This window comes from Hemitrygon akajei, chromosome 5, assembly GCF_048418815.1.
Source record: "Hemitrygon akajei chromosome 5, sHemAka1.3, whole genome shotgun sequence".
NCBI lineage: Eukaryota > Metazoa > Chordata > Chondrichthyes > Myliobatiformes > Dasyatidae > Hemitrygon > Hemitrygon akajei.
In genome coordinates, this window is record NC_133128.1 from 143906514 (window position 1) to 144050692 (window position 144179).

At 42.3% G+C, this 144179-nt stretch overlaps 1 protein-coding gene across 1 annotated transcript; it reads right to left on the reverse strand.

Moving 5' to 3' along the window:
• Window positions 1–2142: 2142 nt before the first annotated feature.
• LOC140728259 (SH3 domain-binding protein 4-like) lies at window positions 2143–89596 on the reverse strand. The gene is made up of 5 exons (XM_073046749.1): window positions 89519–89596; window positions 45923–46156; window positions 37536–39904; window positions 16702–16890; window positions 2143–6899 (listed from the first exon to the last, which is right to left on the reverse strand). Exons 2-5 carry the CDS (start codon window positions 46038–46040, stop codon window positions 6675–6677), a joined length of 2901 nt encoding a protein of 966 aa, XP_072902850.1. The 5' UTR covers window positions 46041–46156; window positions 89519–89596; the 3' UTR covers window positions 2143–6674.
• Between the last annotated feature and the right edge of the window lie 54583 nt (window positions 89597–144179).

Below are 144179 nucleotides of genomic sequence, written 5' to 3' on the forward strand. Positions count from 1 at the left end.
ATGGCATTGTGATTATTGAATGCAAAGTGTTCCCCTACACAAACCTCTGTCACCTTCCCTGTTTTATTCTCTAATAGTAGATCAAGTATCACACATTCTTTTGTTGGGACTCGTATGTACTAAGGAAACTTTCTTGAACACATTTGACAAACTTTATCCCATCTAGTCCTTTTACAGTATGGGATCCCCAGTCAATATGTGGAAAGTTAATATCACTTACTGTAACATTATGATTTTTGCAACAGTCTCCGATCTCTCTACAAATTTGCTCCTCTTAAATCCCTTAGACTGTTGGATGGTTTGTAATATTACCCCATTACCCTCCTTTCTTATTTCTGAGTTCCACCCGTAATGATTCACTAGACAAGTTCTCCAGTCTGTCCTGACTGAGCACTGCCGTGACATTTTCCCTATCTGGTAATGCCATTCCTCCTCTTTAATCCCTCCATCACACCTAAAACAACGGAACCCTGGAATATTGAGCTGCCAGTCTTGTCCCTCCTGCAACCAAGTCTCACTAATGGCTACAATATGATAATTCCATGTGTTGATCCATGCCGAGCTCATCTGCCTTTCCTACAATACTTGTTGCATTGAAATATACGCGGCTCAGAACACTAGTCACACCATCCTCAACCTTTTGATTCCTGACTTCCACTAACAGCTCTGGATCTCTGGTTCCCATCCCCCTGCAACTCTAGTTTAAACCCCTCTGTGCAGCACAAGCAAATCTTCTCGCTAGAATACTAGATCCCATCCAGTTCAGATGAAAACTGTCTCTTCTCTATAGGTCCCATCTTACCTGGAAGAGAGCTCAATGATCCAAAAATATTATGCCCTCCTTCCTACGCCAACTCCTTAGCCATCTGTTAAACTGTATAATCTTCCTACTTCTGGCCTATGGCACAGGTAGCAATCTTGAGATCACCACCCTGAGGTCCTGGCTTCAACTTAACACCTAACTCCCTGAAATTCCTTTGTTGAACTTCGTTACTCTTCTTGTCATCGGTACCTACATGAACCACAGCTCTGGCTGTTCACTCACCTTCGATCTGAGCTGTCCCAGACCCTGAGACCTGGGAGGCAACATACCTTCCAGGAATCTTGTTCTCAGAACCTCCTTTCTGTTCCCCTAACCAATCCCTTATCACCACAACTCGCCTCTTCTCCCCACTTCCCTTGAATCGCAGGTAAAACTGCAGGTAAATCGCAGGTAAAACCTGTCCACTGTGACTTTCCTCTGCTAGGTCATTTTCCCCCAAACAGTATCCAAAGTGGTATACCTGTTGTTGAGGGGGAATGACCACAGGGGTATTCAGCACTGGCTGTTTAATCCCTTTCCTGTCACCCAGTTTCCTATGTTCTGCAGCTTGGCTCTAACTACCTCCCTATATGTGCTATCTATCACGTCCTCAGCCTCCCGAATATTTCGGAGCTCATCTAGCTCCAGCTCCAACTCCTTAATGCGGATTGTTAGAAGCTGCAGCCTAAAATATGAATGAGCACTGTCTCCACAGATGCTACCTGACCCGCCAAGGACCTCTAGTAGTTTGTTGTTTGCTCCAGGCTCCAACACTTGCAGTCTCTAGTGTCTCTACCTCAAGTATGATGTATGGTTAAGTTCACCATGGTTACAATATTATGGACTTGGCAAGTAGGATTAAACAACTCATCAAATTTCTATTTTAACGTAACTACAGAACTTCTCTGAATGCAACAATGACAAACTCCACCTCACAGTAGTGCACATTGATATAAAGATCAAGACTAACTTTTGTCACACATACATTGAAAGTTAGTGAAATGCGCGACTTGCATCAGCAACCAACATAATCCAAGGACGTTCCGGGGGCGGGGGGGGGCAGCCTGCACATGTCACCACGCTTCTGGTACCGACATGGGATGCCTACAATTTACTAACCCTAACCTGTCTGTCTTTGGAATATGAGAGAAAACTAGAGCAGCTGGAGTAAAGAACGCAGCCAAGAGAGAATGTACAAACACCTTACAGACAGCTGTGGGAATTGAACCCTGATCTTGCAGTTGGCACTGTAAAGCATTATTCTAACTGCTCCTCTACTGTGTTACCCATGGTGTGTGTAGTGTGTATGTGAGGTATGTGTACTAATGAGGCACAGGGAACGCAGTAAGAAACAGTTTTTATTGAAAAATTATGTTTAAAATCAGCCAAAAGGTGTCAATATAACTAGAAATCACTTTCTTATAAATACAGATATGGAAAGCACAGTGGTTTACACAATCACAGAAATAAGGCAATCTGCATCTTTAACCAGCAGCCTACAATAGCAATTAACATAACATTGTGTGCACGTGGTGTTCCAGAGTCAGGAATCAGGTGAGAAGCAAGCTTGAGAGCTCCAGCTCATGGCAGACAATGGATAAATTCAAGATTAGCTTACTGACTTATTTTTCTGAAGGAAGTTAAGAAAAATAGAAAAGGATATTGTTTTAAGTACACATTACACATTTAGGATTGAATGAAGGATGCAACAAAGGACAGTGAGAAATGAAAAGGCATTGCAGGTTCAAGTAAGTTCATCAGATCGCTGGTTGCCAACTGACACATCTTTAAATTCTATTGCATGAAACTGAGGACTCACCCTTTCACCCTCAAAGACCCCTGCCACACTGACCGATAAAGCCAAGTGCAGCAATGCTAACATTTTTGTTTGAAATTGCTGTATACTTTAAATTTGGGGGAAGTTGTAGATGAAAAGAAGCATTAATCTGCAAAGATGCCCATGTACGTGCACACTTAAGACGAATATTGCTCAAGATAACTGACAAAGGATTAAGTTGTTATCTTGTTGTTGCAAGCCCAGAGACTACATTTAGTGTTATGTCATCACAATCCACTCGAGGAAATATGATGTGCAAATGAATACACTCCTGCAGAAATGAGCAAATCAGGTCAGGCTACCCTGCAATTTGTGGGTGAGTGGGGTATGAATTTCAAGATTATGGTATTCAGGACTGACTTGATAAAATGAACTCTGGCCATTTCTCTTGGACAACATTCTGCCTGAAACACACAAGAGAATCATCACAGACCAGACACACATTCTGATGCAGCTTTAAACACTGCACACCATCTTCAGCATGAAAGCAGGACAATTCTATACATATTGACCAAAACAGAACAAAGACAGCATATTTACATTAATTTACAACTTGCAGGGAAGTGAATTTCAGAATGGAAACAATTCACACTCCATTGAGTAGAGGAGAAGGATGATTTTGAAGGGGCAGGAGAGGAGATGCATTCAATACATTCCACTAACTGTCCTGGAACAATACTGCGAAATGAACATTATGTACAGGTATGATAGATGACACTACACATTTAATGCTTTTTAAGCCTACTCTTTCTGGTATATTTACAAAATAATTCAAAAGTCAGCTAACTGTAATTGAAGGTTTAAACAAGGCAGAACAAAATAACTGTATTTAGAAATGAAATTAGAAAATAAAATAATTTTATGATGTTTACAAAGTGACAAGAAGACAGACAATTTAATCAGTCAGAAAGAATTTTTTAAACGTATCATATAATAAAACATTAATTCAGAGTGACAGACACTGGAGTGTTTTACCCAGTAATGTAGTGCCGTCCAATATATAAGGAGATTCAAGGCATATTTCTGCACACAGCATTATACTTGGATAGGAGGGAGAGGAGTTGGATGAGGCAATCACGTTTTCTCCTTATGAAATTATCACGTAATGTGAAGAGTCTGTTATGTGCTATTTAAATAAAACATAACAGTACTGAATATACAAATTGTCTTTATAAATCTTCAATTTTAGAATACTTTGGCCACAGACTGATCTGCAGCACATTCAGTGTCAACACTTGAAAAAGAGAAATTTGCTTTTCTTAGCAAATTAAAACAAAGCACATGAAGCTAAAACATCAAGCTAAATTTAATCTTATACCCTAGGATAAGGTTAAGCAGCTTGAAATGTTCAAGCTATAAGTGTAACCAATCAGTTCAAGAAGGGTGTCATTTGATCTGCATCATGATACAAAGTGACTCTGAGCAGATTCTCAAATAGAGTTCTGTAACAATTTGAGATAAGAGATGATATAACACAGTTTATAACTCAGAACAATAACCAATAGCTTTTAATAGACTTACGACAGATTCCGTTCAAGGGCTATCACTTTTCCATTCCACAGAGTTCAAGAAGACACTGATGCTCCCACAATGAATACAGGAGAAGTGCCAGACATTCAGCTCAACACGTGCATTCACCTCAGGTCAATTTGGATTAAATGGGTGTTAATTTCAAGAAACACAACATGCATTACAAAATAAAAAAGGAACAATGCATATAATATTAGTGTGTGTATGAATGCAAATGCAATCTGCAATCCCAAGCAAAGCAAAAGAAAAGATTTGGATCGCTGACAGAACATAACTAAGTCTACATAAGTTGTCATACTTTCTTTCTCAGGTCTAGCAGAGTCCCTCAGAAATGTAGCAATGACAGGAGGTATTGCAGCTCTGAATATTTTATGGCAAGCATTACTGAAATGAGCAATCACGCAAATGAAACTAGGCACCCAAGATACCTCACTGAGCCTTGCCCAAGAAATACCAGTTATCCCATTAATGTACTTGCACTACTAAAGGGTGGGCAACAATTAGGAGCAACAAACAGGAAAATGAGTTTTTAATTCTATTGTTTCAACATGGTGTAAAGCACTGAGTGTTTCTTCAATCATACATTATTAACAACTTTGCTGGCATCAGTCAATGCAATCTTTGAGCGCTTTAAGTGAAATGGCTAAAGTAATTAATCTAAACTCTTCAACAAAGATAAAAATCACATGGTTGATAATCAGTACTGCAGACAAATAACTCCATGTGATCTGTGACTTGGATGTCCATGATCAGAAGTTAAGCAAATTCACCTTCCAGAAAGGAAATTTCAACTCTTCGCAAAAATGAATAGGTCAAAGGAAAGTGAAGTGTATTAGTCAAGGAGATCAGGCTTTGAGAAAATAATGCATTTCAAATCACATTACCTGTGACAAGGATCACCAGGGAATATATGTACATGTTATGATTTCCAGGATTATGTTGATAAGATGAAACCTTGTTGCTTCTGGAATCCAGTACCAGTTGTATTGCAAGAGGAACTGCATGGGCTAGACAGCCACTGTCCATAAAATACAAAGATTTGGACCCCACACTGCTATATATCTGCAGTACAAAACCTTTCATACTGTGCTGCTTTGTTTTTCCTGCTACCCCTCCTACTGACCATCTGCATTTTCAATTATCTCACATTAACCCAATGCTGGTTAACTTAAAAATCATTGCCTTAGACAGGAAATTACTGAATATCTGGATGGCATTACAGAATGGATTTGGTTTGATTGCTAATAATCACTGCATGTGGTTTGTCAGTGTTGAAACATGCAGTAATTGGGGCCAGCTTCCCAGCTCAAAGTGCAAACATGTCTCAACATGTCCAATTTTCCCTTTGCAGCTCTCCAAAGTACGGCTTTAAGGCAACCACTTGATATAAAGACAACGACAGTGAAAACACTTCTGTTGCCTCAGGGGCAGGGGGGAGAGGGGTTGGGTTAATATGATTAAAAGCTGGGCTGTCATTTTTAAAGCAGGTAAAGTACAAAGTTAGACGTACCTGAGGTAGTTAGGACTTCTGCTATATTTACAAAGCTTAAAAACTACATTCAAGAAGTTTTTTGGGAATTGGACTGAAAACCAATTCTAGAACATTGCTCAGTCCTTTGACACATTTTAAAAGATTAGCTTTTTTTCACACCATAGCACAACTGTTACAAGTTCAAAAACATTAATGCAACTTCATTAGAGTTTTGACTACAGATCGCCCCCAGTTAGTGAACATTTGATTAGTAATGAATGTGGGGAACACATTTGGAAACTGTCTTTCAAATATAGATCTGCAGAAGCTAATAACATCTAATAACTTTTTGACTGGGTCATTGGGAAGGAATTCGTCAAATAACCAAGTTATTTAAATTAGGAAAATAAACCTCTCACGCACCCACGATCTTCTGTCTGACAACAACGGCCATTGGAAGAATGATTTGTATGTCGCAACTTGGCAGAACTAGTGTGGTTTGCTTTGCTCCAGATTTACTGCATTTTTATTCGAAGGCTTTGGAGTAGCTTCTGACTTCTCACCATCCAAGACAGCAGGTATCAGCCATGAAAGTTAAACGTTTACCATATCTCCAGCTGCACGAATTATCGCACGATGAAGAGTTCTTTAGGAAACAAACCACTTTGTTAGTGGGGAGGGTGTTGAGGGATGGTTGTCAGGGGAGAGCTGTATTACAACTCATTGGAGGATTTATCCACTTCCCATATATAACATGACTGATTTTGTGCAAAACAAGCTCTCAGACTTTACTTCCAACATTCATTGGCTCTTTTTTAAAAGTTTTAGGAGCCAGACTGAGCTTTGCCTTTCATGGTAACAGTTTGAACACCATGCCATAAAACTGACAATTGATGTTCTTTGCAACACAGAAAGCCCCAGAGTTGCAAAGCTGGGTAATTCCTGCCGGCACTAATGAGAAATTAGGCCAAGTGACTTGAACTTACGCTCTCCTGTCACTGAGTCTTCACTGAAGAGGCGAGAGAGAGTACAGTTCAATTAGCAACATCATCTGGATCAGAAGGACTGAAGGCTGCTGCTCTGAGGATATCAAGGGAGTGGACCAGGATGAGGGTTCCAGTCAAGTGTTTCCAGCGTTTTGTGATGGGATGCTTCATCTTGTCCAGCCCCATGTGCAGTTCTTGGATCACGTCTCTGTAGCTGTCTCCAATTTGTGCACTCCAGGTCAGTAGGAAATCATAGGCTGGTTTCCACATAGCCTGAAAGGATACAAACCAGTTAGAGCTATTACTTTTTTTAATGATAGCATTCACTTTGGGCTTTTAAAGCACTACAGTTTCTCAGATAGCAAAGGGTATTCTCATTCAGTTGTCTTTGCAACAATCTCACTTTCTTTTATCAACTTGGAAGCTCCATACAGAAAGGTACAGCCAGGATGACATCTGAATTGATTTAATGATTTTTTAAAAATTTCTGATTGGATCATTGGGCAAAGATCTTGTGAAATAACAAACTTATTTTAAAAGTAGGATATGCAGTCTCTTGACCAGAAAGGAATGAGTTTTACAAAGTAACAACAAACACCTTTTCCACTTATCACCTCCCAGCTTCTCCCTACCTTCACCAACCTTCCCCCTCACCTGGCTTCAAGAATCACTTGCCAGCTTGTTGAAGTTCAAATTCAAGTTTAGTTGTCATTCAACCATTCACAAATACCCATGAATACAGCCAAATGAAACAGCATTACTTCGGGGCCAAGGTATAAAGCACCAAGTCATACACCACATATAGCACAGATAAGACAGCCGTAAAATACAGTCACACAAAACATATACTCTATGTCCCCAAGTCAATGAATGCTGCAGCAGTCAAACACAATGCATCTTGTCTTCTGCCAGGTGAGCAGTGGAAGGCAGCACCAACTCTGATACGTGTGCCGTGCCACGAGGTCTCTAGCGCTCTAGTGGAGCGCACGGACTCTGAAGCCTCTCTCCTGGCCGGCTGCGAAGAGGCAATGCCGCTGCTTGAAGCTTGGTCCTCACTACCACCGAGGCCATGCAGTTCCCCTACTGTCCACCCCCTGAAGTCTGCCAATAAGCCAATGAATTAGAATTGTAGCATTCTACATTAACAATGCCCAACAGGGTCCTGCGATCACAAGAAAAGCGTCTAAGACAATCACTTGCCGTTAGGCTGCACACTTCCTTCATGCACCCACTCCAGCGCCTGACACAGACAACAGCACGGTCTGCACCAAGTGCTAGTCCTTCAGCTTCTCTGCTAATAAGCAACTTGCTGATGGGGTAGACCTGCAGTACTTCAAGTTCATAATGTCCAGCAGGATTTCGTGATCGTAAAAATGTTTTAAAAAAAAGACATCACCACCTTTGGTTGGCCCCGTAGAAGCACCTGTATCTGAGAGCATTGCGATCTTACAGGACACATTGTACTCCTTCCCCTCCCTCCCCATTCTTAATCTAGCTTCTTCCCCTTCCTTTCCAGTCCTGATGAAGGATCTCAGCCTGACATTTCAACTGTTACATTCCTCTTCAGAGATGCTGCCTGACATGTTGAGCTCCGCCAGTATGTTTTCTTTGTTCTTCTGGATTTCCGGTATCTGCAGAATCGCGTGTTTATGATTTTAGAGGTACATCAAGATTGGAGACCACATGGGCTACTCCTGCTTCTTCGATAACAATTGGTGCAATAGTTCTTTGAGGTCAGAGTTATAATTAGAAATAAAATTTGTTGGAACTAATTGAACCAAAGAACTCTCCTCCCCATATTAACAGCAAGATATCAGTAACCTTAAAACCACAACAAACTGCCCTAATATTACAGTGATATTTTAGAAGTTCAATATCAGCTTTACAATCAGGTGTACTCCAACTGTAGTCAAAATAATTACCCCAACTTGATTCTGGAACCTTGCCAGATGCAACAATGCACAATAATAATTCATCAATTAGTGATTATTTTAGGACATCCTGTAAAATTTGACAAATTTCTGTCCCTTTGATTAGCAGGTCTGTTTATTAATGACAAGTTGTGAATTGGGAAGAAAGGCGGATATAAACTTTGGCTAACATTAAGCAAGCTGTTATTCACATGTCAGGTTACCCTGTGATGTTTAGTATAACAAAAAACAGCAGCATACTTCAGTTGTGCCTGAGGGATTTGCAATGGGTTAAGGACGAGGAATTTGCTTTAGACAAAAGAGCTGATTGTGGACTTCAGGAAAAGTAAGACGCGGGAAGACGAACCAATCCTCGTATAGGGATCAGAAGTGGAGAGTCTTGAGCAATTTCAAAGTCCTGGGTGTCAAGATCTAAGGGGATCTAACCTGATCCCAAAATATCCATGCAGCTATAAAGAAGGCAAGACACCAGCTACATTTCATTAAGAGTTTGAAGAGATTTGGTTTGTCACCTGAAAACTTCTATAGATGTACCATGGAGAGTATTGTGACAGGCTGCATCACTGTCTGCTACTGCACAAATGCATCCACAGAATGTTATAAAATTAGTCAGCTCCATCTTGGGTACTAGCCTCTGTAGTATCCAAGACATTTTCAAGGAGCAATGCCTCAGAAAGGCGGTGGCCATTATTCAGGACCCCCATCACCTGGAACATGGCCTCTTATCATTTGTTACCATCAGGAAGGTGGTACAGCAGCTTGGAGGTACACACTCAGTAATTCAGGAACAGCTTCATCCCCTCTGCCATACTAAATGGACATTGATCCCATGAACACAATCTATTTTTAAAATATATAATATTTCTGTTTTTGCAATATGTTTTGATCTATTTAAAATACACAAATATACTTACTGTAATTGTTTTACTTAAATTGTTTCTTTCTTTTTCAAATGATCAAGTATTGCATTTGTACTGCTGCTGCTAAGTTACAAATTTCATGACACACGTCAGTGATAATAAACCTATTTCTGATTCTGACTCTGTGGTCAGTTCAGCAGCAAAGAAACACCTGTCAGTAGGTCTCATGCAAGTTCAATCATTTAACAGTTTACCAGGATTAGTAAATGACTCTGATTGTTATTGTTGAAGGTCAAATGTAGCTACATCATACAGAGTAATGGACTGTGCCTGTTAAACAGGCTGTTGAAATTCTAGCCTGCATGAAAATCCACAGTCCTTGGGTAAAACTTCCCTTGTGCACAACATTTATCTACTGGTCACATGAACACATTAAAAACACTCCATCCCTACGAAGGGCAAGCTTTGTGATCCATATCCCTTCATTAGAGAGAATCAGTGACAATTTAGTGCAGGAATCAACAGTTGTCTGAAACTAGAAAGCCTGGCTGGCAATGTAGGGAAAGAGAAGAAAGGAGAGGAATAAAGTGTCTGAAAGTGAATTGGCAAGCTCAGGGACAATTAGAGATGGACAGCAGTTTCAGACAAAGTCAGATTCCACACAAGGTAGTATAGGGAGCAGCACTGTAGCATAGGCGGTGGCTCAGTAGCATAGCAGCAAGTATAATGCTATTGTCACTAGTGCCAATGATCACCGATCGGGGTTCAGTTCTACCTTTAAGGAGTTTATATATTTTGGCTGTAACCATGTGGGTTTCCTCCAAGTGCTCCTGTTTCCTCCCACATTCCTAAGACGTACGAGTGTAGGGTTAGTGAGTTGTGGGCACGTTATGTTGGCGCCAGAAGTATGGTGGCCCAGCACAACCCTCACTGATTTGATTTGGCACAAACCACACATTTCATTGTGTTTTTCGATGTACATGTGACAAATTAACAGAAACGTAAGAATATACAGCACATTACAGGCCCTTTGGCCCATAATTTCTCTACCACATAGCCCTCTATTTTTCAAGGTTCCATCTACCTATCTAAGAGTCTTTTAAAAGGCTCTATTGTATCCGCCTCCACCACCTTCGTTGGCGGTGCATTCCACGCACCCACCACTCTCTGTGTGAAAGATATCCCCCTTGTACCAACTTCCAAGCACTTTAAAACTATGCCCCCTCGTGTTAGCCATTTCAGCCCTGGGAAAAAGCTTCTGCCTATCCACATGATCAATTAAGCTGATCAATAAACAATCTTTAAAAAAGGTACTTGATTAGCTGAACAACCTGTGGTAAACTATGTATACCTGTCTGGACACACCCCTCTGCTGACTGCTCCTGTGGCTCCTCCCACAGACCCCCGTATAAAGGCAATTGGAGGCACTGCTCCCCCCCTCAGTCTCCGAGATGCTGTGTCCGTTTTGCTACTCATTAAAGCCTATCGTTCACCTCCCGTCTCCGAGAGTTATTGATAGTGCATCAATTTTATTAGCAGCAATTTTAAAACATGGAGAGCATTTTACGACCCGACAGATTGGATATTGACCCTCAATCGCCGGAAGCCAGCATCGCTTTTGAACTCTAGCTTGCATGCTTCCAATCGTACCTGGAAGAGATCCGCGTGACCGAGACTGCCTCGATGTACAAAATTCTCCTCTCCAGGGTCAGTCCGCGGGACTACTCCCTGATCAGGGACCTGCCGACCTACCAAGGGGCACTGGACACCCTCAAAAGACAGTACCTGCGGCCAGTGAACACCGTCTACGCAAGACATCGCTTAGCGACACGGCTGCAGTGGGCCAGAGAGTCGAGCGCTGAGTTTGTCCGGGCCCTACAGACACTCGTGCGGGCCTGCGACTGCAGGGGACTGACGGCAGAACAGCATGTGGAGCTGCTAGTAAGAGACGCCTTCGTTACTGGGATCAGGTCAGTGTACGTGCGCCAGCGACTGCCGGAACATGCCGATCTTACCTTACGTTCAGCGATCAAGCTGGCCGAGACGCTGGAGGCCGCGCTGCACAATGCTGACGTTGTCCAGGCGTGCGATCTCCCACCGGTCCCGTGGACACCGCAGACCCTGCAACTCGTCGGTGAATCGACCTCGGCTGCTGACAGTCGCGGGTCCATGAAGTCCCCGCAACCCGCCGGTGAATTGACCACGGCTGCTGCCAGTCACAAGTCCGCACAGTGTTACTTCTGCGGACTCGAAAAGCACCCAAGAAAACGTTGCCCGGCCCGAGACGCTACCTGCTCCAGCTGCGGAAAGAAGGGCCACTTCGCCAAGGCCTGTGAGTCCAAACCACGAGCAGGGTCGAGCAGCGCCGCATGCGAGGCATGGGGGGTTGCCATCTTGGTCGCTGCCATCTTGCCTGCCCGCCTTGTGTGAGGCATGGGGGCAGCCATCTTTGTCGGCGCCACCTCGCCCTGCCTCCGACCCACGGGTGCTTACCAGGGACCAAGACAGCGATGCAACTCTGGCCTCCGTGACCCTCGACCAAAGCGCTTCACACCAGCTCGCCAGGTCAATGATGGACATCCTGGTGGAGGGGCACAGGACTAGCTGCCTGTTTAACATGGGCAGCACTGAGAGTTTTATTCACCCGGACACAGTGCAATGCTGCGGGCTCATGACACAGCTGGTAAGCCAGAAGGTCACCATGGCTTCTGGATCGCATTCCACAGACATTCGGGGGGGATTGTGTAGCGACACTGGTGGTGCAGGGCACAGAATATCGGGATTTTGCGTTACTGGTCATGCCTCAACTGTGTGCCCCTGTGCTATTGGGGCTCGACTTCCAGAGCCACCTGAGAAGTGTGACAATGGAGCATGACGGGCCCCTCCCACTAATCACTGTCAGAAATTTTCAGTTTTGTGGGATTTCGTCATATACCCTGCTACTGACCACACACACACACACCGACCCACACATCCCACCCAACACCATACTGACAGCTGCACTACTGACACCACTTGCAGCCTCTCCACCCTCAAGATCCCTCCCCCACCGCTGTTCGCCAACCTGACCCCCGACTGTAAACCTGTGGCAACTAAAAGCAGGAGGTACAGCACGGGGGACAGGGCCTTCATGAAGTCAGAGGTGCAGCAGCTGCTCAGGGAGGGGATCATTGAGCCAAGCACAAGCCCTTGGAGGGCCCAGGTGGTCGTTGTTCGGACCGGGCAGAAAAATAGGATGGTCGTGGACTATAGCCAGACCATCAAAAGGTTCACGCAGCTTGACGCGTACCCCCTACCCCACATCGCGGATATGGTCAATCAGATAGCTCAGTACAAGGTGTACTCGACCATAGACCTGAAATCTGCTTACCATCAGCTCCCCATCCGCCCGGAGGACTGCCCCTATACCGCCTTCGAGGCGGGCGGCAGGCTCTATCACTTCCTGCACGTCCCCTTTGGTGTAACGAATGGTGTCTCTGTCTTCCAGAGGGAAATGGACCAGATGGTGGGCCAGTGCCAACCACCCTCAGAGCCCTCAAATGGCGCCTGGGCTTCTTTTCCTATTACGCCCAATGGGTCCCTCACTACGCAGACAAGGCCCGCCCCCGGTCAAGTCCACCGCATTTCCCCTCTCAGCCGAGGCCCACGCGGCCTTCAGCCGCATTAAAGGGGATATTGCCAAAGCAACGATGCATGCGGTGGTCGAGACCATTCCCTTCCAAGTAGAGAGTGACACCTCCGACTTCGCGCTGGCTGCTACCCTCAATCAGGCAGGCAGGCCAGTAGCATTCTTTTCTCGTACCCTTCAAGGCCCTGAAATTCGGCACTCTGCGATGGAGAAAGAAGCCCAGGCCATAGTGGAAGCTATTAGGCACTGGAGGCACTATCTCGCTGGCAAAAGGTTCACCTTGCTGACCGACCAGCGCTCAGTTGCGTTCATGTTCAGCAACCAACAGCGGGGCAAAATCAAAAATGATAAAATTAGCAGGAATTAGCAGGAGACTTGTGCCTTGTTGTGCCAGCATGTGCATTCTTAAATTCAACTCAGGCTAGCAGATAGATGCTGACAGATTGACCAGATAAAGCTTCATAGAGCACAGTTTTTGAGTGTGCAGATGTGAATGGCCACTGGAGGGTCAACAGATCCAAGGCTTTTGGGGATTGGGGAAAACCGGAAAACAATTTCAGGAGCCATTGTGCAAGAGATGTGATAAACTTCCTTTAGTCTTGGTAAGTTTGAACCTGGCTAGATTTCTTAACACTTCTTGTTTTGTGCTGTTATCAACTTAACTTACTGAATTCAGCTTTTCACAAACTGTAAGTAGAATTGTACAGAGGACTCTTTTTGAAATTGTGTCTGTCATAAGTTTAGGTTTCTTTTTGCTGAACTGGAGGGGGAAGGGATGGAAATTTGATATTCCCAGCTCTCTGTGCCTTGTGGTTTGGCTGCCGCATTGAATACAAATGGGCGAGCTATAACTTGTCCATAAATGTCACTTGTGGGAATGTACAGAGACTGGTAGCATAGTCATCTTAACTGGAATAGAATCTGAGAAATTTGGCAGTAGCAGTATTAGAAAGGAAGTCCTTTTTAGTGAGTTATTAAATCTCAAGTTTTGATAGCTTACAGAGAATATATGATGCTATTTCATTTCCATCTAAATGCTTGTCGAATTATTCTAGGGTACCCACCTGATGCAGAATAAACACTTCAACCACATCAAACTATCTAAATCTCAGATATATTCACAAAGAATCTGAAGAAAAACACTTGTTTTCCAATGACGTAATTTAATTAAAACACTAAATCGACTGGGAAACAAACAAGGTGCCCACATGTTTGTATAAATACAACTTCAGTTAAAAATTAATGGAATGATGAAAATTTCTCTCAAGCACATGTAAGTTTAATGTAAACAGTCTGATTTTAGATAACATGTTGAAAGCCTGACCAAGCTGACTGTCAGGTGATGGTTTATTTACACCACAGTGTCAGTTGTTCACATCTAGCAATTTTATAGTGAAGTATATAAAAACAAACTGCGTACTAAATACAGAATCCAAGAAGAGGATCTGGCCTTATCAGCTTCAAATTCATCAAGTTTCATTTATTTTGTTTGGATTCATCTGTTTTAATGATTTAATTTTAAATAATTTAGTGTCTTAATTCTAGCTTGCCATATTAGAACAGTGATACATAACAATATTTGTACTTTAAACAGTTTTTTTTCCAAATAGATGATCACTATGTTAAGGTGAGATGGAAAATATCTATTGTTATATTGGCACAGGTTTTTATGTTGGGCTTCTGTATAACATAAATTATTTTAAATTTTTCTTTTGATCTCCAATCATCCACATTTTTGCTACTAAAAACAATCAGAAGATTAGGTGGCATCTGTACAGAGAAAAACAGCCAATGTTGGAGGTGAAAAGTGTTTTTCCAAAACTTCAAAAATATAGGATGTCTAACAATTGTTGTTTTATACTTCTAAAAAAAATCAAAACTTTTACCCTGATCCACAAATAATTAACTCGCCTGCATTGCACACAGAATTCATGTGCTCTTGACTGTATAGAAGTTAGGACATTTCTATTTACCAGTGTTTGTAGTGCACGTTATAAAGTTCAAAGTAGATTTATTATCGAAGTATGTATAAGTCACCATATACTACCGAGATTCACTTTCTGGCAGAACAAAGAATATAGAATCAATGAAAAACTACACATAAGCAATGACTAACAAGCAAACAATGTAGAGAAGACAAACTGTTCAAATACAAATTGTGCCTGATAGTTGAAGGGTAATAATTGTTCCTAAATCCGGTGGTGTGGGACCCGAGGCTCCTGTACCTCCTTCCCAACAGCAGCAGCGAGAAGACAGCATGGTTTGGAGGGCAGGCGTCCTTGATGAACAATGAAGTGCAGACGGCATTTAAAAAAAACCTCTGAATGCCATTTTGAACTGAGTGGCCGTGTCCTAAGCAAAATGGTAGGTCTTGTTAGCTATGACTCTCTCTTTGGACTATAAGTCTCACTCTTAGGGCCCTACCTCTCAACACCTTTGTATGTCTTAAGCTGATACTTGGATGATCTTTGAAATGGAAGCACTATATTAAGAGCGATCACCCATGATAAATTAGGAGACTTTAAGACTGCAAAAACATTAACTGATTAAGAGGATCCACAGCTTAACATACTGGAGATCAATTATCTTTCCAAAATTTGCTAAGACAAATTGAGAGAAGAAATTGACAATTTAATAATTAAGTTGGGGAAAAAAATCAATCAAATTAATTAGTCATTCAATAAAGAAGAGAAAATCTGCAACACATACAAAGTACTGGAGGAACTCAGCAGGCCAGGCGATATCTTGGAAAAGAGTAAAGTTGACATTTTGGGCAGAGGCCCTTCATGAGGACTGGAACAAAGAGATGAGAATCAGAGCAAGAAGGTGGGAGGAAATGGAGGAAGAAGTACAAGGCGGTAAGTGATAGGTGAAACCGGGTGAGGGGGAGGAGCAAAGAAAAGCTGGGAAGTTGATTGGTGAATGAGATAAAGGGCTGGAGAAGGGGGAAATCAGACAGAAGGCCATGGAAAAAAAAGGAAGAGGAGCACCAGGGGAGGTGATGGGCAGGGAAGGAGATATAGTGAGAGAGGGAAATGGGAATGGGGAATGGTGAAGGGAAAGGAAGGAAAGCCCCTTTCTTTTCTTAAAGGAAGAGGACATCTCATTAGTTCTAGAATGAAAAGCCTCAATTGGAACAGGTGCAGGGGGATGGAGGAATTGAGAGACAGTGATGGCATTTTTACAAGTGACAGGGTGGGAAGAGGTATAGTCCAGGTAGCTGTGAGAATCAGTGGACTTATAAAACATATCAGTGGATAAACGGTCTCCGGAGATACAGACAGAGAGATCGAGAAAGGGGAGGGAGGTGTCAGAAATGGATGAGATAAATTTGAGGGCAGGTTGGAAGTTGGAAGCAAAGTTGAAGAAGTCAATGAGCTCAGCATGGGTGCAGGAAGCAGCACCAATGCAGTTGTTGATGTACCGTAGTTACATAGATGCTGCCTGGCCTGCTGAGTTCCTCCAGCATTTTGTGTGTATTACCGTCATTCTGTAACACCAAGTATGATGTTGTAAAATATGTAGAAAAATATACAGCAAGATCAGATACAGTACAAAGTGGCTCTTTGAGAGTGGATGGATAAATGCTCTGCTACAGAATCTAGATATGAGTACTGTACTGACTGCTCTAAACCTGCCAAGCTGAATAACCTTACCTCAGTTTCAATCACTCCATTCTTGTCCCTGTGAGGAGCTTCAAAAGCATCCATCTGTTGCTTGGAAACTCTGGCCAATTTCTCGGCTAGCTCTCTCCACCTTGAGGCCACCTCTACAGCAGTAGTGAGCAATACAAAATCCTGGATGAGCCTGGCAACCAGACCCTGGCAGTCCATCTTCAACAAGGCCTGGAAACAAAAAGAAGAATTCATCAACTCCCAATGAGATAAAAACAGATGAACTTGCCTGGGAGGTAAACTCCAACTGGTTCCTTCAACCTTCATCCATGCTGAAAGATCAGATTATCGTCACTTACTCTGTTCCAGCTTGGGAGAGACAAGAGGGGGGAAAAAAATCTCTGAAGTAATAAAAATAGCCTTGCAATTAGGCAGCATCTTCCATAACGCCCAGAAATCTCAAAGGACCTTACAGTCAACGGAAATCTATTTTTGAGAATGTGGCCAGCTGTAATGTAGAGAATGTGCAGCACTTGAAAGTAGCAACGTGAAGGAATGAGTAGCAAACTAGCTTTGCCAAAGCTATTTGGGAAAGTAAACAAAGCAATAGGAACAAAACCCCTGCTCATCTTCAAAACAGCACCACAGACTCCTGTATAGTCATTTCAGATACCAGAGTAAGCCACAGTTTACTTGTTCATTGCTGGATCCTCTGACAGCGCAGCACATGGCTGAACTGTCAATACAGATTTCAGTCTTCGGTTTCTGGAGTGGAAAGGTGGGATTAAGGGAATAAGTACGCAGAGAAATCCCGTCCTACCTCCTCAGAGACAGAGGTAGATCTAACATCATATGATCCATGCTATTAATGGAAGAACTTGTTAACTACATCTTACAATCTCTGCTCCACCTCCCTCTCACAAATCAGAAGTCACCAGCCATCATCTGTCAACCATGTATTAAGCTCTCAATTTTCCATGAAATTAACCACCTAGTATTCATTCTGTTTCCATGCTTAGATTGGCTAAACATGCCTTCTGTTCCAAAATCACAAATGAGAATAATCTTTTAACAGGAATATTGAATGAACATATAAACTATTCAACAGATCGATGTCAAGTCTTCTCAAAATCTATCTTGCTTTGAAAACCTCTGAATCTCAAAATATTTGAGTAGCTGAGGCTCTTTAATCCAGGACTCATTTAGGTAGGCACTAATCCAGATCTTTGTTTTCCCAACATTACTGTATCAAACACCAGGGAAAGAAGCCCAGGAACTCAAGTTATAGTGAAATCAGCTAAAGGCTATGGTCAGAGATGATGTTGATGTTACATACATGTAATTCAATGCCTGTGAGCTTCACCTCCAGTTTTCCAGCACTAGAAGTTACCCCCATGACTTGTGCAATGAGATTAATTTCTCATTTAGTACCTACTTTTTTGGTGCCTGGGCATGGCTAACAAGATATCTACCACGACACATTTGTTTTTATATTTCTTGAGCCATTCACATTGAATGCTTTTCAAAATCACGCACATTCACAAACACTATAGTCACCCACCGAAATTCAAATCCAATTTATTTTTAAAGTACATACTGTTTTTATTACCATATACCAACTCCAAATTTGAGTTTCAATGGATATTCTTTGGATTTTATTGCTTTGAACAAAGTATCAGTTGTTTTTGTAAGAACAAAACCGCTCGCTAAAGCATTGCAACATGTGAAGGTGAAGGGACAGCACGTGGAGGTACCAGTATTTACGATGAGGGAAGGTGATTGGAAAGGAAATGAAGTTGCAACATTCAGGGTTTCACGCAACAGAACAATGCTGGAATGCGAGACTTACGCCACTGGTGCAATTGAAGTAAATTGATCGAGCAATCCCAGGAATTAATAAACCTGATACATATTCTTCCCCCATCACCTGCTATCTTGCTTTCCCTTAGTGTCCACAGAACTCCAGTCTGACCACATGCACGGGGACATTGAACCCACTGAGTCTGTACCAGCAATCCACAGGAGCCCCACTTTATTGCTCATTCCCTGTTCAGTGCCCAGTGAAGCACTTCTGACATTCCTCCATTCCACACATTTCATGAAATATTATGTGATCACAAGAATCGCAAACCGATTAAGCAGATAGATTAAATGTGGACTTAAAAGGTACCCACTGTGAATCAAGGGCAGCTCTAACACCTTGACTTTAGAAATCTGCTGGTTCAAGTGCCAGGAATTAAATACACAAAATGAAGCAGTTTCTTTATCTTCGGTGCTGAGGAAGTCGAGCAGGAAAGATGCCACATCTCAGAGCTCTGTCTGCTTGAGCTTCTCCTCTAACCTTTCTGTGCCTTACAGCTCCTCCCTCACCACCATTCAGGACCCTAAAGAGCCTTTTCAGGTGATTCAGAAATTCACATGTATCTCAATCAACTTCCAGCTTCCTCAAGTATTTGATTTGCTGCTCTATCTGCTCGCCACATGAACACGAAAAGTCCCACAGAACCTTTCAAAGAGAAGTAGGTCAACAATTCAGCCTAACATGTCCATGCTAAGCCTTTTGGCCTGCCTACGTTATTCTGGCATCAGGGCCATATCTTTCTGAACCTTGCTTATTTTAGAGTCTGTCTAAATGTAGACATTGTGTCTGATTTTGCCACCTCTTCTGCAAGTGTGTTACAGATATCAACCTATCTCTGTGCAAAGAAAACCATTCCCCTTAAATCCCTTTCAAAATGTCTTCCTCTTACCTTAAACCTACTTCCTCATATTTTGATAACATTGTCAGGTGTAAGAGATTCAAATTATCTATCCAATATCTTTGACAATTTCATATACCACCTTCAAGTCACCTCTGAACCTCCTTCCTGTCAGAGGACACAAGCCCAGCCAATCTCCCTCATCTCAAATCCAGGCAATACCCTGGATCTGCAATTAATCTTTTGTTATTAATTGCAAGACTATCCCATGCAAACTGCTTCTCATATTTTCTTATATTACAAAAGAGACAACACTGAAAATTGTAAGCACAAGAGATTCTGCAGAAAAATTTGAATAGGTACATGGATGGGAGGGGAATGGAGGACTATGATCCAGGTGCAGGTCGAAGGGACTGGGTAGTTTAAATGCCTTGGCACGGACTAGATGGGCTGAAGGGCAGTTTTCTATGACTCTATAGAAGCAAACACATCGAAGAAATTACTGCTGTTTTAATAGGCGGTCTTGTTGCCAGTCTAATACAGAATGACAGGAAGTGACTAACAAAGCAGAAGGCATGCTGCACAATGCTCTTTGTTTGTTAAGATGTTGAAATTCTGCTCTTTTCCCTTTCTCTTCACCAATGTTCACCCAGAGCAGCAACCTCTTGGGTGCTACTCCCACTAGGGGTGTCACCACCTGTGCACCCACCACATAGAATGAGCCGCTACATGTTATGTACAAAATAAGGAGCATTTCTTGCATCTCCAGTATGTTACCAGGTCAACACCCCCTTTGAAACAAAAAGTGCATTTTAACACGTATCATAACAAAGTCCAACAACACATTCAATGCAATGTTCTCTCTAATTTGTAATGACCAGTGTGCGCAAAAATCTTCTGCTGTGTAATTTTTTTTCTGCCCGGAAACAACAACATCTGCGCACTGAGTTTTATATGTAGAGATATTCTTTTTAACAGCCAGCAAAACACTGTCAATAAGAACTTCGATCTCCTCTGGATTTGATCATTTTCGCTCCTGTTCATCTGCACTCTCACAAAACAAGCCGCAGGCCTGTAGCTTGTAATGAAGGATTTTCTGGCCGGAGCTTTTGCAAACCATCCATACGCGATTTGCTTGCTAAATGACACTTTAAAAACTCAAGTTTCCAAATATCACTCCATTCTTCCTACTTGCAAAGTCTCCAGCAACATTTGCATTGTGACAATACACGCAGGTAACACCAGCTCTGTATTGTACATAAACATTTCTCATAGCTACACGTTCCTGACCTCATGAGGTTTCGGTATAGCAATTTCCACTATTACATTAAACCATTCCGCTTTAAAGGGCAAACACGAGGAAATCTGCAGATGCTGGAAATTCAAGCAACACACACAAAATGCTGGTGGAATGTAGCAGGCCGGGCAGCATCTATAGGGAGAAGCACTGTCGACGTTTTGGGCCGAGACCCTTTGCCAAGGATCTCCACCTGAAACGTCGACATTGCTTCTCCCTATAGATGCTGCCTGACCGCTGCGTTTCACAGCATTTTGTGTGTGCCGCTTTAAAGGAATTAGAATTTGCGCATTCAGCTCTTTGAATCTTTGTATTTTGACACATAGTGAATCTACAATTTCTTTTGGGAAAGGAAATGTGATTGGGAATGATTGTGAAATATACTTAACATGCCGACGAGGTAGAGGGTGACAATCTTTAGTGCGCAGTTTAAATTCCTTTGTGCACTAATAGCAAAAGATGTGTGTGCACACACACTTTACAGGGAACACTGATTCAATATTACAGGTTAGTTCTAATTGTAAAGTCAGAGAAAATTATTAATACTAATTTACCAAACATTCTATGTATCAGTATGTATCCTATTCTGCCATTCTATAAGTGAAGTCACAGCCAGACAGATTGGTGAAAAAAGCTTTTGTCACACTGGCCTTCATAAATCAGTGTAGAGAGTATAAAAGATGGGGCATTGTTACAATTGTACCATATGTTGGTGAGGCCACATTTGGAATATTTCACTCTACTACAGGAAAGTTGCCATTAAGCTGGAAAGAGTACAGAGGAAATTTATGAGGATGTTGACAGGACCTGAGGACCTGAGTTATGGAGGAGGGTTGAGCAGGTTGGTATTTTTTCTCTTGGAGTGGGGGAGAATGAAGGGTGATCTGAGAGAGATGCATAGAGTCATGAGGGGCATAGATAGGATGGATGCACACCTCTTTTCTTCAGGGTTGAAGAATCAAGAACTAGAATGCATATGAGAGGGGAGAGATTTAATAGGAATAGGAAGGGGAACTTTTTCATTCAGAAGGTGTTCCATATATGGAATAAACTAGCAGAGGAAGTGGTCGAGGCAGGTTTTGGACAGGTACGTGGATCAGGGTTAGAGGGATATGGGCCAAACACTGGCAAATGGGACGAGCTTGGATGGATGTCTTGACTGGCACAGGTCGATTGAACAGAAGGACCTCCATGACAGTATGTGGAATCTATCTCCAAGCTGTAGGAAGCAGAGCAGGCAGGCAGTTCCAGACAGAAACAGGATTCTTGTTTTGCACTGACACAAACAAAATGATTGATTTTGAATGACTATAACAGTGAAATTTCAAACATAATGAAAATAAAGAACCTGATCCGGATTTATAGACTGATGCAGAATAACCAGGGAAGTGGAACAAACTGGAAAAACCTGAAATAAGGAGTCTCAGGTGACAGGCAAGATTAATAACAAATTGGCAGCATACAACTCAGAAGAAGCATTTGTGCATCTGTGCATTCACAGGTCCTAACTCTCACAATGCCAACAGTGATAGTTTCAAGAACAGGAGGTACAAGACACTGCAGGTGCTGGGATATAAGACAACAAACAGTTTGCTGGAGGAATTTAGTGGGTTGAGTAGCCTCTGTGGGAGGAAGGAGCTGTCAAAATTTTGGATCAAAACCTACCCTCATGCATTTTTTCCAGCAGGTGGCTTGTTGCTCTAAAACAGGTGCCAGTTTGTCACAGGAGCTGCCTTCCTGTTAGTGTGCAATAAAATAATGCACCCATGAGAGGGCAGACAAACCAGCTTAAGCTTCCCAGCCCTGTCAGTTCAAATCTGAACTGCTCGGTAGAGAACTGCAGGAATGAGACCTCAGAATCTCATTACAACAGGACAGATAAACAGAAGGAGGAAAACGCAAAGCTAAACAACAACCTTGCCCAAATGTTTTTGAAAATCATGATCTGCAGACACTTTGCTGGTTTTATTTTCAGGCCAATGCTACAACGTAACATGGCTCCAGAGTCCAATGGCATCCAGTGCAGGAATTGTGAATCCGCTTCATTTATGTTGAGGAGTCATTGTGACAAATAATAATTATTTTCATTTCTTTCATCATCATTTTGTTTATGGCAGTTGTCACCATTATGCAACTGCCCTCAGGTGGACTATATTTCATATTGAGGGCCGAGTCCCAATATTTGCCTTGGAGCTGAAATTAGCTTCATTTCAGCATAAAATTTAGAAGTGGCTTGATTGCAAAAATTCATCAAACCTGCTGGTCTTTGGAGTTTGACATATGCCAAAATAACTGGGAAAAAAGTTTAATATGCAAAGGTTGGGCCCAGAGAGAGGGTGAATCAAGAAAAACAATATAATTCCTGTTAGCCTCAGGACTCAACCACCAGGTTCAGGAACATTTATTAACCATCAGTCATAAGCCACTTGAACCAAAGGGGCTAACTTCACTCACCCCATCATTGAAATGTTCCCACAACCTATTAACTCACTTTCAAGGACCCTTCATCTCATATCCTCAATATTTATTGCTTATTTATTTACTATTATTATTTCTTTCTTTTTGTATTTGCACAATATATTGTTTTTTAGCACAGTGGTTGAACACCCAAGCTGGTGCGGTCTTTCACTGATTCTTTTATGGTTATTATTCCATGGATTTATTGAGTATGCCTGCAAGAAAATGAACATGGTGATATATTAAATCTACTTTACATTAATTCAGCCATGATGGGATTACTGGTAGGACAGCAGTCATTGGATTTTGCAGATTAACAAGAACCTCCGTCTCAGGGAAGTTCGAAGTAAATGTATATCAAAGTACATACACAGTCAGCCCTCCTTACCCGCGGGGGATTGCTTCCGGGACCCCTCGCGGATACCAAATTTCGTGGATGGTCAAGTCCCCTATTCAACTTGTCTCAATCCGGTGGACCTTAGGACCCAGTGGAACCCCAGACCTTATTTAACCTGTCTCAGTGTGGTGGACATTAGGACCTGGTGCCAGAGCTCTGAATGCACAGTGTTTCTGTTCACGAAAAAACAATTGAAAATAAAGTGGAAATAATAAAGTGATCGGAAAGAGGTGAAACACCATCAGTCATTGGAAAAGCATTAGGCTACAGTCGGTCAATGATGGGAACAATTTTAAAGGATAAAGTGAGAAAGGCTCTGCCCCAATGAAAGCTACAATTATTACTAAGCACGGCAGTGGTTTAATTATTGGGTTTTGTGGTTTTGAGTTTTTGATCCTCCACATCAACCCAGCATGGTGGAGAGCGCACTCGGGAGCGATCTGTCCCGAGTCCTGAGAACTTCTGTTCCCGAGCCCGGCGCTGAAGCATATGTTCTTAAGTGTTTTATATGCATAGAAAGGTAAAATATATACTATATACTAAGACAAATGTTTGACTAACTGACACTAAATAATACCGGATGTACCTGTTCCCACTTACTTAGTAAGAGAACTTATGATTTATTTTGATCCCGATGCACGACAACCTACGCACGTTCTCCCATATACTTTCATCTCTAGATTACTTATAATACCTAATACAATGTAAACGCTATGTAAAATAGGTGTTATACTGCATTGTTTAGGGAATAATGACAAGAAAAAAAAGTCTGTACGTGCTTGAACAACAAGTGCTGAAAGAGCACTTCCAGGTTTTCGTGATTCGCGGTTGGTTGAATTCGCGCATGCGGAATCCGCAGATAAGGAGGGCCGACTGTACGTCGCCATATACAATTCTGAGATTCATTTTCTTGCAGGCATTCACAGTAAATACAAGAATCACAACAGAATCAATGAAAGACTGCCCCCAACAGGGCAAAAGACAACAAATTGTGCAAAAACTAAAAGAAAAAAAAAGATCATGATAATAGCAATAAATAAATAAGCAATAAATGTTGAGAACATGAGATGAAGAGCAGTTGCAAGTGAGTCGATAGGTGTGGGAACAGTTCAGTAAATGGGTGAGTGAAGTTAAGTTATTCCCACTGGTTCAAGAGTTTGATGGTTGAGGGGTAATAACTGTTCCTGAACCTAGAGATGTGGGTCCTTGATGACAGATGGTGTTTTCGGCAGCAATGTTTCATGCAGACATGCTCAATGGCGGAGAGGTCTTTACTCATGATGGACTGGGCCTCATCTACTACTTTTTGTAGGTTTTTCTGTTCAAAGGTATTGGTGTTTCAATACCAGGTCACAATTTAACCAGTCAATATATAGTCCACTACATTTCTATAGAAGTTTGTTGAAGTTTTTAGCTGTCACGCTGAATCTTTGCAAGCTTCCAAGAAAGTAGAGCCACGGTTGTGCTTTCTTTGTGATAGCAAGTACGTGCTGGACCCAGGACAGATCCTCTGAAATTATAACACCAGGAATTTAAAGATACTGACTCTCTCCATCTCTGATCCCTGATGAGGACGGACTCATGGATCTCTTTTTCCTCCTGCTGAAGTCAATAATCAGCTCCTTGGTCTTGTTTACATTGAGTGAGAGATTGTTGTGGAACCACTCAGCCAGTCTTTCAATCTCCCTCTTATATGCAGATTTGTCACCACCTTTGATTCAGCCGACAACTATGGTGTTGTCAACAAATTTGAATATGGCATTGGAGCTGTGCTTAGCCACACAGTCATGCATATAAAGTGAGTAGAGCAGGGTCATTGGGGTCTGTAAGATTGTGAAGGTGTCTTCATGTTTTGATAGTCAAAGTGAGCATAAGAGACTTTGAGCTCATCTGGGAGCGAAGCCTTGTTGTTTCTATGGTGCTTAGTTTCACTTTGTAGCAGATGACAGCAGTCAAGCACAGCCACAGCTGTCCAGCATCCTTCAGTGATTCAAGTTTGGCCTGGAATTGCATGTGAGATGGCTTTCCTGATATTGTACCTGGATTTCTTGTATTTTACTTGGTCGGCAGACCTAAATGCCACTGATCAGGTCCTCAGCAGATTGTTTCATCCAGGGCTTTTGATTGGGGAAGACTGAATAATTCAATGGAGACACACTCATTTACGACTGTTTCTATAAAGTCCATGACAACCATGGAGTATTTGTTCAGATCCTAACTAGTCTTTGAACACAGCCCAGTCCACCAACTCAAAGCAATCCAAAGATTCCAATAATCTTAAAAGTGTCTCCACCAGTCATCAGTCTGATTATCAACCCCAATGCAAACAGCAGCTTTTGTAGGTTAGCTCTGATGACAATATACACTGAAAGGGTGACATTCACGACACACAGATTACTGGATCTTTGTAGGTAGCTTCCAATTCATTATTCAGCACAGTCAGTGCGGATTAGAAATAATATCTCCCCCTCGCTGACAATCAACACAGGTGCACCTCAAGGATGCCCACTGATTTCTCTCTACAACCATGACTGTGGCTAGGAACAACTCAAAAGGCAACTGTGAATTTGCTACTGTTGTTGCAGAACCTTGTGACAAAGAGACACACAGAAGTGAGACAGATTGGCTAGTTGAGTGGTTGTCACAACAACTTTATACTCAACATCAGTAAGACCAAGGAAGTGATTGTAAACTGCAGGAAGGGGATGTTGAGGGAACACACTCCAGTTCTCATTGCGGTATCAACAGTGGAATGGTGAGTAGCTTCAACTTCCCTGGTGTCAACATCTCTGAAGATCTATTCTGGGACCAACACACTGATGATATTAAAGAGAAAGCATGCCAGCAGCTATACCTCATTAAGAGTTTGAGGAGATTTGGTATGTCACCAAAGACTTTTGCAAATTTCTACAGATGTACCGTGAAAAGCACTTTGACTGGTTGGATCATCACCCGGTAATGGAAACTCCAACGCATAGCATCAACAAAAGCTGCAGAGCATTAAAAGCCACATTCAGCCAGTTCCATCATCAGCACAGGACTTGCCCTCATTGAGGACATCTTCAAAAGGTGGCACTTCAATAAGGCAGCATCCCTCATTAAGGGAGGCCAGCATGTAGGACATGCCCTCTTCTTAATACTACCATCGGGAGGAGATATAGGAGCCTGAGGACCCACATTCAACATTTTTGAACAGCTTCTTCGTCTACACCTATAGACTTTTGAAAGATCCATGAAGACTACCTCACTACTTTACTCTCTGCTCTAGTTATTTATATTTTTCTTACTGCAACCTATAGTAACTTTTTTACATATTGCACTGTACTGCAATACGACAAGACAACAAATTTCACAACATATGTCAGCGATAGTAAACCTGATTCTGAATGTGATTCACTTTGTCAGTGACCACATGGGCTGCAATGAACTATGATTATTGCAGCCCTCTTGCCCTGTTAAATATGTGTTAATTGTTCCTACCCGTTTTGATCATGCACTCTCCATTGGAGACTTGTCAGAATGTTTAATAACCTGCTCACCACTGTCAGTTCGTCATACAGACAGGTAATAGCATAGGGTAACTTGGCATCTCTTTTATCTCCCTCAAGTTTAGCTTAGAAAATGGGCAATGTTTATTAAGGCTGAACAAAGGAGGCATTATCTGCAGAATTAACTGTAGTATTTCCCAAATGTTAGGGTCTGATTTATTGAGGTCATTTATTGTAAGTAATAAAACCCCTTGAATAACTTGACTTTGACTACAGCAAGGAATGGTCACATTTTGATCAAATGGGATATTTATTGCAAAGTCTTGCATCTGAGAGGAAAAACATTGATAAATTCACAACACTGCTTTTGGAGCAAAATAAATCACACATTGTTCGGTGGTGACAGAACGAGCTGTATCCGATAAAGCAGAGATCTGAGGCAAAGTCAACAAATAAATAGTGCTGATTGTCCTTTGCTTAACAGTCATTTATTAGTCTGAGATCACTCGGCCAGTTCACAGGGCAGACAAATTTGAACTAAGATTCATCAAAGTAGCGAGGCAAGCTGATAGCAACTTATATTTTCCAGTTCACTGCCTCTTCAAATCCACATAACTACAGTGTAAAATTGCTCCAACAAAACAGGTTGACTTTAAAAGGCAGAGAGAGCTGATTGGATTTAGTCACAGCTTTAAGTGGATCAATAACAGGGGTCCCTACCTCTTTTTATGCCATTAACCAAGGCGCTCGTGGACCCTGGGTTGAGAACTGCTGATCTATAATGATTTTGTACACTGTTGAATGAAATGCAGCTAACACTGCAAGTAATGGACAGCATCATCAGTTTCTTAAACCACTATATTTATGTTGTTATTCATTATTCTCAATACTACAGAAACCAAATGGACCTTTGTTAATGGAAGATATATTTTGGATGAGATAGAAAGTAACTGCCTTTCCCTCAGTGGCTACTGACTGTAAGTTCCACTATTTCCTACTAGCTGGTACACAAAAATCATCTGATCACTGTACAGAAACATGCTTGCTTTGTAGCTTAGAGCAGGTGAAAGGAAATTCAGCACTCTCTGGTCAAGAATTTTGGGAATGATAGGCGCCAGCAAGATCATCCATGTGGGAAATAGCCTTTTCAGGAAATGCATTACCTTCATAATTGTTTCCAAGTGCAGTAAATGCAGACATCACTCATTAAGCTGGAGGTAATCATATTCAACCCACTTTAGGATACTTAGTATCCGACAACAACACAAGGTGAATAGTGCAGCAGGACATAGATTCAAACACTTCTGTTAATGACTAAAGGTTATATGTTCTTCCGAGAGGTCATGCCAACCTTAAAAAAATGTACATTTATACAAAAAAACATGCCCTCTCAAAATCTTTATTGTCAACATCTGTGTTTTTTAGTTGCTTTTCCAATGCATCCCAATTGTTTCAAATTATTGAAGTACCCAGAAAAGCAGTTTTATAGTGTAAATACAGTCACCTTTTAATTAAAATGATTAGCAGGAAAATTACATGTGCCAAGCCTCCCTGCTAAAATTGCATGCATATTCTTCCACATAAGCAGAAAGGGATGGTTCCATACTTGTTTTACATCTGGACACTCATATCCTAGGGCAATTTTAATAAAGCACATTTTATTAATAGTCTTAGATAAGCAGATCAATTTCTGTCATCTATTATTAAGGGGGTGGTAAATGGGCAGAGTCATATGGATTTGTTAATGATATGTCTGCTGGAGTTTTCTGAGGTTATAACTAGCAGAATGGATAAGAGGAGAGCCACTCAGTAGATTAAACATTAGACCATGCACTATTGGGGTTAATTTACTGGCATAGATTGACAATTGCTTAATAAACAAAACAGTAGGAATAAATGTTCAAACGTTGAAGAGGAAATATAGACCCATAGTGCATTGCAGGGTTCAGAGCTGGGTCCCAAAATGTTCATAATTTGTACAACAGTCTAAATGAGAGGAATCCAGGATAGTCAGGTTGGGTGGCAGTTTGGTCTGTGAAAAGCAACAGCAAGGGCCGGGCAGATGCAAGCTAATGTGGAAAGGCAGGGTCATCAACTTTGGCAGAAAAATAAAAAGAGAACGGAAGGTGGAAGGTTAAGCTGTTCAAAGTGCCCTTGTACATGAATGAATGCAAATTAAAATGAAGGAGTATTCAAGCCAAGAATAAAGATATACTTCTGCAATAAAAGAGCTCTGCATCTGGAATATTGTCCACAGATGTGGTCTATGAGGTAAATTCATGTCTGTGATTAAGGGAATGCAGCAGATGTCCCCCAGACTGATTCCTGGGATAGGTGGTTTATTGTCACCATGCTCACTGGAACGGAGATGAATGAGAGATGCTTTCCTCAATTCTAAAATGCAGAAAATTCTGGAATTTTAGATTCTAGCATCACAGTCGAAAATGTCTTCACTTGCCATTTTCAGCCCTAGAAAGAAACATGAGGGAAGGCATCAACGTTTTCCATCTTACTCTTCACTTTCCCCAAAGATTAAAAGGAGGAGGTTTGGTGGACAAAATAAGAATGGATTAGAATTATCTTGTGGATCAAATTTATAATTTTTTTCAAATTCTAGAACAGTTAAATCTGATGGAGCATGAAGCATGTTATAGAGGCAATGTTCAGTCTGTGCCATCACAATTATTTCAGCTGCAAAAATAAACAAATTATCATGCACAATTTGTGATTTCTGCATACCCTAACATTCTTTAAAACTAATCAAGTACTGGAGTATGGTCAGTGTTGTATTGCTAATAAAAAGCTTCCAGAAAAATGACCAGATAACCAGCTTCAGCAAACCCAGAGAACTACTTCCTTAGGCATAGAGCAGCTAAACTAAAGGCCGTGCTCTCATCAGGGCAACTCTTCATCAGGAAAGCACAGAGGTGTTAAACAGGGCAAACGGTCAATCCTTAGCAGTGGACTATTAACTTGACCTTTAAACTCCAGGCTAGTAGGCCTGCTCCTGAATCATGGCTGGCAAAGGTGCAATTACTGGTAATACTAGGCCAGTAGCATTACTCATTCCTGCATAAATCACAAACAGATTTTCCCAAAATAGAGATGGCATCAGATCTAAACAACAGTCTAAAGAATTGTGTGATCCAGCACCTTTCCCTTCTAGTCGATCAATATCATGGAATCCTTAAAGCCATTCAATTTAAAATTGAAGGTTCTAGTTAACAGACAGTGGCCCCTGCTGAAACCAATCCATTATTTTGTGTTAGGTTACAATTCCCCTCCCAAAAAAAATCTTTTGAATACTTTTCGGGACTTAGCAGAGATAAAGAACATTCAGGCACAGAGTTGCCAAGGCATCAGAATCAGGGTGTCACACATTCTTACAGTTTGTCGCACTTTTATATTGAGCTGTTTTTGGAAGCAAGATTATCTAGGCTGACAATGCATCTTCACATCAGTAAACAAAACATTCCAGCTTAAATTCACCATATATTGCACATTCAGTGGCACCAAGCAGATCCCAGATAATTATTTGATTTTCAATACAGGAAGAAGAAATTATTTTTCCACAGTCACCAAAAACAAAATTTGAAATACTGTGACTATAGTTTAGTTGAGGGCAGGACTTTTGTTTTTTTTTTAAGCAAATGAATCAACTCTATTCAATTTCAAACAATGTGTATAAATATGTCCAGTATTTCATGTTTTTAAAATTAGTTCTCCAGCTCCCTGGAGTGTTGCACTCGATCAAAGGATTTCTGCTTAACCCTTGCAGAGCATTACTGAAGTCAGTAATCTAGTTGTAAAGATACGCACAAGTGAAAACTTGCAGATTTTTTTGAGGGTGTAATAAATCTCACCTTCAATGTACAGCTGGCAGAAGTACACTGACTAGTGAGGTTGCTAACACTACCATTGAGCTGTTAGTCCAAAGCAGCAAGCTGCAATTTCATGTCGAGATGGTTTTAGTTAATTTTAAACTCTTTTGATGTACACATCTGTTTCTCTAAGCAAGTTCCCATTCAACATGAATCATCACTTGCAATCAGTCTGAGAGAGGAACAATGAAGTCATCTCATTTCTCCAGACTATGCTGGAAATTTTGCAGGAAACTACAGTACACGCCCATTGTCCCTGCCTGTAGGATGAGAGTTTGATTTGTCGATCAAACTAGACAAAACAAGTCAATAATTCAATTAATCTTTCCTTAGAAAGTAAAAAAATATTTTCAGCTAGAAGATTAAAATACTTTGCTAAACTTAGCACCTTTCAAAATTTCCACTTATTTCATAAAAGGTCTTCTATGGGCTTCCATCAAAAAATGCTACAGAAGACAAGGCACTTGGTAGTACCACACCCAATGGACAAACTATATAATTGTACACAACTTCTAGCTACATGGTTGTAAATAAAAGCTCAGTTCTGAACGTACAACAAATCCTTTTGGAATCCGCTGTCTAACCAACCGCACAAATGCAAAAAGGGTGAAAATTGCCATAAAAGTGACCAATAAGGCCTATTGGAAGGATATATTTAAAGGCAGGTAGTTTAGCTATAAATTTGTTAGGATCTTAGACTTTTAGCACCAATCACAACGTTTTCATTTCCCACATTAAAAGGCTCAAACTTCCACCATCCACCAACGATACTCACAATGTTGATGCAGAATCAATTTAACCAGATTAATGCTGTTAAGCCGATAATGGCAAACTGCTTATTGGGCACACTGTGTGTATCCAGAGCAAGGTGAGGAGGAGGGGTCAATGATGTGGTCAAGTACACAGATGAATGGCAAAGGCAGCTAAAAATAGATTCTACAGATGTGCTTAAAATGGAGGAAAGACTGAAGAGTTATGCAATAGTTATGAGCCTAATAATCAGAGGTCATCAGCAAAAGAATCATGGTAATTGGAAACTATTAAGAATTGCAATGGTTCAGCTTTTATGCTGAGGAGTGGAGACTCATTTGTGGCTTTTTAAAGAGAAAAGCAGAAAAATATTTGATAAAAAATATTGCAAGAATGTAAGTAAAGAACTGGGAACTGGAAAGCTCTTAGAAAAATCTGTTGCAGAACTGAAGTGCCAGTGAGTTCAGCTTTGCTGTACCAAAGATTCTATTCCATAAAAATATGCAAGGACGGTGAACTTATCCTGTCAGGATAAACATGCAATAGTCCCACCACACCGTCCAGCCATTTCTATTTCATTTGTATAGTATTGTAATTAAAGGTTTCCTAGTAACCAGGCTGGAATTGTGTAAACGGAAAGTGTGTCTGCGCTGCATCCCGTACACAAAATTCCAGTTTGTTTTATTTTGTAATGAAGCTGATAAAGGGGAAAAGAACTGCGCACCATGGTATAGCCTGTGTTTGTAGGGTTAGGGAATGTATCTATCACAAATACACATACACCCTAAAACATGTCCAAGAAATTTGCCTAAATTATTCCACTGTTAACTATCATTGGTTTTATTGTTGACTGCTTTAAGATTATCAAGTAGAGTGAATGTTCTACAATTACCACACAAATTCAAGCCTTTGAGCTTAAGCAAGCAAATGTTTCAGTTCAATGCGTCGTTAAACCTTCTGCAATCCAGGGAAAGGAGAGATGAGGGTCACCCACCAAGACAGGTAGAGACCACAATAGAACCTAAGTCCCCAAACCCGACAGTGCCCTCTCTGTCAAATCTGACTGCTGACCAGATTATCAAACTAGTAAAGCCAGCCTTCAGGTCATACAAATAGCACTCATCAGCAGTGGTGACTCATGGGTGTAAATAAAAGCAGTGTCAGTGGACCGGCAATGTAATATGTTAGTGAACACAAGGGCAGGTTTGGTATCTGACCTGCCCTTGTCAACGACTAGAGAGGCTGCTTACATTAGGGCTGTAGGGAGAAAGACAGTGAAGGCAGAAAGGAGTGAGTCCCAAATACTTGAAATCGATGGAATGCAGCTTCCAGTGTATTTCAGGATCCGTCCAAATATTGAGGGTACGATCCTCAGAGTAGACATATTGAGGGAGGCAGGGACTCCCTCATAGCTTAGGAAATCTCCCCCAAGTGGTGAACCCCAGTCCAGGTGGGCTTGGATCAAAAAGCACATTTCACTGGGAAAGTGATGAAGGAGATGAGCAAACTGTTAAGGATTCAACAATAATTCCATGTACCCTACCACCCCCCAGAGCTCAGGGGTGGGAGAAAGGATGAACCTAACAATCAAAACTTCATTAGCTAAAGCTATAACAGAGACAGGAAAGATATGGGCTGATGTCAGGAGTCCTGACGAGGTTAAGCCCCAATGAATTACCAATGGGGTGAGCAATGTGACTCCCTTATGGGGTGTTTATGGGCTGCGGTGAACCTGGAACTTCTAGGGATAAAATGACCCAGGATGTAAAGGACCTCTGTATCGGCTTGAAGTGTTGAGGGACTGAGCAAAGCAACGGCAGATCAGATGGAGAGAAGATAATGCTCCCTCAACCAGGAGACCAAGTCCTGGTAAGGGAGCTGCCTAAAAAGGCAGGGTTTGTTCCCAGGTGGACAGGGCCACAGGTGGTGCTCCTGACAAATGACACTCGTGTTTGTGTACAGACCTGGTGAGGCAGCCAGTGGAGACACTGGACTCAGGTTAAACCAAATCACTCACATTCTTGTCACCCTCACAGAGAGAACAGGGATCAGATTCACCCAATAACACTGTCATTACAGAGAATCTAGATGATGAAACCAGCCTGCTGTGTCATAGCTCACCACTCCTGATGGAAGAAGACGCACAGATGAAAGAGAATGGAAACATAGATACAGAACAGATAGAGAGAGATAGAGACATAGAGAGAGAGAGAGAGAGAGAGAGAATGAGAATGAATAAAGTTTAAAGCATAAAGGTAACTATATAATGAAGACCAATTCTTGAAGGTAGATGATTAGTTGTGTAGATCAGAATAGAAAGATATTGAGTGACAGACGGGAAGGGGTCCGAGTTAAGGCAGAGACATCAAGTTCCATAAACTTGATGGCAAGGCAGGCCAAGAAAGAGAGAAGAAATCACACTCCGTGTCAGAAGGCAACCACCCCAGCTGAGCGGGGAGTGAACACAAATAAACTGGGCCCTTTCAGTGTTGGGCCAACGATCAAAAGGATATTCCAACAGGGGGTGCCACCGGGGCTAAGTCCCTGCAGCTATTTGAATAGAGACCAACCACAAACCCTCCTGTAGATCGAGCAATAGGACTGATTGTCAAGATCATTCTGATATCTCCTGTCATGGCATGGCATGTGAACTGTTGCTGGTGAACCGGAAACAAAGTTATCTTGCTGTGACCCTGCCCACAGATTTACTACTGACAGCCACAACTGAGGGTTTTCGCTGTCAGAGCTTGAAGGGGTGAAGAGGATGTGATCAAATTTCTGGATTGTTTTACTGCCATCTCTGTGCAGTCCTGTAGATAGCCAATTAGAGATGTTAGATTGTGTAGATGTAGTTACACATAGGTTAGCAACTGGGGAAGGGATCCAAAGAGGAAGGCAGTTTTCACTGCCCATTGAATCAGACTTTCCTTGAAGTGGGCCTTCCTGGGGAAATTTTTGTCCGGGGGCCGAGAGGAGGGTATGTTATGGTGTATTCTGGAGTTATGTGAATATAGCAGATATTAATTCAAACAAAAAAACAGGTTTCAGTTCTTATTGCCACTGTAACCAAGTTCAGGAAACTTGCAATTAGCCTTTTTTTTGTAATTGCAAGCGGTAAATCGAATTAAAAGCACAGCCTGCTCCACAGAGTAAGATTGAATATGCAAGAGCCAAACATTAAGACAACAGGCTTGTGGTAATTGGTTTGTATCAAACCAGGCACTATTTAGCATATCAAACATGGTCACAAGTATAGGCATTCAATAGTAATAAATTTCTAACCATGATACAATATATGGGACCAGCCCTTGGTTTTTATTTGCACTAAATAAGGGAAAGAATCATTAGATTAAGTCCTTTCACCTCCATAGATTGACTGTTGCAATATCTCAGCAAGAATGGTTCTGCCACAGCCTTCTGAGCTAACACTCACAAATGCTGGAGGAGCTCAGCAGGTCAGGCAGCATCTATGGAAATGAATAAACAACATTTTGGAACAAGATCCTTCATCCAAATTGGAAAGGAAGAGGGAAGAAGCCAGAATAAGGTGGTGTGGGGAGCACAAGGTGTACAAGCTAGATAGGTGAAGCCAGGTGGGTGAAGTAAGAAGGTCAGATGCGTTAAGTGGAAAAGGTAAGGGGTGAGAGAAGAAGGTATCTGATATGGACCATGGGAAAAAGGGGAGGAGGAGCCTATCACCTCCGGAGAGAGGTGATAGGTAGGAGAGGAGAAGAGAAAAGGTAAGAGAGAAGGCGGAGTGGGGAAATATTACCAGAAATTGGAGAAATCAATGTTCAACTAGAAGTTAGAGAGTGTAGCTTGGCACACAAGAGAGTGCAAATGATGGAATCAGAAGAAAACAGAAACATAGAAACACAGAAAACTTACAGCACAATACAGGCCCTTTGGCCCACAAAGCTGTACCAAACATGTATTTACTTAGAAATTAGTTAGGGTTACCGATAGCCCTCTGTTTTTCTAAGCTCCATGTACCTATCCAGGAGTCTCTAAAAATACCCTATCGTATCCACCTCCATCACCATGGCTGGCAGCCTATTCAACGCACTCACCACTCTGCATAAAAAACTTACCCCTGACATCTCCTCTGTACTTACTTCCAAGCACCTTAAACCCTCTCACATTAGCCATTTCAGCCCTGGGGGAAAAGCCTCTGACTATCCACACAATCAATGCCTCTCATCCTTCGCCACTCCAAGGGAAAAAGGCCAAGTTCACTCAACCTATTCTCGTAAGACATGCTTCCCAATCCAGGCAACATCCTTGTAAATCTCCTCTGCACCCTTTCTGTTTTCCACATCCTTCCTGTAGTGAGGCGACTAGAACTGAGCACAGTACTCCAAGTGGGGTCTGACCAGGGTCCTGTATAGCTGCAACATTACCTCTCGGCTCTTATACTCAATCCCACGATTGATGAAGGCCACTGCACCGTAAGCCTTCTTAACCACAGAGTCAACCTGCGCAGCAGCTTTGAGTGTCCTATGGACTGGACCCCAAGATCCCTCTATACTCCACACTGCCAACAGTCTTACCATTAACACTATATTGTCATCATATTTGACCTACTAAAATGAACCACTTCACACTTATCTGGGTTGAACTCCATCTGCAACTTCTCAGCCTAGTTTTACATCCAATCGATGTCCCACTGAAACCTCTGACAGCCCTCCACACTATCCACAACACCCCCAACCTTTGTGTCATCAGCAAATTTACTAACCCATCCCTCCACTTCCTTATCCAGGTCATTTATAAAAATCACAAAGAGAAGGGGTCCCAGAACAGATCCATGAGGCACACCACTGGACACTGACCTCCAATCAGAATATGACCCATCTACAACCACTCTTTGCCTTCTGTGGGCAAGCCAATTCTGGACCCACAAAGCAATGTCCCCTTGGATCCCATGCCTCCTTACTTTCTCAATAAGCCTTGTATGGGGTATCTTATCAAATGCCTTGCTGAAATCCATATACACTACATCTACTGCTCTACCTTCATCAACATGCTTAGTTACATCCTCAAAAAATTCAATTAGGCTTGTAAGGTAGGACCCACCTTTGACAAAGCCATGCTGACTATTCCTAATCATATTTTGTCTCTCCAAATGTTCATAAATCCTGCCTCTCAAGATCTTTTCCATCAACTTACCAACCACACAGTAAGACTCACTGGTCTATAAATACCTGGGCTGTGTCTACTCCCTTTCTTAAATAAGGGAACAACAACCGCAAACCTCCCCCACCCCCCCCCCCCCCCCCCGCCACCAGAGAGTGATGCAGCCTGTCATAATGCTTTCCACGGTAGAACTATAGAAGTTTTTGAGTGCTTTTGTTGACATGCCAAATCTCTTCAAACTCCTTTCATAAGCTTTCCTTTTCTTCTTGAACACACAAAGTGCTGAGGAACTCAGCGGGTCAAGCAGCATCCACATTGGGAAACGAACAGATGAAGTTTCAATTCGAGATTCTCCATCTAGACTTAAGTGAAGAGCTTTGACTTGAAACGTTGATGATCTAATTCCATCCAGAGATGCTGCCTCTGTGACCTTAGTTTGACACCTGCTCTACATTATGCAGACTAAGTACCAAGCTCCAGAAGCTGGAAGAAAGCTTGTGGCAAGATACCCAGGCCCAATCATCTATCCCAGGACAGCTGCTAAAATTTACAGGCCAACCCTGCTGAACCATCAGGTTCAATGATCTATTGTCAGGATCATGAAAACCTTGATGCAAAGCACATTTGTTTGTTCCACAGTCACCTTGTCTCACACTACACTGTATAGCTTATAATGAAGAATGGCTTGACTGGAAATCATCCAGCAAAGGCAAATGCATAACACGGCCATCGAAGAAATAGCAGATATAACACAATTTATTGTATACTCACAGACATCAGCTCTTTCTGAAAGGACTTCTTCTCCTTGTTCTCTGTATCACTGCAGTCCTCCTTCAGCTTTTCCAGTACTGATGCCACGCGCTCCGGCTCACTGTCAATCTCTGTCCGGCAGAAGTGCACGAGAGGCACGTTTTTGTAACCCAGAGCATCTGCAAATGCTCTCCAGCTACTGATATTCTCCATGAGCGTCATCCTTACTGAAGCATAGATGTAAGTGAGAAACTTGCAGGGGCGAAGGACCTGCTCCAAGAGCATAGAGGTAGTGAGATCAGGTCCCTGAAAGTAGCTGGGCTTCATTTTCCCAACCACTAACACATTTTTAGCATGCACCAGCCCTATCTTCCCTTGGTAGAACCCAGTGTACCACTCTTTTGTTCGGAGATGACCTTTCAACTTAATCTTCTCTTCACTTAGTAATGCAATCACATCTCCCTTTTTGTACTCCAACAGATAGTAGTTTTTGCACTGCCTCACGACAGTCTTCAACAGTTTCCCGTACTTGAGATGGTTTACTTGGCGGTCCTGAAATATGGGGTATTTACTTGTGATGGCCAAAGGGGAAAGAACAATCTTGCCAACTTCCTTCTTCTTCAGAAACCTCCTCTGCCCGCTACTTCTGACCCCGGATTTTGGAGGCGGCTGCGGTGTCCTCACACAGAACTGCGTGATTATTACCTCATGATCATTTTTGACTTGCACCCTCAGGGTGAAATCGGAGATTTCGTCAGGGACACGTGAGTGAATGGGGAAGATGAGGCGGCTGACCTTGCTCAGCTTCACCTGGAACCCACGGACAACCTTAACCTGGTCGGAAGGCTTGACCTCGTAGTTGGTGATGTTGGGGTGTATGCTGATCCTCAGGTCCTGGGGCTTTTCCAACACAAACTGGTGCTTACCCCATAGCTGGAGGGCCACAGGCGGCACACTCACAAGCTCTCGGCTCACTTCATTTACTAGCAAGGACTTGGGCGTGCTATCATGCCCAAAGACAGCCACCACCATCTTGAACGAAGGATGAATGTGTTTGGGACCATACACACCAACCGTGATTTTTTTGTTAATGTATTCCCACACTGTAGCAGGGTATTGTAACATCTTGGCCTGAGACACCACAACAACGTACATACAAGGCTCCAAACTGTCCAGCTGGACCTGCACCGTGTCACCGTAGTGATACACCTGAGGCATTGGCAAGAAGGGCCCATCTTTACTGTCACTGCTCAAGCAGGTTATACAAGCATCCTTTTTGCTCGACACATTATCTTTCAACTCAGCAGAGATCTTCATCTCCAAGGTGAGGAATGTTTTAACTTCCATGTTGCTTAATTTGATCTCAACCACAGGGCTGATAGTTGTACATTTGTCATTGTTCAACTCTACTGGGGGATCCAACAGGGCTTTCATGGAAATTTGCTGTGTTTCTCCTGGGGAGATGTGTCCTTCTGGAACATGAATACTAATATTGGTGTCCAGAAGCTGAACTGCTCCACCAGTGCTGTCCAGCTTACAAACAATATTCGTCTCGACGGGCTGAGTCTGACCCCAGCCAGGGCTCTGCCCAAGGGAGTCTAGATCGTGACAGGAACGCGCCAGTTTCCTGTGGTTAAGCCATGCTGTTCGAAAGTCCTCCCTGCTCCTGAACTGTTCGGGCTCTGGAGACTGCATATTGCTGAAGAAACTAGTGGGAGGAGGCCCTGCAGACTTGGCTTGCAGGACTGACAGCTCAGACATACTGTACGATCGCTTGCTTCTGAAGAAAGGATTGTTCCGACTCAGGATCGGATCAAACTCTGCTTTTGAGCTGATCAGTGGGTCGATATCAATGACATTATTACTTTCACTGTTTGGTGCTAATATTTTTGAACTATCAAGAGGTGGTGCTAATGGATCAAACAACAGTAGATCCACCTCTGATTTAGGTGCCTGATCACTTTTGGAGCTGGGACTTGGTGCATTCCCATTGAGAAAAGGGTTGGACGACGTAAAGCCATTCACAAACGGATTGTTCTGTTTGGTATTTGAGGACATTTTGTCAAAGACGTCTCCCCAGTCACCAAGTAAATCCATCTCTTTGACTCCTTCATCAGAACTGTCACCAATGTTATCTACCATGCCGCTGTCTCGAAGAGAGGAGCTTTTGCCAACAGGCCGTACGTAAGAAGCAGGAATGTATCCCATTTCTGTATTGTTGTGGGCATACCACCATTCAGGGCCAGAAGTATCCAAGACGTATAGAACGTCTCCTTTGTTAAATTTGAGTGTGGTAAAATTAGTAGGGCAGTAATCCTTAATAGCCACAACTTCTCGTGCGTCCCCAAAAGATGTAGATGTATTTAACCGTAGCGTACTAGGAGAAGGCACTGGAAAAGTTAAAAGGAGGAGTATTAGTTTACAGGAAGATATAAATGTATTTAAACATCAAGATTATGTCTTCATATTAGGAATACATCAACCATTTCAATCATACTTGCACATCGAGGTAAAGCAAATTTAATTACAGTGGAAGTTTGATAAACACATCGCAGACATCCAATCACAAACAAGAGGAAATCTGCAGATGCTGGAAATCCAAGCAACACACACAAAATGCTGGAGGAACTCGGCAGGCCAGGCAGCATCTATGGAAAAGAATAAACAGTAGATTTTTCAGGCCGAGACCCTTCGTCTGTCCTGATGAAGAGTCTTGGCCCAAAATGCCGACTGTTTACTCTTTTCCATAGAAGCTGCCTAGCCTGCTGATTTCCTCCAGCATTTTGGGTGTGTCACAACATCCAAGTTCTTTGAAAGTTATTGACATGCAGCGTAAAGTGCTCCAATAAACAATACAGCCCTTCCAGTTTACATTAACAATAATGCACAGAGAGAGAGCATTCAGCTAGCACTGTGAGAACAAAGACTTGCACTTAAAATAGACAGCATATTCAGGGGCACTTTGAATGCTGCAATCAAAACCCTGCTCTACGTTGTTTTGTAACCCATACACATTTTGTTCATACGTTCTGTGAATTCTCCTGTATACAAACAGAAACAGTGTGATCTCAACAGCAATAATATTACATTTCCGTTTATTTAATTCCACAAGGAGTTAAACTCAGGAAAGGATCCAATTTTTCAATAAGATTATTCCCTGGGTAGAATGGAGCTGGAATTCAGAAAATTTAGTTTGAAAACATATCTGTTCACAAACCTAAGGGTTCCTGATTGCTACAATCTATCATCAAATATTATGTAACTGCTAAGGAGGTAGGCGTGCTGTGTGAACAGCTCTTATCTTTTTGCCAAGCCCTCAGGCCACCACATCCAATGTCCAACATCTTCCTTCATCTCCAGAAGGAAACGATGTGTCTGCTAACACTGCAAATGTCAAAGATGGCATCTTTTCGCTCAGTGCCTGCACCTACTCCTCTAAAGGCCAGTTTAAAAAGTGACACTGCACTGCTATACTATCTTTTTAAAGGAAGACACAAAAAGCTTCCTCCTGAAGTTACTTTACAGAATATAGTAGGTCGTTTCACAGCTTGTACATGAAAAGTTCAGAATAGTTTACAAACACAAGAGATTTTGCAGATGCTGGGAAACTAGAGTAACACACGCAAAATGCTGAAGGAACTTAGCAGCATCTATGGAGAGGAACGAAGAATCAACATTTCTGGCCAAGACCCCTCATGAGAGTAGTTTATGCATACCTTAAGTGAGGAGGATTTAACAGTGATGCCCCTTCCTCAATTCAGATAATTAAGAGAATCCTAATTGATGGAGAAAAGCTTATCATAGTTGGGAAGATGGGGGAGAGAGGCAAGTTAGTAAAAACTGCAGGATATCATAATATTTTTGGCAAAGGTTGTTAAAGACATTAGGATCAGGTTGGTTTGATGGAAATAGTTCAGTCATGGTCCAGCTGAATGGTATAATAACATGGGGGTTGGGGAAAAAGTTGCAGAATTGTAAATGCTAGTCCTTAATTTCTGGAATGAATACGACTTGCTTAAAGTCATAGCTATGGCAGCATCAACACAAAGGAGCCGGTCACTGCTCTGAGTCATTTCAAATGAATCCTCTTCCTCAGGACGAGTCTGATGTCATTTTTAGAGTGGCTTGCTCTGAGAACACATCCCATTAACTGGGAAGGACAACAGAAAGGCATATCATGCAAGATCCAACCTTCAGTTGCATTAGAACACTAAACAGCTTCAGGTGACATTAAAGCTAAATTAAACTAAATCTCTGTGCACATGATCAATATCCCTCCATTCTCTGCATGCCCTGTGTCTGCCTGAATGCATCTTAAACACCAGTATTGTGTTGTCTACTACCACTGCTCCTGACCATGTGTTCCAGGTACTTAACACTCTCGGTGTATAAAAACATACTCTTTAAACTTACTCCCCTTCATCAAGCTATGTACTCTAGTAGTTAATAAATCTCACACACACACACGAGAGTGCTTGAAATGTGCTGGCAGAGGTGGTGGTGGGAAGCAAATATGACAGAGCTGGATTAAGATAGGCACATGGATATGCAGAGAATGGGGAGAAGTGGATGAAGTGCATACTGAAATGATTAGGTGTTATTAGTTTAATTAGTTAGTTAGCTTAATTATTGTTATACAGTACTGTACTATGCTAAAATCTAAAGCACATATATCTAACTCGGGTGCCTAAGACTTTTGCATAGTACTGTATTTGTCAATGTGGAGTGGACAGCGAGTTTGTAAATTTGGCAGGAGCAAAGGATGTTGGGAATAGTGAGGGTGGAACATCACAGGAGGGGTGTGGGAGAGGTGGCAGAGTAGGAATGCCAGGGGCGGGGGTGGCATGGGTGTAGGGTAGCGTAGTGGTTAGAACAATACTTTACAGTACCAGCGACCCAGGTTCAATTCGCACCACCGTTTGTAAAGACTTTGCATGTTCTCCCCCTGACCATGTGGGTTTCCTCTGGCTGTTCCAGTTTCCTCCCACAGTCGAAAGACCTACCAGTTGGTAGGTTCATTAGTCAATGTAAATTGTCCCGTGATTAGACGGGATTGCTGAGTGGCGTGATTTGATGGGCCAGAAAAGCCTATCTGTACTGTATCTCCATAATTAAAAACATAAAAACACCCAGCCCTTGAGACACCAAGCAAAGTCACTTGATTCCAAACAATTCGTTTATTACTCATTACAGAAGGTTTCTCTGGTGCTTCGTGCTCCCTCCCCTCTTCCTTACCCTGTTCCGAACCATTATTCCCCTCTCTCTGCCCCCTTCCCACTCACAATCCACAATGGAGACCCATGTCAGAATCAGGTCTTTCATCGCTCAAATACATCACGACATTTGTTTTGTAGCAGTACAGTGCAATACATAAAATTACTACAGTACTGTGCAAAGTTTGAGGCATAATATATATATAGCTAGGGTGCCCAAGACTTTTGCACAGTAATGTATGTTCCATCACAAACAACACAGATCCCTGGTTATAAATCCAGTCTAATGTAAAAAAATCAGAACTCTCCTGTGGGATTTGAATAAACAAAGATACCCCAAAGAGACAATTGGAAAGAATTACTGCTAACAGGTACTGGAAATGTAAATTTCTTATCAAAGCAATTTTTTCCCCCAGAAATATGTCCCTATCCATGACCTTTTGTTTTATAATTTTTAAAACAAGTTCTGCATTCTTCATCAAGCCATTCACTCACTTAGTATGAGCAACCAGTTTATCCAAAAATAGCACCGCTTTTGGATTTAAGTTCTGACAATAAAATTGGTAAACCACTGGAGCTCCAAGACATATATTAAGAACCTGGGTGTTCAACCTGCACTGTAGCAGAAGTTATTTGAGCAATTGCTGTTTCTTTGCACGCAAGTTGACCTGAAGGGAATTCATTCTTCCCATTTACTTAATGGAAGTTTTCCTGATTTCTGCAGTTTGTTATTTTATTAACAGGCTGGAGCAAGACAGAACAGGCTACAACTCTCCATCAGCTTAAATTAGCACAATGGCTAAGAGAAACCACATTAACTATGCCGGTTAAATATTCAGCTGAATGGTTTCTAAATACCTCCAGGCGATTCATGACGCATTTATATTAAGTTATGAACCATTTCAGCTCCCTTGACATTTTACTTTAAGAAGTGCTCCTGGCTGTCCTCACCAAGAACTTAACATAACATTCGAATCATTAAACATTTTTTTTGCAACTCTTCAATTTTCTGTCCAGAAGAAACTGAAGAACATTTCTGTACATGTGATTGACAGAGTCAGTAAATGATACTCACACAGCATAGGAAGTGGCCTCTGAACCCACAGTATCGTGTCACCATTTTCACCACTCCTCCCTCAACCCCCCCAAGATCAAACACATCTGTACACGAGCAGCAATTTCCACAGGCCAACTAGCCTTCAAATCTGCATGATTTTTGGATTGGGGGAAAAGTAAAGTTCCTGGAGGAAACAGAGAGGATGTTCGAACTCTGCACAGACAAGACCCAAAGACAGGTTGGTCCCCAGATCTCTAGTGCTGTGAGGCAAGGGCTCTACCCACTGTAGCACTGTGCTACTTAAACAACAAATGGAGAGTTTTGGCCACAAGTGCCTACAAAACACTCAATGGACACCACATGTTGCTTGCTGAGCTGTGCTGGTATTAAAACTTCCATGACTTTCTTTTACGTCTCTTTGTAATCTTTACTCTCACTACCTTTGTAACTTCCAGACCTTCAAGAAATTTGCACTCCACCAATGCTGATCTCCTGCATTAACCCTGATTTTAGTTGCTGCACTTTTGCCAATCATGGCTCCAGACACCTTTAGCTGCTGGCTTGTGTTTGATGCCTTAGTATGGTTTACCACTAAATTGTATTGAAATCTCCCAAATCATTGAATTAAATACTAGGATGACTAGTAATCATTTTAAAAGTACTTAACAACTGACAGTACCCAAAATTCAACTTCTCAGCAGTGTCTTTAGTAGGGTCTATTTAAGTTAAAGTTTGTGACAATTGACAAAACTGCCCTCTCTTGGAATCATCCATTTTTAGATGAAGTGGAAACTGAAATAATTTGAATTGCATTCAATCAAAAAATGGGTCATGATGCTATGGAAAAAGGGGCAATAATATTTCAACCTCAGTTCCTAATCGATACCTTGCTAAATTTATCAAATTTATATCTGTGAGCATCTGTAGTGAGATGCTGAAGATGTTCTATAGGTCAGTTGTGGAGAGCGCCCTCTTTGTGGTGGCGTGTTGGGGAGGAAGCATTAAGAGGAGGGACGCCTCACGTCTTAATAAGCTGGTAAGGAAGGCGGGCTCTGTCGTGGGCAAAGTACTGGAGAGTTTAACATCGGTAGCTGAGCGAAGGGCGCTGAGTAGGCTACGGTCAATTATGGATAACTCTGAACATCCTCTACATAGCACCATCCAGAGACAGAGAAGCAGTTTCAGCGACAGGTTACTATCGATGCAATGCTCCTCAGACAGGATGAAGAGGTCAATACTCCCCAATGCCATTAGGCTTTACAATTCTACCGCCAGGACTTAGAACATTTTAAAAGCTATTATTAATGCTTTTTGAGATAGTGATTTAGATGCATATCATTTTTTTTTTTACTGAGTTAAGTATTGTATGTAATTAGTTTTGCTACAACAAGTGTATGGGACATTGGAAAAAGTTGAATTTCCCCATGGGGATGAATAAAGTATCTATCTATCTATCATAGCTCTGGATGGCAACTGCTTTGCATGACATCACAAGACATTGCAGAGAGCTGTGGTCACACCTAAGATTAAGAAACCAGCGTCCCACCTTTAGGCTCTGTTTACACTTCTTGGGGCCTCGGCAAAGCAACCAACATCATCAGTTCTTTCTCCTTTCTGCCCCCTCACATCCAGCAGAAATTACAAAAGCCTAAAACAGCTTCTTTGACTTGGTGACTGCTCAAGAACAGTTTCTGTCTGCTGTTATAAGATTATCAAATGGTCCCCTAATACAATAGATGGGCTCTTGACCTCACAATCTGCTTTGTTATGGACTAGCACCTTATTGTCTGCCTTCACTCCACTTTCTCTGTAACTGTAACACTTTATTCAGTATTCTGTTATTGTTTTCCCTTGTACTATCTCAATGGACTAATGTGATGAAATGATCTGTATAGATAGCGTGCAAAACAGCTTTTCACTGTTCCTCGGTGACCATGACTAAAATAAACCAATTTAACAATTTACTTTTGACGTCAAACTGAATTGCTTAGGATCTCATGACTAATCTAGACACCAAGTTATAAATTTTGAAACAGAAATAATCTTTTTTCAAATAAAAGGGGCACAATTTAACAAATCAAAGAATCATAGAAACATATTCATTCTGTTCTTGTTAATAAACTAGTACAAACACTCACCTTTGACATCACTGAAATTGAGTTCAGAGAAGCAGTCACCAAGATCGATTAACGTGCCTTCAGATTTACATCGTGGAAGTCCACTTGTATTGGTGGAGCGAATTCTTTGAGCTGCCATAGTTACCTCAGTTCAGATCTCAAAGGTGCACATCAAACTGTTGTTCATTGGTAGCCACTTTCAAAGGCTGGAAACCAGCTCAACAACTACTGTACTTCCTTCTGCAATCAGACCATCTGCAAGAATTAAATCACAAAACAGTCCTTAAAAATGTATCAAAATTTATGGACAAATACAAACCATCACTATATCACATAGTCTGAACAAGTCAGTTCCAGTGGTAAACAAGCCCATAAATGGAAGACAGGAGCCCAAATTTACATAAAAATAAATTTGACTTTCATTTGCTGTTGCCAAGATGCTTTATATAATTCATTAGCTTGGGTCACCACACTTATGGATGCAACAGAAAACACTTCAGCATTAATCATTACGGCCAAAGAAAGAATAGCAAATACCAGCCAATAAATGGACTAAAGATCCTTTGGCTTTTGTACTGAGTAAAGTCTGCAATCAATTACAATAGGTTACAAGCTACAGATTTTAGTAGTATAACCTCTACAAGAAAGAAATGAAGAAATCACCATCATTTCCACAACCTAATAGCTAGTAGCATATAACAAAGGTCCAGAAGGATATTCTCCAACTGACTTCTTTGTACAAGGCTAGTGAAACACCAGACCCATTAGACCATACAAGGCCATCGGCCACATAAAAGATTATTGCATTGCAGTCTGTTGTAAAATCAAAGATTTTGCTCTGTCAGATCTTAACCTCTTGAAACCAAATGTACTGCCCTCACTGTTGTCCTGAGATCAGATGGTTTGAATCTTGGTCAGTGTTAGTACCAACTCAAGGGATTTGGAAGGGAACGCGGTAAGTAATAATACCTCAGTTACACTGCAAAGACACCCTGATCTGTAGAACTCTCCTCAATAGGTGTATGTAAACTACTCATGTGTTTATTTTTTCTTAAAATGAGCTAAGACCTGAGCAAGATATAGGATTGACCAACACTGAGATAAAAAAGGATTTCAAATTATTGTCACATGTCCCAAGATACAGCGAAAAGCTTGCCTTGCATGCTGTTCATACAGATCAGATCACATGGAATCTGCTGTCTAACAGTTCAGGTAACAGTATTACAGCACCTGGATTCCATTCCTCCTGCTGCCTGTAAGGAGTTTGTACGCTCTCTCAGTGATACGTGGGTTTTCCTGGGTGCTCCATTTTCCTTCCACATACCAAGTACATACGGATGAGCAAGTTAATTGGTCACATGGGCGTAACTGGATGGCATGGGTCATTGGGCCAGAAGAGCCTGTTACCATGTGGCAAGTCTCTAGATCTAAGATCAAAACACAGCGCATTGAGGTAGAACTAAACAGCGCAGAATAAAGTTAACAGGTCAAGAGTTCAACTTGTCATACCAGGAGCTGTCTAATAGTCTCATAGCAGCTAGGTAGAAGCTTGGTATGTGCTTTCAGGCTTTTGTATCTTAGATGGAGGAGGGGAGAAGAGAGAAACCTTCTCAGTCCTCTGCACAGACTCTGACATTAGGCTGTTCTGCCACATTACCAAAAGTAAATGAGCGCACACTCTGAAACAGAAGACACACTGATGCACAGTAAAGTAATCAGATCTGTGCCTTTTCTTCAAAATAATGCACTTCACATTGACGGCGCCAGTTTCTGTTACCTTGAAAACAAGTGAAATTCTGAATCGTCACCAGGCCTCAAAAGGCTCTAATTTCCATAATAATAGAAATGATGAAATGACATTCAATGGCACCAAGCCATGACTGAAGCAGTGTGTGATGTTTATGCTGAAAATGTGTGGTAGAAATGTGAGTAGTAAAACAGCTCTCACCGTTAGAATTAAATATTGGAGATGCAATATACAGCTTTAAATAAGGTTGATGTGACGTAAGCTCTTTCAATAATGTCAAGAGATTTCAGGAATGAAAAGTCCAAATGAATATCAATAATTGCACAAAAGTTCCCAAAAACAAATTTAAATTATGGTCAACAAGAGCCCAAAGTGATTTTTAAACTGGTTAGTTAAAAAGATACAGAAATCAGCGCTGCAAAATTGAACAGACCATGACTGGTTTGAAAGTGTGCCTGTGCTTACCACATTGAACTTCTGATAGACTCCATCCTTCCATGACTAATACCCAGATTGTTTTTCAAGTTCCATTTTCAATGAATTGTGATTCTGGTCAGTGAGTCTACCTCCACCCCCATAATGTCAGCCGACTCCACTGAGACCCAGTACATCAGCGCTCCGAAAACATTACTTCCATACTTGACCAAGCAAAGTTCTTCTGGCTGTTTTCCGCCCCCTTTGTAAATTTGAGTATATAGTCGGCCTTCCTTATCCACAAGTTCCGCATGCGCAAATTTGACCAACCGCGAATCAAGAAAACCCGGAAGTGCTATTCCAGCACTTGTTGTTCAAGCATGTAGACTTTTTTTCTTGTTATTATTCCCTAAACGATGCAGTATAACACCTATTTTACATAGCATTTCCATTGTATTAGGTATTATAAGTAATCTAGAGATGATTTAAATTATACGGGGGGATGTGCGTGGGTTATCGTGGATTGGGATCGAAAAAAATCAGAAGTTCTCTTACTATACAAGTCAGAACAGGTACATCCGGTATTATTTAGCGTCAGTTAGTCAAACATTTGTCTTAGTATATAGTATATATTTTATCTTTCTATGCATATAAAACATTTAAGAATGTATGTTTCAGCGCCGGGTCCAGGAAGTTCCCGAGTTCAATCCAGTGACAGACCACTTCCGAGCGCGCTCTCCTTACGTGCCTGGTTGATGTGGAGGATCAAAAACCCAAAACCCCAAAACCCAATAATTAAACCACTGCATTGCTTAGTAATAATTGTAGCTTTCATCAGGGCAGGACCTTTCTCACTTTATTCTTTAAAATTGTTCCGATCGTTGACCGACTGTAGCCTAACACTTTTCCAATGACCAATGGCATTTCACCTCTTTCCGATCGCTTTATTATTTCCACTTTATTTTCAATCGTGATCGTGATTATTTTTGTGAACAGGAACACTGTGGATTCAGATCTCTGCCGCCGGGTCCTGATGTCCACCTCACTGAGGCAGGTTAAATAAGGCCTGGGGGTCCGCTGGGTCCTAAGGTCCACCGCACTGAGACAGGTTGAATAAGGGACTTGAGCATCCGCGTTTTTTGGTATCCGTGAGAGGTCCCAAGATCAATCCCTCGCAGATAAGGAGGGCTGACTGTATTCATTTACCTCCGTTAATAACTGTCCACTACCTTTAGACAACCTTCTTGAAGGCAACCCGCAATCTTCAGTGTTTGCGACACTATGCTGGTGCTGTAAATATCCGTGACTGCAATCACAGATTGGCAACTGATTTTCCCAGTCTACTTGCATATTGAAATCCCACCTCATTAGATAGATAGATAGATACTTTATTCATCCCCATGGGGAAATTCAACTTTTTTCCAATGTCCCATACACTTGTTGTAGCAAAACTAATTACATACAATACTTAACTCAGTAAAAAAAATATGATATGCATCTAAATCACCATCTCAAAAAGCATTAATAATAGCTTTAGAAAGTTCTTAAGTCCTGGCGGTAGAATTGTAAAGCCTAATGGCATTGGGGAGTATTGACCTCTTCATCCTGTCTGAGGAGCATTGCAGCGATAGTAACCTGTCGCTGAAACTGCTTCTCTGTCTCTGGATGGTGCTATGTAGAGGATGTTCAGAGTTATCCATAATTGACCGTAGCCTACTCAGCGCCCTTCGCTCAGCTACCGATGTTAAACTCTCCAGTACTTTGCCCACGACAGAGCCCGCCTTCCTTACCAGCTTATTAAGACGTGAGGCGTCCCTCTTCTTAATGCTTCCCCAACACGCCACCACAAAGAAGAGGGCGCTCTCCACAACTGACCTATAGAACATCTTCAGCATCTCACTACAGACACTGAATGACGCCAACCTTCTTAGGAAGTACATTCGACTCTGTGCCTTCCTGCACAAGGCATCTGTGTTGGCAGTCCAGTCTAGCTTCTCGTCTAACTGTACTCCCAGATACTTGTAGGTCTTAACCTGCTCCACACATTCTCCATTAATGATCACTGGCTCCATATGAGGCCTAGATCTCCTAAAGTCCACCACCATCTCCTTGTTCTTGGTGATATTGAGACGCATTATCGTAACATTGCCCTCTTTACATAGCTTTTCCATCTCCCATTGTAATTTATATCCCACATCCTGGTTACTGTTCTGAAGCCTTAATATAATTCCCATCAGGGTCTTACAATTTCTTAACACTAATCACAAGAATTCTCCATCTTCTGATCCTATGTCACCTCTTTCTAAGGATTTGATTTCATTTTTTACCAACCCCCTCTGCTAGCTACCCATCCTTTCGATGTTTATACTTGGATGTTAAGCTCCCAACTATGATTTTCTTTCAGCCTTGACTCAGTGATCCCCACAACATCATAGCTGTCAATCTTTAACTGCACTACAAGATCATTTACCTTAGTCCGTATACTGCATGCATTCAAATATAACAGCTTCTGTCCTGTATTCATCACTGGTTTCTTGATTTTGCTGCCACGTTACACTTCAACCCATTGCACTGACTGCAGTTTTGCCCCATCATCTGCCTGTCCTTCCTGACAGTTTCACTACACACTGCATCAACTTGTATACCAGCTGCCCCATTCTCATCCTCATCACTCCAGTTCCCATCCCCCGACAAGTTCATTTAAACCCTCCCTGGCAGCACTAGAAAACCAGCCTGTAAGGAAATTGGTCTCACATCCCAGCAAAACATTCCCTCGATAGGCTCTCAGACTTACTGCTGCCGAGCTCTCAACATACCAATTACTGCAACCACACTAGCCAGCATAACAGAGCACGACGACGTAAATCTCATTACCAATCACAATTCCTTGTTGCTCTTTGTGAAACTAAAGACTTTATGAAATGTCCCCATCTGCTTTAATTATTTCCTTGCAACTGTTGTGACAGATTGCTAAATAAATCTTGCCCAGGGACTCTGACGTGGCACCCTGACCTGCTTCATGAGGTTGATGCATTCTCTGGTTGAGTGAATTAGATCCTACCAGGTGACCTGGAGGTCACACCTGGGGTTCTGGAAATCAATCCACCGTCTGCTGCAGCTGACGAGCACCCATGTGCCCTGGAAGGCAAGCCGTGCAGTCGTCCCAGGAATGGAACACCAAACTTTTCCCATTTCTGCATGCATTGTAACTGCAAGGCTAGCCGTAACTTTACAAGACTATGTCTCCTGAAGATAAACATTGAGAAGAACAGTACGGTATAGGCTCTTCAACCCATGTTATTATGTGAACCAAATAAACCTCCTTCACGATCAATCTAACCCTTCCCTCCTACAAAGCCCATAATCATCCGTTTCTCATTCATCCAAGAACCTAACTAAGAATCTTTTATTGGATCAGCCTCTACTGCCTCTTGCAGTGAGTTTGAGGCAGCCACCACTCTCCATGTAAATGACCCACCTCTAACATCCCCTCCCCCCATCAGAGTTTCTTCCCATCACCTTAAATGGACATCCTCTGGTGTTGGCCACAACCACTCTGAGCACCAGGCACCTCCTGTCCACTCTATCAATACCTCTCATAACCTTACACTGTACACCTCCATCAAGTCGCCTCTCACCCTCCTTCACTCCAAAGAGAAAAGCCTTAGCTGTTCAACCTTTCCTCAAAAGACATCTTCTCTAATCCAGGGAGGATTCAGATAACTCTCCGAAGCTTCCACGTCCTTTTTCAATTTTCTGCACGTTTAGAAAATAATCTATGCTTTTATTCCTTCTACCAAAGTGCATGACTATACATTTCCTGACACCTTATTCCATTTGCCACTTTTTTGCCCGTTCTCCTAATCTGTCCTTCTGCAGCCTCCATTCTTCCTCAACACTACCTGCCCATTCACCTGTCTTCGTATTGTCCGCAAACTTGGCCACAAAGACATCAATTCCATCATCCAAATTATTGACATACAATGTAAAAAGCAGTCCCAACATCACCTCCATGGAACATCACTAGTTACAGGCAGCCGATCAGAAAAGACTTCCTTTATTCCCACTCTTTGCCTCATGACAATCAGTCAATGCTCTATCCATGCTAGAATCCTGTCGTACCATGGGCTCCAATGTTCTAATTTGTAATGACCAGTGTGCACAAAAATTAAAAGCAAGCAAAATACTACCAATGAGAACTTAGATCTCCTCTGGGTTTCATCATTTTCACACTTGTTTGCACGCTCACAAAAGATATGCAACAGGCCTGTAGCTGGTAATGAAGGATTTTCTCGCCCAAGCTTTTGTACATCATCCATATGTGACTTGCTTGCGAAAAGACCATTTAAAGTCAAGTTTCCAATTATCACTCCACTTCTTCCCACTTGCAAATTGTCCAGCTACACTTGCCTGGGAACAATACACCCAGCTAACACCAGTTTCTCTACTGTACATAAATATTTCTCATAGCTGCACACTCCTGACACAAGCTTTCGGTGTAGCAGATTGTACTGTTTCATCAAGCCATTCTGCTTTAAATAAACTAGCAGTTCTTTTATGCATCCCACGCTGGGATTCAACATAAAAATCAATAATTTCTTTTAAAAATATATAAATAAGCCAGTTCTAAAATCTCCAGACAAATCATCGCAAACTCCACGTTGTCAGCACCATCCGTGTCAGAAACTGAAAAGGAAATGTGATTGTGTACAGTTGTGAAATATACTTAACATGCCAACGAGGTAGAGGGTGACAACCTTTTGTGCTCAGTGCACATTCCTTTGTGTGCTAGTAGCAACAGATGTGTGTGCGCACACACGTGCACACCTTGGAGGGAACACTGATGGGCTCTTATTAAGCAACCTCATGTGCAATAGTTTGTCAAAGACCTTCTGAAAATGCCATTACACAACTTCCACCGATTCTCCTTTGTCTATCCTGTTTGTTATTTCCTCAAAGAATTTTAACAGATTTGTCAGGCAAGATTTTCCCTTCAGGAAACCATGCTGACTTTGGCCTATTTTACCATGTGCCTTCAAATATCCTGAAACCTCATCCTTTACAATTGACTCCGGTGTCTTCGCAACCACTGAGGTCAAGCTAGCGGTCTACAATTTCCTTTCTTCTGCCTCCTTCCTACTTGGAGTGGAATTTGCAATTTACCATTCCAGAATCAAGTAATTCTTGAAAGATAATGCCTCCACAATCTCTTCAGCTACCTCTTTCAGATCCTTGGGTTGTTTCACAAGCACCTTTTTCCTGGTAATAGCAAATGCACTCACTTCTGCCTGATACTCTCAAATCTCTGGCATACTACTAGCATCTTCAATGAAAAATACTGATTCAGTTCATCCGCTATTTCCTTGTCCCCCAATTACTACCTCGCTAGCATCATTTTTCATCACCCTTTTCAATTTTCTCCCCTCTTCTACACTGAAACTGATCCCACTGACTGCAATTTTGCCCTATCTCAGCCTGTCCTTCCTAACAGTCTCACTACACACTGTCTCAGCTTGTAAACTAACAGCCCCATCCTCAGCCCTATCACTCCGGTTCCCATCCCCCTGGCAAATTAGTTTAAACCCTCCAATACTGCTCCAGCAAACCTGCCCACAAAGATATTGCTCCTCCTCAGGTTCAGGTGTAACCCATCCTTTTTGTACAGGTCGTACTATCCCCAGAAGAGATCACAATGATCTAGAAATCTGAACCCCTGTCCCCAGTTTCTCAGCCAGGCATTCATCTGCCAAATCATCCTATTCTTACCCTCAATGGCACATAGCACAGGCAGCAATCCAGAGATGACTACCCTGAAGGTCCTGCTTTTCAGCTTTCTACCTAGCTACCTAAATTCTCTCTTCAAGAACTCATCACTTTTCCTACCTATGTCATTGGTGCCAATATATACAAAAACATCTGGCTGCTCACTCTCCCCCTTTAGAATGTGTGGACCCAACCCAAGATGTCCCTGACCCTGGCACCTGGGAGGCAACATACCATCCGGTTATCTCTATCGCGTCCACAGAAGCAGAATTTTATAGAGTTGTAACATTACCTCATGGCTCTGAATTCAATCCTCCCCTCCCCCCATCGAAGGGCAGCACTCTTAACCACCCTATCAACTTGAACAGCAACTTTGAGGGACCTGTGGACGGAAAGTGCTCAGTAAACGCACTGTGCATGCACACAAGCATTGCCTTGTCATTCTGCTGTCGTGTGCTAAGTGTGCACACTTCAATGTCTTCTCTGCCTGGTATATTCTTATTACGGGTTGTTTTTCTGGTGTCTTTCCTGCCATACACGGTAGAATATTCCATTTCTTTAGTAATGGATGAGTAACTGATGTGTATATACTGTTTGTATACCGTATTTGAGGCAGATACTTCCTTTTATTTTGTAATATGATTGTAATGACATTGTGCGGTGCTTCATATTCCAATTCCTGTGTAGCTTTGTTAAATCTGTGGGTAATTAAAGATTAGTCCTAGTGCCTAATAAATGGGCTCATCGCCTTAAGAATGAGAGATAGGCTGCCGGGAGTTCACACTGAACAAGAATCCATATGGAGCTATTAAAAAAAAACACAAAATGCTGGCAGAACTCAGCAGGCCAGACAGCATCTATGGGAGGAGGTAGTGACAACGTTTCTGGCCGAAACCCTTCATCAGGAGTGAAGTAACATGGGATGGTCGAGGGGGGATAAGAAGTGGGGGGAGTGATAAAATAGAGAGCTAGGAAGAGATAGGCTGGAGGGAAATCGGCTAGTGGGAAGGTGGAGAATTATGGGAAATAAAAGAGAAAGAAAAGTAGGGCTGGGGGGAGATTATAGTGAGGGGGAAAAAGAGAGAGAGAACCAGACTGAAATAATAGATAGGGATGGGGGTGAGGGGGGGGGCAGGGGTATCAACAGAGGTCTGTGAGTTGAATGTTCATGCCGGCAGGTAGGAGGCTACCTAGGTGGGAGATAAGGTATTGCTCCATCGACCTGCGTGTGGCCTCATCTTGATGGTAGAGGAGGCCATGGACAGACATGTCGGAGTGGGAGTGGTCTGTGGAATTTAAGTGTGTAGCCACAGGGAGATCCCGCCACTGCTGGAGGACTGAGCGCCAGTGTTCGGCGAAACGGTCTCCCAGTCTGCGGCGGGTCTACCCAATGTATAAATGGCCACATCGGGAGCACCGGATACAGTATATCACCCCAGCTGACTCGCAGGTGAAGTGGTGCCTCACCTGAAAGGATTGTCTGGGGCCTGGGATGGTGGTGAGGGAAGAAGATAGATAGATAGATAGATAGATACTTTATTCATCCCCATGGGGAAATTCAACTTTTTTTCCCAATGTCCCATACACTTGTTGTAGCAAAACTAATAACATACAATACTTAACTCAGTAAAAAAATATGATATGCATCTAAATCACTATCTCAAAAAGCATTAATAATAGCTTTTAAAAAAAAGTTCTTTAGTCCTGGCAGTTGAATTGTAAAGCCTAATGGCATTGGGGAGTATTGACCTCTTCATCCTGTCTGAGGAGCATTGCATCGATAGTAACCTGTCGCTGAAACTGCTTCTCTGTCTCTGGATGGTGCTATGTAGAGGATGTTCAGAGTTTTCCATAATTGACCGTAGCCTACTCAGCGCCCTTCGCTCAGCTATCGATGTTAAACTCTCCAGTACTTTGCCCACGACAGAGCCCGCCTTCCTTACCAGCTTATTAAGACGTGAGGCGTCCCTCTTCTTAATGCTTCCTCCCCAACACGCCACCACAAAGAAGAGGGCACAAAGAAGTGTGGGGGCAGGTGTAGCTCTTCTTCCGTTTGCAGGGATGAGTGCCCGGAGGGAGGTCCGTGGGGAGGGATGAGGGGGGGATGAATGGACAAGGGAGTCGCGTAGGGAGCGATCCCTGCGGAAAGCCAAGAGTGGGGGGGAGGGGAAGATGTGGCTGGTGGTGGGATCACGTAGGAGGTGGCGGAAGTTACGGAGGATTATACGTTGGATCTGTAGGCTGGTAGGGTGATAGGTGAGGACCAGGGGGACTCTATCCCTGGTGGGCTGGCAGGGGGATGGGGTGAGGGCAGAGGTGCGTGAAATACGGGAGACGCGATGGAGGGCATAGTTGATAGTGGATGAAGGGAAGCCCCTTTCTTTAAAAAAGTCACCTTCTACCACCACTCTTCTCCGCCTTGCGGAATTAGTCCTCAACCTTAACAATTTCTCCTATGGCTCCTCCCACTTCCTCCAAACTAAAGGTGTAGCCATGGGCACCCGCATGGGTCCTAGCTATGCCTGCCTTTTTGTCGGCCATGTGGAGCAATCTATGTTCCAAGCCTACACCGGTATCTGTCCTCCTCTTTTCTTACGTTATATCGACGACTGCATCGGCGCTGCTTCCTGCACACATGCTGAGCTCGTCGACTTCATTAACTTCGCCTCCAACTTTCACCCTGCCCTCAAATTCACCTGGTCTATTTCCGACACCTCCCTCCCCTTTCTAGATCTTTCTGTTTCTAACTCTGGAGACAGCCTATCCTCCGATGTCTACTACAAACCTACTAACTCCCACAACTACCTAGACTATTCCTCCTCCCACCCTGTCTCCTGCAAAAATGCTATCCCTTTCTCTCAATTCCTCCGCCTCTGCCGCATCTGCTCTCAGGATGAGGCCTTTCATTCTAGGACAAAGGAGATGTCTTCCTTTTTTAAAGAAAGGGGCTTCCCTTCATCCTCTATCAACTCTGCCCTCCATCGCGTCTCCCGTATTTCACGCACCTCTGCCCTCACCCCATCCCCCCGCCAGCCCACCAGGGATAGAGTCCCCCTGGTCCTCATCTATCACCCTACCAGCCTACAGATCCACCATATAATCCTCCGTAACTTCCGCCACTTCCTACGGGATCCCACCACCAGCCACATCTTCCCTTCCCCCCCACTCTTGGCTTTCTGCAGGGATCACTCCCTATGTGACTCCCTTGTCCATTCATCCCCCCCATACCTCCCCACCGACCTCCCTCCGGGCACTCATCCCTACAAACGGAAAAAGTGCTACACCTGCCCCCACACTTCTTCCCTCACCACCATCCCAGGCCCCCAACAGTCCTTTCAGGTGAGGCACCACTTCACCTGCGAGTCAGCTGGGGTGATATACTGTATCCGGTGCTCCCGATGTGGCCATTTATACATTGGGGAGACCCGCCACAGACTGGGAGACCGTTTCGCCGAACACCGGCGCTCGGTCCTCCAGCAGTGGCGGGATCTCCCTGTGGCCACACACTTCAATTCCACAGACCGCTCCCACTCCGACATGTCTGTCCATGGCCTCCTCTACCGTCTAGATGAGGCCACACGCAGGTCGATGGAGCAATACCTTATCTCCCGCCTGGGTAGCCTCCTACCTGCCGGCATGAACATTCAACTCACAGACCTCCATTGATACCCCTGCCCTCCTCCCATCCCTATCTATAATTTTAGTCTGGTTCTCTTTCTCTCTCTTTTTCCCCCCTCGCTATAATCTCCCCCCAGCCCTACCTTTCTTTCTCTTTTATTTCCCATAATTCTCCACCTTCCCCCTAGCCCATTTCCCTCCAGCCTATCACTTCCTAGCTCTCTATTTTATCCCTCCCCCCATTTCTTATCCCCCCCTCGACCATCCCATGTTACTTCACTCCTGATGAAGGGTTTCGGCCCGAAACGTCGTCATTACCTCCTCCCATAGATGCTGTCTGGCCTGCTGAGTTCTGCCAGCATTTTGTGTTTTTTTTAATTTATTTCCAGCATCTGCAGATTCACTCGTGTTGCATATGGAGCTATTATTGTGTTTTCTTGTAGCTATCATTTTGTAAATATTGGCATTTTCTTTATACTATTTTCAGTAATTTTTGATGCACCTAATAAACAAATTTGCACAAAAGTGCAAAGTTACTCCAGCTATTTTTTCCTTTCATCATAACCCACGCATCTAACATATGGTGGCAGTGGTATGATGAGTATTCGCAAAAGGGTGCGTTCAACTCGGAAACCTTCTGAAACTAAAAATTAAGCAGATACCTGGAAAACAGCAGAGATCTCAGAGGAGGAAGAACTTCAGCCCAGGGCCTAATTCAGGCCAGAAGCAGAAGGGCCTTCAAAGTGGCACCACCTCCAAGCCCTCCCTGGAAAACCTTTTCAGAATCTTTTTGTCTGTCCAGCAGAGGAGAGATGACACCCTTCAAAGCCTGTGGAAGGGTCCAACAAAGTGATATTATTAGGAAATCTCTCCTCAGGTTCGAGAGGATGGCATGGATATGGCAATGGCCAGAGGAGGATTGGGCCTGCCAGCTAGTGCCACTACTGACAGGTAAAGCTCTCGAAGCCTAACCTGCAATGGATGAAGAGAAAACAAACAAGAGAAAAACTGCAGATGCTGGAATTCTGAGCAACACACATAAAATCCTGGAGGAACTAGGCAGGCCAGGCAGCAAGTACAGTTGACGTTTTGGGCCAAAGCCCTTTACAGTCGACGTTTTGGGCCGAATCCCTGCTGCTGAGCTCCTCCAGCATTTTGTGTGCGTTGCTTGGATCTCCCGGTGTGGCCTCTGGTATATCGAGGCCCGACGTAGATTGGGGAGACATCTTTGCCGAGCATCTATGCTCCATCCGCCAGAACAAGTGGGATCTCCCAGTGGCCACCCATATTAATTCCACTTCCCATTCCAATACGTCCATCCATGTCCTCCACTATTGGGATAAGGCCATCTTAGGTTGGAAGAACAACACCATATATTCCGTTTAGGTAGCCTCCAACCTGATGGAATGAACATGGATTTCTCAAACTTCCAGTAGTGCCTCTACCCCTCCTCCCCAGTTCATAATTTCCCATCCCTTTGTCTCTCTCTCATGTTATCTCCTTGCCCGCCCAATGCCTCCCTCTGGTGCTCCTCCCCTCCCCCTTTTTTCTCTTTCTTCCATGTCTATCTTTTTCACCAATCAACTTTTCAGCTCTTTGCTTCATCCCTCCCCTTCCAGGGTTCACCTGTCAACTGGCATTTCTCTCTCCCCTCCCCCTACTCCTCAGTATTTTTTCTCCAGTCCTGCCAAAACAGTAACTGTACTTTTCCATAGATGCTACCTGGCCTGCTGAGTTCTTCCTGCATTTTATGGATGAAGAAAGGTCCAACAACTATGCTGATCTGAAGGAATGCATCTGGCTAAATCTGACATCTCAGCAGAAACCTATCAGCAACACTTCTGTTCCAGTACTCTAGCAGCAGGGGAGTCATCACTGCGATGTATCATCGCCTGGTATATCCTGGTGCCTAGAAACAGAGCAATTCAGAGGGAGCGAGCCCGAGCTGCCAATAATTCACACTGGACAAATCATGAAGCTTTTAATGTCTTTTTCTGGTAGTTATCTTTTTGTAAGTCGTGGAGTTTTTTTTCTGCTATTTTCGCTAAATTTTGTCAGTTTGATTTTTGACACACTGAATAAGATCCCTTGCATGAAAGTATCAAATGATACCAGCTATCTTCAGTCAAAACCCACTCCTTGATCCCTCTATTCCTCCTGCCACTGACCCTGTACTCCATCTTCAAGTTCAATCTTCCAAAGTGTGCCACTTCACACTTCTCCAGACTGAACCTCATCTGCTACTTCTGTCCAGCTCTGTATCCTATCAGCGTCCTGTTATGACATATCAAACTTCATATTATCTGCAACCCATCAGTCCACTTCCTCATCTAAGTCATTTATTAAAAAATCACCAAGAGCACTGGTTAAACATTCCAAGTGTGGCCTGTCCAATGTTTTATACAGCTTCAGGATGACTTGTCAACATTTGAACTGCCAGTTCAGGGAGTTAGGTATTAATTTAAAGGGCAGGACATCCAAGTTTGTGATCTCAGGATTGCTACCCGTGCCATGTCCCAGCGAGGCTAGAATTAGGAAGATTACACAGTTTAATACATGGCTAAGGAGTTGGTGTAGGAGGGAAGGTATAAGAATTTTGGATCATTGGGCTCTCTTCCAGGGAAGATGGGACTTGTACAGAGGGGACAGATTGCACCTGAACTGGAGGGGGACTAATATCCTAGCTGAAAGGTTTGTTAATTCTGCAAGGTGTGGTTTAAACTAGAGTTACAGGGGGAAGGGAATTAGAATAAGTGGGAATCTGTGGAATTCTTTGCCACAGGCAGCTGTGGAAGCCAAGTCTTAATGTATATTTAAGACAGAGGTTGACAGATTCTTGATTGGTCAGGGCATGAAGGGATATGGGGAGAAGGCAGGAGGCTGAGAGGAAGATTGGATCTGACATGATGAAATGGCAGAGCAGACTCGATGGGCCAAATGGCCTAATTCTGCTCCTAAATCTTATGAAGAATTTCAACCCAAAACACTGACTGTCAATTTCCCTTTACAGATACTGCTGTCCTGCTAATTCCTCGAGCATTTTTTTACTTCAAATTCCAGCATCTGTAGTCTTCTGCCTCTCTTTAGGTTGGCATTTGAGTTACTTGTCTTGGTGGCTTTTCATTTGATTTTGCTCCTGTAACAACACCACATAAGTAAGGGTAAATGTTGTGGTATGGACCAGTTGGCCAAAGGGCTTGTTTCTGTGCTCTATGAACCAGGACCAGCAACTTCAAAGCTTGCTTGAAAGAACTCCAAAAAGACCAGAAGCCAGTGCAATAGAAAAATTGTACCAAACAATGCAGAATACCAAAAGCTTTCAAACTTGGGTTTAAATCTTGCTAATCTGCATTTTGTTGTATTCAACTCCAACAACTACAGAATTACAAGCTGGCTGGAATCCCATAAACACGCTGCTGTAACCTTTCAGATGGAGCCAGATGCCCAATTGACCGTGTGCACAATGCAACTTAATATTTATACCTGTGATTAAGAACTTTGGATCTTCCATCTATTATGTCAAACTAGTTTTACCAAGTCTTGTCAGAAGTAATTTACTTGTAGAGAATGATCTGCTTCTACAGCCAAGGCTGTCATGGTGTTCCATTCTAATTTGTCTTTAGCTCAAATTAACAGCTCCTTTACCCTAGACAGGAAGTTTGGAGGGGGTGTGGTAGTGGGTGGTGGGGCAAATCTCACATAAGTAAGAACTGCAGGCAGTAAATCTCAGTTAACTGCTCATCCACGAACTCATAGCTATTCCTGTGTCTGTTCTGTTTAATCCAGAGCAGCACAAACAAAATACTGGTGGAGTTCAGCAGGTCAGGCAGCATCTATGGAAATAAATAAATAGTCGACGTTTCAGGCCAAGACCCTTCTTCGAGACTAGAAAGGAAGAGGGGAAGTAGCCAGAATAAGGTGGGGGGGGGGGAAGAGGGTGAGGAGGACCAGATAAAAGGTGATAGTGGGGGTGGGTGAATTAAGTAAGAAGCTGGGAGATAATAAATAGAAAAGGCAAAAGACTGGAGAAGAAAGAATCTGACAGGAGAGAAGAGTGGATCATGGGAGAAAAGGAAGGAGGAAGGGCACGGGGAGGGGGGAGGTGATAGGGAGGTAAGGAAAAGAGATGAAAGGTCAGAGTAGGGAAATGAAGAGGGGGGAAGGGGGAAGAGGGAAAAATACCAGAAGTTGCAGAAATCTATGTTCATGCCATCAGGTTGGAGGCTACTGAGATGAAATATGAGTTGTTCCTCCAACCTGAGAGTGGCTTGCCTCATCATGTCAGAAGAGAGGGCCATGGCCAACATGTTGGAACAGGAACAGGGATAGGAATTGAAATAGTTGGCCACCCGGTAATTCCACTTTGCAGATAGAGATGAAGTGATCAACATTCACATAGCTTTCATTTAAAGGAGCCAAAAGGCTATCAAACTCAAACTTCGAATAAACTCAATTACTATAAACATCACCCTTCTGAGCAGAGGAGTTGGAAGATTTACATTACCACTTTATAAAACATTGGATGGGCCACAGCTGGAGTATTGTGTATATAGTTATGGAAAACAGTGATTACACAGGAGAGTGTACTGAGAACATTGTTTAAAAAAAAATCATGAACAGTACAATTAGAACATAGATCATAGAAATCTACAGCACATTGCAGGCCCTTTGGCCTACAATGTTGTGCTGACCATGTAACCTACTCTAGAAACTGCCTAGAATTTCCCTAGCACATAGCCCTCTATTTTTCTAAGCTCCATGTTACTATCTAAGAGGCTCTTAAAAGACCCCATTGCATCCGCTTCCACCACCGCCACTGGCAGTGCATTCCACACACCTACCACTCTCTGTGTGAAAAACTTACTCCTGACATCCGCTCAGTACCTTTTTCCAAGCACCTTAAAACGATGCCCCCTCATGTTAGCCATTTCGATCCTGGGAAAAAGCCTCTGGCTATCCACACGATCAATGCCTCTCATCATCTCATTCACTTCTCATCCTCTGTTGCTCCAAGAAGAAAAGGCCAAGTTCATTCCTTCTCGTAAGGCATGCTCTCCAATCCAGGCAACATCCATGTAAATCTCCTCTACACTCTCTCTATAGCATCCACATTCTTCTTGTAGTGAGGTGACCAGAACTGAACACAGTACTCCAAGTGGGGTCTAACTGTCTTAAATAGCTGTAACATTACCTTACGGCTCTTGAACTCAATCCCACGGTTGATGAATGACAAAACACCATACACCTTCTTAACAACACTGTCAACCTGCGCAGCAGCTTTTGAGTGTCCTATGGACATGGACCCCAAGATCCCTCTGATCCTGCACACTGCCAAGAGTCTTACCATTAATATTATATTCTGTCTCCAAATTTGATCTACCAAAATAAACCACTTCACACTTATCGAGGTGGAAGTCCATCTGCTACTTCTCAGACTAGTTCTGCATCCTATCGATGTCACGCTGTAACCTCTGACAACCCTCCAGACTATCCACAACACCCCCAAACTTGTGTGATCAGTAAACTTACTAACCCACCCTTCTATTTCTTCATCCAGGTCATTTACACAGGGTGAGGAAAGATTCTCCATGCAATATTTCTTCTTAAATCAGTTCAAAAGATCATAGAACTATTTCTACTGCCACTATTCATGTGTAGTTGTTATTTCAAAGTACTATTATCAGCTTCATTTGTCACATGCACATCGAAACATAGTGAAAGCCATCATTTTGTGTCAATGACCAAAACAGTCTGCAGATTGTGCTGGGGCAGCCTACAAGTGTCACCACATAGCACGTACATGCCTATAACTCACTAACCCTGACACTGTCTTTGGACTGTGGGAGGAAACCCATACAGTCAAGGGGAGAATGTACAAACCCCAGATAGCGATTGCTGGCACTGTGAAGTCATTGCGTCACCACTGTTACACTAACCGCAACACTACTGTGCCACACAGTGAGTGGTTCTGTAATTTTAACTGGCGAAATAGACACAAAAAAAACCAAGAAAATTTGATTCCTTTCTATTCAGCATTGGTCTAGTTTTTAAAATTAGAGTACACATCATATTGGCTTTAATGTCACTAATATTTCCCCATTCTGCTCCAGCTATTAGTGTCAATTTCCAGTTCTTCCATCCCCATTTTCAGAATTTTTTTTCAAATATTACTTTTTATGTCCATTATGTCCTTCACAAATTTTATTGTACGGCTCATGTTCTGATCGCATTGCTCGGTCATTTTAAGCAAATAGTGTGTAATGTTGTAAATCTGAAGTGAAAAGGATGGGAGAAATATTCAGCAGATCAAGCAGCATTTGTGGGAAGGATTAATATTTCAGGTCAGTAAGCTTGCTTTGGTCAGGACTGCACTAGAGCAGAGAGGGTAGGCTATGACAAACCATCATGAATTAAACAATGGTAAAATACTGGCAATAACAGGCTGTTCTCTTTGCAACTGGATTAATTGCAAAAAAGCCCTAAACTTTGTTCTCAGTTGTTTATGGGACTGTCCTATGTGCATCCATTGAGATGCCGCAGGCAAGTGTGACATTCCCACATTTGAAAGAAACTTCTGTTAACTATACATCTGATTTGAATTGTTTCAGTTCATTTACATATTTTTGGTTACTTTTATGTAACTTGATTGGGAGGTGGTGGAGAGGATGCCTTGGGCAAGCAAACCAGACAGTGCAGAGATATTGAGGGTGTGAAGGGAAATACACCTCAGATGATGTAACTTGTAACACCACAGTGGGGAATTTCTCTGTTAAGGTGTTGATGGAGAGTTGCCGCTTGTCTGAGCACAAAGGGAGAAAACACGACATTCAATATATTTCCAGAATAAAGGGGCACTGGTGACAGTGACGATAATAAGGAAGATCACATTGTTTTAAGTGACTCTGATGTTATAGGTAAAATTTATATTTTAAAAAACTATCCTACAGCCTAGAGATTTTTCTAGTAAAATGACCATTTTGTTTTTAATGAGTGAAGTTGCTGTAGCTTCCTACTCCTCTGCCGTGACAGTCATTTGTGTGATTTTGGACTACAGTCTGTCTACCTGGCTTCCACGTCTCCAAATGCAGCACTACCAGCAAGTACTCTTAATTTTATATTTCAAAGAGTGGAGGCAATGAAGAAAGCGGTGGTGAGGGAGGGGCTGAGGGACCAGTTCTGGTTTGCCTAACTGGATGTGGTAGTCAAAGAGAATGTGCAGAAGAGTTTCATCAGTATTTGTCAGGAACGGTGAACAGTAAAAGGAAGAAGGAATTGGATAGGCTGGGTTTATTTTCACTGAAATGTAGTAGGCTAAGGGGTGACCTCACAGCGAACTATAAAATTGTGAGTGGTATTAACAGGAAAGATAGACCATAAGACAGAGGAGCAGAATTAGACCATTCAGCTCGTGATCTGCCATTCCATCGTGGCTGATATATTCGCTCTCCCAATGCCACTCTCCTGTCTTCTCTCTGCAACTTTCAATGCCTTTACTAATCAAGAACCTATCAACCCCCACTTTAAATATACACAATGACTTGCTCTCTGCGGCTGTCCGTGGCAATGAATTCCACGTTCACCACCCTCCGGCTAAAGAAATTCCTTCTCATCTCTGTTCTAAAGGAATGTCCTTGTATCCTGAGGCAGTACCCTCTGGTCCTGGACTCTCTCGCTATTGGAAACATCCTCTCCATGTTTCAATAGGTACATTTAGTATCAGAAAAATGTATACAATATACATCCTGAAATTATTTTACTTTGCAAACCTCCACGTAAACAGAGGAGTGACACAAAGAATGAATGAGTTAAATGTCAGAACCTCAAAGCCCCCCCAACTCCCCCCTCCCACTCATAAGCAGCAGCAGAACAACAATCCCCCAACCCCACCAGCAAAAAGCAACAGCACACCCAACCTAGCACTCAAGCAAAGCATCAATAAAGACACAGACCAAAACTACTGTTTCACCTTGTAACTTGACATACCACAGGCTCTCTCTCTCGCTAGTAAGGGAAAAAGAGGTGTCCCCTTTCACAGCAAGAGAGGAGACATAACAAAACAACTCGCTCATTTATGGTGTTAAAAGTCTGTTGTGTCACTTTGTCTGAACTCAGGTCCACTCTAACAAGGCTTTTCAATATTCAACATTTATCCCCTCCACACCCCCCCCCCCCACCCCGATTCTTCTAAACCCGAGTACAGGCTTCTTGGATCATTCGCATGAACCTCCACTGTCAGCACATTGGTCAGTCTTTTATCCCCGGTGCAGGGGAGTCGAGAACTAGAGGGCACTGGTTGAAGAATGAAAGGGGAGAAATTTAAAGGAAATCTGAGGGGAGTCTTCACACACAGAGTGGTGGGTCCATGGAACAAGCTACCAGGAAGTGGTTGTGGCAGATGTATTATAGTTAAGGAAGAGGTATAAGGGATTATTGTACCTAAGCCTGAGTGAAAAATAAAGAAAACTTAACTCACCTGAAGTTAACCCCTGCCTTTAGTTGGATCACCTTCAAAATACTACAGTGAAAAAATTAATTTACTGAACCAAAGTAGTACGAGTCATTTGTCTTGACAAGGGAAGGGTGTACAAAAACCAACAGAAATTCATAGAAACATAGAAAACCTACAGCACAATACAGGCCCTTCGGCCCACAATGCTGTGCCGAACATGTACTTACTTACCAAGGGTCATCCATAGCCTTCTATTTTTCTAGGCTCCATGTTCCTATCCAGGAGTCTCTTAAAAGACCCTATTGTATCCGCCTCCACCACTGCCCCCAGCAGCCCATTCCCCGCACTCACCACTCTCAGCATCTTACCCCTGACATCTCCTCTGTACCTACTTCCAAGCACCTTATAACTGTGCCCTCTCATGTTAGCCATTTCAGCCCTGGGAAAAAGCTTCTGACTATCCACACAATCAATGCCTCTCATCATCTTGTACACCTCTATCAGGTCACCCCTCAGGCTCCGCTGCTCCAAGGAGAAGAGGCTGAGTTCACTCAACCTATTGTAATAAGGCATGCTCCCTAATCCAGGCAACATCCTTGTAAATCTCCTCTGTACCCTTTCTACAGTTTCCACATCCTTCCTGTAGTGAGGTGACCAGAACAGAGCACAGTACTCCAAGTGGAGTCTGACCAGGGTTCTATATAGCTGCAACATTATCTCTCTGCTCCTAAACTGAACTCCACGATTGATGAAGGCCAATGCACCATACGCCTTCTTAACCACAGAGTCAACCTGCGCAGCTGAGTGTCCTATGGACTCGGACCCCAAGATCGCTCTATCCTCCACACTGCCAAGAGTCTTACCATTAATACTATATTCTGTCATTTGACTTACCAAAATGAACCACCTCAGACTTATCTGGGTTGAACTCCATCTGCCCAGTTTTGCATCCTGTCAATGTCCTGCTGTAACCTCTGACAGCCCTCCACACTATCCACAACACCCCCAACCTTTGTGTCATCAGCAAATTTACTAAGCTATCCCCCAACTTCCTCATCCAGGTCATTTATAAAAATCACGAAGAGAAGGGGTCCCAAAACAGAACCCTGAGGCACAGCACTGGTGACCGACCTCCATGCAGAATATGACCGGTCTACAACCACTCTTTGCCTTCTGTGGGCAAGCCAATTCTGGATCCACAAAGCAAGGTCCCCTTGGATTCCATGCCTCCTTACTTTCTCAATAAGCCTAGCATGGGGTACCTTATCAAATGCCTTGCTGAAATCCATATACACTACATCTACTGCTTTACCTTCATCAACGTGTTTAGTTACATCCTCAAAATGTTCAGTCAGGCTCGTAAGGCACGACCTGCCTTTGACAAAGCCATGCTGACTATTCCTAATCATATATGCCTCTCCAAATATTCATAAATCCTGCCTCTTGGGACCTTTTCCATCAACTTACCAACCACTGAAGTAAGACTCATTGGTCTATAATTTCCTGGGCTAAATCTTCTCCCTTTCTTGAATAAAGGAACAACATCTGCAACCCTCCAATCCCCTAGAACCTCTCCAGTACCCATTAATGATGCAAAGCTCATTGCCAGAGGCTCAGCTATCTCCTCCCACAGCTATCTGCCTCCCACAGTAGCCTGGGGTACATCTCATCCAGTCCCGGTGACTTATCCAACTTGATGCTTTCCAAAAGCTCCAGCACATCCTCTTTCTTAATGTCTATATGCTCAAGCTTTTCAGTCCTCTGTAAGTCATCTCTACCATCGCCAAGATCCTTTTCCGTAGTGAACACTGAAACAAAGTATTCATTAAGTACATACCTCTGCTATCTCCTCCAGTTGCATACACACCTTTTCACTGTCACACTTGATTGGTCCTATTCTCTCACATCTTATCCTTTTGCTCTTCAAATACTTGTAGAATGCTTTGGGGTTTTCTCTAATCCTGTCTGCAAAGGCCTTCTCATGGCCCCTTCTGGCTCTCCTAATTTCATTCTTAAACTCCTTTCTGCTAGCCTTATAATCTTCTAGATCTCTATCATCACCTAGTTTTTTGAACCGTATGAAGCTTCTCGTTTCTTCTTGACTAGATTTTCAACAGCCTTTGTACACCACGGTCCCTGCACCCTACCATCCTTTCTCTGTGTCTTTGAAGCATACCTATGCAAAACGCCACGCAAATATCCTCTGAACATTTTCCACTTTTCTACAATACAGTTCCCTGAGAACATCTGTTCCCAATTTATGCTTCCAAGTTCCTGCCTGATAGCTTCATATTTCCCCCTTACTCCAATTAAATGCTTTTCTAACTTGTCTGATCCTATCCCTCTCCAATGCTATGGTAAAGGAGATAGAATTGTAATCACTATCTCCAAAATGCTCTCCCACTGAGAGACCTGACACCTGACCAGGTTAATTTCCCAATACCAGATCAAGTACAGCCTCTCCTCTTGTAGGATTATCTACATATTGTGTCAAGAAACCTTCCTGAACACACCTAACAAACTTCCCCCCATCTAAACCCCTTGCCCTAGGGAGTTGCCAATCAATATTTGGGAAACCGTTATTATTATACCTTTCCAGAATCTGTCTCCCTATCTGCTCCTCGAAGTCCCTGTTACTATTGGGTGGTCTATAAAAAACACCCAGTAGAGTTATTGACCCCTTCCTGTTTCTAACTTCCACCCACAGAGACAATCCCTCCATAATTTCCTCCTTTTCTGCAGCTGTGACACTATCTCTGATCAGCAGTGCCACGCCCCCATCTCTTTTGCCTCCCTCCAGTTCTTTTTGAAACATCTAAAGCCTGGCACTTGAAGTAACCATTTCTGCCCTTGAGCCATCCAAGTCTCTGTAATGGCCAAACATTGTAACTTCGAATACTAATCCACGGTCTACAAGCTCATCCACTTTGTTCATGATGCTTCTTGCATTAAAATAGACACATCGCAAACCATCGATCTGAGCACATCCCTTGTCTATCACCTGCCTATCCTCTCTCTCGCACTTTCCAAGCTTTCTCTATTTGTGAGCCAACCTCCCCTTCCTGTGTCTCTTCAGTTCAGTTCCCACTTCCCAGCAATTCTAGTTTAAACTCTCCACAATAACCTTAGCAAACCTCCTTGCCAAGATATTGGTCCCCCTTGGATTCAAATGCAACCCTTCTTTTTGGTACAAGTCAAGCTTGTCCCAAAAGAGGTCCTAATGATCCAGAAATCTGAATCCCTGCCCCCTACTCCAATCTCTCAGCCACACATTTGTCCACCACCTCATTCTATCCCTATACTCACCGTCACGTGGCACAGGCAGTAATCCCAAGATTACTACCTTTGAGGTCCTGCTTCTCAACTTCCTTCCCAACTCCCTGTAGTCTGTTTTCAGGATTTCCTCCCTTTTCTTACCCATGTCGCTGATACCAATATATACCACAACCTCTGACTGTTCACCTTCCCACTGCAGGATCATGGACATGATCAGAAACAATGGACAAATGCTCTCAAAGCTTCCTTTCTAAATAACCACTGCCGACCGGCAAGAATTCCCTTTTGGTAAAGCTCTGTTGACCTTTTACATTAGTAATAAGCTCACAGAATAATGAGATAAAAGTAATCAAGCATAAACCAGAGCAAATGTCTTGGAGAATTGTTTCTGGACAAACTCCAGGATAGTACTGTAAAAAGAAGCAAGACTCTACAAATGTAGTCCGACCTGGTGAAAAAAAACAAGGTGGAAAAAAGATTCCAGCTCCTCATACTCACTTCATGTCTATTCAACATTTAATATCACCAGTGATGGGGTTCTTCACTGGTGGGTCAATCAATGAGTGCATTTTCTAGATTTTAAAGAAAACGAGGTTTACATTACATTTTATGATTTCAGGCAGGGGCAAAGAATGCCATCGACAAACCAATCTGCATGGATGTGAGTGGAAACCCATTTCCACAATCAGATATAAAAAGTTCAATTACACCACACTGGTGAATGCAAGTGCAGATGTCATTCAGCATTTCAGCTCATCTACCACAACAGAACATAGACCAAAATAAGAACAAAAGCGGGAGTAGGCTGTTTGACTCTCAAGTTTCAATAAGATAATTCACCTCTTAGCTTAGCACCACTTTGTGGGCAGAGTTAAAGACGGCGCCAGCAAGCAACTTCACCCAACTCATCAGTGAAACAGTTAAATTCTTCGTATTATAATGTCTATATTTTCCTTTTCAGGGTGGTTGGGATCCTAAAGGGATCTTGATCTGCAGTGACACTTAAAAACTGCGTTCTGCACAATGGCGGATTCTTGGAGCTCACCGAGCGGTTGCGTTTTGGAACATCCAAGGTTCAGCCTGCCATCAGGTGACTTCAGGGCCTGTACGGCACAAACTCTCACCAGTGTCACGCACTGAAGCATAGCGGGAGCTGGAACTTCGAAGACGGTAAGAGTGGCTATTGGAGGGCTCTGCACTCAATAACCGAGTTGGGGAACTCGAAATATAAAAGCAACACTTCTGACTGACTGTAACACGAAGTATTAACTGTTGTCTCCCCTCTCGCTGTGGAAGGAGTGATATCTGCCTCTCTCTTGTTAGTGAGAGAGAAAGAGCCTGTGGGATATGGAAAACATTGGAGTGAACAGTTAATTCTTGATGTTCTGTGGACTATGGTCTATCTCTGGGGGCATTCCTGTTGCTGGCCTGGTGGGTGGTGGTTGCTGCTGCTTGGGGATAGTGATCTTTAGGGTTCTTACATATTTTGTCTGTCATTCAGTCTTCAGGGTTCTTTTCTTCTGTTTTGAAGAGAGTAAGAATTTTAGGTTATGTATTGTATACAATCTCTGATAATAAACAGAACTACCAGACTTCCTTATTCTAACCCAACATCCCTGGAATTCCTTGATATGTGGAAATGCTCATTATTCAGACTGATAGTAGAAAACATGTTTCTGGTGAGTAGCTCTGAAACCTTTCCACCCTGCCCTTCAAAAGTTCACTATTTAAATAATTACTTTCTAAATAGCTCCCGGAAATCGGGCACAAAATACCTTGAACCCACACTGTGCAAATCCCTGAAGCAACCTAAACTGGATTTTATTTATCTCAGTTAATTGTGAATCAATGTGAATTTTGCACTCAAGTACTGTATCAAGTATATCAGTGCTATGGTCTTCTCTCCCCTCCTTTTCTTCCAAACATGTGAAAAGAAGGATTTAAAATTAATTACTTTCAAAAGTGCATTTTAAATTAGTGCCCTGGGATTGCTCTCAGCACATCCCTCTACAATGAATTATGTAAAAGTCTTAACACTTTTTTTTGTCTAACAACTGTTTTTAGGGAACACAATGATACAACTGAAGTGGAAACATCAGCAGTATAAGAACATTTCGGGCTATGGAAACCCAATCAGTCATTTCCTGCATGGCTTTCACAGCCAGTGTCATCACTGTGTACATTTGATTTCACCAATGAAAGGTTAACACTGGGATAGCACTTTGAAAATGAGCTTCCAGTACTCTGCTGAATAACTGACAAAACCCGTTGGCCAAGGACTGATTGATTCAGTGTAAGCCAATGGTGATCTAAACAGGAAGCAGAGTTGTAAAACAAAACATCTGATCTGCACATGTCATTTTGGAAAGGCTCAGTTATTTCCAATGCAGTCTGCTTGCCAGCCATTTGATCACAGTACTGTATCTTGGAGTGGCCCCTCTCTTCCGCACACCCTCCATCCCACAGACAAAATGTCCGATTCTACACAGTTTAAAACAAGAAAACGGTGATGGGGATTTGGACGAAACTGCTATATCAGTCAGAGTATCAAGCTTGTAAACTAGCAATTTGCTACCCCCACAAAACTACATTTATGGGCAGTAAGATAGTGAATAAATACCTTATTCATCTATTTTAAATAACTGTTCTGCATCACATTCTGAAGTTACAGCAAGGCAGTCTCGACAGTACACAAAAACCATTTCCTGCTTTAGCCAGGTTTATTTGTGCCTGAGTGAGGTAATATGAGCTCATGCTCCATTCCCGAGTCTTACACAAAAAAAACGCAGGCTCTCCAGTGCACCGCTGCCCGTACAGTTCAGGAAGCAGTGGTGCAAAAGAAATGTTAAACCCAGTGCTCTCCTGGATGGATTTAAACTGCACTATCTTGAAATGCAGCGTAATTATTGCCTAGTATCCTGGCAAGCATTTACCACTCAAATAATAACGTCACCAGAACAGATTATCTGATGATTGTCACTTGACCCACTGCAGGAAAATCGTTCTGTGTATGATTTAACAAGTGATTACATTCCAAAAGTATTCCACTGACTCTGAGACTGCGAAGAATTACCTAAGGCTCACTGGAACTAAGTTGGTATTGCAGCTGCAAAGGATATCCTCGGGTCATGAAAGATGCAATAGAAACGCAAGCTTCTTCATATAACACATTCATTGAAAAGTTTAACTCTATTACCATCTGCCACAGAAACAGCTGGCTAAGGGGTTTATATTTAGAAAAAGCCACCTGCCTTTCTTTTCAAAGACACAAGATTCAACGACGAGCTCAGATATATCTTGGACTGGTTAGCATACGTCCAAAACAGAAGGAACAAAGGAAGGGGCTTGAAAATATCCATTGAACTTTAAGACTAAACCAGAGCTTTGAAGCTCACAGGTTGCAATTTTTCCCAATATTTTGCACCTTTTTCCAATGTTGTACAATTCTTTTCTTTTAATGCATTACTCTCTTCTTATGGCTTGGTTAATTCTAGAGGTGACTGACCATAGCAAACCAGGTGCCATGGAGTCAAGAGTAAAACAGCATGGAAACAGGCCTAATTATATCAAAGAGTTCCACATCTGCTCTCAGGATCCAGCACGGGGAACACCATTTTTTAAAAAGCTACTCCATGTTATGATCCCTAATAATTAGGTACAGAATAGAAGTGAATGAAGGAATAGAGAGAGCAGATCAGATAATCTCACTCAACTGGCCAGAATTTCAAGCTTTCAACATGGAAATGATGAAATTAAACCTATTAACGCTCCAAGATAAATATAAATCTGAAATTACTGGCATCAAATGTGTTCACTGCAGTTGGATTAATTTAATGCAGCAAAACAAGTATAAAAGGCTGCATTATTAGGGGAATTTTTTCTTTGCCATTGTGTAGTAAAAGTGTTCAATAAAACAGGTTCATCATCACAAATCAGCAAATTCACTATCACTTCCCAAATTTTTCTCTTAAACATGCCAATTCATGCTGATTCTACAAAATATACCATTCACGTCACAGGATAATCTAATGGTTGCGTAGACTGGTCTGGCTGAGCAGACCAGAGTTCTGGATTCTTTAGAGTTGAAATGTCAGGTGCTAGAGGACATGTATTTGAGGTAAGAAGAGGAAAAATTAAAAACAGAGTAACAGGTGCCTGGAATAGGCTGCTGGGAAGGTAATATTTAAGAGGCTGTTAGACACATGAGCAAGCAGGGTCTGGAGGGATATGGAACACGTGCAGACAGAAGAGAATTTGCCTAATTTGGCATCACGTTTAACACAGACATTGTGGGTCAAAAAGGCCAGATCCTATGCTTTACCATTCTGTGCTCTAGTTAGTGGCAGACCCAAGTCCAGTCGGACACAGAGGAATCTATTTGCATGTAAAGTGAAGAAAGAAATCTGAAATTTAAACTAAAATGTTGACTTTGCAACAGAAACTTTTGGACTGTTGCAAAACATAACAATGTGTGTCACTAATATTGTTTAGGAAGGGAAGTTTCTCTTCCTACCCAATCTGGCCTACATGTGATACATGATCCACTAATGTGGTGGACTTATAACTGTCTCCTCAGGAGAAATTAGGAAAAGACGTCAAATTGCATTCCTGCCACTGGCATTCACTAACTATGAGCAAATAAAAAAACCTAAGGGAATTATTGTCAAAAAATAGACACTGTCCCCCTGGATATCTATAATGTCTGTGTTATGGCAATTCACAAAGATGTCTGGATCTTTGATGATTCCCCTTTGATTAGATTAAGCTGATGTGGTAACCGAGACATCTTAATTAATTCTTATCTAAAATCAATGTATTTAACAGGACCATGCAGTCTGCACCAATTTATTGTTGCATCACAATGGAATTACAATCAGCTAATGTTTTCCTCCTGAATTTTATAAAAAATTTAAAGATTTATTAATTCCTCCTTTTATGGAATTAATATACCAAGTGGAAAGAATGCATAAACTCCCACAATCTTTTTTAACAGCGATCATAACTGTATTGCCAAAAAAAAGATAGAGATCCTTTAAAACCAACATCATATAGGCCTATTTCTTTGTTGAATACAGATTATAAAATAGCAAAAAATTTATCTAATAGAATATCTAAATATTTACCAAGATTAATACATATGGATCAAACAGGTTTTATTAAAAACAGACAATCAATGGTAATATAACCTGGTTACTTAGTATAATTCATTTGGCACAAAAAAGAGAGGAAATGAGTGTGGCAGTTGCTTTGGATGCAGAAAAAGCATTTGATAGATTGGAATGGGATTTTTTATTTAAGGTATTGGAAAAATATGAGTTAGGAAAATCTTTTATACAATGGATTAAAACCTTAAATACTAATCCTCAAGCTAAAGTCGTTACAAATGGTCAGATTTCAACACCATTTTGCTTAACGAGGTCAACTACACAAGGCTGCCCATTATCACCTGCTTTATTTGTATTGGCAATAGAACCATTAACTGAATTAATTAGAACAGATTCAGACATTGGGGGCTTAAGAGTTAATTAAGATTAATTTATTTGCTGATGATGTTTTGATTTATTTAACAAACCCATTGCAATCTTTGCAAAGATTATCTTTTAGATTGGAAGAATATGGGAAAGTATCAGGGTATAAAGTAAATTGGAATAAAAGTAAAATTTTACCCCTTACCAAAGGAAATTATAATCAATGTCGATTAGTAACTCAATTTTGATGGTCAATAAACGGGATAAAATATTTAGGTATTAGAGTTGATAATAATGTAAAAAATTTATATAAACAAAATTATTTGCCATTATTAAAAAAAATAAAAGAGGATCTTGATAAATGGATGATGTTACCAATAACATTAATAGGTAGAGTTAATGCTGTAAAAATGAATATATTTCCTAGATTGCAATATTTATTTCAAACTTTACCAATACAATTATCTCAAAAGTTTTTTCAAGAACTGAATAAATATGCAAGGAGATTTCTTTGGAAAGGAAAGATGTCAAGAATATCATTGGAAAAATTGACATGTAAATTTGATTTAGGAGGGTTACAACTTCCAAATTTTAAGAATTATTATAAAGCAAATCAACTTAGATTTATTGCGGTTTTTTTTAATGAAGAAAAACCGGCATGGATTAGAATAGAATTAGATAAGATAGGAGAAAACATAACAGAAGATTTTATATATAACTGGGAATCCAAATGGATACAGGAAAAAAAAATCTCCTATATTAAGACACTTGATTGATTTATGGAATAAGGTAAATATGGACGATGAGATAAAGAAATCTTTATTAGCAAAAAGAACTTTAATTCAAAATAGGCTTATTCCTTTTACAATGGATAATAAACTTTTACATAATTGGTTCCAAAAGGGGATTAAATATATAGGTGATTGTTTTGAAGGAGGTATATTGATGTCGTTTGATCAATTCAAAAATAAATATAAAATATCAAATAACACTCTTTTCTGTTATTTTCAATTAAAGGCTTATTTACGAGAAAAGTTGGGTCAAACAATGTTGATGCCAAAATCTAGTGAAATAGAAATATTAATTCAAAAAGGAAAAATTAAAAAATTTACATCTTGTATGTATAATTTGATTCAAAAACAGACAATTAAATCAGGAATTCATAAATCAAGACAAAAATGGGAATCTGATTTGAATGTTAAAATTGATGGAAAAACTGGTCAAGATTATGTTCTGATAGTATGAGAAATACAATAAATGTTCGACTTAGATTAATACAATATAATTTTTTACATCAATTATATATAACACCACAGAAAATAAATAGATTAAATTCAAATAAGTCTGACCAATGTTTTCAATGTAATCAAGAAATTGGTACTTCTTTACATTCTACTTGGTCTTGTTTTAAAATTCAACCATTTTGGATAAATCTAAGACTTTTATTGGAACAAATTACTGGAGTACAACTCCCACATAGTCCAGTATTATTTTTATTAGGAGACATTGAAGGGACAATACCGAAAATTAAACTGAATAAGTATCAGAAAAAATTTATAAAAATTGCATTGGCAGTAGCCAAAAAAGTTATCGCAGTTACTTGGAAATCTGATTTATATTTAACTATGGATCGTTGGAATAATGAAATACATAGTTGTATTCCACTTGAAAAAATAACATACAATCTAAGAAATGAATATGATATATTTTTGAAAATTTGGCTCCCATACCTACAAAAGATAGGATTAAATACATAGGTCCTTTGAAGATAAAATTATAAGGTAGTTGGGGAAAGTAAAAATAAATATTAAAATTATTTTGAACTCCATGGAGCATGTGGGGATCCTCCGATATCCAGGCAATCTTTCTCTACTTTTTTTCTTTCTTTAGATAAGCATTAAGGGGGGGAGGGTTAATATTATTTTTCTCACTATTTTATCATCACATTTATTCTTTGTAATTTTCTAAAATTTAATAAATATAAAAAATGTTTGCAGTATGTTATTATTAGTCCTAATTCAGTCATATCAGCATTTTGAAGTTTAGTCCAAATATATGTTTTATTGAAATATTATTAACTGATCATAATTATCAAAAGGATTCCAACCTGATTTTCATATCTAAGAAATAAGTGTTTCATTGTTTAAATTAGATTGGCCAGAAGGTAGCAATGTAAGGACCTGACCAGAAATGACAGAGTGTGGGTTACCACAAAACCAGAGGTCATGTGTGAACAATGTGTAAACATATGTTCTCTGGTTCAAGGGTTCTCCCATTTCTAGACAACCAACCTGCCTTGGATACACTTGCAGTACTTGTCCACTACTACCTAAGCCAGCATTGCATTTTGGAGAAAATGGGCTTTAATGTGCATCTCATGACAATGCATGAAATATTTGTGCAGAGCTCAAATTGTAGTCAAGTTTTGCAGAATATAAAGTCTTGGTCTTGTCAAGAACAGCACTCTTAAAAAAAGGATAAGATAAACGTCAGCAGAGATCCCTTTGTTGCTTCCTTAAGCAGTTCTTCAGCACTGAAGGTGATTTACTTCCACTCAAATTGAGGAGCAAAAGATGCTGGGACACTAATTTTTGTGTTGGGCAAATAAGGTTGGGTGTACTGGCAGGGAAGTCTATGAAGACCAGAGACCTTTTCATTGTTCTGCAGATTTATCACATGTGCACACATACAGTGGCATACAAAAGTTTGGGCACCCCGGTCAAAATTTCCGTTACTGTGAATAGCTAAGCGAGTAAAAGATGATTTGATTTCCAAAAGGCATCAAGTTAAAGATGACACATTCCATTAATATCTTAAGCCAGGGGTGTCAAACTCATTTTAGGTCACGGGCCGGATTGAGCAAAATGCAGCTTCATGCGGGCCAGATCAGTCGGACACGTGCAAACGCAGCTTTCGTTGCCTCCGTTTTTTCAGCCTGCTCTCATGTGTCTCAGTCTCTGCTATAACTACAAAGTGTTTCACTTTACAAATTCCGTTTCTTATGAAGAAGACTGCCGAATAAACACTAAAAACCCTGAAAACCTGGTACCTGAATAAACTCAGCATTAGCCATATCATACGCCATAGGCGCTTCGATTACTGGGGCCAGCTTTAATAGTAATTAGATATTATCTCGCGGGTCAAAGATAATTCCACCGCGGGCCGGATTTGGCCCGCGGGCCTTAAGTTTGACATATATGTCTTAAGCCGATTACTTTTTTATTTCCCTCTTTTATAGTTTCAAAACAACAAAAAAGGAAAAGGGCCTGAAGCAAAAGTTTGGGCACCCTGCATGGTCAGTACTTAGTAACACCCCCTTTGGCAAGTATCACAGCTTGTAAAGGCTTTCTGTAGCCAGCTAAGAGTCTTTCAATTCTTGTTTGGGGGATTTTCACCCATTCTTCCTTGCAAAAGGCTTCTAGTTCTGTGAGATTCTTGGGCCGTCTTGCATGCACTGCTCTTTTGAGGTCAATCCACAGATTTTCAGTGATATTTAGGTCAGGGGACTGTGAGGGCCATGGCAAAACCTTCAGCTTGCACCTCTTGAGGTAGTCCATTGTGGATTTTGATGTATGTTTAGGATCATTATCCTGTTGTAGAAGCCATCCTCTTTTCATCTTCAGCTTTTTTTACAGACAGTGTGATGATTGCTTCCAGTATTTGCTGGTATTTAATTGAATTCATTCTTCCCTCTACCAGTGAAATGTTCCCCGTGCCATTGGCTGCAACACAAGGCTAAAGCACGATTGATCCACCCTCGTGCTTAACAGTTGGAGAGGTGTTCTTTTCATGAAATTCTGCACCCTTTTTTTTCTCCAAACATACCTTTGTTCATTGCAGCCAAAAAGTTCTATTTTAACTTCATTAGTCCACTGGACTTGTTTCCAAAATGCATCAGGTTTGTTTAGATGTTCCTTTGCAAACGTCTGATGTTGAATTTTGTGGTGAGGACGCAGGAAAGGTTTTCTTCTGATGACTCTTCCATGATGGTCACATTTGTGCAGGTGTCACTGCACAGTAGAACAGTGCACCACCACTCCAGAGTTTGCTAAATCTTCCTGAAGGTCTTTTGCAGTCAAACGGGGGTTTTGATTTGCCTTTCTAGCAATCCTACGAGCAGTTCTCTCTGAAAGTTTTCTTGGTCTTCCAGACCTCAAATTGACCTCCACTATTCCTGTTAACTGCCATTTCTTAATTACATTATGAACTGAGGAAATGGCTACCTGAAAAAGTTTTGCTATCTTCTTATAGCCTTCTCCTGATTTGTGGGTATCATTTATTTTAATTTTCAGTGCTAGGCAGCTGCTTAGAGGAGCCCATGGCTGCTGATTGTTGGGACAAGGTTTGAGGAGTCAGGGCATTTATAAAGCTTTGAAATTTGCATCACCTGGCCTTTCCTAATGATGATTGTGAACAAGCCATTGCCCTAACAAGCTAATTAACATTTGAGACTTTGGTAAAAGTTATCTGAGAGCTTAAATGTCTTGGGGTGCGTGCCCAAACTTTTGCATGGTACTCCTTTCCTTTTTTCCACTCTAAAATTGTACAAAACAAAAATACACTAATCTTGCTTAAAACGTTAAAAAGAATATTTCATCTTTAACTTTATGACTTTTAGAGATCAGTTCATCTTCTACTCACTTAACTACCGTAGATTCCGGACTACAGAGCGCACCTGATTAAAAGCCGCTGGCTCTAATTTTAGAAATAAAATCAATTTTTTAATTGTAAAGGCCGCATCGGATTTTAGGCCGCACCGGATTTTCGGCCGCAGGTGTCCCACGTTGTAATATGAGATATTTACACAGAAAGATATTACACGTGAGGATTTTTTTAACTTTTAATTAAATCCATATGGTAACAAAAACAAATACATATTGCAAATGCTTTTTTTTCGAACCGTGCCCGTACGCGGCTACTTTTAAATATACGTTGCGTATACTTCTTTACTGAACAACATTCCAATATCTCCTAACGACTGGTAAAAAAATATATATATTGCAGCCTACCAGGAAAAGTTATTGATACCTTTAACTTAGCAGAGTTCGCTCAGATCCAAAGCCGCTCGCGTAATGCGCTCCCCCCCCCTTCCGTTTCATCGCAAACCGGCATTTTCCCACAAGACACCGCGAAACCGGGTGTGACGTCATAGCATCCCGCGATGTAGTACAGAAAACAAATATAGTTTAAACTAAGTAGGCAGCACAATGCTTCGAGTGTTTTCCATGTTGATGAGGGTGAGTACAAATGACTGATTTACAATAATTTAATTGTGAAAGTGCGCTTGATTTATCGTACAATTTCATTGGACCTCTGTGAACTACTCATCAATTTTATTGGTCTACTGTTATGAGGCAAAATGTTTACGAGGCGGCATGAAAAAAATCATGCATTAGCCGCTTCGGATTATTGGCCGCAAAGTTCAAAGCTGTTCAAAATGTGGGAAAAAAGTAGCGGCTTAAAATCCAGAATCTACGGTATTCACAGTAACAGAAATTTTGACCAGAGTTGCCCAAACTTCTGCATGTCATTGTATATACAAACACACACACACACGTAATACTGATTGACCATCCCTTGATAAAATTGGCTGCCTACAAAAGCATATCACAGCAAAAACAACTGAGGTGTCCATGGTGGTAGAAGGGAAAGGAGGGAAGGAGAGGTGATAATTGTTTGAACAGAAATAGCAAGCCCAATATTTCCTCAAGAAATGCAAATCTATTTCGATTGAGCCACACAGACAGGCATTTCAGTAATGCAAATCTATTTCAGTAATGCAAATCTATTTCGAATGAGCCATGCAGACAGGCAGAACAGTAACTGTAAACAGAATCAATTAACAACAAACTGTGCAAATGCAAATATAAATAAATAGCAATAAAATAGCATGAAATAAACAGAGAAAAGTACACAATAGAGACCGATATCAGAATCAGGTTTACCATCAAATTCACTTGTCATGATGTTTTCTCCCCATGGTAGCAGTACTGTGCAGTACATAAAGTTACTATAGTACTGTACAATAGTCTTGGGCATCCTAGTTATAGTGGTGCCAGAAAGTTTGCAAACTCTGTAAAATCTCTGTTTCTGCATAAATATGACAAAGTGTGATCAGATCTTCATGCACGTCCTAAAACTAGATGAAGGGAACCCAATTAAATAAACAACACAAAAACATTATACATGTTCTTTTATTTATTGAGAAAAATGACCCAAAATTACATGTATATGTTGGAAAAAGTATGTGAACCTCTGGGATAATACCTTATACAAAAGCTATTTAGAGTCAGGTGTTCCAACCAATGAGATGAGATTGGAGACATGCCCTGTTCTGTAAAAAAGACACAAGATGTCAGATTACTGACAGAGCCTGCTCTTCTCAAGAAAGATCTGTGTACGTGCACCGTGCCTCAATCAAAACAACTTTAAGAGGATCTTAGAAGAAATGTAGAGATGCATGAAGTTGGAAAAGGCTTCAAAAGTATTTCTAAAGTCCTAAGTCTTCATCAGTCCACAGTAAGAGTAATTGTCTACAAATAGACAAAAATTCAGTACTGTTGCTCTCTCCCTAGGAGTGGGCATCCTGCAAAGATCACAACAAGAACACAATATGCAATGCTGAAGGAGATGAAAAAGAATCCAGGGTAACAAGGATGATTTACAAGGATGTTGTCTGGTTTGGAGAGCATGCCTTATGAGAATAGATAGAGTGAAATTGGCCTTTTCTCTTTGGAGCGATGGAGGACAAGAGGTGACCTGATAGAAGTGTATAGATGATCGTGTGGATAGCCAAAGGCTTTGTCCCAGGGCTGAAATGGCTAACATGAGGAGCCATAGTTTTAAGGTGCTTGGAAGTAAGTTCAAGGGGGATGTCAGAGTTAAGTTTTTCACACAGAGGGTGGTGAGTGCATGGAATGCACTGCCAGCGAAGGTGGTAGAGGCAGATACAATAGGGTCTTGTAAGAGACTCTTAGGTACATGGAGCCTAGAAAAATAGAGGGCTATGCAGTAGGGAAATTCTAGGCAGCTTCTAGAGTAGATACATGGTTGGCACAACATTGTGGGCCAAAAGACCTGTAATGTGCTGTAGATTTTCTCTGTTCTATGTAACAGCAAAAGATCTGCAAAAATCTCTAGAACTTGCTAAAGTCCCTATTCTTGTGTCCACTATAAGAAAAACACTGAACAAGAATGGTCTTCATGGAAAGGATACTACAGAAGAAACCACTGCTCTCCAAAAAACAAATCATTGCTGCACATCTCAAGTTTGCAAAAGACATCTTGGAAGTTCTACAATGCTCCTGGGACAACATCCCAGAACTGAAGCATTTTTGTAAGAAGGAAAGGCCTAAAACTCCTCCAAGCTGATGTGCAGGACTGATCAGCTGTTACCAGAAATGTTTGGTTGATGTTATTGCTGTATAAGTGGGTCACACTAGTTGCTGAAAGCAAAGGTTCACATACCTTTTCCAACAAATACATGCACTATTGGATCATTTTTCACAATAAATAAATGAACAAGTATAATTTTTTGTGTTATTTATTCAATTGGGTTCTCTTTATCTATGCAAAGATCTGATCACATTTTAGGTCATATATATGTAGAAATGGAGAAAATTCTACAGGGCTCACAAATGTGTGTGTGTATACGTGCGCGCACAGTACTGTACATGTGATAAATAAATCTGAATCTAAGTCAAAAATATTTAAAATAATGCAAGACAAATATTAAGTGGGACTGCCTCTGAAAATATTTCAAACATCCAGACCCTGTTAATAAGATTGTCATGGGTTACTACTGCCAACTACAACTGTCATCACATATTTTAGTTCTACCCACTAGAGAATGCTAACCAAGGCCTCTTTGACAGAGTTTCCCAATCACTATAATCCTCCCTAGCCAACAAGGTGACTTAGGGCTGACAGCAGGCACAGCAACTTTCCTCTGTCAACTTTTTAAGCATTGGTTTTAACCAGAGGCAGGTTATACAGTTAGATTTATGGTTAATTCCCTTCTAAACATTGTCAAATATAACAGGAAAGAAACAGATAGTAATTTACTAAGGGGAAATACTATGACCTAAATAAAAGCAAGAGAGATTTTATTGCACCAAAAAAATTCTAAATGATAATACATTTAGAAAAGCTGAAGGTTCAAGGAGGCTTATGGATTGTTCAAATATCACAGACAGCTACAGAAAATAATCAAAACACTAATGTTTACAGATCATAGATTCATAAAGATGGAAACAAACCCTTAGGCCTAACTTATCCATCTTGATCAAGACGTCTATTCCATCTAGTTCCACATTCCTGCATTTGTTCCCTATCCCTTTAAACCTTGTATATCCACGTCGCTGCCGAAAGGCCTTTGAAACACAGTAATGTACAGCTTCCTCTGGGAGGCAATTCAGATCTTTTTTTTACATCTTTGCCTTCTCACCCTCAATCTTGCTCTCTAGTTTTAGACGTCTCAAGAAAATTAGTCTTCCCTAAGAAAAAGACAGTGACCACCCACCTCATTGATACTTCTACTAGATCATCTCTCAGCCTCCTAATGTCCAGATCAAAAAGTACCAGTGCATCTTTGCTTGTAACTCAAGACCCAGAAGCAGCTTTGTAAAGCTTTTCTGCCCCCTACCAAACTTTCTACATGACAACCTTTCTATAGTTAAGCAAATAGAACTACTCATTACAAACAACAGTACAAATATTACAAAACCAACATTGCCCAACCAAGGGGGCAGAAATCATAGGACAGATATGCAAAATCCTGGTTAAATTAAACCAGTCTGAATTTGTGATATCTCAAGGATAAATGGGCTTGAAAACAAAGCTTCACTGACTTACAGAATGATATCTGTGCCTGAATAAGATTATCACTACAAGTGCAGGAATTTTTCAGGGCATTGTTCTAGAACCATCTTCAACCGCTTCATCGATGAGCTTCCCTCCATCCAGAGGTCAGAGGTGATCACATGCACTAGTAACTACATGATATTCAATTCCATTCCCAGTCTCAACAACGATGCAGCCCATACATCCATGTAGAAAGATTGATTAAGTACGGGGCTTATCCACAAACGACCCAGGAAATGTCAACCTTCAATAGGGGAGATCCTATTCACATATATTTTGAAATCAATAGTAGTGCATCACTGGATAACCCAATGCTTGTCATTCAATAGCATTACACCATTTGATTTCCCACTGTCAGCATCATGGGGTCCCTCAAGCTTGGGGACACTTGAGGCTGCCCAGCACTATCCATGCTGATTTGATTTGTCGCAACCTGCACATTTCACTGTATATTTTTATGTATATGTGACAAATAAAACTGATCTTTATAAAGAGCCGAGGGTCAATTTGACTCATCATGTAAGCCTGTGGTCACAAAAGCAGCTCAGAGACTAGTATCCTGCAGTGAGTGACTCGTCTCCAAAGCCCTTCCCTCCACCACTGACATGGTACAAGTCACGAATCTGGTGGAGCATTTGTCACTTAGCTTAACAAGTACATCTCCAATAAAAGCCAAGCTTTTTGACAACTAAGTCAGAGAAGCTTTCTTAATTTGTTCAAAATTCAAAGTTCAAAGTAAATTTTATTATCAAAGTCCAAATATGTCACCACATACAATCCTGAGATTCATTTTCTTGTGGACACACTCAAGAAATCGATAGAATAATAACCGTAACAGAATCAGTGAAAGACCACCCAACTAGGGCATTCAACCAGAGCACAAAGACAACAAACTGCAAATACAAAAAGAATAATAAATAAATAATACATATCGAGAACATTAGATGAAGAGTCCATGAAAGTGAGTCCATTGGCTGTGGGAACATTTGTTGTGTGGAGGGATAACAGCGGGAAGACTGCTGTGGACCACAGACTGACATGTTGAACGGGAACGACCTTTTCTTTCCACGTACCTAAAGACCCACCACCCTCTTCTACCCCCCCCCCCCCCCCCCCACCTTAAATAAATGTCATCTAGCTTGAAGCTCCCAGTCCTGGAAAAACACCGCTTATTACCCTATCTATGTGATTTAGCTACCTTCACTCCAGGGCAAACACTGGCGTATCCAGTCTCTGCTGAAAACTTCCAGTCTAGACAACATTCCAGCGACTTTTTTTCCATCCTTCCTGCCTTATTCACCATCAATAATGCTGATCCAGGCTCCAAATAGCCCAGGATTGCTGAGTAAAAGAGCTCTCAGAGCACTTCAGTTGTGTAAATAAACAAAAGCAGTGTACAGAAACCACGTGCATGAGCACAGAGCAGGTGTGCAACATTTTATATCCTTTATTTGTTCACACAATTTCTTTTGTCTTTCTCGCTCACTCGCAAACACAGAGTCTGTCTGTTTCTGTCTTTTTCAGTTAAATGTCTAGTCTATTTCTCACACACACAATGTCTATTTCATACACTCGCAGAGTCTGCAATGCACTCTTACTAGAATATGCACCTCAGATAAGGTCTGGTAACATACCAAAGATGCTGGAGGAACTCAGCAGCATCTGTGGAAGGAAATGAAGAGGGCATTTCCGGTCAAGACACCAGTTCAGGACTGGAAGGGAACAGGACGGAAGTCAGAATAAAAGGGTAGGGGGAGAGGGAAGAGCACAAGCTGGTAGTCCAGGTGAGGGGTAAGGCAGGAGAGCGGGGAGGGGGAAAAGGGAATGATGTGAGAAGCCCAGATGTGATAGATGGCAGAGGAAAAGGGCTGAAGGAGGAATCTGATAGGAGAGGACCAAAGACTACGGGATCATCAGTGCATTGATGCCTGAAGTGGTCATTTTGATAAAGGCAATGGGGTAAGGAGACTGGAAAGGATACATAAAGCATCAGCTATTCTATTAATTTCTCAACTGCAAAATGTTCAAAACAAAAATAGGAAATTTTGATATTTTGTTGTTTATTCCAAGCCCTGGTCAGGTCTTTTTCATGGCTGTTGATAATTCCGTTTCTCTGTTTTAAAGTAGATGAGCTGGAAAAACAATAGTCCTGCACTGGTACCTCATCCACTATCCTAAACATACATTTCCAACACTTCCATCACACAGTGGTTGCAACAACACAGTGTACGACACATTACCCACCCAAACTACTCCTCCCACAAGGCCTCATAAACCCTGGCCTCCAGCACCTAGGAGGAACAAGGGAGTGCAACAACAGGTAGCTTCACTTCCACATCACCCACCATCCTGTTTGGGAATTTTAACCAGTCCTTCATCACTGTTGGGTCTAAATTCTGGAACTTAGTGCTCTGGAGGACACTGTAACCAGAAAGACAACAATGGTGCAAGGACGTGGCTCACCCCACCTCCTCGTCAAAGGGAAATAAATGCACTGAACATAAGTAAATTAAAAATATTCTTAATGCTAATGGTTAAATTACAAAATCTAAAAAATATAAACTGAGGCCATAGTTACTTGAACTTGGCAGTTCAAGAAATTCTTTGATCCACATTTTCAAGACACTAAGAGCAACTATTCAGATTTAACAGGAGGAGAAGTTGCATTGGCTGGGGAGTTTAGCAGTAGGTATGGTGTAAACATTAGAATCTAGATGCACTGGAATGAAGAGGGCATACAGTACTACATGTAAACCATGACATTTACAAGGAGGGATATTTTAGGTGTTGATTGTTATATTAACTTCCTAGCATCATGATGGCTCACCATAGAATAATTGAATTTTAATCTTTTGTTATTTATTCAAAACCCTCATCACGATTTTTTCCCCACAGTAGAAATGTATGCCCAGCTACAATTTTAAATGAGGGTGACAAAATTTTTAACAATCAAAGGTGCACAAGTTTAAGGGTAACAACTTCACATGAAATTACAGTAAGTCAGAGCCAGCATGAATTTTATTGAACAGTGAACAGACTCCGGTTACTAAATGGTCCATATTCCTGCATCCAATTGTACTTGGAAATTAAAACTCTCTCAGAAGTGATTTCAACCATTGTGGGAGTATGACCATTCGGAAAAGTTCTGCAAATGACTGAAGATGAAATTGAGACCAAGTATCTTTGCTCTTTTGCTTATTCGCTTCTTTAAGTCAGGTGCCGGTGAGGTAGATAGGGAATGTGGAGGAAAAACAAGCAAAATATTTATCCTGAAGAAATACTTATTTTTAACTGGAAAAGGCATAATGACAAGACTTCCACTTAAAAGTGGCAAGCTTATTTTACCTGGCACTTCAGGGACATCTGAGGTGCTCCCTTGGTTAAAATTCTTTGCCAAAACACACACATAAAACATTCAAAAGCACACTCATGGAACTAAGCCAGAGAAAATAGAGCAATTTCTGCAAAACAAGAAGAAAACACTCCAACAAACCTTCCAGATTCCAAAATGTTCACTGCCCTATTTTGGTTTCTTCAATCATTACTGGTTGACTCTCTGAAAGATTCTGGCTTTTGCATTCATTTTAAAATTTGGATTGCAGAGTTTTTTAGAAAAAGGATTCCTGGGAATTAATTATTGAAGAGTCTAAACTAGAACTATAAATACACAAACACTCAAAAGTTAATGATGAAACTTCACAAACAGATCGATATCACCAAGATAGCATTTGCTGAATGGGACCAAAGATTTTCTGAAATCAAGCTGTGGTGACCTATTGGTATGCCAATTAACTCTTTAGTGATGGAATGGACAACAGCCAATGCTCAGATCAGGTAGGACTGATAGGCACATATTAAAAGCATCCTTCCTTTCTGTTGTCACAGCAAAGAGGCACATCTTCACTGTAACAGCCGGTATGCCTGGCAAAGAACACTGGATCAATGGGAAATTTATACTGTGCTTTTATTAGAGCCAATTATATGTTATATCCAAGAGCTATTGGTTTACACCAAACATATTACATGCTGCAGATTTCAGAATGCCAACCAAGGTAGCAGATTAAAAGTCTGCAAACACCACTTTGATATCGTCAACACTAGTAAACTTGGAGAAGGTTGAGGGAATATTTAAGGCATGTAGCACCTGGCCACACCGTAACAAGCTGGGTTTCAGTTATGGTGGGCACTGAAGCGGAATAAGCAGTTGCTTTTACTTAGTTTGCAATCAAAGGGTCAATACAGGGGAAGTGAGACCGATTCTACACTAAACATTCAAAACTGATTGGAAGCGTTGCAACACAGCAACGCAAATTATGCGTAACAATTCAGATTAAATTAAGTTTAGCAATCGCAGCATACAGCAGCAGGCAGGTCTTTCTTTAAGTACAAGGTACGCTGTCAGTCTCCATTATTTATCAGTTAACTGCCAATTAGGCACACTGGAACAGCAGCCTGGCCAGGAATAAATGTGTCAGTACAGCACATAACAGTCACATCTGATCATCAAAAGTGATTTATGACAACTAACTGCAGAGCGGATTTAAATCATATTCCAGGGCTTCTCTGTTATAAAAACAATTCATTTGGAACATTAAGCTGGTGAGCCACTAAACTGTAGAATTTACTCAGGACAGCTGAAACGCCATGCACTAAATATATACATACATCCCTGTTACAGTATCAATGTTAGTGAAATAAAATTAATATGCTAAAAATTGATATTAATTGATAACAGCTTTTCTAAACAAATAAGAAGGCAAATGTAAACACTGGATGATAAGGACGACTGAATATGTACATTAGAGATGGATATTAAACAAAATGTTCAGCATGCCATCATACAGTCTGGGGCAGTGAAGGTTAGCAACCACGGCTCATGACTTGTTAATGGTGCCTGCTATTTTCACTGACCACTGTTGAGGAGAGTGTCTACCCTTCTTTGGAGCAAAGAAGGTGGGGTCACTCCTAATGACATCATCAGTGGCTAGCACATTACAAGGCAGATGCCACCTTCTCTCCTGAGTCCAGATCCACAACATCTCACTTTCTCCATCCCTCTCAATCTTCCCTTCTTGTCACCCAATCCTTCTCTCAGTCTTTTGTTCTCTCAACTTCTGTCCTATCCTCTCCTAGACCAATTTCCCTTTCCTACTTCCTCCCCATCTTCCAATCCCACTCACTCAAGATCTTCCTTGCTCTCTCATATCTCCACCCATCTCATTCCGAAAACTTATCTCCAGCCCTTTCTCATTCTCTAGCAAACCTCTCTCACTCCATCTTGGAACACCAATCTCTCAACTCCCTTCACACGTTTTCCCCTACTCCTTCAATCCAACCATTCCCAATTCCCCACTCTTCTTCTTCATGCTCTCTTTTTTTAATCAACCCCAACCCTCAAACTGAACCACAACACCTCTTTCTGAAAGTACAAACTCACTGCAACCCAAAACACACTGCTCCCTGCCAACCCTCCCATCCTTCAATTGCCTCTTTAGTAGTATCTCTCCACCTCCTCATCCCACAGAGACTCCACCAGAGGCATCTCAGCTCCTGTGTGGTTGCTAATGCTGGAAGCTACCCTCTAAGGTTCACAAGGAGCCCCTTTTAGTACCCTTCCTCCTTCCCCCTCTCTCTCACTTCCTCCCTCCCACACTTTTCCTTCCATCCCTCCCCTCTCTTCCTCCTTGTATCCGACACCCTCCCTTCCCCCTTCCTCCTCAACACATTCGCTGCTCTTCTTTCTCCTTTCTCCCCACTTCAGCCCTCCCCTTCTCCACTCTTCAATCCCCTTCCTTCCCTCTGTTCTCTCTCCCTCTCACCTCTTTCACACAATCCCTCCTTCTTCTCCGCTTCCAACTCTCCCTCCCTCCCATTTCACACTTTTCCTTTCGCCTTCCTTCTCCCTTTCTTTCCTTCCTTTTCTCTTTCCCTCTCTCCTCTTCACCACCCACCCACCCCTCCCCCACTCTCGTCCACTCCTGTCCCACCCGACGCCGCCATAACGGGGACCACAAACTCACAATGCATCGGAGCCTCCGAACGCGCGCACCGAACTGGCGGCTCCCTCTCCGCACAATGACCAGCTCCCCTGCGCTGCCACAAAGCGCGCCCCCGCCACCCGAGCAACCAAACCCAACGAGGAATGCCTGTGCACGGTCACGAGGCGAGTTCCGTCGGCTGGAGCGCGCGCCGTCCTCCGGTGGAGATGTGAACTGCAGACATCTGCGGATTGAAATCTATCAGTATCAAACAGTAGCCCTGACTCATACGTAAAGTTTCTCTCTCCGTCGGGGTTGTGAAGTAACCCACCCTTTAAGGAGAAGGAGAGTGGATTAAATTCCATTTATGCAAATTGCACACAAATGCTGACTGAAGAGCCTGCTGGAAACAAGCTGCTGGAGGAACTCAGAGAGATTCCACAAGAGACTGCAGATACTGGAATCCAGAGCAAAAAAAACAACTGCAGGAAAAACATAGCTGGTCAGACAACATCTTTGAAGACAAAAGGAAATTTCAGGTGGAGATTTTGCATCAAGACCAGTTATCCACCCCAGTGACCAGCAAGACAACAAACCAGAGAAACCAAACTGCAGGTAGTCCAGATGTGACATTAACATTCCCTCAGCCTCCACAGATGCTGCTTGACGAGCAGAGTTCCTTCTGCAGCTCGTAGATTGCATCTGAACTCTTCTGGACACAAATCCGTCTGTTTTATGAGCCTTAATCTTGTCCCTCTGCCCTGCTGCCCATGATCAGCACATGACTTAAATATCCACTCCACTTCAGTTAATGATACATCCTCAGACACTCAGTAAAGAATTAACACATGAAAAGATCTTTTTTAAGGAGATCCAGAATAGTGTAGAAAGTTGAAAGGCACAAAACTTTCGAAAGATGTTTCCAGAGTGTAAAACTTTGAGGGCTGCAGATGTGACCATCACCAAACCAGAATTGGAGGTCAAAGATTTAGCGGTGCCAGGACAAAGGGGATGAAGGTTGCTGAGCACTTAATTTCCCGACTTTAAAAAGAAATCTGTTCAAAGATGTAGAGGAATTGGTTGAATGTCTTTTTTCAGACCCTTCAGTCTGAGAGGACGAAGCAAACTTCCCTAAACTCCTGCCTCTCCTTCACCATTCCCCATCCCCTTTTCCCTCTCTCACCTTATCTCTTTGCCCATCTATCACCTCCCTCCGGTCCTCATCCCACATTTTCTTTCTTCCATAGCATTCCGTCCTCTTCTGCCACGCTCACCCTTCTCCAGGCCTGTATCTCTTTCACCAATCAACTTACCAGCTCTTTACTTCATCCTTCCCCATTCAGGTTTTACCTATCGCCTTGTGTTTCTCTCTCCTCCTCCCCACTTTTTAAATCTACTTCTCAGCTTTTTTCTCCAGTCCTGCTGAAGAGTCTTGGCCAAAAATGTCGACTATACTCTTTTCTATAGATGCTGCCTGGCCTGCTGAGTTCCTCCTGCATTTTGTGTGTGTTGCTCTGATTTCCAGCATCTGCAGATTTTCTCTTGTTTCCTAAGCTACTTGTCAGTTCAGTGTAAACTACTGGTGGGTGGAGAACTAGACAAACGCTTCTGCAAGTTTCCTGTGGTTACACCATCGGGGTCTGCCGGGAGCATAGCTCACAGCTTTAGGTATCAAGACTGTCTCCAACTGGGATTCCTTAGAACCACATGTGGCATCAAAAGTACACATGGTCCAGCAAAGTAGTTCTTTCCTCGTTGGTTTTCTGGCTGACAGGGTGTGTCTTGACGCAAAGCAGAGGAAAACGAGTCCAAGTGTTGATTTGTATCTTTCAGATGGTTGGCTCAAAATTCCAAGTAGTTAATTTCAGAGCTGCAGAACAATGTTAAGCAGTATTTGAAGAGGAAAGATAATAGATCTTATTTTATTAAATATTATTATTGATAACAATATCCTGTATTATTTTTCTGAATATTTGAAGAAACTTTTCTTTCCATCGCTGGTAAGGTTGGCTTCCTTACTGAAGTGTGACACCACTTTGTTAATGACATAATTAGCTTTGTCTAGCATTTTGAGATGCTTCACAGAAACAGTATAAAAAATTGACCAAAACAAAATTATACTTAAAAAAAGACAAAAGAACTAACTTGCTTGATTTGCATACACTTTGAACACATAGTCTTGTATGTATGAATTATGATTGGAGGGAGAATTAAGTAAGAAACTTCAGAGCCACATTTCCAGCAACACCCAGCAGAATAATCTCAGGAAACCTGGCTGTCTACCCACAGACAGCTTGCACAAACTGAAAGGTGGCTTAGGAACTGATACTTTATTTAAGGAACATCAGAAAGCATGTAAAGAATTGAAAGGAAGTTCCAAAGCTGATGGCATCTGGTTGAAGTCATCACTGCTGGTGGTGAAATGATCAGGTGTGCATAGAGCACCAGGGTAGGAAGAGACAGATATCGGGGGGGGGGGGGGGGGAATGGTAATACCGGGGGGAGAACTTTAAGGGTGGTGAATGTCAGAACAAGAAATAGGAGCTGGAGTAGACCAGTTGTCCATTCAACCCTGCCCCAACGTCCATTAAGGTCTTCCGCCTGAGTGCACATTTCCAGCACTCCCTCAATAATCCTTGATACATGGGAATGGCAAGGCTTTGGAGACATTTGAAAACAAGAGACTGGTAACTGTTTTATTATTGGCACGTGTACTGAGATACAATGAAAAACTTTGCTTTACATGCCATCCAACAAATCATTTCACAACATTGAGGTAGTACAAAGCGAAAACCATTCACGCAATGTAGGATATAGTGTTACAGTTACAGAGAAAGTGCACTGCAGATCAATAGTAAGGCACAAGTCCCATGATGAGGTAGGATGTGAGATCAGTTCATCTTTATCACATAGAAAATGTCCATTCAATGGTCTTATAACAGTGGGATAGAAACAATCAGTGAGCCCAATATGCATTTTTTCAAGCTTTTATATCTTCTGTGCAATGGGAGGGGGAAGATGAGAGAATACCTAGTGTGGGAGAGGTCTTTGATTATACCGACTGCTTTCCTGAAGCAGTGAGAGGTTTGGACAGAGTCCATGGATGGTAAACTGGCTTTCTTGATGAATGAGCTATGTCCACAAATCTCTTCAATGTGTTGAGGTCTTGGGCAGAGCATCTAATCTTGTTGCATCTGGACAGATGCTTTCTGTGGTGCCACAGGTAAAATTTTGACATTGTCAGAGCAGAGGCCAGTGTAGGACACAGAGCCCAGACATCATGTTGAAAGAAGGGTGACACATGACTGTGCAGTTCTTCTTCAGTGCTGATCTAGAAATTTCAAGTCAAGTCAAGTCATTTTTATTGTCATTTCGACCATAACTGTTGGTACAGTAAACAGTAAAAATGAGACAATGTTTTTCAGGATTATGGTGTCACATGACTCAGATTTCTGGAGTGCAACTTTGAGCTCACAGCCTTCCAACCCAGTGGCAGGAGTACTGAAATAAAATGGGTAAAACATAATTAAGCCAAAAATTGTCTGATGTCAAATTAGTCTAATACTACCCGTATTTGGGTGCAGAGAATCTGATTAGGAGTCAGAATGGCTTTGTGTGTGGAAAGTCATGCCTTGTAGCAATGTACTACATACAGAGCTAGAAACAACAACACGCAGTCGGTAAGTCGTTTCAAGACGAGTTTATTCAAACTTCGCGGCGCTGGCTTTTAATCCCTAGTTCCCACCCTCTCCGGGCGGAAATGACATCAGAGGTGCATTACCAAAGTCTCTCACCGCATGCGGGCTATTTGTGAGCCAGTTTGCCTGCACAGAAAGTGGGTCACCACAGCCTAATGTACCTCATAGAACTCTTTGAAGATGAAACCAAAAAGGTAGATGAGGGTAGAACAGTGGATGTTGTCTATTTGGAGATTAACAAAGCCTTTGGAAAAAGTCTTGCGTGCTAGGCTGGTCTGGAAGGTTGGGTCCCATGGAATTCAGGAAGTGCTAGTTAAGTGGATTCAAAATTGGCTCGAAGGTGGGAAGCAAAGGTGGTGGGTGAAGGTTGTCACTGGGAATGAAGACCAGTGACTAGCGTCGTGCTACAGGAGTTGGCACTGGAACCCTTGTTATTCATTATTTACATAAATGTGAAAACACATGTTTACAGATTACATGAAATTTCATGAAATTAGGAGGTGATGCTGATAGTGAAAAAAGTTATTGATTGCAGGGGAATCTTGATCAGCTAGGAAAATAGACCAAGGAGTAAAAAATGGATATCAATATAGATAAGTGTGAGATAATGCATTCTGTAAAGTTAAACCAGTGCAGGACTTATACTTTGAATGGTAGGGAACAAGGGAGTATAATGGAATAAAGAGACCTAGGGGTACAAATGCATAGTTCATTGAAAGTGGTATCACAGGTAGATATGGTGGTGAAAAGAGTGTTTAACATGTTGGCTTTCATCAGTCAGGGCACTGAGCATATGAGCTGGGACATTATGTTGCAGTTGTACAAGTCATTGGTGAGGCCAGACTTGGAGTACTGTGAAAGGTTTGACACCCTGTTAATAAGAAAGGTATGGTTAAACTGAAAAGAGTGCAGAAAATAATTATGAGGATGTTGTCAGGTCTAGAGGGCCTAAATCGTAGGGAAAGATTGACCAGGCCTGTCAGGAAATACAGAGCAGGCTTGGCCCAAAATCTGAGCAGTGGAGATGATTTTGCAGTGAGTAATCTCTTTAATAATAAACTGCAAAATAATAAGCCATGAGGAGCAACAAAACAAGAGAGAGTGGGTGCTTAACACAACAAGGTAAGTGAAAGCTAGGAGCAGCTGGTTGAGGCAGACTGGTTCAATGGGTGAACAAAGCCCTGTTGATCAGAGTTGGGTTTAAATTGGCTGCAGGTGATAAGTTGGAAATGAGGTGCAGGTTGGGACAGGTATGAAAGTATCATTTAAGAATTAGTTGGAAGCCCAGGGCTTAGTGGGATATGGGTATCATGGTCAGCGTAGACTGATTGGCCTGAAGGAATAAATCTTCAATTTTAAGAGCACTCTGGATTTGGTTTGGGATACATAAATCTCATCCCAGTTTATTGGCTCAGGTCATTTTAATACCTATGCAAGCATGACAGATTATCTTGCCTTGATGTGCTTTCTTGTATGTCAGGAAAATCGTCACACACTGCAAGAGATTTTTTTTTAAATTAGTTTTTACAATGAGAAAAAAAAACAAAAAAGAAGTCTGTACAGTGCAAAACAAAGGTATTGAATGTACAGTTCATAGCAGTTTAAAAAAAGCACCCATGGTAGAATCATATATAGTTAGTTACTGCCCCACCCACCCATTGCCCAACTCCAAGCCAACCTTACAATATATAGAAAAGTTAAACAGAACTTTTATCTCAACAGAGCTGTATTTATAAAAAGAAGGTATATTGCCTACTACCTGGACTATAATATGTTTACACATCAAAACTGTAAATCTTAACTGAAAGAAGCTGGAATTAAGGGAACACTGCTAGTGATTTAGTGATGTGTACTCAGTACCAGCAATGTGGAACGTAGAAGAGCATGGCACAGGAAAAAGCCCTTCAACTCGCCATGTAGTTGACAATCCTTTTAAAGTTGAGGAAAACCAGTGCACCAAAGCTTCCTGCTGTTAAGAATATCCTATCTATAGTGACATGTTAACTTGATAATGATACATTCCTGTTTAAATTCATAGCAAAATGTAATGCTGACAATCCCGCTTTAAATAGATCAGTCCAGTTCACCTTCAGGCAAATCACCTTTTTTGATGAATGCTGCTCTTTAAAATAAAGACTGCTCCATTTGCTTAAACTTTAAAGGCTTGTGCAGACGTTTTTGGTCTTAGAGATCATAAATCTCAGACTATGATAGCACTAACAGTCATGTCTTATTATATGGCATTCTAGGGACGCAAAATGCATCAGCAACAGGGAACATGTGTATAGGTCTGGTTGATATTAAACATTCCAAGTATAAAGAGTGTGTGTGAGATTACTGATGTCATCTAGGTAATACAAAGCTGCCACGGTTCCACAAGTATTAAAATTACTGACGTTAATCAATGACTATGCAAGTTGCTGTGTGTTGAAGCACATTTTGGGAGAATAGCAACAAATAAATATTTTAAATAAACTAGCACTGCATTGAACCAGTTATAATTTGTAGCCAGTTTTTTTTTAGTTTTGTTGTGGGTCTAGTAATAGTTAACTAATTAGCTGGTGACTGTAATTCCCACTGCATTTGAAAAATGCATGTTTTTCCTGGAGCGGACGGAGCTGAGGTTTAGGGCACTGCTCAACTGATCAAGCAAGGCTGCATTCCCAGTGCCATTTAAGAAACACTGGAGTTCTAAGTAGGCTCTGTTTTATGCCACCTCAGTCCTCTCATTGGACCAACTACAATCACTCGACCAGCTTTTTTGTACGTTTCTGTCCATATTCGGTCTTCTTTAAATTCTGTGTTTATTTTATCAATTCTGGCTGCTTTAAATAGACTAGACCAGTCTATTGTTTAACTTTGGGAATTATGCCTTAAGCTGTCAAGGTTCGAAGCTCTGGAATTCCCTCATTAAACCCCTCAAATTCTTTCTCTTCCTTTAAACCTATGACCAACCTTTTGACTGTAACAATTTATACCTAGTGTAAGACATGTTAGTACTCACTCCTACAAAGTGCCTTGGGTCATTTTACTTTATTTAAAGTTACTATATAACTACAGTGCTTGTTGGTGATCCAATAAATTTTCCTTCAGAATTTGTGTCAAAGTAGTTCCGTGTGCAGCATAAAATTCACATTAAAATCACTTTTTGGCACAGTGACACTTCAAGGGGAACTGGAGTGGGCCATGCATGTGGAGTGACAAACAGTTTGATGGAAGAATTCAGTGGGTCAAGCAGCATCTGTGAGGGGGAAAAGAATGACTGGCTTTTCAGATCGAAACCCTGCCTCAGGACCCGGCAGGGCTTGATAGCATAAGCTGTCCAGAGTCAGACAATTTAATTTCTAGCCCAGTAAGTCGTGGTTAAGGTCAGAGGTGGCAGACAATATATAAATCCAAAATGCCAGAGATATGCACAGCAGCAGTTTTGGAAATGTGAAATTAAAAATTAGGTGCGCACATATTTCTTTAACCAATGTTTTTCCTTTGTTCTCTCCAAAGCATTGCAGTGTTTTTGGAGTCAATTTCAGTTGAAGCTAGCCGTCATCTTCACCAAAGGCTCATTTTTCATGAAGTAGTTCTGGTAATGACAGTCATGAATTTATTACATTCAGTACATCTGACAAGCAAATCCTATTAGGTTCAGCACGGAATATGGAATTAAGCTATTGTAATTTTATGCATTTCCATATTTCCTGAAGAAACTGAAGGAGACCATTTGGCCAACAAGTTTACACCTGCTGATTGAACAACATTCTTCCACTCATGTAACCTCTGACCTATTTCCTCCAGATTCTTCCCAGGTTCTGCCACCCTCTTCCCAATACCCACATAGACACATTAGGGGCAGTTTATAGTCGCCAGCTAACCAACCAACCAACCCACGTGCATTTGAGATGTCGGATGCTGGGGGCCGCATGGTAACATAATGTTTAACGTGGTGTTACTACCAGTGAAGTATCATGATTCAACGTTACCGCTGTCTGTACGAAGTCTGTACGTTCTCCCCATGATTTCCTCCTAGCACTCCGGTTTCCTGCTACATTCCAAAGATGTATGAGTTAGTAGGTTATATGGTCACTTGGCTGTAATTGGGTTACGCGGGCTCGTTGGGCTGGAAGAGCCTATGAGTGTGCTGTATCTTTAATTAAAAAATGCCTGGGGAGGAACAATTTGGTCAAAGAGAGAGCATGCAAATGCCACACAGACAGCACTGGAGATCAGGAAAGAAGCCAAATTGTTGGAGTTGTGAGGTGCTGGCTCTATCAACAGCACCATTGTACCACTCAACTATTTACTGAATATTTATACCTTCCTTACTTTCTAAATTCTTTGGTAAATTTTGTCCAATGGTACGAAGATTAGTTGTGAACTGAAATTTATAGTATTATTTTAATTTTTTATAAGATTTTTTTCACAAAATTCTTTTTTTAATTCTGAAATACATAAATGTTTTATTTTCTTATCGAAGTATGCACCACCTCTGCTACAAAATTGACCTTACTCCTCCAGATGCCCTTCATAGATTTCAAATGCTGTAAATATTTCAACACTGCACTGAGTCTAGTGAGGTAACATTAGATATACCTAGAATCTCAGATCCTCATGCTTAGTGATCTATACCGGTTTCCAGTGAAGCATGGACACTCATTTATGCTTTCAGATTCCACACAACCTTACGACCACCACTTTTATAAGTTTCACATAGTGTTTCCCAAGATATCTGAGGTCCTGCAGTTGGAACTTCTGAAACTTTCCCATTTTAACCATTGTTCAATCAGCTGCCAGATATGCAAGTTCTGAAATTCCTTCACTAAAATTAACTATCTCCCTCCCTTTTTATAGACATTTTCTCAGAACTTACTCAATTGTGCATATAATCCAAGGTGCTACATTAGTGCCATACAAGTGCCAAGTCAACAGTCTGCACACTGGGTGAGTTGTCTGAAGAAGAGTGGCAAAGACAATATTTATTCTTCAACCGAAGACACTGAAATAGATTATCTTGTCAGTTACATCACTGCTGGTTTGTGGAATCTTGCTATGCACAAGTTGGCTGCGTGTTTCTCACACAAAATGCTGGAGGAACTCAGCAGGCCAGGCAGCATCTATGGAAAACAGTACGGTCAACGTTTCGGGCCAAGAACCATCAGCAGGACTGGGAAAAAGAAGATGAGGTGTAGATTTAAAAGGTGCGGGGAGGGGAGAGAAAAACACAAGGTAGTAGGTGAAACTGGGAGGAGGTTAGGTGAAGTAAAGAGTTGGGAAGCTGATTGATGAAAGAGATACAGGGCTGGAGAAGGGAGAATCTAATAGGAGAGGACAAAAAGCCATGGAGGAAAGTAAAGGGGGGAGAAGCACCAGAGAGAGACACAATGGGTGGGCAAGGAGATAAGGTGAGAGAGGGAAAAGGGGATGGGGAATGGTGAAGGGGGCGTGTTGGGGGAGCATTACCAGAAATTTGAAAAATCAATGTTCATCCCATCAGGTTGGAGGCTACCCAGATGGAATACCCCAACCTGAGTGTGGCCTCATCACGACAGTAGAGGAGAGTAGAATGTAATCCTATTGGATCCCCCCTTCTCCAGTCCTGTATCTCTTTCACCAATCAATTTCCCAGCTCTTTACTTCACCCCTCCTCCTCCCGGTTTCACCTATCACCTTGAGTTTTCCCCTCCCCTCCCCCCACCTTTTAAACCTACTCCTCATCTTTTTTTCTCCAGTTGTGCAGAAATGTCTCGGCCCAATACACTGACTGTACTCTTTTCCATAGATACTGCCCGGCCTGCTGAGTTCTTCCAGCATTTTGTGTGTGTTGCTCGGATTTCCAGCATCTGCGGATTCTCTTTTGTTTGTGATTGGCTGCATGTTTGCTTACTTTACACGAGTGACTGTATTTCCGAAGTAATTTATTGGCTGTAAAGTGCTTCGACATTTTCTGAGGCAGCAATAGGTCCTATATCAATGCAAGTTCATTCTTATCTATATTTTTGTTCCACTCATGGATATTTCTGAATAGGAATGGTGACTTGGAGCTGGGGAGACTGTTTGATTCTCTTAGGGAGCAGCTAGGCTTACTATCATTCCTAACATTCCTCACCTCCTCTCTCCTCTTACTACTATCCACTAACTCACCCAGGCTAAGAGGCTGAAATGGGACTTGTTTTGCTTATCATTAATCAGGAGGCTCATTTTACCCATGTAATGAGCAGCTGAGTTCATTCCGCAAGAATCACAGAATGCCCACTGGAATACAGGACATAAATTATTGTTTCGTGTGACCTAAGTGGAAAAATTCCAGAATGCTATAAACTATTGAGAACGTCTCAATGCTTTTCCAGCTACTGTTAGCTGCAAAATCAGTAACAACAGGATGCAGGAGAACAATTTGATCTGCGGCTTTGAATGCACCTTCTGTGTGGTGTTTGTGTTCGTTTTGAGCTGCCCTTTCTTACCAAACATCACAGAGTAAACACACAGCAAATGATTGAGTGAATTGTTCACTAAGCAGTTTACAAAGTCTGTCACTGTTATGTCTTTCTTCCTTGCTGCTGGTTTTCAGTGTCCTACCTGTGTCATGTGGGTCAATTGGAAATGGGTTAAAACCCAGAAAGACCATACTTGTTCTGCCCTCAGTGCCGTGGGTGGTTGGGGAGGGAATTGGGGCTCTCAGGAATTTCAGTTATTTAGACTGTCATTCCAGAGGTATAATTGAAAACCTTTGATGTATCAACACACCACAGAAACCAAAGCAAACCTGACTCAGTCGTGATTCTGGACTAGGAAGTCCAGAGTATGTCTGCTTAGCTTCCACTCTTCAGTGATCTCTGGTACAAGGTGCTTATGGAAGACAGCCAAGGTTACAATTAGATCTGGACATACATCCCACTGAATGCAGAATAGTACAGGTTCAGCCCACAATGTCTACTCCAAACATAATGTCAAACTAAGTGAATGTTCTTCTGCCTGTACATGATCTATATTCCTCAATTCCCTACATGTCCTTGTGTCTACTAATAGCCTCATGAACACCACTAAACTATCTGCTTCCAGCACTCCTCCCAGCAACCCATTCCAGGCACCCACCATTCATTGCGTACTAAACTTACCCTGCACATTTATTTTAATCATTCTTCCTCCCACCTTAAATGCATGTAATTGACGTTTGTACTCTGGGTAAAAGATTCTGCTAGTCCACCCTTCCAAAGCCTCTCATAAACTTATAAATTGTCAGGTTGTCCCCTGAGCCTCTGAGAAAACAACCGAATCCAGGCAGCATCCAGGTAACTCTCTTCTGCACCCTTTCCAAAGCCTTCACTGTCTTTCTGAATTGGGAGACCAGAATTATATACAATAACCAAAGTTTTATGTAGGTGCAACATGATTTCCTGACTCCTGTGCTCAAACCAATGAGGGCAACCATTGAGTACATCTGTCACTGAAAAGCAGCATCCATCATCAAGGACCCCACCATCCAGGGCACACTCTCTTCTCACTGCTTCCAGCACCAGCTTCAGGAGCAATTATTACCCCTCAACCATCAGGCTCTTGAATCACTGGGGATAACCTCACTTGCCTCATCACTGAACTGTTCCCACAACCTATGGACTTACATTTAAGGACTCTTCGTTTCACATTCTCGATATTTATTGTTTATTTATTTATTATTATTGTTATTTCTCTTTTTTATTTGCACTGCTTGTTGGCTGTTGCACATTAATTGTTCTTCTATCCTGTCTTTCAGGATGTTGCGTTTCTTGTATTTAATATGAATACTCGTAAGGAAATGAATCTCAGGGTTGTTTATGGTGACATATATGTTCTTTGAAAAAAGGACATGGGAGCATGGAGGAACATCTGGAAATCTCCAGGAAGGCCCACTTCGTTGCTGCTGCTGCTGTGAGGTCCCGGTCTCTGCTGAGAAGAACAGGCCCCCAGTCGTCGGGTTCGCGTTGCCGGTGGCCGTTGGCGGGGCCGTCTTAATACGCTCAGCAAAGGATAGTGCTCGGAGAAGCTGTGCTGGAGGGGATGGTGGGAGGCTCGGAGGTTCGACGGACTCGGAGTCTGCTGCGGTCGGGCGCTTTCATTGTGTGCTGCGTCTGCGAGGCTGAGTCCGGCAGTGCCATGGAAGTCCATAGTGGGGGTATTCCCTTCTGCTGCCTGCGTGGGATGACGAGTCTATCGGGACCCTGAGGACTTGTGGAAACTGTGTGGTGGTTTCTTTCGAACTTATAGTCTTTTAACATCTTTGGACTATTTTTACTGTGCCCATGGTCTGTTTTTTTTTTATCAATTATGCTATTGTTTGCACTGTTGTAACTATATGTTGTAACTATGTGGTTTTGTGCAGGTCTTGTAGCTTTAGTTTTTGGTCTTGTTTTGTCTGGTGGATTTGGAGCTCCTTTCCAGGCAATGCGCTAAGATGGTAGCATGATATTAATATGCAGCAGCCTCTCTGGACTCTGGATTGGGGATTGCCAAACGTTATGGGATTTTCTGGTGTAGTCTGTTTTGTCATGTGCTTTTGTGATATCATTCTGGAGGAACGTTGTCTCATTTTTTAACTGCATTGCATTTGTGGTTTCTAAATGACAATAAACTGAATCTGAATCTGAAATTTACTTTGAACATTGAACATTTAAGCATGCCATATGCCTTTCTTGCCACCATATCTCCTTGTGTGGCCACTTTCAGGGAGCCAACGATTTAGACCCCAAGGTCCTTCTGTATATTAATGCTGCTAAGGGCCCTGCCATTAATTGGACACTTTCCACTCTATTAGTCCTCTCAAAGTGCAGCAGATTGCACTTGGTTGGGTTAAGCACCATCTGCCATTTCTCCATGCATATCTGCAACTGACATATCAAGTGAACCCTTGCACTGTTTGCACCAAATTGGTCGCGTAAAAAAAAATCCAGGAAATAATTTAATATTGTAAAATTGAATAGAACTCAGGAGAACCATATATGGGGAATTGAACCCAGAAGCACTGTATTTTGTTCCTGCAGTGGAATATACAGTACTGTGCAAAAGCCTTATGCACATATATATAGTAGCTAGGGTGCCTAAGCCTTTTGCACAACCTACTGAGTGTTAACTAATTTCAGTGACTCATAGATATTGCTGTTTTGAGGACACATGAAGAGTGGATGGAGATGGATGTCTTTCCACTACGTGCTTCAAATCAAATAAAAATTAACACACACAGAAAACGACATAGAAACAGCTTACAGTATTGTGTAAAATTCTTAGCAATGTATATGTGCCTCAGACTTTTGTACAAGTAGGCATTTCTACATTTCTGTAACCCCCTAAACCAAGCCATCAGCATTTATCTTCAACACAGGAGATTCTGCAGATACTGAAAATCTAGAGGAATGCACACAAAGTACTGGAGATATTCAGCAGGTCAGGCAATAGCTATGGAAAGGAATAAACCGTTGATGTTTCGGGCCGAGACCCATCATAAGGATTCATTTATCTTAATCCTACAATGAAACTCTAAATTTATCATACCCTGCTCCAAAGCCAATTTCTAATACCTAATCTTAATGCTAACCCAAACCACAATTCTTCATTTTATCTCAAATCTGAATCCCAACACTGAAACCCGATTGTAAATCTAACATAACCCCAGTGTGTAATCCAGCCTTAATCTTAACCATTCATCCTCACACCAAATCCCAATCCTAACTATAAACCATGTCACAAAACCTAATCTTAATTTAAACCTTAACCCTAACTACCAGTCTGACTTTAATCCAACTCCAACCTGCAACTTTGCTATAATCCAAGCCTATAACTTAACATCTAATTACAGCCCTCACCCTAAATCATATCATAATTCCAATCCCTGTTTCTAAATCTAATTCCAATCTTAACCCCATGCTTGTCTCAGTGTACACCTAAGATGAGTGAATTCGTTAACCCTGTCGAGGGCTTACACAGAGGGCATAAGGCCTGAAAATTTGGATCCATAAACACAAATAAAAAGAGAAAGGACAGAGAGATCTTGGATTGAAAAGTGCTGATCCAACTGCAAGGTGTCCTGAACCAAATAAAATTCAGGTAAAGTGGAGATACTAGAGACTGTAGATGCTGGAATTTTGCTCGAGCAAAAATACAAACTACTTGAATCCAGATGAAGATGGATCCAGTCCGACCTTCTTAAACCTGTGTTACAATCTGGAGCAATGGATTTCAACCCCAAGATCCCTCTGTATATTAATGTATTAATGCCATTAAGGGCTCTGGCATTAACTATATACTCTTTATTAGTATCCTTACAGTGCCATACCTACCTACCCCCTGAGCTAGCCCCAAACAACTTAGCACATGAGAATACTCCCACGATCCTTTTCATACTGCTAGACATGACTGCTCCTTTAACAATAAGGTAACTGGATAATTACACTGAAGTCTCCAGCACAATCAAAATCAGCAATGAAGAATGTGAACCAAGCAACATGGCTGTTACGAGTGAACATAAAGATGTCAGTGATGGGAATAACAATTATAAAAAGACCAAGAGTTCTGCTGCTCACAAACTTACATTGGTTACCCATGACTAGCTGTGTTAATATGGTAATGCAGCACATAGTATGATGCTATTGCAGCTCGAGCCATTCGAGAGTTCAGAGTTCAATTCCAGTGTCACTTGAAAGGAGTTTGTACGTTCTCCTTGTGATTAGGTGGGTTTCCTACGGGTGCTCCAGTTTCCTCCCACAGTCCTGGTTAGTAGGTTAATTAGTCACTGTGAATTATCCTGCGATTAGGCTAGCGTTAAATAGATGGGTGGCTGGGCAATGTGGCTCATTGGGCCGGAAAGACCTGTTCCGTGCCGTATCTCGAAATAAGTAAATAAACATTGAATGTTTTTCCTAATCTGATAGTTCAAAATGCTCATCCATTAATGCTATGCGAAATTTATTGAGTACCTGAGGGCAGTTGTAAGAGATTTGGTTGATAACAATATAGATAAATTAGCATGTTTCTTTTGCAGTTGTCTGATAACTGTCCTTCAAGTAGATAGAGTATCAGCTTTGTAGGTTCAAATGAAGTATAGACATTGTGATTAGCCTTCATTCAACCACTAGATCTGTACCTGGTGCTATCAATATCCATTTATTCTTCATTTATCTTGATCAGAGGAAAATGCTGCACAAAGAGCAGTATTTTGTTGTAATGGCTACAATGGATCTGAATGCAGCAATTATTGACAACCCCAGTTAAGCAATGCATTTTCACTGAAGCATGTCATCACATTGTATGTCCAGGATCAACACAATTCCAGTGCTAACTTGCAAGGCAATAGATTAAATGCTGGGAATTGAATGAAGTTGGATAGTTCATTGTGAGCAGGAATTCAAAAGGCATGAAAAGAGTCATAGAGTTATGCAGCAGAGAAAAAGGCCCTTCGGTCCACCATGCCAATGCTGACCATAGAGGTTGCCTCCCAGCTGTCTACATGATACGCAAGCCAGGACAGTACGATATGGAGAGCAAGCTGTTGCCCATGTAGCAGGCTCCCCCTCTCCACACTGCCAAAGGAATGGCAGAGACTGATGCAGTTTGGCACCAGTGGTGTCGCAGGAGTTGCCAGTCAGTGTTGAACTGCTTAGAGACCCCAGCTTGAGATTTATCCTCAGGGTTTACTCCCGAAGGCTTATCAATGACTGGGTATAGCTGCAAGGCAGCGGAGGTTTGGGATCAGAGTTTTCCTTCTTCTAGGTGAGCTGTCAACCATGGCTGACGAGCCTCATCTGGCCAAAGCAACTGTTTTTAAGGCACCAGTAGCCCGCTTTTACCTCTTCTCCTCTCAGTAGAAATGGTTCGGATGGGCTTAGTAGCTAAACCACATGTGAACGCCAGGGGCTGGACTTGGTAGTCAGAGGCTATTTCAGATGCACACAGCGGGGAGCATTTTATAGGTAGTGGGAGCTTATCCCCACTACCAGCCCCAGCTAAAACAACTTTACAGAGCCAACCAGTTTACCAACACTTGCCAATTCAAGTGCCCATCCCACTGCTTCTTAAATATTGCAAATGAAATTTGAGGGAGGATTAGAAAGTGAGATTAGTAACTAATGTTAAAATCTATTATGGATTAAGAAGAGGGGTTAAGCATAGGTTTAATGCTGGTGAATCTAAGGAATGGGCCCAGTTGTCAGTTTAGCTGGCAAAGACTTAGAATTTGAAATGTCAGGAGAAAGTCAACCCACTGGCAATTGGAAAGGTCTGAGAATGTTGAGAATTATTTATCTCCAAGTGTTGAAGAAGATTGAAAAAATTATTGAAGATATAATCCCTGAAGGAGAAAATTTGTGGATAATAATCGTTGTAATGTTTTGCATCAAAATAGGTGCTTTTGTTCCATCTGTTTGATGATAGTCTTTTTCTCTTAGGCAGTCCCTTTTGACTGAAGACAACTGTGAAAATTTTACATTCTAACTACGTGCAATCGGTTCAGTTCAGGCTGTTGTAAACATTTTGGCTGGCAAAACATAGACTGTGCTCATTGATATTACATTGCCTGCATTATAGTGAGTAGCCAAGAAGAGTGAAACCAAATAGGAAGAAGAACTCAACTTTTAAATTTAATACTAATCTTTTAAAAATAGTTACCCCTTTTAGGGTCTGTATTGTTACAAAATTTAAATCCAGACACATTACCTAGATTGGTGAATTTCAAACTTGTTCCTTACTAAGCCACGTTTTTCAACAAATGATACGCTGTGCATTGGCAAGAAGACTGCATTAGTTAAGAACAATATAAACAGACACCTACTTGCCTATCTTCACCACTGAGATGTAACACCTGCAATAAAACAATTTCATTTTTTAGCAGCTGAAATAAGCAATTCTTTGTAGAGCCTAGTGTTGTGTGAGAGTACATTCTTTATTCCCTTTAAACAAATGTCAACAGCGTTTCTTCCTCTATACTTTTGCACATCCTGAAGGCATTAACTCTGCTTTTTGGCAAGTGATTCAACTGGAGAAAGATTCACAGGTGGATGTTCTCCTTTCCTTGTGAGCTATTGTCTTGCAAGGTGCATTGACTCATGATCTGTTGTATAAGTTCAACCACAATATATTTAGACAATGAAGTTAATGTAGCACAGTGCCCCAAGGCACTTTCCCAGAATATAATCATTCAAAATTTGATAGTCATCTGTACTAGATATAAAAAAATTATTTAAAGAGTGGCTGAGAGGAAGGAGAGCTCTCTGGATGTCAGAACTTTAGCGCTGATGGGTCTGGTGAAGTGAGAAAAGGCAGGGATGCTCAAGGCCAGAACCAGCGAAATGTTGAGATCCAATAAGATTGGGGGAAGTTATAGAGATAGGGAGGAGCATGACAGAAGTGAGTTTAGGAACCTAATTATAGCTCAACTGTCAATATCTCAGTTATAAGTCTGTAGCTCAACAACTATTTAAATGGGCTCTGCTAACCTCTGGCCTGATTTATTAGATAGATATATAGATATTTTATTAATCCCAAAGGAAATAATAGTGTCACAGTAGCATTACAAGTGCACAGATATACAAATATTAGATGAGAAGTAAGAAAGAATAAAAAATTAATTACCTCAAACAGCCTAACAGGAGGAGGTCATCACTTCCTCAGCTAGAGGTTGACTCATTTTAGGGCCTAATGGCAGAGGATAAGAATAACCTCATATAAAGCTCTGTCTCATTGGGCACTGTCTTAATTAAATGAGCACTAATGGGAAAGGATTTTCTGAAAGAATATATTCCCCATTGATCAAATCACAGGTCTGGGCCTTTTCACTTTCTGATATCTTGAAAAGGCTCTGATTCACCATCAATGCTTATCCCAGCACTGGAGTTGATTTGGTATTGAATATCAAGATCCATGTGTAGTTTGTATTGGAGTTATAAAAGACTGCAGCATTTTCATCTGCGAACACAGAGCTGACACTAACCATAGCGAAGTAGGTTAGAACTATAATAATTTTTGCAGTTTTGAGTTTTTACCTTGCTAGAGTTTTAACAATTTAACTGAATGAACAGTCAGTGAGAGATAGAACGCAAGATGCTCAGCACCTCACCAACTGCTGTGACACCTGCGGTTTCTTCAAGTGCTGTGGGAGTCACCGATGACCTAGGCAACCAAGGCCTGATCCCCCTGAGAGCCAGGAATGGGGGATCAGGGGGATCAGCAGGGACAGAGAGGCTGTCAGCACTCACTAGAAAGAACAGTTCAGAGAGTTCCTGGGTCGTGACTGTCCTTGACGTAAGTGTCCTTGCCTCTATCTTACAGAAACTCATCCAGACCAGCTTTACTGCCATCATGAAATGACATGAAGTGGAGATCTTTATTGGGCGCTGATGGCAAAATCCTAAACCTTGGTGATGAAGAGGTTCAGTCATAGATCCACGACCCCATTGTTCACACCTGGGAGGAGGAGGAGATACTGGGAACCTTAGAGATGCCCTAATGGTGACTGGGGGGGAAGTGTGGAAGGGAAGAGTAGTCTGATTATGGTAACCACAGGGTCATTGATGGAGACGTCCCAGGTGCTGAAGAACTGCATTGGCTATACTTCATCAGTAGTTTAAGGAGATTTGGTATGTCACCAAAGACTCCAGCAAATTTCTACAGATGTTCGGTGGAGAGCATTCAGAACAGTTGCATCACCCACTGATATGGAGGCTTCAATGTGCACGGTGAAAAGAGATGCAGGGGTTGGTCGACTCAGCCAGATCCATCGTGCACAAGACAACACACCATTGAGGGCACCTTTAAAAGGTGATGCCTCAAGAAGGTGTCTCTCATCATTAAGGACCCTCACCATCCGGGACATACACTCTTCTTATTACTACCATCGGGAGGAGGTAGAAGAGCCTAAAGACACACATTTAATGTTTTAGAAACAGCATTTTCCCCTCCACAATCAGGTTTCTGAATGCACGGACAATACCTTACTAACAAAGTTCTGTACTATTATATTATTTAATTCTTACAGTAATTTTAATTGTAATTTATAGAGTAATTCTTAATTGCAATTTTTTATATCTCTCACTGTATTACTGTATAAAGTACCGAATTTCATGACACATGATAATAAACCTGATTCTGATTCCCCAGCAACTTCTGGGAACCCTTAGCCCGTGTCCACTTTGCGGGGAGAAGGAGGCCGGCTGTACGGTAGCATTAGGACAAGGACTGTTAGGATGGGAAACGGCTTTTTCCCCCAGGCTGTGAGAATATTGGACTCTCTGCCACCATCCAGGTCTGATCACATATGAAGCTCCAGTAGCATATACTGGTGGAGGAATGGTGTCTTCCCCCTTCCATTTCAGTACTGAAGCGGAGTCTCAGTTCAAACTGTTGACTGTTTATTCATTTCCATAGATGCTGTCTGATCTGCTGACTTCCTCCAGCATTGTATGTGTGTTGCTCTGGACTTCCAGCATCTTCAGACTTTCTCCTGTTTATGAGTAGCATTTGCTGTTTATTTTTTGAATTGTGTCATAAATGCATCTTGTTATTTGTTAATTTATTCTTGGTAATATTACCTCATGTGCTGTGTGTGCATCTTGGTCTAGAGGAACATTGTTTCGTTTGGCAGTATACATGTGCATGGTTGAATGACAATAAACTTGAACTTGAGATGGGATTGAGAGCCGTGAATCCATGTTTCAGGAGTGCACAGAGGACCTGTGGTGGAACAATCATGCTGCCTTATTGCAGCACGTACACTTAAATATTCAAGTACTAAATACTGACCAGAAGAGCTCTTCTTCAGCTGGTGCCAAAGAACATGTGAGCACAAACATGATAATGAGCCTGTGCAGACTCCAGTAATTAAAATAATTAAAACGCTGCTTTTTTCCCAGGCACAGGCTCAGAAAGGTGGTATCTATCATTAAGGACACCCACCATCTAGGACATGCCTTTTTCTCATTACTGAAGACACACACTCAATGTTTTAGGAACAACTTCTCCCCCTCAGCCATCAGATTTCTGAATTTCCATCAACCCATGAACACTACCTCACTAATTTTGCTCTCTCTTTGCACTGTCTATTTATATTTATTTTTGTAACTTATAGCATATTTTATGTGTTGCACTGTGCTGTTACCACAAAACAACAAATTTCACAACATATGTCAGAGATAACAAACCTGATTTTGATCTTATACTCATTTCTCAACACCAAAGGCAAGCTCCTTTTGACTAAAATGCTTTGGGCTTGGAAATGTAATCTTAAATTGTTCAAATGGTTCCATTTTTTATCGGAGAATGTATATAGTATACAACCTGAAATGCTTAATCTTCGCAGACATCCATGAAAAAAGAAGAACCACAAAAGAATGAATGACAGAAAAACATTAGAACCCCAAAGCCCCCTCTTCCTCCTCCTCCGAGCAAACAACAGCAAGCATCAACGTATCAACCTCCCCCTCCTCCCCACCCATTTCAGCAAAATTCATCAGCACCCATCACCCATCAAGCAACAGCAAAGCACCCAAAGAGACACCATGATCTGCAGTCAACAAAAGCTATTGTTTACCCAACAGTTCAACTTGCCACAGGCCCTCTCTCAATAACAAGGGACAGAGAGATGTCACCCATTTTACAGCAAAAGGGGTGATTAACAGTCGCTGTTTCAGTGTCTGTCTGCCACATCGCTTTTTATTCCAAGATTCTCCAACTCGAGAATTGGCAGCGAACTCTCCCCACCAGCAAGAGAAAGAGAGAGTGAGAGAGAGAGAGAGAGAGAGAGAGAGAGAGAGAGAGAGAGAGAGAGAGAGAGAGAGATTGAGAAAGAAAGTGTGATTGCTTGTCTACAGAGACCTCCATCCACATATCCACCGTAGCAAAGTTCTGATGTTCTTTCCCCGGCAACACCAACCTGGAACCGTTTGTCCATGGGGCTGTGCAGGGCCGTACCCTGGAGGTGCCATCTTCTAAGCTGCGCTTGGAGAATGGAGGAAATCGGCCAGCCGGCGAGCTTCAGGAGCAGGAACTCATCTGCCGTGAAAAACTGCAGTGTTTAAGAACCGTTGCAGATCAGGGAGCTCAACAAAACCCCAGCCACCTTGAAAAGGAAAAAAGGAGATTAAAGAGAGGAGATTAAGCTGTTTCCACAGGTGTGCTCGAAGAGGCAGCCACTTGACACCATCTTAACTCCACCCATTTCCTACTCGGAATAACAATTTTTTTCTCAACTATCCTGGGATGGATCCTTCACAGCAGATAGCACCCACCTACGGCAAATGCATTTAATATCAAAGCAAAGCTATGATGTTCCATCCATTGAAAATAAACTGCGTAACTGGTGTAAATAGCTGGTACAATATGGTAGAAGAGGGAGGGTGTTAGAGTGATTTTTGGGTTTAGGTCATTTACATCTTCTGTTCCTTGATAATGCATTGTGGATTTAATTTGGAACAATGCTTTTCCTAAAAGCTGTGAATCCCAGTCCAGACACTGCTGGAGCTGGTGAGATGGATGGAATCAGAAGGTGTGAAGTTTATATGTAACTGCAAAATAAAGCATTGTCTATTCTTTGTAAATATGGATTGCCCTTTGTGTTTAGCAAATAAATATTGAGCCCCACGTTGGGCCAGCAGACCTTTCCACTGAAAGTGTCTCTGAATGCTCCCTACTGTACCTTGTTTTGTCGAATAAAGAAAGCTGCTTTGTATCTACCAGTAACTCTCTCCAGTGATTTCATTCAGGGGACAAAAGATACCGATCTTTTTCCAGTCACTGTACTAGATTCAGCCTGGCCTCCCTAAGAGTTTATCAGTTCATATACTAATCACTTCTAGGAGTTGATGACTAGTACCCATGGGCTGGCTGGTGGTACAGTAGCATCAGCACTGGACTTCCAGGCAGATTGTCCTGAGTTCAAACCCAGCTGGCTCCCAACCTGGGCGACAACAGTATCTGCACGGAAGAAAGGCCTGGCGATCTACTTCTGTATCTTGCCATGAAAACGGTCCAAGAGGTCACGAAGAGTTGGACTCAATTTAACAGCTGAACAGCGACAACCCAGTCATAGTTCATTATTTTTAGGGGATCCCCAGGTGCATCCTCATAACTCTAGAAAGGATCTAGATTGATAAAGATCTCAAGGTATTTGTCACTATTTGTGCAGCAACGGGATCTGAGGAATGAAATTCATGTCAAGAATTTCCAAGGGGTGCCTGGGAGTGTTTCACAATAATGGTGAAGGGGTCCCCACGTATTTCAGATGCCTCTTAGTAACGTGTTCACTAGTTCTAGTGTCCCTCATTAATGCATTCACTATTTGAGGGTGAGGCCTTGAGGCTTAGTTGTATAATGCTATGTGTGGTGTCCTTCAGTAATGATTTCACTAGTTCTAGGGACCCTCAGCAATGTGTTCACTAGTCGTGATAATCCTCAGCAATGTGTCACGAGCTGTGGCGATCCTCTCTCCAACTTCTGAATGTTCTAGCCCTCTAACCTTTCTGCTTCACAGCTGCCTGGCCAGCTGAGTATTTTCGGCATTTGTTGTTTAAGCAAAACAATCTCTTTGTTGATCCCACGCTTGTTATATGTTAAGTTGATATGTCATCTGATGCATAGTTGTTTGTATTTTGCCACCATATTAATTTATACTTGCAGATTGTTTCCATGCAAGAGCCCTGGGTAGTTTTAGAGTTAAATCTTCCTACTTCTGACTATGAACGAACTGGGAAACCAGATTAAGCATTGTAGATAACTTCCCTGAAACAATATATCCCCAGAAGCTGCTCTGTGTTTGCAGTAATTGTTTCTTTTTATCAGTTTCAGTATTCAAACATCTGCAGTTTTTTTTCGCTTTTTGTGTAATCCATACAGATAATTTTATTACAACAGTGTTTTGAGTCTGTACAAGGGAAAACACTAACAGAATGGAGAATAAAGTGTATAGAGAAAGTGCAATGCAGGTAGGCAACAAGGTGCAAGGGCAAAACAAAGTAGATTGGAGGTCCGGATACAAAGAATTCAAAGATTCAAAATGCATTTATTATCAACAAATGTATAAGTTAAACATCCTTGAGATTTGTTTGCTTAATAGGCAAGCGCAAAGCACAGACCCTGAAAGAACCAATTAAAAAAATTAAAACCAACTCTTAGTGTCTACCGAGAAAGAGAAAAAAACCCAAAACAAATCATGCAAGCTACAGGAGAGAGCAACAACAGCAGCATTCTGAACCAAACTGAGTCCTTAGATCCAAATCCCCAGAGCAGCCCAGAGTAGGCCCACAGCCTCGGAATTCAGTTCATCATATTGGTGGGGCAAGTGGCTTCAGAGTTTGCAGACACAAAGCACAGCAGCCGGGAGGCAGTCTCATAGCCTTAGCATCGCAGAAAGAGGAGCCCCCAGACTATCTGGGTTGGTGTTTACATTGTCTGAACCTCGCTCCAGGAACTGGGTCCCACCATGGTGAATTAATCTGGGCCTAGTTTCCGCTGCCAGAGAAGCCATTCTCAACCTTACCAAATCGCCTCGGTGCTTATAGTGACCAGGCCTCGCCCGACTCTTGACACCTTGTCTTTCCAGTCTATCTGGGCTGATATTTAAATTGTCCAGTGTACTGTACCTCGCATTAGGACCCAGGCCTTGTCACGGTGGATTGCTCTGGGCCAAGAACATGCTACCCAGCAATTCGATTCGGACCTGGATTTCACTGCTGAAGAAGCTGCTCTCAATCTCTCGAAACTGGCTTTGCACTTCGAGTGATCCACCCTCACAACCAGGTAACTTGGATGGGCATCAGAACTCCTTCATCCTGTCTTCTCCCCTCCGAATCGTCCACTCCAACCAAAGCCACTCCAACTCCAATTGCATCGATTTTGCGGTGCACCCACAGGGCACTACTCTCAAATTTGCTTTGCCCTCTCACCTCTTTATTGTTTGTGGTGATAACTTATCTTATTGTATCGGGGGCACTTCTGACAATGGGATAGAAGCTGTTCTTGGTGATAGGTGTTTTGGGCTTTTGTATCTCCTGACCAATGGTGGGGGGAGGGAGAAGAGAGAATGTCTGGGATGGGGGAGCTCTTTGATTATGCTGACATTTTACTGAGGTAGCAAAAGGAGTCCATTTGGTTTCCCTGATATGTGGAGGTGCGTCTGCAACTCTGCAGTTAGTTGACGTTTTGCATAGAGGAGTTGTGATACCAAACCATAATGCACCAAGTTAGTATGTTTTCCATGGTGCACTGATAAAAATTAGCAATGGTCAAGGGGGGCAAGCCAAATCTCTTTAGTGTCTTGAGAAAGTAGAGGCACTTGGGCATTTTCTTGGTCGGGGTGTCAATATGGTTGGACCAGAGCAGGCTACGCTGCTGGGAATTTGAAGCTTAAACACACTCGACCCTAGCAACATTGTTGTGAACAGGAGTGTGTGCACTGCCCCCCCTTCCTGAAGTTGATGACCAGCTCTTTTGTTTCGTCGACATGGCGCTGAGGGAAAGTTATTAATGACACCATGCCATAAGCTGTCCATAACCTTCTTGTATTCCACCTCATCGATATTTGAGATACAGCTCAATACAGGGGTATAATCTGTAAACTTGGAGATGAGTAAGAGAAGTATGTGGCCACTTGGTCATGAGTGTATAGGGAGCAGAAGAGGTGAGGACAGGGTCAGGTGGGGCATCAGTGTTGTTGCCTATCCTTACTGATTGAAGTCTGGTGGTCAACAAGTCAAGGATCCATTTGCAAGGGGAGGTGTTGAATCTCAGGTTTAGGAGTTTGGAGGTCAGTTTGCTTGGAATGATAGTATTGAAGGGGAAGCTGTACACATTACTGTACAGATGCTCCAGAGATGAACACGGGGAGATGCTTTGCTGGTAGGTGAGCTGCAGTGGGTCAAGAATATCTGGCAGACTGGAGATGATGTGCTTCATGACCAGCCTGTCGATGCAATTCCTAACGGTGGATGTCAGAATCGCCAAGTAGTTGTCATTAAAGTGCATCATTTTATTTTTCTTGGGTTGAAAGTGGTCATCTTGAAACAGGTAGGAGCCTCCAGCTGAAGTAGGGGGAAGTTGAAATGATCAGCAAGTACACCCATCCATATTAGGGGATGCACTAAAACCTGTGTAGCCAGTGTAAGGAAGGACCATGGTCAAGAGACAGATTGCGACTGGGTACTGAGAGGCTGAGTCCTGTGTAACAGCCTCTCAAACACTTTCTATGTGCTTGGTTTAAGAAGAAAACATGAGAGTTTCTGATGCTTTGTTAGAGAATGTTGTGACCTAATGGCATAATGAAAGTAGAGAAAAAAAATCATGCACAACTGTAGTTACTATGCACATGATGCATAAAGTACGTGTTTAGAAATAAAGTTCATGGGTGAGTTCAAAGTTCAAAATACATTTATTATCAAAGTATGTATACATTAAACAATCTTGAGACTCGTCCCCTAACAGGCAGCTCCAAAACAAAGAAACCAAAAAGAACCCATTCAAAAACAGACTGTCGAGCAGTTACTGTGCAGAGAGGGAAAGAAACAAATCATGCAAACAATAACCACCAGCGTATAACGTTCTGAACTGAAGTCCACCAACAAGGTGCAATACCTCTAGTTCAGCTCAGAGTCGAGTAAACGTCGTAGAGCAGTGATCTGAACCGGCCTGTCCCTTGCCTCAGGCCCCAACACCCTGACCTTTGCAATTCGGCCTGGAGCCTAGATCAATGTCCAAGCATCGAATTCAATCGCCTCAATACGCTCTGGGGCCTGGACCTCGCTGCCTCGATTTGGAACGACGCTTAAATCAATCAAACCTCGGTGATGGGCCTGCAGCTTTGCCTCGCCTTGGTCCTGTGAATTCCCTCCAGGCCCAGAGGGAAGTTACAGACTATTGCTTGTGAATACGGTTTGCCAGGAAAAGTGTGATTAACAAAGTATTTAGTCGTTTTTCTTGTTTCGCTAGCCACCAGCCAGAAGTTGCTGAGATTCACTTGTGCCATCTCAAACTGGTGAGGAGGAAATGATGTCATACCTCTGGTCGGGATAAGTGGACAGCTAGAAAGCTGTCAAAGTTTGCAAGTTTGGGTTGGACTCCTGAAACCTGAACACAGACATCTCAGCTTGCTCACCAGTACAACAGTCAGGAAGTACTGCTCTCTGGGATATGGATGAGGCAGTACATTAAAGCTCCACTATGAATGTTAAAGAGCAGAGGAGCTCCCTTTGATGCCTTGGTATGCCTCACACAACATCAGTTATCTGGTCTTTATCACAGAGTAGTTGCGGGGACCTTTCATCTGGTAACTCTGTTGACCGGTCTGATTATCCCCTGTGCTCTCTTTCAGACTGATAGAATTCAAAACATATTGCCCTTGTAATATTTGTAATATTTGTGGAAGCTTGTGGGAGACAAATTGGCTGTTGGGTTTCCTACATTACAATGGTGTCCAATCTAAGCAGACAGGATGTCAATGCTTCCAAAGTGTTTTGGGGACATAGAATCACAAAGGATGTGACAATGGAGGGAGGGCATCTCCTAGTCCACCTTCCGTGTGTTGCTTGCAAAAGTACTTCCAACTAAATCCCATCTTTTATCACCTTTATGGTTTATGACTCTTCAGGTACTGTACATATTCAAGGACTTTCAAAATGTGATGAAGGCTTCTCCTTCTTCCACCTTTCAATGATCATTTCCAGACTCTTAACATCCTCAGGGGTAAAGAGTTTTTTTCTCATCTTCCCTCCAATCATTCTACTAATTACCTCAAATCTGCGTCCTTTGGTTTCTAACAGCTTTGCTCAGTGAAAATGGTCTTTCTATTGATCCTGTCCAGGTTGCACGTACTTTTACACATTGCGAATCTCTTTACTCCCCATCCCGTGCTTCAAGTCAAACACACTAGCTTATCCAATCAGCTACCCTGAAATCTCTTCTACGCCCTTTCCAGGTGCAATTTTCCCTGAACTGTGACCAGAACTGTGTTCGAGACTCAACCTTGGATCTAACTCATGTTGTGTAAAGGTTGCGCACTGTACCTGCCCATCCTCTATGGCTTGCCATATAACTGATAGAGTCTCATATGTGACTTTGAACAGCTTATTGACCAGTCCAACTATCTTTAATCATCTGTAATTATTCTCTCTGAGGTCCCTCAGTTTCCCTACTCCGCTCAATATCCTCCCACCTCTCTTCAACAGTTCAGGCGTGTTTCATCAAATGCATTACATTCCAAGTTGTGAGAGCAGCTATCATTGGGAGTCTTTGCAATCATGTCATGGGTCTCCCAGAATGATGGCAAACTGGGAATATGTTTGTATGAAGTGAATGCAGGCAGTAGAGGGACACTGGGTGAACTTCACGTTCTGCAAACCTTGTGCAGTCACGAACATCCCATTGGGACCACAGCTGCAAATGCAATGTAAATAGATTACATGGTCTGTAGGTTTTCTTGGAACATCCATGATGATCCACTGGGACCTCAGGTAAAATTATATTTTCTAGAATTTGAGAATTTATTTAAATCTTATATCCATCCCACAACGTGAGGGAGTAAAAATCTTTGCATTATGACTCTGTCGCAATATACAGACATGTGAATTTTAAAGACTAATGGCTTGTAGAAAGAAGCTGCCCTATAGCCTATTGGTCCTGGCTTTAATGCTGCGGTACCATTTGCCAGACAGAAGCAGCTGAAACAGTTTATGGTCGGGGTGACTGGTGTCCCCGATGATCTTCCAGGCCTTCTTTCTGCACCTGCTGCGATAAATGTCCTCAATGGAGGGAAGTTCACATCCACAGATGTGCTGAGCTGACTGAACCACTGTCTGCCCAGCGATCAAGGTTGGCGCAGTTCCCATACCAGGCCTTCTACCTGTTGTGTAGTGTGAACTGAGCTCGAGCCAGACCCACGCCAAGAAATTCGGGTGGTTCAGTGCCTCAGGGCATGACTGGTAGTTTGCAGCAGAGCCACGTGCGGCAGGATGAGAGAGAAGAAAACTGGCCAGTGTCTATAATGGGTATGGTAGTGTGATAGTTATTATCAGAAGTAGAATCAGACCTTTTCATTACTAACTTAAATGATGTGAAATTTGTCGTTTTGTGGCGGCAGTGCAGTGCAAAGACATGAAATTACTATAAATTACAGAAATAAATTGATAGTGCAATAAAAGCAAGAAAGAGGCAGTGATCGTGGGTTCATGAACCATTCAGAAATCTGACGGTGGGGGGGAAGATCTGTTTCTATAATCACTGAACGTGGCTCTTTAGGCTCCTGTACTTCCTCCCTGATGGTAATGAGAACAGGACATGTCCTGGATGGTGAGGGTCCTGAGTGATGGATGCCACTTTCTTGAGGTGTTTTTGATGGTGAGGGAGGACTGTGCCAGTGATGGAGAACAACTCTCTGTAACTGCTTGTGAGGTGCAGTGGAGCCTCCATACCAGGCTGTGATGTACCCAGTCAGAATGGGCTCCACTGTACATCTGCATAAGTTTCTAAGAGTCTTTGGTGACCTACCAAGTTATCTCAAATTCCTAGCATAGCAGAGCAGCTGGTGTATCTTCTTCATGCATTTTTGGAATAATAGTGTCACCATGGGGGGTTGAAAATTGCAATTCAGAATTTTTAAATCTCGAAATGTAGCTTTTGTCTCAACATAAACTGCAGCTTAGTTTTGAATGTTCTGAAAGGTCACTGTCTTCCCTTGGTGAAGAAAACTGGCTGGCATCCTCGACTGGGAAACATAACAACATATGAATTTGTCCCTGTAGCCTGCTGTGTCATTCATTCAGGGTTGAACTCCCGTCTCAGTGTTACTCTCCAGTAGCATCAAAATCAGAATCAGAATCAGGTCTATTTTCACTGTTGTTTTGTGGCAGTGGTAAAGGGCAGATGTAACATACAATAAGAATGAATAAATAAATAGGAGTAATAAATAAATACATACATACATACATACATACATACATACATACATACATACATACATACATAAATAAATAAATAAATAAATAAATAAATAAATAAATAAATAAATAAATAAATAAAGGTAGTGTGAGTTCATGGACTGTCCTGAAATCTACTGGCCGAGGGGAAGAAACAATTCCCAAAGCATCGAGTATGGATCTTCAGGTTCCTGTACCTCCTCCCTGATGATAGTAATGAGAAGTGGGCATGTCCCAGATGATGAAGGTGCTTAGAACCAGAAACGGAATCAGGTTTAATATCACTGGCATATGAAATTTGTTGTTTTGCTGCAGCAGTATGTCACAATACATAATAATAAAAAACTATAAATTACAGTAAATGTATATATGTATATATTTTTAAAGTTAAGTTAAATAGATAGTACAAAAAGGGAGAAAAAATTAGTGAGGTAGTATTCTTAGGTTCAATGACAATTCAGAAATCTGAAGGCAGAGGAGGAGAAGCTATTCCCGAATTGCTGAGTATGTGCCTTTACGGTCCTGTACCTCCTTCTTGGTGGTAGCAATGAGAGGAGGGCATGTCCTGGGTGATGACAGCCTTAAAGATGGATGCCACCTTTTTGAGCCATTGCTCCTTGAAGTGTCCTGCGTGATGGGGAAGTTAGTGCCCACGATGGAGCTGACTGAGTTTACAACTTTCTGCAGCTTACTTTGACCCTGTTCCGTCCCCACCCCCCCCCACCCATACCAAACAGTGATGCAGCCAATTAGAATGCTCTCTATGGTACATCGATAGAAATTTGCAAGTGTCTTTGGTGACAAACCAAATCTCCTCAAACTCCAAATGAAGTAGAGCCTCTCTCATGATTTCTTTGTAACTGCATCGATATGCTGGGCCCTGGATAGATCCTCAGAGATGATGACACCCAGGAACTTGAAATTGCTCTCCCTTTCCACTACTGATCCTTTGATGAGGTGTGTGTTCCACTGTCTTACCCTTTCTGAAGTCCTCAGTCAATTCTTTGGTTTTGTTGACACACTCAACCAGCTGATCTATTTCACTCCTGACCACCTTCTCATCACCATGTGAAATTCTGCCAACAATAGTTGCATTGTCAGCAAATTCATGATGGACGCTGAAGTCAGAGGAGTGCCAGTGAGATTCTATCTGCTGTAGACCTGTTGTGGCAGTAGGCAAATTGCGGAAGATCCAGGTCCTTGCTCAGACAGGAGTTAATTCGAGCCACGACCAGCCTCTCAAGCACTTTATCACAGTAGATGTGAGTGTTAACGGATGATAGTCAGTGAGGCAGCTCAATTCCCTTGCTATGTAAAATTACCTACCTATCAGTTTTGAATGATCTGAGACCCATTGTCTTCCAGGGAAGAGCATTTCAAAGACTCACCTCCCTCTGAATGAAGAGATTTCTCTTCCTGTAAGCGGTAGTCCTTATTCCCAGTTCTCATCCTAGGTTTAGGCTTGCCAACCAGGGGAAAGCACCCAACTTGTTGAGCCCTTAAACGTTCAGTAAGTTTCAATCAAATTTCCTCCTGCTCCACCTATGACACAGTCTCAGTCAATTCAATCTCTCTTTATACAGCAAATCCATAATTTGATTGAATTAGATCAACTATTTTAAAATGATTTATTGTGAAATGGCATAGTGGTTAGTGTAATTCTATTACAAGGATCAGATTCAATTCCTGCTGCTGTCTGTAAGGAGTTGGTATGTTCTTCCCATGACCGTGTGGCACCTGGTTTGCTCTGGATGCTCTACTTTCCTCCCATGTTCTAAAAATCTGCGGGCTAAGGTTAGTAAGCTGTGGGCATGCTATGTTGGCACCGGAAGCCCAGCACAATCCTTGCTGATTTGATTTGATGCATATGATGCATTTTACTGTATATTTCTAAGTATATGTGACAAATAAAGCTAATCTTTCAAAAAATCTTAATTAACTGTTCCCTGAAATGTCTACCAAAAGTTGAAAAAGGAGATCCAGCTTGTTGAAGCAACTAGCAAAAGGTAATCAACATTGACTTGCAATTCTCTTATTTTGCCTTGAATTGAAATGTGTGTATGAGTTTTATGATATCCTCTATTCAGCCTGGTTCCACAAAAGTGGTCAAGTTTAAGGAATTTACTAGACCTTTGATGAGGTTATCAACACTTTGGGCTGAGCTAAATCATTACGTGTGCATTAAAATTTTCAGGAATCTTCCAATTACTGTACTTTTGTGTTAAGGGTAAGGAGTCACAGATAGTTAAAAAAAACATGGGAATTGCTGCATTAGTAGTTTTAAGTGATCTGTATATGAACAATGATAAGATTTCAAAACTCATTAACTGGGCTGGAACAGCAAAAGAGATGCCCTAAGGGATTTCTGAAACAATATCATGAATTTTTCTCCTTACTGTAAACAGTATTACCCGGCGGTGTTCTGAAGGAATAACTGTGAGCCTTTTGAAGACTCAAAAAGCTAACAAGATGATTGAAATGGAGTGAATGGAGAATATAGGTTCAGATACCTTCCCTACAGTAGTTGATCAAAGATCAGTTTAAGGAGGGGTGCCAGGCAGAATATTATCCACCGGGTAATTTCATTTGTGGAATGTTACCAAGGAAGTACCTTCAAATAGACACGATGACTAAGTGGGATAGAGTTTGGTAAATGTGTTCAGGAAAGTTTCCTTAATCTGTACATAGAAGTCCCAACAAGAGAGTGTGTGATACCTGATCTCCTATTGGGGTACAAGACAGGGCAGGTGATAAAAGCTTGAGTAGGGGAACACTTTGCATCTCGTGATCATAATGCCATTAATTTCAAAGTAAATATGGAAAAAGATAGGTCTGGTCCACGGGTTGAGATTCTAAATTGGGGAAAAGCCAATTTTGATGGTATCAGAAAGGTTCTGGCAAGAGTGGGTTAGGACAGGCTGTTTACTGGCAAAAGTGTACTTGGTAAGAGGGAGATCTTCAAAAGTGAAATTTTGAGAGTACAGAGCTAGTATGTTCCTGACAGAATAATATGTAAAGATAACAGGTTTATGGTACCTTGGTTTTCAAGAAATAGTGAGGTCCTGTTTAGAAAAAAAGGGAGGTACATAGCAGGTAGGAACAGCTGAGGTGCTTATGGAGGATAAGAACGGGAAGAAAACATTTAACAAAGAAATCAGGAGGGCTAAAAGAAGGCATGACTTTGCCCTAGCAGGTAAGGTGAAGGAGAATCGTAAGGGTTCTACAGATAAGTTAAGAACAAAAGGATTGCAAAGGACAAAATTGGTCCTTTAGATAATCAGAATGGTAATCTATGCATGGAGCCAAAAGAGAGGGGAGAGATCTAAAATGGATTTTTTGCATCCGTATTTACTTGGGAGATGGTCACAGAGTCTATAGAAGTGAGGCAAAGCAGCAGCAAGATAATGGACCATGCCTAGTTACAGAGGAAGAGGTGTTTGTTGTCTTGAGACAATTAGGGTGGATAAATTCCCAGGGCTTGACAGGGTGTTTCCTTGGACCCTGTGAGAGGCAAGTGCAAAAATTGCAAGGACCCGAGCAGAGATACCGGTACTTAAATTATCGTTAGCAACAGGAGAGGCGCAGGAGGTTTGTAGGATAGCTAATGTTGGTCAACTGTTTATGAAAGGCTCTAAAAATAAACCAGGAAATTATAGGCCACGAGCCTAACGTCAGTCGTGGGAAGGTTAGATAAGGTAGTAAAGAAAGTTCTTTGGCACATTGACTTCATAAATCAAAGTATAAGTACAGAAGATGGGATGTTATACTGAAGTTGTGTAAGATGTTGGTGAGGCCTAATTTGGAGTATTGTGTGCAGTTCTGGTCACCTTCTACAGGAAGGATGTAAATAAGGTTGAGAGAGCTGATAGAAAATTTACAAGGATTGAGATTGGGAGACCTGAGTTATAAGAAAAGATTGAATAAGTTAAGACTTTATTCCTTGGATGGTAGATGACTGAGGTATACAAAATTATGAGGGATATAGATAGGGTAAATGCAAGCAGGCTTTTTCCACTGAGGTTATGTGGGACTACAAGTAGTGGTCATGGGTTCAGGTTGAAAGGTGAAATGTTTAAGAGGAACATGAGGGGAAACTTCTTCACTCAGAGAATTGTGAGAGTGTAGAACAAGTTGCCAGCGCAAGTGATGCATAAGAGCTTGATTTCAACATTTATGATGTGTTTGATAGGTATGAAAGACTATGTTCTGGGTGCAGATCAACAGAACTAGGCAGTTTAAATGGTTCAGCATGGACTAGATGGGCTGAAGGGCCAGTATCTGTGCTGTAATTTTCTATGACTCTATGACTAATTCTCGTGCAGATAAGAATATGGAATGTGGTAAGAAGTGAGAAGTTGAGAATAAGATTGCTTAAAAAGGGACAGCATCATGAGCCACTCACCCCTTCTTTCCTTTAAGGAATTTTTCATGTGCACTCTAATGTTTCCTTCATTGAAAGTGGCTTTGTGTTAATGAAGACGTAAACCGATAGCATTAGGGAGATAAATTAATTTCTGGTGATATATTAACAATAAAGGTCTTATGAGCAGGTTTATAGGAAACACTCACTGTTTAAAGTATCCACCTAGAAGTTTATTATTAAACAATGGTGTTCTGCTTCTCCACCGCAGTTTAGTTACTGGATTTTATGTGCTTTGGAATTTCATCTCTTAGTTACACCTTTACCTACCTCAGTTTCTCTTTTAGGACTCTCTCTATAGCCTAACCATTTGATTACATTTCTGGCCACCTCTCTATAAGCAGAGCCAGGTAGTGGGGTAGGATGGGGTGGTGGTCACGATGATGCCCAGCTCTGATGTCTGTCAAAATTGTGGCTCACACTAAGCTATTTTTTAGGTTTTTAAGGATGGTTTTTGGGGCTGTGTGGGGAGTTAAGAGTAGTTTAGGGTTCAGGAACAGGAATGAGAGGAGTTGAAGGTTAGGGGAAGTAAATGAAAATTCACAGCAGGAGCCAGAGTCCTGGTTGGTAACCTCTATGACTGAAGGCCAGAGATCACTGTGAACTGATGTTGGATTGGTGGGTGCTGAGATGTAGACCAGTGATCCCTGTGGATGAGGGCTGGTGGTAAGTTCTCCTAGATCGATGAGTCCAGGGATTGGAAGTCTAGGTGGGTGGGAGGCATGAGGGCCTGTGACCACGGCGAGTTCCAGGTTCAGATGTCCATGTGATTCTGAAGTTCAAAGCCTGGAGTTGAAAGCCCTGTGATCGGCAAGTGTTTGGGCCAAATCCAAAGGCTGAAGCCTGTAAGGCAAAGACCAAAGTTGGCGAGTCCGGAAGTCTAGGCCTGAGGCTTGAAATCCCTGGGTCAATGAGTCTGAAAGTTGGAGGTCCGATGTCTGCAATGTCCGGGTCAGAGGCTGGAGACTTACAGGTAGCTGGTCCTGGCGTTGGAGGCCTGTCTGTGTGTGTGAGTGGGTGTGTGGGTAGGACGGAGAAATGGGGCTTGATTGCCTGTTTTTTTTTTGTTGCTGTTTTGTGTTTGTTGCTTGTGTTGTTCTGCTGAACATTGTGGGCGTGCTATGCTGGCGCCAGAAGGTGTGGCAACACTTGGGGTCTGCCACAGCACGTCCTTAGGAAATGCTGGTTGTTAATGCAAAATGTTGCTTTTCTTAGCATATTTTGATGTGCACGTGATAAATAAACAAATCTGAAACTAAAGCTGAGAGAGAGCAGGGCAGGCTACTTTCGTCATATTCCAGTCCCAACATCCACATGGGAATGCACAGTTCAGCATCAATCCACTGGCTTTTATCATGGAGTACTCCAACCTGGATTCTGGCTCCAGCCCTGAATGGAAAGATTAAAGGAACTAGGAGCTATAGGGAACTGGCTCAGAGAAAGATCTGAGGCAGAGGCAAATAAACCAGGATCAATTGAATGGTAGGGCAAGCATGAGGGGCTGAGTGGCCTACTCCTGCCCCAATTTTCTTCTGTTTCTGGTAATGCAAATCTCATTATCTCTGAAAACCTTTGCAAGTGACTTATTATAAAGAAAAATAGGCAGCTTCTCACCTTTCATTCGAAAAGAGTTTTAATCTACAGTGTGCTCAGACTCGTGGAATAGTCAAGCCTAACTGAACAAAGAGCAACCTGATATCAAACATCCCTTACCATAGGCCCCTGGAATGTTCTCCAAAATCCATCTTTCTTCCCTATTTTCTGAAGTCTTCAAAAATTCCATCTTTAGGTTTCTGTTTTTTTGCCCCTGAACTTGTCTTCCACACTCTGCTTTCTGTACTGGTGAGTGCTCTGACAGGTTGGAATTTGCACTGAAGTTACTGGACAGTGGAAGTTGTTGCACCTTATCAATGCAAAGTTCATTTCTCTCCTCCCAAGGGAAAAACAAATTACAAAAAGACAAAATTCTTCCTGCTTATAATTAAAGCAAAAAACTGCACATCCTTCTTTCACTGAAATGGACTTTACAGCCAAGATTATTTGGCAACAGCAACCTATTATGAAGGATGCCAGTGTTGTAGATGCAGTGTTAGTGAGTCAAAAAAAAACTGGTTGCTATGAAGACATGGAATGTTGATAAATGCAGCAAGGTGGTCTTGGGAGAGCGCATCAGATGGTTAGGAAGCAGTGACTACAAGGTTAAAGAATGCCTAATGTAAACTCAAGGAATTCTGAGTTCAACAGAAGGGCACAGTGCTCATGGAGAGGTATTGGCACTGATTATTCCTGGAGCTCCATTATTTAAAGAAAGGAAATGTTGAAGAGAAATTTTCCACTGAAGTAATTGAAGGCACTTGCTCAGCATGAGTATAGTTCCACAGATCACAACCATCCTTCGATGCCTATACCGTCTAGTTATTTCCCATATCAGCTGGGATATTAATGAATTCCAGTGTTGAGAACCCTCAAATGTAAATTTTAAGATTCAAGATTGTTTATTGTCATTCCTCAGTACACAAGTGTGAAGGAGAACAAAATGATTGTTACTCTGGATCCAAAGTGCAAAAAAACAATAGGCGTAAAGAACAAAACAAAAAGCACAATAGCACAATTGAAGTCTCCGGCAATTATGAAGAGACTGACTTTTTTGTAAAGCTCTCCCAGTGTGACCTTGGTGTTAGCGCGAAGGGGAGTGAGGGAAGGGGGAGGGGGTGTGGATATAGATAGTGGAGATGAACACAACAGTAAGCTCTCTGAGCAGCCAGACTTGGTTAGCTGGCTGCATACAATAAGGAATTAGAGGATCCAGAAGGTTAATTTCCACTCTCTATCTTTTGAATACTGTATGATTGACACTCACGAGCTTGGTACAGACCACCAACAGAGACAGAACTCACTAGGTCACCCCTAAAATGCCAGTTCAGCCAAGGGGCTCGGTTGTTGTTCAGATCAACCACCAGAATGGGGAAGAAATGTGATCTAAGTGACTGACTGTGGACTGATTGGTGGTGCCAGACAGGGTGGCTTGAGTATCTCGGAAGCTGCTGATCTCCTGGGGTTTTCATACACAACAGACTCCAGCATTTACAGAGAATGGAGCAAGAAACAAAAAACATCCAGTGAGTGGCAGTGGGTATGAAACAAATGTGGGCAAATGGAATTAACAGATGGGCATCTTGGTTGGCATAGATAGCTGGGCTGAAGGCCAGTTTCCATAATGTTTAAGTCTATATCTCTAATGTTGCAGTGTTTCAAAAATAGAGCTCATGAGGAGAATTAGGGATGTGCAATAAAACTTGGCTGTGTTATTGATGACCAGATCCTTGAAAATGAATTTACCCTTCATGTGAATATATTCAACTATAGCTCACCTGCTGTTCTTAAGCAAATGTAATTCCAAAACCTTTTTGAATAATGCTTGAATACAATGTGTATAAAAATGTTGGCCTCATCGGTAATTAGGTGTTTTGCTTAACAAGTCCATTCTAGGTTGGCATTCATTGCCTATTCATGTGTTTTGACATAGATGTAGGTCAAACCTATCAGATGGTCTGTCTGAAGGCATTACTGAGCTACCATTTTCTGCTCCCAGGATGAGACCTTCCTTTCCAGGACATTAGAGATGTCTTCCTTCTTCAAAGAACTGGGTTTTCCTTCTCCCACCATTGATGCTGGCCCCACCTACACCTCCTCCATTTCCCAGACAGTAGCGCTCATCCCTTCTTCCTACCGCCTTAATATGGATAGAGTTCCTCTTGGCCTCACCTAACATCCCATGAGCCTCTGCATCCAACACATCACATCATACTTCGCAACTTTTGCCAACTTCAATGGGATCCTACCACCAATCACATCTTTACCTCTTCCCTTCTCTCCACTTGCTATAAAGATTTCTCTCTCTGTGATCCCCTTGTTCATTCGACCCTCTACACCATATATGTCAAACTCAAGGCCCGCGGGCCAAATCCGGCCCACGGTGGAATTATCTTTGGCCCGTGAGATAATATCTAATTACTATTAAAGCTGGCCCCAGTAATCGAAGCGCCTATGGCGTATGATATGGCTAATGCTGAGTTTATTCAGGTACCAGGTTTTCAGGGTTTTTAGTGTTTATTCGGCAGTCTTCTTCATAAGAAACGGAATTTGTAAAGTGAAACACTTTGTAGTTATAGCAGAGACTGAGACACATGAGAGCAGGCTGAAAAAACGGAGGCAACGAAAGCTGCGTTCGCAGGCGTCCGACTGATCCGGCCCGCATGAAGCTGCATTTTGCTCAATCCGGCCCGTGACCTAAAATGAGTTTGACACCCCTGCTCTACACTAATCTTCCTCCAGGCACATATCCCTGCAAAAGTGATATACCTGCCCAGTCACCCCATCCCTCACCTTCATTCAGGGCCTCAAACAAGTCTTCTGGATGAGGCACCCTTCACCTGTGAATCTGACATGGTCATCTATTCTATCCAGTGCTCCTGAAGTGGCCTCTTCTACATTGGTGAGATTAATTCTAAATTGGGGTACTACTTTGCAGCAACTTCTTGTTGTCCCAAAATTTTAATTCCAATTCCCACTCCCATTCCAACATTTTGGTCTTGGCTTCCTCTTGTGCCACAATGAGGCCACCCGCAGGGTGGAGGAGCTGCACTTTATATTCTGTCTAGGTAACATCCAACCTGATGGCATGAACATCGATTTCTCCTTCCAGTAAAATAAAATCCCTCCCTCTCCACTCTCCTTGTATTCCCAACTTTGACCTCTTACCTTTTCTCACCTGCCTCTCACCTTCCCCTGTGTCCCCTCCTCCTCCCTATTCTCCTATGGTCCACTCTCCTCCCCTATTTGATTATTTCCTCTCCAGCCCTTTACCTTTTCCAACCACCTGGCTTCACCTATCACCTTCTAGCTATCCTTCTTCCCCTCTCCCACTTTTTATTCGGGTGTTTCCTCCCTTCCTCTCCAGTCCTGAAGAAGGGTCTCAGCCCAAAACTTCATCCCGATGTATGCTGCCTGACCTGCTGAGCTCTTCCAGCTCTTTGTTTCTGTTGCTTTGGACTTCCAGCATCTGCAGAATCTCTTGATTTTATATCACTGAGCCAGATGTGTTTCACAATAATCCAGTCAGTTTGCAACTCCTGAACTTTTGACTAGACTTTCTTCACTAAGTTGCTTGAATTTAAATATTCCAGCTACACTAGTGGGATTTAAACACGTATCTCTGGATCAGTGGCCCTGAACTCTGCTGGCCAGTTGCTTAGCCGTTGCACCACCTTGTCGCTTGTCTGAGCTCTCGCTGTTCGAGGCTTAGAATATGTTAAGAGGTGTTCAGTGATGCTCATAATAGCAGAGTAAAATGTTCAGGTTGAAGCAGCCCTCACTGGAATGGATATTTTGATTAATCATAGCAAATTATAATCAATATAAGGTTAAAACCAGCATCCTTCCCTTGTGCTCTTCTGCACCAATTGCTTTGAATATAGTTCTTTCCTCCCTTGCCCACGTTCATTCGCAATATTCGTCCTTTGAGCAAGGGTGCCCAACCTGGGATCCATGGAATCCTTGCTTAATGGTGTTGGTCCAGGGCATAAAACAGATTGGAAACCCCTGCCTCAAGGTTTTTTCCTGAAAAAAATATTAGTTGTAAAAATACAATTACAGTTGTCTGCAGAACTGTTACACTACATTAATAGTATTGCCATGTGTTTATCACCTTCCCAAATAATATTTTGTTGAAAAGCTATATCCAGTAAAAGGCTGGGGTTTTAAGTCAACTTTTTATTCCAATTATATAAAAATTAATCAAAATTAAATATGGTTAAAATGATTGCTGAGTTACAGTTGGATTATCTCATCAATTTTTAGAAAGCATAATTAATTTATTAATCAGCCTTAGCATTCTGTGAACACTTCATATCCAGTGAACTGAAGCGCGTCTGCTCTCAGCCATTGCACAGGTATTTAATAAGGCAGCGTTCCTTTTGGAAAGGGAGGTAACAAACAGTGAGACACAAACTTTTTCTGACGTGTCTTCGAACCAAGAGCTGCGCCCTTTCATATATGGGTAGCACATACAAAATATTGGAGGAGCTCAGCAGGTCTGCATCAATGCAGAGAAATAAACAGTCAATGTTTCTGGCTGAGATCCTTCATCAAGACTAGGACTGTTTATTCCCCTCCAAAGATGCTGCCTGACCTGCAGAGTTCCTCCAGCATTTTGTGTGTTCTGCTCTGGATTTTCAGCATCTGCAGAATCTCTTGTGGTTTTTATGTATGCGTGTTAGTTGAGGTCAGCCAATACACGTAACACATTGATGGGGGGAAGTGTATAGCACTCTTCATTCTAATATTTTTACATGAGCAGGCAGCATTATTAGAATTAAATGAATCAAGTTATAACTATTGAAATGAAAAGACTCAGTTGCCCATCTTCAGTGCTTCCTCAAATTTCCTTCATAAAGCACTGAAATATATAAAAGGTGCAATATCCATATGGTTTTCACATCCATGAGGTTTGCCCAGACTCAGCTGTGTGGATCAACTCTGTCACAAAGGGAGTATGACTACTCCTGAGACCAACTGGTATTAATGAACCTGGGATGTCACCAGGAAATTCATCTGAGTGAAACCTGTTGACTGCATGTTTCAGTGTCTGAGTACATTACAATGGATGCTCACTATGTCTCCCTTTCTTGTATTATTTTCACACCTTTATGGTAGCTTCCAGTGCAATTTCTTTGCAGCTTCCTTGAGGGATAACAAACTTCCACATGAAGCTTGACAAGGAGACAGCACTGTGACGGATCACTGCAAATCTCTTAGTGAACGTGTATGTCTCCCTGTTAGCCACCCCTCAGAGTGTGGACAGCCATGGCACTGTTCCAACGGTCTTCTAGGGTAATTTCAAAGTAATTTGCAGATGCATGTTAAAGTTAGTAATGGATTAAATCATCAAATACAGGCAAATTCCATTGCAGACATCATTAAAGAGCTTTGGCCATGCACAGTTCCATAGCTCAGCAAGTATAATTGTTGCTTCATAGTTCCGCTGTCCCTGGTTTCATTATGATCTCTGATGCTACATGTGTGGAATTTGCATGGTCTCATTGGGACCACGTGGGACTGCCCTTCACAGATGCTCTGGTTTTCCTTCAGATCCCAAAGATGAGCGGGTTGGTGGGATAATCAGCTATTCAAGGTGTGTTAGGTTGACAGATCTGGGGAAGTTGATAGGGATGTGGGGCCAAGCTGGATTAGCAAAAATAAGTGCTTAATAGTCAGTTGGTGGAGTGCTTTTTTCTGGCACAGGCTTAGAGGCCTGGACATTATTTTCTGTCCATTTCCAGCTCATCAAGGCGGTCAAATTCCCAGCATAAACAGGGTAGTTCAATTCATTACCTTCACCATCATCAGAGAGCTGTTAGTGACCAAGTTATTTGGGAGGCAGGACTGAAAATCAGTGCATCGACTCATGAAATCAACAATTTAGTACTGACATGTTATACAAGGACAGAGCGATACACCATTCAATCAAGCCTTTCAATCCACCATGTTCATACTGATCATCTACTCCAATCCCATTTAACAGAACCTAGTACATAGTCTACTGTGTCTTCATAACTCAAGTGCTTGTCCAGATGCTACTTAAATATTGTGAAAGACTTTGCCTCTGTCAACCCCTCTGGCAGTGTGTTCCAGATTCCACCCTCCCTATGGGGGATAAAATTTCTCCTTGGGCCCCTACTAAACCTGCTACTCTTCCCCTTACTCTTATACCCATCCCCCTTGGTCTTCTGCATGGGGAAACAATTCTATCTGCCCAGTCTATGCTTCTCCATCTTTGGATCTCCACTACTGACTGTGAGAAGTTTGCAAGATCTCCTCTTCACTCTGTGTGTGTGTGTAGCACTCGAAAACTCTACGGGTCTTGACAGGCAAGTGAGAGAGAGTATGGACCGCAGGGCTATGGGAAAATGAGGAGGAGGGTCTGGTTGCTCTGCTTGGAGCTGACATGTCCTCAAAGTGCTTATTGTCCTCTGTGTTGTAATACAGGAAGCACCATTTTTCTCTGCTTGAACTTTGAACTTTGATATACAGCATGGTAACAGGTTCTTCCAGCTCAACGAGCCCGCACCACCCAATTGCACTCATAAGACCAATTAACCTATTAACCTGTGTGTCTTTTGAATTTAGGAATATACTGGAGCACCTAGAAAAATCCCACGTGGCCATGGAAGAACGTACAAATTCCTTACAGACAGTGGCAGAATTGAACCCAGGTCACTGGCGCTGTAATAGTCTTACACCAACCACTACTCAACTATGCCATCCAGTTCCATTGTTCAGTTGCCTGGTGCGGAGAACTATATATACCTGTCTGGACACGCCCCCTGCTGACTGCTCCTGTGGCTCCTCCCACAGACCCCGGTATAAAGGCGATTGAGGCCTGAGCTCGGCCCTCAGTCTCCAGGATGTAGTATGGTGGTGAACTACTGCTTGTTCTTTCTTCCAGTCAATAAAAGCCGATATCTTGCCTTCACGTCTCAGAGAGAGTTATTGATGGTGCATCAATTTTATTGACTGGAAGTTTTAAAACATGGAAAGTATTTTAAGTCCGGAAAAATTGGATTTGAACCCCCAAGCCCCTGGAGCAGCTCTTGCCTTTGAACTCTGGCTTGCATGCTTCCATTCATACTTGGAGGAGGTTAGTGCAACTGAACCCACTGTTATGCATCGAATTCTCCTCTCGAGGGTCACCCCGAAAGTTTACTCACTTATCAGGGACCTGTTGACCTACCAAGGGGCACTGGATGCCCTCAAAAGACAGTACCTGCAGCCGTCTACGCCAGACATCGCTTAGCTACGCGGCGACAGCGGTCTGCAGAGTCGAGCGCCGAGTTTCTCCGAGCCCTACAGACACTCGTGCGAACTTGCGACTGCAAAACTCTCACGGCGGAACAGCATGTGGAGCACCTCGTACGAGACACCTTTGTTACAGGGATCAGGTTAGTGTACATACGCCAGCGGCTGCTGGAAAATGCCGATCTTACCTTACGCTCGGCGATCGAGACGGCCGACACGCTGGAGGCTGCTCTGCACAACGCTGACACTGTCCAGCCGCGCGATCCCCCGCTGGTTCCGTGGACACCTCAGACCCCGCCGCCGCCGGTTCCCGCGAGCAAATTCGCCAATGCCGCTGCCAGTCGCGATTCCACGAACTCCCCGAACCCGACCACAGCTGCTACCAGTCGCAAGCCCACGCAGTGTAACTTCTGCGGATTCGAAAAGCACCCCCGAAAACGCTGCCCGGCCCGAGAAGCTACCTGCTCCAGCTGCGGGAAGAAGGGCCATTTTGCCAAGGTCTGTAAGTCTAAACCACAAGCGGGGTCGGGCAGCGCTGCGTGTGAGGCATAGGGGCGGCCATCTTGCCTGCCTGCCTCATGCGAGGCATGGGGGCCGCCATCTTGCATGCCCAGATGGGGGCGGCCATCTTTGTCGGTGCCAACATGCCCCGCCCCCTACCCACCGGTGCTTACCGGGCACCAAGACGGCAGTTCAACTCTGGCCACCGTAACCCTCGACCAAAGTGCCCCACACCAGCTTGCAAGGTCAATGATGGACATCCTGGTGGAGGGGCACAGGACTAGCTGCCTGTTTGACACGGGCAGCACTGAGAGTTTTATTGACCCGGGCACATTGCAACGCTGCGGACTGGTGACACGGCCGGTAAGCCAGAGGGTCACCTTGGCTTCTGGGTCGCATTCCACAGACATCCGGGTGGGTTGTGTAGCGACATTGGTGGTGCAGGGCACAGAATATCAGAACTTTGCGCTACTGGTCATGCCTCAACTGTGCGCGCCTGTGCTATTGGGGCTGGACTTCCTGAGCCACCTCGAAAGTCTGACTATGGCATATGATGGGCCCCTCCCACCACTCACTGTCAGGAATCCTCAGTTTTGTGGGACTTCGTCATATACCCCGCTATTGACCACACACACACACCGACCCACACATCCCACCCAGCACCATGCCGACAGCTGCACTACTGACACCACTTGCAGCCTCTCCACCCTCAAGATCCCTCCCCCACCGCTGTTCGCCAACCTGACCCCCGACTGTAAACCTGTGGCAACAAAAAGCAGGAGGTACAGTGTGGGGGACAGGGCCTTCATTCAGTCAGAGGTGCAGCGGCTGCTCAGGGAGGGGATCATTGAGCCAAGCACAAGCCCTTGGAGGGCCCAGGTGGTCGTTGTTCGGACCGGGCAGAAAAATAGGATGGTCGTGGACTATAGTCAAACCATCAATAGGTTCACGCAGCTTGACGCGTACCCCCTACCCCGCATCGTGGATATGGTCAACCAGATAGCTCAGTACAAGGTGTACTCGACAATAGATCTGAAATCCGCTTATCACCAGCTCCCCATCCGCCCAGAGGACCGCCCCTACACCGCCTTCGAGGCGGGCGGCAGGCTCTATCATTTCCTGCACGTCCCATTCGGTGTCACAAATGGTGTCTCGGTTTTCCAGAGGGAAATGGACTGGATGGTGGACCAGTGCCAACTGAAGGCCACATTTCCCTTTCTGGATAACATCACCATCTGTGGTCGCGACTGGCCGGATCACAACGCCAACCTCCAACGATTTTTCCAAGTGGCCAAAGCCCTGAACCTTACTTATAACAGGGACAAGTGTGTTTTCGGAACCACCCAACTCGCTATCCTTGGGTATGTCGTGGAGAACGGGGTCATTGGCCCTGACCCCGACCGTATGCGCCCCCTGTTAGAACTCCCTCTTCCCACCACCCTCAGAGCCCTCAGATGGTGCCTGGGCTTCTTTTCCTATTACGCCCAGTGGGTCCCTCACTACACAGACAAGGCCTGCCCCCTGGTCAAGTCCACCGCATTTCCCCTCTCTGCCGAGGCCCGCGCGGCCTTCAGCTGCATTAAAGGGGACATTGCCAAAGCAACGATGCATGCAGTGGACGAGACCATTCCCTTCCAAGTAGAGAGTGACGTCTCCGATTTCGCGCTTGCTGCTACCCTCAATCAGGTAGGCAGGCCAGTAGCATTCTTTTCTCGTACCCTTCAAGGCTCTGAAATTCGGCACTCCGCGGTGGAGAAAGGAGCCCAGGCCATAGTGGAAGCTATTAGGCACTGGAGGCACTATCTCACCGGCAAAAGGTTCACCTTGCTGACCGACCAGTGCTCAGTTGCGTTCATGTTCAGCAACCAACAGCGGGGCAAAATCAAAAATGATAAAATTTTGCGGTGGAGAATAAAACTCTCCACCTACAACTGATATCCTGTACCGGCCTGGAAGGCTCAATGAGCCCCCTGATGCCCTATCCCAGGGAGCATGTGCCAGCGTACAGCTCGACCAGCTATACGCCCTCCATGCACATCTTTGCCACCCGGGAGTCACCCGATTTTACCATTTCGTGAAAGCCCGGAACCTGCCTTACTCCCTTGAGGACATCAGGACGATGACCAGGGACTGCCAAGTCTGCGCTGAGTGCAAACCGCACTTCTACCGTCCTGAAAAGGCGCAAATTATCAAGGCCACCCGCCCCTTTGAGCGACTGAGTGTTGACTTTAAGGGCCCCCTTCCCTCCACCGACCGCAATGTCTACTTTCTCAACATTATCGACGAGTACTCGCGGTTCCCCTTTGCCACCCCCTGCCCCGACACCACTACCACATCCGTCATGAAAGCTCTGCGCCAGCTCTTCACTCTGTTTGGATATCCCTGCTATATCCACAGTGATAGAGGGTCCTCCTTTATGAGTGACGAGCTGCGCCAGTACCTGCTGGCTAGGGGTATTGCTACTAGTCGGACCACGAGTTATAATCCCCGGGGAAATGGACAGGTGGAGAGGGAGAATGCCACAGTGTGGAAGGCCACACTTTTAACCCTTAAGTCAAAAGGGTTGCCGGTCTCTCGATGGCAGGAGGTCCTCCCCGAGGCACTCCACTCTATCCGCTCCCTGTTATGTACGTCCACCAATGCCACCCCTCACGAGCGCCTATTCTCTTTTCCCAGGAAGTCTGCCACTGGGACCACCCTACCGGCTTGGCTGACATCCCCAGGGCCAGTGCTGCTCCGGAAACATGTGAGGAGCAATAAATACTCCCCGCTGGTCGGGAGGGTTCACCTTCTACATGCGAACCCCCAGTATGCTTACGTGGTCTTACCTGATGGGCGGGAGGACACGGTCTCCGTCCGCGACCTGGCACCCGCAGGAGCAGCAGACCACTACCCCGAACACTCCACGGTAACTATGAACCCTGTACCCGAGGTGACACCGCGCACACCGAGCCCTACACAGACTCCTCACGACACTCCCATACCAGGCGCCTCGCACACGCATGAGGGATCACTGACACCTAGTGGGCTGACACCTCCAGTCAGGTCGGAACCAGCACAACCACCGTCTCCGGTGCAATCACCACCACCGGCACCTGTGCAATCACCACCTCCGGCACCTGTGCAATCACAGCCGGTGCTATGTAGATCGCAGCGACAGATTCGACCACCTGATAGACTTAACCTGTAAATATACTTGTAAGAAACTTCGCCCCATGGGGACTCTCCTTTAAAACACAGTGGGGGTGAATGTGGTGAACTACATATAACTGTCTGGACACGCCCCTTGCTGACTGCTCCTGTGGCTCCTCCCACAGACCCCGGTATAAAGGCGACTGAGACCTGAGCCCAGCCCTCAGTCTCCAGGATGTAGTATGGTGGTGAACTACTGCTTGTTCTTTCTTCCAGTCAATAAAAGCCGATATCTCGCCTTCACGTCTTAGAGAGAGTTATTGATGGTGCATCACCTGGTGCATCAGATAGGCTTACTGCATCTCAGAGAGTTAATTGATTACTCCAACTTCTTCCACCCTTTATATCAGAAGAAAACCCGGAGAAAATGAGGCAACTGGAAGTAAACCCCAGCAGTTGATGTGAATACCTTTCGATGGCGAGCCTTGCATTCCAGCCTTGATGTCTGATACAGCAGCATGTCCTGCAAGAAGTGGGGAGAGTGACTCAATGGGAGTTCTGTTAGTGGAGATGTCACAGGGCGGCTCAGCATGGCTTATGAGGAAGCAGAGAGTGGCAGTAGATATTAAGAGGCTGGGATCATTTCAAGGGAAGCAAGAGGACCTTAGAGAGCAAATAGATGATGAAAATGTGATTGTAAGAAGGGGGCAAGGGTGGGTTGGTGTTGGGGAGGTTGGAGGAGGGGTGAGTTTGTGTATCAAGCTTGAGTTGGTGATGTGGGACCATGCGGAATTGTGGTTAAGATGGAATAGTTTGCATTGGTTACATTTTACTTTGCCATTTACTCCCAATACATCGCAGAATGGGTCTAGAAAAAGATCTAGATTTTCATGTTTCCTGGTGGATTAGGGTGTAGAATTGTTCCTTTTCTTGTAGTTTCCTATATTTACTTGTTTTTGTTGTATAATCAACTACATATGTGTAATAGTTCAGTGAATTTTTCAGTAGTTATGGTACAGTTGCTCCTGTATTTTTCTCGAGCTTCTCTGTTTTTCTGTAGCAGGAGTCACTCCACTTGAATCGAACTATTTTATAGGTTAGTTATTATCACTGGAGTTTTGCCAGCCTTTCTAATCAGTTTATTGAGCCTGCTAGCATCACCTGTGCTGATGCCATTGCCCCAGCACACCACTGCACAGGAGGTGGTACTGGTGACAACAGGCTGGTAGAACATGTGAAGGAGAGGCCTGCATACTCCAAAGGAGCTCAGTCTCCTCGGGAAGTAAAGGCAACTCTGGCACTTCTTATACACAGCCTCTATGATGGTGCTCCACTCAAGTCACCCCCCAGTTGTTTGTAGGTCCTCACCACATCCATGTCCTCATCATCAATAGTAACAGGGAGCAGTGCAGGCTTAGTCTTCCTGAAGTCCATCACCATCTCCCTTGTTTTACTGATACTGAGCTGCAGATGATTCAGCCTGCACCATTTGACAAAGTCCTCCACCAGGGTCCTGTACACATCTTCCTGTCCTCCCTTTATACACTCAACTATCACTGAGTCATCAGAGAAATTCTGCAGATGACATGTCTCAGTGTTGTATCTAAAGTCTGAGGTATGAAGAGTAAACAGGAAAACAGTCAACACAGTCCCCTGTGGGGTCCCAGTGCTGCTCATAGCCATGTTTAACACACAGCTCTGAAACCACACACACTGTGGTCTGCCATTCAGGTAGTCCATTATCCAGAATACGACAGAAGTGCCGATATGCATTGAGCAGAGCTTTCACCCCAGCAATGAGGACTGTATGATTTTGAAAACATGCAAGAAAGCAAAAGACATGAACCTCACAGTGCTGCCCTGCTTCTCCAAATGGGAGTAGCCTCTGTTCAGCAGGTAGATGACAGCAGTATCGAATTCAATGTGTTCCTGATAGGCAAAGTGCAAGGGATCGAGACCTGATCTGACCTGAGTTTGGAAGTGAGCCAGGACCAGCCTCTCTAGGGTCTTCATGATGTGTGAGGACAGGGCCACTGGACGGTCATCATTCAAGGCTTTCATGTTGAATTGGAGGAGCGAGGAGGGGAGGTGTTGGCGTTGGGGGAGCATTGGGTGCCTCGGCACCCGGACTGGTGTGATAGGAGGGGTGTGAACAGGAGGGTAATTGTCAAACCTATCGAAGAACTGGCTTAACTCATTAGTTCATTCCCAGCTGACACAGGGAAGGTGACACCAATGTGCCATATTGTTCTCCCAAAGAGAACCCAGTTTGTTGGCAAGTAATAACCTGCAGTTGAATACCTAGCACAGAGGCTTACCTGTGAGGTTTGGATGTTTAGGCTTGCAGAGGGCTAACTATGTGTTGGCACAATGTGGTGTGTGAATGTTAGCTCTTAGTAACATGGGCTAAGGAATGTTGGGAGGCAGGTGAGCAGTGTGGGTGATGGGTGAGGTGTGTGGAGATTGGTGGGGGGGTGATGGGTGGAATATTTGTGGGTGAGGGATGTAGGGGGAGGGTGAGAGGTGTGGGGGGTAAGATGGCTGTAGGTAAGGGGTGTGCTGTGCTCAGTAGAGTCTAAGACTGGTGCTGCTAGTCGGTTGAGAATGAGTCATTAGGGACAGTGTGAAGGTGGCCAAGCCTCCACGGGGGTGGGGGCTGTATAAGACAGATAATGTTCACTGCTGTGAGTGGAGTAGTCAGAAGTTTGTTACTTTTGGAAATGGAATTAGTTTATTATTGTCACATGTACTGAGATACTGTGAAAAGCTTGTCTTGTTTACTGTTTATATAGATCAGATTATTATACAGTGCATTGAGGTAGAACAAGGTAAAACAATAACAATTCATAATAAAGTGTAACCAAGCAATCCAGGTAAACAAAAAGCTGCAAGATGAAAATGGGGTAGATTGTGACGTTAAGAGTTCATTTTTTGTACTAAGGAAGCATTCAATAGTCTTATAACAGTAGGATAGAAGCTGTCCTTGAGACTGATCGTACATGCTTTCTGTCTTTTGTATCTAATGGTAGCAGGGGAAGAGAAAGTACCCATGGTGGGTGGGATCTTTGATTATGCTGGCGCGTCACTGAGGTAGCGAGAAGTACAGGTCAAGTCTGGAGTGGGGAGGCTGGTGACTTTCACCCCTGGATGCAACATTTGGCAATATCCTCAATGATCTTGACCATGTATAACAAGCTAATGACTTCCTGCAGCTAGCATTAATTTCCATCGCTATATGTTTACCAATATTCCTGCACTTGGTCAATTTTAGTAAAAAGGACATCTGTTTCTCTCTGTTCCTTATCCCCCAGAACCTGCAGAGCAGAATTCTTATATTGTGGAGCTGCTCCTTCCCACACTGCCTTCTGATCGCTTAGACATAGCAACAATCTCCACGGTGACTACCAGCACTTACACGGTCTCTTTAAAATAGGATCTGGTGCACGGTTTCCTTAAAAAAAATGTAGGTTCCAGTACATACAAGTCACCATATTCAACCCTGAGATTCATTTTCTTGCAGGCATACTCATTAATTCCTTACAGAATAATACCCATCATAGAATCAATGTAAGACTACATCAACTTGGGCATTCAACCAGTGTTCAAAAGACAACAAACTGTGCAAATGCAAAAATAAAGAAATAATAATAATAATATTAATAATAAATAGCCAATAAATATTGAGAACATGAGACGAAAAGTCCTTGAAAGTGAATTCATAGGTTGTGGGAATATTTCAATGATGGGGCAAATGGAGTGGTTAACTCCTTTGGTTCAAGAGCCTGGTGGTTGAGGCATAATAACTGTTCCTGAACCTGGTGGTGAGAGTCCTGAGGCTCCTGTACCACCTTCCTGATGGCAGTAGCGAGTAGAGAGCATGGCCTGAGTGGAGGGGATCCCTGATGATGGATGTTGCTTTCCTGGAACAACGCTTCATGTAGATGTTTTCTTTGTAATTGCACTTACGTGCTTGGCCCAGGACAGATACTCCAAAATAATAACACTGAGGAATTTAAAGTTACTGACCCTCTGTACCTTGGACTACATCTGTGGCAACAAAATACTCAGCAGTACGGAAACAGACGGAATCCCATTCAGCTCTTTATTTATGTAACAGATTTTCCCCCAAGCCATCAGACTACCAACTTACTGACCTCTGCTGTGCCTACTGTCTTGTTTATTATTTATTGTAATGCCTGCACTGTTCTGTGTACTTTATGCGGTCCTGGGTAGGTCTGTAGTCTAGTGTAGTTTTTGTGTTGGTTTACATAGTTCTGTGTAGTTTTTATACTGTTCATGTAGCACCATGGTCCTGAAAAACATTGTCTCATTTTTACTATGTACTATACCAGCAGTTATAGTCGAAATGACAATAAAAAGTGACTTGAACTTGACTTGACTTGACTTAAGGGAACTGGTTCATGGACCCTGGTTTCCTCCTCCAGCTGTAATTAGTCAATGCATTGGCCTAGCTTACTTTGAGTGAGAGGTGGTTGTTGTGGCAGCACTCAGCCAGATTTTTAATATCCCTCCTATATGCTGTATATCACATAGAGCATATATACTATAAACATAGTACACACTTACAAAACTCAGTCTACGTCTACTGCTTTTGATAAATTGCAATCAACAGCAGACCTGGTGATGACTGATGTCTGAATTCACTCTAATGAGCAGACAACATGAATTACGTGCAATGCCCATAGCAGGTTATTGCTGTGGATTAACATTATTGCAATTCCCATACAGGGATAATACATTTCTATCCTTATCCAGATGAAATAGGCATATTTCTTGAATGGAAAATCCGACAAAATGTAGTGAATATCGTCCTGTCCATCATGGGTAAAGTCCTCCCCGCCACTGAGCACATCTACACAAAACACTGTCTCAGGAAAACAGGATCTTTCATCAGGGACCCCCACCTCCCAGGTCATGCTCTCCTCTTGCTGCTGCCATCAGGAAGAAGGTACAGGAGCCTCAGTACTCACACCACCAAATTCAGGGATAGTTATTACCTCCTCAACCATCAGGCTCTTGAACCAACAGGAATAACTTCACTTGCCCTATACTTGAAATACTCTCACAGCCTATTGAGTCACTTTCAAAGATTCTTCATCTCATGTTGTCGATATTTATTGCTTATTTATTTATTATTATTATTATTTCTTTCGTTTTGGATTTACAAGTTTGTTGTCTTTCACACACTGGTTGAATGCTCTAGTGGGTGCAGACTTTTACTGATTCTGTCATGGTTATTGTTATATTGACTTATTGAGTAGGCCCACAAGAAAATGAATCTCAGAATTGTTTATGGTGACATGTATGTACTTTGACAATAAATTTGCTTCGTATTTTTGAACTTTGAACATCATTGCAATCCCTAGTCCAGGTGAATATGTTTCCAACCCTAAACAGATTAACATCAATCAATCCCTGTGTAAATTCCGTTTGCATTGTAATCCCTGTCCAGATTGATACTCAGTGCTATCCCTGTATGAGGTTAATACCATTGTGATCCCTATGTGGGATTAATATCATTTCAAATCCTGGGTGGGGTTAATACTATTGCAACTGCTGTATCATTTTCAAAATCCAGTTTAGCCTCCATTGAATTTCATGCTTGCTTCCAGTTCCCAGCAATGAGTGCATTTTCAAAAACAAGAGCAGTAAACTATGCCGTCTTTTCAAATGAATTCACTTTGTTCTCCCTTTCCTGTGTAAACAAACGGGCTCTCCTCCAACTTCTCATCATTGTGTTGGTGTTCAGTCTGAATAGAGAGAGATCCCCTGATGCGGAGGAATGTTTCACAGTGTTCACTGTGCCTCTTTGACTGGGGCTACTTTACTTGATTCTGGATTAAGCATGTTTTTAAAAGTTTGTCAGAGTGTGATTGTGTCTGGAACTTATTCTGTGTGTGATGAAGGCAAAAATCTACTCACTAAAACCATGGTTCTTCTTCCAGGTCTAATTTTCTTTCTCCACTCTTGTTCTCCATATCCATTGAAATCTACATAACCTCACACAAACACTCATTTTCTGAACTTCCACTGTCCTTAGGTTTGAGAATTCCAAAGATGAATGGTCATTCCTTTCCTCTCCTATTACAACAAGTGTATGGGACATTGGAAAAAATGTTGAATTTCCCCATGGGGATGAATAAAGTATCTATCTATCTATCTATCTATCTATCTATCTATCTATCTATCTATCTATCTATCTATCTATCTATCTATTCCTGACTAGCTGATCACATTTTTCAGACAATGCTCCCAGATTTTACCCTTCCCAGTTTTATACAGCATCTTAGCTTGTGTTCTGTCAGATTTTTGCAGAATTTTGCAAGATACCTCTCAATATTCTGTATTCTCCTGAGTACAGGCCAATGTTATTCAAATTCTTCATCCCAGTTGAGATTGAACAATAGATAAATTGCTAAATTGGTTTATTAATACCACATTTACCGAGGTACAGTCAAAATCTTGTCTTGCACACCATTTATATAGATCAGTTAGTTACAACAGTGCACTAAGGCAGCACAAAATAAAATCAAAATAGAGCACAGGGTAAACTGTTACAATTAGAGAGAAAGTGCAGTGCAGGTAGACGATAAGGCATAAAGTCATAATGAGTGAGAGGTCAAGAGTCCATCTTATTGTACTTGGGAACTGTTCAATAGTCTTATAACAGTGGGATATGAATTTAGAGGAATGAGTCTATTTGACAATTTAGAGGAAGGAGGGTTTTCCTCATTGAAACTTAGAAATTCTGACAGCAGAGGTGAAGGTAGGGAAGACGTCTTCCTGGACTGATACATCTGGAACCAGGGGTCCACAGTCCCAGTAATAGAAGTAGGTTAGTTGAAATGGGAAAACATTTCCTCTTTCATATGGCAGTGAAGCTGTGGAATTCACTAACAGTGGATTTCTGTGGAAACTCACTTCTTGAGTTTACTCCAGCTGAAGATTGATAGATTACTGGGTTTTAAGGGAATCGAGGCAGATTATAATTTTGTAACCCAAGGTTAAAAAACAGCCATCTTATGTTGCTTGGTAGAGCAGGCTTAAAGGACCAGGTGGCTTACTCCCCTCCATTCTCATGAAGGAATCAATGAATATTGTACTGTGCCAAATCTAATTATATTTCTGTGTAAATATGGAGAACAGAATAACACAGGGAACAGCTACCGTAATCTCACTGAACTTCCATAGTAATGGACCGTCATATTGAAATGGGTAGCAGTGGACAGCGCAAAGATGCTCATCAAAGTAGATCTCCAGACTGTGTTGAGTCTGACGTAGAACAGGCTGCACTGGGAGTACCGGATATAATGGTTCACCTGAAAGGTGCACGGGTGAAGTGTTGCTGTAAGATCTGGTTGTGATCCTGAGTAGTGATGAGGAAAGAGTTGCAGGGGTAGGTGTAGCACTTATCAATCTTGCAGGGATAAGTGCCACAAGGGACATCAGTGGGCAGGGATGGGTGAAGAAGGGAATCACGTAAAGAGTGATCCCTATGGAAAGCAGAGAGAGGGAGGGAAAGATGTGCTTAGTGGTAGGATCCCATTGTATATTCTGCAAGTTGTAGAGAATGATACACTGGATTTGGAGGTGTGGGTTGATAAATAAGGACAAGGAGAACCCTACCCTTGTTATGGGAGCAGAAGGACAGGTTAAGGGCAGATTGCAGGAATATGAGGTGTTGATGCTCCAACCTGAGTTTGTGCTCATCATAGCAGTAGAGGAATATTCTTAAACATTTTTAAGCAAGAGTATTTGCTTTTACAATGTCACCCTCAGCGTTACTCACTATGTTAACTGATTTTCTGATTCTTAAAAGTATTGTTTGTGTGTTTTAAAAAGTTACTTCAACAAAATTAAATAGAGTAAATTTCAATACAGAAAAAAACACCATACTCTTCAGACTGTGCACACGAGTGGGTAAACAATTGAGTCATGTCTGAAATTAATTGTGTTTAGATTAAAGGATTTTCTTCTTCACCAATGCAAAGAAAAATCAAAAAATCAAATGCATTTGTAATCTATAAGGAATTGAGTTCTTTAAAATACTTATTTTCAAATATAAATTTAGATTACATTCAAGAACTTTTCTTGTTCATTGAATGCAAATTAAGGTGGTGTTTTGTTTTGGAAGAACACTGGAAAATTTACTGAAATACTTTCATTTAAACACTGCTTCTGTAAATTATGAAAAATCAGCATTGTAGACTGGTTTGTGCATGGGATGAAATAAAATGTGGGTAAACATGGACAATATAATTATAACATAATCAAAGACCCAACCCACCCCAAACATTCTCTATTCTCCCCACTCTCACAGAGCAGAAGATGCAAAAGACTGAAACCACTTGTTACCTGGCTGAAGAACAGCTTCTATCCTGCTGATGAAAAGTTTCCTAGTATGATGAAATTGACTTTTGACCTCATAGTCTACCTTGTGCATCTCATTGTCTGTCTCTACTTGCTCGGTAACTAACACTTCAGTCTGCATTCTGTTATTGCTTTCCCTTCTACTCACTCAATGCACTGATGTGATGAAATGATGGCACGCACTTCAAAGATTTTCACTGTGCATGTGACAACAGTAAAGCTAAAAGTACCAATTTACAAAATGCAATTGTAGCTAAAAACATAAGAAATTGGAGCCCGTCGAGCCTGCTCTGCCATTCAATAAGATCACGGCTGATCTGACCATGGACTCGTCTCCACCTACCTGCCTTTTCCCCAGAACCCTTAATTCCCTTGCTATGCACAAATCTATCCAACCTTGTCTTACATATATTTACTGAGGTAGCCCCCACTGCTTTTTACATTTTATGTCCTACTCATCTCTGCGACTGACAATGGACCTGGTCGCTTGTCCAAAGGGTCAAATATAGAATTTACGTAAAGAGAAATAATGTAAGTTGTTTATACAAAGGCTTGTAACACAGAGTGGTGCTTTTAATGTGATGACAGAGGGAGCAGCAGGTAGAGAGAGGCATTGCCTTAAGGCCCCAATGACTCAGATGGAATTCCGACCTCCAGTACTGTCTGCGTGGAGTTTGTATATTCTTTCTGTGACTGCATGGGCTGATTTTTCTGATAGATATCACCTGCTAGAAAATCTGTACAACATTGCTCTTCTCCAATGTAAACTATTCTTTACACAAAAGTACAACTGCAGA

Coding starts and splice junctions, on each gene's coding strand:
- LOC140728259 (XM_073046749.1), bottom strand. CDS start 46,040: ATGGCAGCTCAAAGAATTCGCTCCACCAATACAAGTGGACTTCCACGA. Junction 39,905..45,922: donor CAATTTCAGTGATGTCAAAG/GTGAGTGTTTGT, acceptor TAACTTTTCCAG/TGCCTTCTCCTAGTACGCTA. Junction 6,900..16,701: donor ATGGAGTGATTGAAACTGAG/GTAAGGTTATTC, acceptor GTATCCTTTCAG/GCTATGTGGAAACCAGCCTA.